At 50.1% G+C, this 143,161-nt stretch overlaps 2 protein-coding genes across 3 annotated transcripts; one reads left to right on the forward strand and one right to left on the reverse strand.

The window, feature by feature from the left end:
• Window positions 1–9,298: 9,298 nt before the first annotated feature.
• On the forward strand, window positions 9,299–16,600 carry LOC126488848 (T-cell ecto-ADP-ribosyltransferase 2-like). The gene is made up of 4 exons (XM_050122616.1): window positions 9,299–9,723; window positions 13,490–13,576; window positions 14,012–14,717; window positions 16,223–16,600. The coding sequence occupies exons 2-4, from the start codon at window positions 13,490–13,492 to the stop codon at window positions 16,303–16,305; spliced, it is 876 nt and encodes a 291-aa protein (XP_049978573.1). The 5' UTR covers window positions 9,299–9,723; the 3' UTR covers window positions 16,306–16,600.
• A 40,875-nt stretch (window positions 16,601–57,475) lies between these two features.
• Pde2a (phosphodiesterase 2A) lies at window positions 57,476–117,878 on the reverse strand. 2 transcript variants are annotated; one of them, XM_050122613.1, is made up of 31 exons: window positions 117,696–117,860; window positions 107,870–107,931; window positions 89,347–89,436; window positions 85,815–85,903; window positions 75,769–75,878; window positions 74,965–75,020; window positions 69,592–69,651; window positions 68,885–69,026; window positions 68,585–68,637; window positions 68,324–68,398; window positions 68,194–68,235; window positions 67,651–67,719; window positions 67,347–67,477; window positions 66,571–66,682; window positions 65,860–65,899; window positions 65,693–65,756; window positions 65,316–65,388; window positions 65,037–65,214; window positions 64,721–64,833; window positions 63,839–63,916; window positions 62,729–62,851; window positions 62,220–62,290; window positions 61,624–61,746; window positions 61,163–61,250; window positions 60,991–61,038; window positions 60,038–60,112; window positions 59,824–59,923; window positions 59,488–59,600; window positions 59,183–59,221; window positions 58,931–59,037; window positions 57,476–58,747 (listed from the first exon to the last, which is right to left on the reverse strand). In XM_050122613.1, exons 1-31 carry the CDS (start codon window positions 117,712–117,714, stop codon window positions 58,537–58,539), a joined length of 2,754 nt encoding a protein of 917 aa, XP_049978570.1. In that variant the 5' UTR covers window positions 117,715–117,860; the 3' UTR covers window positions 57,476–58,536. The 2 variants fall into 2 exon arrangements, with proteins under 2 accessions (XP_049978570.1, XP_049978569.1); XM_050122612.1 differs by lacking the exon at window positions 107,870–107,931 and having other exon boundaries at window positions 117,696–117,878.
• Between the last annotated feature and the right edge of the window lie 25,283 nt (window positions 117,879–143,161).

Consider the following 143,161-nt stretch of genomic DNA (forward strand, 5'->3'; position numbering starts at 1 on the left):
AGCTAGGTCCAGGATAGGCTCCAAAGCCACAGAGAAATGTTGTTGGAGGCCACTTGTTCATCCCTAGCTGCCCAGATTCGAAATAACCACACAGACTGTATTAATTAAATCACTGCTTGGCCTATTAGCTCTAGCTTCTTTTTGGCTAACTCTTACATATTAATTTAACCCATTTCTATTAATCTGTGTATTGCCATGTGGCTATGGTTTACTGGTAAAGTTCTGGCTTGTCTGTTCTTGGTGACGGCTACATGGCATCTCCTTGACTCTGCCTCCTTTCTTCCAGCATTCACTTTAGTTTTCCCCACCTAGCTCTGTTCTGCCCTGCTATATGTCCAAACCAATTTCTTTATTCATTATCCAATAAAAGCAACACATAGACAGAAGGACTTCCCACACCAAAAAAACCCTGTCTTGAAAAACCAATAAAACAAAATACATAAATATCCAGGGTAGGCTATAAAATATGACTCAACTATATGACTCAACTGTAATGCTCTCTACAAGATTCACTTCAAATATAATACTTTAGGAAAGTTAAAAATAAAGGGATGGAATAATTATATATATACATACATAATTGATATATGTATAAAAGAATATTTTTTACAAGGTAAAGGGGCTGGAGAGATGGCTCAGTGGTTAAGAGCACTTGTTCCTGCAGAGGATCTAGATTCAACTCCTAGCACCCACTCAGTGTCTTATAACTCTCCATAACAGAGAACAACAGACTGGGTGCCTATCTCCAAACATTACATCTACAACCCAACACTGACAGCTAAGGCTAAGGGAGCATCTCAGAAGGAAGTGGGGTTAGAAAAGACTTAAGAGGCAGAGGACCAGGAAGTGTGCTGTAAGACTGTCTTCTAGATCTACAGGTAAGCTACAGGAAATCTCAACAGTATACCTACACGAGACCTGAATAATGACAACTCCAGCTGATGTGCCAAAGTGGATGGGGAAATCTTACAAGGTTCTACCCCTAGATGAAGGGTAGCAAGCCACTTTGGAAAATAGTATGGCAGTTTCTCAGAAAACTGGGAATCAACCTGTCTCAAGACCCAGCAATATCACTCTTGGGTATATACCCAAAGGATGCTCAATCATACTATAAGGTCATTTGCTCATCTATGTTCATAGCAACATTATTTTTAATAGTCAGAACATGAAAACAACCTAGATATCAACTCAACTGAAGAATGGATAAAGAAAATATGTTACATTTACACAATGGAATACTACTCAGTGCTAAAAAAAAAATGACATCTTGAAATTTGCATGCAAATGAATGGAACTAGAAAAAATCATCCTGAGTGAGGTAACCCAGACCCAGAAAGATGAATAAGGTATGTACTCACTCATAAGTGAATACTAGCTATAAAGCAAATGATAATGATAGAGATAAAGAGATAAAGGATAGAGAAGCTAAGTAGCAAGGTGAACCCTAAGAAAAACATACATAGATCCCCCAGGGAAGGGGAAATAGACAAGATCTCCTGTCAAAATTGGGAGCGTGGGGTCAGGGGAAGAAGGGGGTGAGAGGGAAGGAGGAGGAAGGGAACAGGGGGGAGGAGAACTTGAGGGAACAGGATAGTCAAGATGGAGGAAGGACAAAGATGAGAGCAAGGAAAGAGATATTTTGATTGAGGGAGCCATTATGGGGCTAGAAGGAAACCTGGCACTAGAAAAATTCCCAGGAATCCACAAGGATGACCCCAGCTCAGACCCTAAGCAATAGCGGAGAGAGTGACCTAACTGACCTTGTCTCGTAGTCAGATGATTGTCTGTAATGCTTTATGTAATGTCACCATAGAACCTTCAACCAGCAACTGATGGAAACAGAGGCAGAGACCCACATTGGAGCACCAGGCTGAGCTCCCAAAGTCCAGTTGAAGAGTGGGAGGAGTGAGAATATGAGCAAAGAGGTCAGGACCATGATGGCGACAGCCACTGAAACAGTTTACCTGAGCTAATGGGAGCTCACCAACTCCAGCTGGACAGAGAAGGAACCAGCATAGGACCAAACTAGACCCTCTGAATGTGGGTGACAGTTGTATGCCTGGGGTAGACTGTGGGACCACTGGCAGTGGGACCAGGATTTATCCCTACTGCTTGTACTGGCTTTTTGGAGCCCGTTATCTTTGGATGGATACCATACTCAGCTTAGATATAGTAGGGAAGACCTTGGTCCTTCCACAAAGCAATGTGTCTTACCTTCACTGAGGAGTGGATGGGGATGGGGTGAGGGAGAAGCAGGAGGGAATGGGAGGAGGTAAGGGAGTGGGAGCTGGGGTTGGTATGTAAAATGAAAAAAAGATTGTTTCCTTTTTTAAAAAAAATAAAATAAAAAAATGGGGTTGTAAACCAAAAGCTTCCTGAAAATCCATGGATGAATAATTAGAAAGAAAGCCTTCTCCCTAGCAACGCACAATAAGAAAATATAACCCAATGAGCATAGAATTAAAAATCTGAAAATTCCATAAAAGTGTCTGGCATTTGGGAAACTGAGAAAATCTGGGGAATCAGACTCCATGCCACAGGAAGTGTCTCTGGGGATAGAGTTAATCCTTCCCAGACTGAAATCAGCCACGATTGCTGGTTATGCATTGACACCCAGCCTCCATGATACATAGAGTTAGGAACTGGCCAGATTGTCAGCTCAAACTCCTTGTAATTGGTGGCAGCCTAAATTAACATTAGTTTTCAATTTCCAAATCTTTTAACCTAAGCTCTTCCCCTTATTCTGATGCCCGCTGTTCCGCCTTGAGGGTCAACTCATCTGGACAACAGCAATATTCCCGAGACTACATGGTTGGCATGTACTAATGGCTTGATTAAATGTGCCTCTTCTGATGCTTTATGTAATGGAAAAAAAGAAACAATAAATTTTACTATGGACCCTGGACTACAGGGAAAAAATAGGCGATCTACAGCTGTCCTTCTCCCACTCCTGGTCAGAGCAGGGATTGCTAGCTCCAGCACCATAAGCACATCATGGGAGATCAAACCTTAAGAAAGTAAGTAGACAGGCGGATCAGGACCTAGAGGCATTGTAAGCTTCCATGTCTGAAACAGAACAACAGTTAGACTCCCTTGCAGAAGTGCTCCTGCAGAATCAGAAAGGCTTAGACCTACTTCTCATGAGATAGATGGGACTGTGTGGCTTGGGGAGAAGCTTGTTATTTTTATGCTGGTTAATCAGGAGTAATTACAAAAAATCCATCACGGTTGGGGAAGATGAGAGAGAGAGAGAGAGAGAGAGAGAGAGAGAGAGAGAGAGAGAGAGAGATTAGTTATTAGGGTTCCCATCTTGGTCTTCCTGGCTAACTATTCTGCTACCAGTACTGACTGGTCCTTTAATTCTCGTTCTGATTGGATAAATGAGGGGCCCTTCATCTTAAACTATAGAGCTGTATGAGTCCACGATTTTACACATTTACTTAGACTAGTGGGGAATGTAACAGGCAGACCTTAGCATAACTAATTCTATGATGTAAGTACAATTAAAATCATAAAGCTCAAAATGTAGGAGTACCACCTGCCAAAATGAAAACAAAAGCTTAATGCTTCAAAGTCCATAGTTTGGAAAAGTCTCTAAATGTATTAGCCTTACTTTTTTGGCTTCGTTGTTATAGAATATTATTTTAAGGTGTGTTACATTTGTTTATGCTCTGGAACATTTGTTTAATGACATAAAAATGTATTGCTTTTGTTTGTGCTGCATTTGGTTAACTCTGTGAGCCTGTGATTCTTTGCCTGTCTAAACATCTGATGGTCTATAAGAGATGAATAACCAATAGTGAGGCAGCAGAAAGGACAGGCAGGGCTGGCAGGCAGAGAGTATAAATAAAAGGAGAAATCTGGAAGAGGGAAGAAGAGCAAGCAATAGATGAAGGAGGAGGACATCAGGGGCTAGCCACCCAGCTAGCCACGGAGTAAGAAGGAAAATGTAAGAAAAGGAAAAATTCCAGGGACAAAAGATAGATGGGATAATTTATGTTAAGAAAAACTGGCTAGAAACAAGCCAAGCTAAGACTGGACATAAATAAGAATAAGCCTCCATGTGGTTGAGAGCATCGGTTGTTCTTCCAGAGGACCCGGGTTCAATTCCCAGCAGCTACATGGCAGTTCACAGCTGTCTGTAATTCCAGCTTAGGGGATCTGACACATTCACACCAATGCATATGAAATAAATTATTTAAAAATATATAAAGAAGAAATGAGCTTAGTAGTTAATCTAAAATAATTAAACTTGTAGTCACATTAGGTATATTTTCAAGATTAAATAGGAATATTTTAGATAGATAAATTATTTTCAGATACTTCAAAGACCTATGGAATGCGACATTTAAAACGTTTTTTAACTTGAGGCTTCTCATGAAAATAAGATATCTGCTCCTAGCAGCACCAGTTTACTTCATAAAAAGATTATGGGCATTGAAGAAACTCCTTGTGTAGTTTGCCTTCATTGTGGCAAGATTAGCCACTGGGCAAAGAAACTGCTCCTGCCGACAAGTGCTGACAGTGTGCTGTGCAGACTGGATACGCAGACCACACAGGAAAACGACAGTAGAACTTTGCCAAAACAAGGCTAATTTCCTGCTTCATTGAAAGGTCTTACGGGTACTCTAGGCCTGTAGGCTGAAGATGGATGCCCCAACACTGCAGAGGAACTTTGGGTGACTGTCCAGGCAGCCAAATGTCTCTGTTAGATAATATTACATCTTTCTGGGTCTTTGATGGAACTTAAGACTAGATATAGGTGCATTTTTCCTTAGTTATGATAGAAAGTAAATCAGTTATAAAACTTTGGATTCACTAAAATAATGCATTTCTCCTCTGAATATGCTAACTACAAATGGACAGAATATTATAAGTGTAATTCTTACTCGATAACTGTTTTTGTTGTATATAATTTTATTATGTTAAAGCCAAAACCTCTCTTTTTATTTAGACAACAAAGGGAAAATACTGTAGAATATTATTTTAAGGTGTGTTACATTTGTTTGTTTATGCTCTGGAACATTTGCTTAACGATGTAAAGATTGCTGCTTTTGTTTATGCTGCGTTTGTTTAACTCTGTGAGGCTGTGATTCTTTGCCTGTCTAAAACATTTCTAATAAAGATGGTCTAATAAAGAGTTGGATGGCCAACAGCAAGGTAGGAGAAAGGGAAGGTGGAGCTGGCAGGAAGAGAGTATACATAGGAGAACTGTGGAAGAGGGAAGGAGGAGGGCACCAGAGGTCAGCCACCCAGCTAGCCACAGAGTAATAAGGAAAGTGAGATACAGAGAAGTAAGAAAAGGAAAGATTCCAGGGGCAAAAGATAGACGGGATAATTATGTTAAAAAAAAAAAGCTGGCTAGAAACAAGTTAAGCTAAGGCCAGGCATAAATAAGAATAAGCCCCCATGTGTGATTTATTTGGGAGCTGTGTGGTGGGGCCCCCCAAAAGAACAAAGAATAGCAAGAGTAAAAACTGGCTAAAACTTTCTGTAGTTCTGCTTTTGGATAGCTCTTCTTGCTAAGTGAAGTGCTAACAACCAGTGGGGTTGTTGTGAAAGGCTTGCTGCCCCACTGTCTTCCCTATGACTCAGTGTAGCCACTGGCCAGCTAATAAAGACTTTCTATTGGTTTACGTCCACGTCTGAGCAGCATTCTCTGACAGACACCCTAAAATACCACAGTCCTTTTTGTATTTTTGACTCTAAATCTAGACGCGCCCCTCCTTAGAACACACATCCATCAGCTTTCTGTGGTTTGCTTCACTGGTTAAGTTCTTCCTTAATTCTTTTTCATGAGTTGGAAGCTTAGCTGGGTGGGGTTTTGCCTGAGGTCACCCCTACCTTTATTATTCCATTCAGATTCAGGCTTTTCTTTAAGGTTTTATCTCGTGAGCACTGGACTTAGCCCCCACTACAGTTCCTGGGGCTCTTTTTCTTCTCAAACTAAGTTTTGGACTTTTCCACCCCGATCTTGCTCCTTTTCATTATAGACCTCTGTAAGAGTGACCACTGATAATCACAGGACATAGTCAATACTAGGTTGTCCTGAAATCTTCACTGCTAATGAAATTAAACTCCAAAACTCTTCCATCTAGCCTCGGGCAGATTGTTTTGGACTTGGGCAGAAAGCAGCCACATTGTTTGCCAAACTATCACAACAATGGCCTGAGGCCACTTAGTAGTTTTTTTTCTGCTCTGAAAGCTCTTGAGCTGGGGGTTCCCACAGTTCAAATCATCCTCAGCACCAGTGTCTTCCAGGCTTCTCCTTGTACGGCCTTACTTGTAAGTCCCTGTTAAAGTGTTTAATTAAGCCAAACAACCAATGTTTACATTCTGCTAACAAGAAGCATGGTAAGGTCTATCACCTGTTCTCTGGTACCAACTTCTGTCTAATCAACTGTTCTGGACCACAACAACTCTTATAAAGCAAAGTATTTGTTTGGTACTTGCTTAAAGTTTCGGAGATTTAGTCCATCATCCGCATGGTAGGAAGCATGGTGGATGCAGACAGACATTGTCCTGGAGAACCCCCTGAGAGGCCTTCATCCAGATTCATGAGCAGCAGCAGGAGGAGTCACCTCCAGTAACTCCTAAGGGCTAGGATTACAGGGATATAGGTCACCACACCTGGGAACTCTAGCACAATGTTCAGGTTTGCATTTCTCTGCCAGTAGGATTTTGTGCCTTTGGTTCAAAATCAGTCATCAGGATCAGACAATGATATGTTTTGTCCAATATAACATTATGGGATTATCCAGTTGTGTGAGAACAAGTCAGAACACTGGAGTACCAAAATTGTCTGAGAGATCTAGAATAAAGAGAGAGCTAGGGCCAGAGCAATTCTATCTATATTCTCAGCCACTGTTGTGTCCGTCACAGTAACATAGCAAGACCCTGTCTCCAACAAGGAGGAGGAAGAAGGGTAGGAAGTAGGAAGTAGAAAGTGAAAGAGGAGGAGGAGGAGGAGGAGGAGGAGGAGGAGGAGGAGGAGGACGACGACGACGACGACGACGACGACGACGACGACGACGACGAAGGGTCTAACTTGCAGGATCTGAGAAAGAGACTTACCTCCAAATATACCCCAGCATAAGCACACACTCTTCCACACTCTATTTCTGGGAAAGTTCAGTTATGAAAGCAGGATGCAGAAAAGGTTCCGGACGTTATTTTGGAGAAGCCTCTTTTTTCCTCTTTCCTACACATGATGGGACAGGAGGGTACAGATTTTTGGTCACTTGTGAAGAGTCCAAGAATAAGAAAATAAATATGTAGATTTTAAAAATAAAAATGTAGAAATGAAATATAAAGTTATAAGTCTAGGAGAATGAGAACAGACTCTCAGCAGCTTTCTCAGCAGATCAAGGATCAATTGCTCACAGTGAGCTATTTTCTTGGATGCTTGGGAAACCTCCATCATTTCATTTTACACCTGGTTGTTTTATTTACAAGGCAGAGCTTCTCTCTACAAATTGAGAGTAGTGTCCTGGCAATATTTGATAAACGACAGATGTGAACTGAGTTAACCTTTAGGAGACAGAGATACTGACCTCTGGGTCAGGCACTGTCTCTGTTATGGAAAACTGGCACCATTAACAGGGAAGCATGGGGCTTCAGTATACACTGCCTGGAGGTGCCAGGAGGCACACTGGACAAGGTAGAAACACATGTTTGACTAATGAGCTCTGATTATGGAGGTTTAAAGTACGGCAGTCTGTGTCTGAGTTTTACCTTGAGCAAGTGTGAGAAGCTTTCTGCTATCTTCTAAGTTCCCAGCCTAAGAACCAGTTATTCTGATTTATCAACCTTCTAGTATTACTAGCAGTCCCTTTTCTGACTAATTGCTTAAGACAACTGTTTTCTTGCAATCAGTGACTTTCGCTGTACTCTCCTCTGAAACACATTTCATGATAGCTGCGTAGTTACCCATTGACCTTAGAACCCGCTTCCCTCCTATGGCCAGGGTGAAACATATTTCATGATAGCTGCGTAGTTACCCATTGACCTTAGAACCCGCTTCCCTCCTATGGCCAGGGCAGGATTGTATATATTCCTTTGTTCAGAACTAATGCTTGGTGTCCCTACTATAAAAAGTGGGTTCAGAAACTGGCCTTTGGCCACAGCCTAACAAACACCATCTCTGGCTGTGGTCTCAGCTAGCTGATAAGCTTCTGTGCCCCGCAGTTTTTTTTAATTATTATTTTTATTTTTTATTTTTAAGTTTGCTTCTGGTTTTCCTAGGATCTGGTTTCTGGAATAATGTTTGCTTCTGGTTTATTAAACTTGGTGGTGTTCTCATCTTTGCAGGACCCCCCTGGACCCAACAACTTGGTCTGTTATGGCATTTTCTACCTAATATGTCACCCAGTGGTGGTGTCTAGGAACACAGAAAGCTGTTGGATTTGTTATAAGATCTAGGATTGAAAGAAGCAGGTAGCTGCCAGAAGAAATTCTAAGATCAACACTTGGTTCATATGCTTTAGACGACGGAGCAACCGAGGATGAAAAACATGAGCCTTAAAATAGTCACCTCTCTTCACCTTTTACATAATTCCCTGGAGGTGCTCAAGTGATTTGCCGGTGGTTTTGTTTGTTGACAGGGTCTCACCATGTAGACCTGGCTGGTAGCAAATTCACAGAGATCCTTTGCCTCAGCCTGCCAAGTGCTGAGATTAAAGGTGTGAGCCACTACAACAGGCTTCCGGGTTATGTGTGTTACATATTTTTCCTTAAATGGCCAACCTCTCCGCAAACACAATAATTCCAATCAGACCAAATTAGACTGAATTAGAAGACACCCAGGTTTAATGGCTGCTAGCGGGGCACCTGGGGAATCACGGAGAGGGGAACAGAGAACCAAAAGACCATGAAAAACCAGGAGACCATGTGTTCATTCTCTGGAGGACAGTTTCAATAGCCTCTGGGAGTAGTCTTGACCTTCCCTGGAAAGGGGTCACTGTTTGGTAGGCTTTCTTGCAGGTGGAGTTTGGACTGAGGCAACTCCCAGGGGAGAGAGCTTGTGCCAGGAGCTGGGGTGAAGCCCAAGCTTATTTGAATAAGGATGTTAGGGCTGAGGTGATGTTTTTAACTAAACATTTTTTAGACTCCTTATATATATAAATGCCAGGGGGCTGGGGTAAAGCTCCCGGCCAAACAATTTCTAAAGTTGATGTACAGGGCAAAGGTCAACGAACTTCTGCTTTCTGCAGTACCCACATATTGCACACACCGTCTCCCCCCATCAACCCAGTGGGGAGCAACAGAAAGGAAGGTCCCAACTGACTGTGGCACAGACAAGAGAAAAGATGCAAGATGGGAATGCGGTTTGGTTGGTAGAGCGGCTGCCGAGAGCACCAGGTCCTGGGTTCTAGTTTTGCACAAATAAATCTAGTTTAGTGGGAAGAGAATCAGGATTTCAGGTTATCCTCAGCTACATGGCCAGTAAGAGGCCAATCTGGGCTAATGAAAAACTCAAAACAAAAAGTGATGGAGAATAGAAATGGTATATTTAAGTAGTTTATCTAATTTAGGTAGTTCAAACATCTGGCTTTCAAACTAACCTGAAACTGAAAGTACATTGTCCAGAGAATAAAAAGGCCACAGCAGCCCTTCTGGAACACTTGCGTTTAGAAGAGACCGGAGACCCAAGGCCACAGCAGCCCTTCTGGAACATTTGCATTTAGAAGAGGCCAGAGACCCAGCCACCAAAGATCTGCTCAGGTACCTGATGAATCTGAACTCTGTCCTCTGAAGGGAAAGCCTCTAAAGTCCAGGGGACACAGAGAAAAATCTGAGGGCTACAGTGGGTGTAGAATTGTGGGTAGGGCGGCGGTGTCTGCGACTCAAGGGTTAAAGCCAGAAGGTCAGTTCTGAGCAAGAAACAGCCAGGGTAGGGAGATGGGTCAGATCAAGAGAAAGGAAAGACAGACAAGAGGCTATCAATCTTTCTAGAGACTTAAAAATATAATGCAGGATCACACAGTTTATCTCCCGGGTCCTGCGGGAAACAACTGGTGTCTGTGTACATAGTCTCTGATGGAAATACACTTGTTTTTTCTGCACTTCCTGGGTTTTCAGAAAAGAACAGGGATATGCTCAAATAATCTTATTTTTTCCAAACAAGCATTCATTAGCTTCTATTATCTTCTTTGCTTTATTTATTCATTTTTAATTTAAGAATTTTAAAAGGTACGCTGTTGCTGTATGGCCCGGTCTAACTCAGATCTCAGGATCCTCCTGCACCAGATCTCCTGTGTGTTGGAACCGTAGCTTTATTCTTCTGTTTTAGTGTGAGGTCTTGGAGGTCGAGGGCAGACATAAAGCAGGAGGGAAGGAGAATGGGAGTGAGTGAGGAGAGAGGGGATGGGGTGAAGGGAAAGAGAGAGACGGGTGTTTTCACTGAGGTCCAAGGTGTTAGCCACATGATTTCCAGGGGGATTTTAATCAGCAGGAGTTCATTCTGGGGCTGAGGTGACTCAAGCTGCAGCTTCAGTCTGAGTGGGTCGAGGGGCAGAGGAGCCAGTGAGGGGGGCTGTCTATGCTTAGCCGTCCATAGGGAAGTAGACTCCAGTCTTGTGAAAGGCAAATGTCTGGATCAACCACATGAGGAACTAGGAAGGGGATGAAAGAACTGGAAGCTCACTGCAGGCTGGCTGAGCCCTTCCTGAATGAGAAGCCCCGATGCTGACTGACCAACGATACAGGATCTTTTTCTACTGGCACCTCCATCTGGGTTTTCTAAGACATTCTGCCTTCAAAACAGAGTTTCGAAGCTTAAGTTTTAAGACAATAAAGTGTGTGTGTGTGGGGGTGGATTCTAGCTCAGGCCAGAGGAAGAGCTCGAATGTGGAAATGTGTGCTGTGTAAAGAGGCTTCGCCGTCCAGATGCTTCCCTGGCGTGTACAATATCCTGGGTCAACCCTCAGCACTGGTCAGTTGGGATCCACGCATGCCGTTACCTCCCCAAAAGCAAACTCTGTACTGGAGAAATCTCTCAGTGGTAGAGCAAGTACTTCCTCTTGCAGAGGAGTCAGAGTTCAGTCCCATCACCCATGCCAGGCAGCTCAGGAGCCTGTAACTCCTGCTCCAGAGGGCCTGACACCTTTGGCCTCAGAAGGTGCCTTCACTGAGCTGTACATACACCCCAAGCCAGGACATGCATTCATACTTATTATTAAAGAAGAAAATTAAATATTTTCTCTTAAGCAAATTGTATCAGAATTAACTAACAAAGTAACCCATTATAAATGCTAAATGCATTGCTTGGAAACTGGGGTCCACAAGTCTCTGTTGGTGACAAGTTTCCAGAGAACTTCTCATACAGTCTAACTTTAGGAACCTTTTTGAATAGGTAGCCAAATCCTAAGTGGTTCCAGGACGTACTCGAGAACAAAGGAAAGTGCCTGCGTTTCAACTATTTCTGACCAGAGCTTAATTTTTCCTTCGTTTGAGAGTCTCATTACATCCTAAACTGACCTGGGACTTGGGATGCCCCTGCCTCCACCTCCCAAGGACCTCCCAAGGGCCAGGATTATAGGTGTGTTCTGCCTTAACTGGATGTCTAAAAGGATTTTAAGAATTTAGAGAGGATATCTTAGGTAGCTCACTATGGTTATTTTACAATTAATAATGGTTTAATGTTGAGGACGTACGGAAGGTGGAACTCTCCACTGCAGGGTTGAACTCCTAGGTCAGTTGTTTCTGCAGCATCCCCTAGAGGCAGGGCAAGAGAAGCCAAGCTGTGGAGGAGGAACCTTCCCAAAAGCAACTATGTAGCCACAACATGCAGTTCCTCTGCCATTCTCAAGGTGTGAGGAGAGCCTTTATGTCAAAATGCTATTTAAAGTAACACAACAGGATTCGTTGTGTATGGGGAGGGAGTTTTCACAGTTTTCCAAAAGCCATAGGCAGGAATGAAGGGGTGGGTTCACATCATTGAGCAGTGACCTTCCTCATCATTCCATGGCTGTCTTTCAGTGTATATGTTAGAGCTCTACCCTGCAAAAAGAATTGAAAACAATACATTTCATAAGACAACAATTAATAAGGCTGATGGTGTTAGTCTGCTTTCTTCATTTCATTTTCTTTAATTTGTGTGTGTGAGTACATGCAGCTCTGTGGGCAGAATCACATAATCTCTACCCGTAATGCTAGAGAAGCCATTGCCACGATGGAAGGGAATATGTGGCTAAAGGAAGTCGGAGAGATTCTGGGCACAGACTTGTTCTTCCCAGAACTGAGCAGGATCCCACTTTCTTTTTTTTTTAATTGATTTTTATTGAGCTCTACATTTTTCTTTGCTCCCCTTCCTGTCTCTCCCCTCCCCTTCAACCCTCTCCCATGGTCCCCATGCTCCCAATTTACTCAGGAGATCTTGTCTTTTTATACTTCCCATGTAGATTAGATCTATGTAAGTCTCTCTTAGTGTCCTCATTGTTATCTAGATTTTCTGGGATTGTGATTTCTTTTCTTTGCTTTATATTTAAAAACCACTTATGAGTGAGTACATGTGATAATTGTCTTTCTGTGTCTGGGTTACTTCACTCAAAATGATATTTTCTAGCTCCATCCGTTTCTCTGCAAATTTCAAGATGTCATTTTTTTTCTGCTGTGTAGTACTCCATTGTGTAAATGTACCACATTTTTCTTATCCATTCTTCAATCAAGGGGCATTTAGCTTGTTTCCAGGTTCTGGCTATGACAAACAATGCTGCTATGAACATAGATGAGCACATGTTATTGTGGCACGATTGAGCATCCTTTAGATATATACCCAAAAGTGGTATTACTGGGTCTTGAGGAAGGTTGTTTTCTAATTTTTTGAGAAATCATCGCACTGACATCCAAAGGGGCTGTACCAGCTTGCACTCCCACCAGCAATGCAGGAGTGTTCCCTTTCCTCACAACCTCTCCAGCATAAGTTGTCATCAGTGTTTTTGATCTTGGCCATTCTTACAGATGTAAGATAGAATCTCAGAGTTATTTTGATTTGCATTTCTCTAATGACTAAGGATATCGAGCATTTCCTTAAGTGTCTTTCAGCCATTTTAGATTTCTCTGTTGAGAATTCTCTGTTTAGATCTGTACTCCATTTTTTTTTGATTATTTGTTCTTTTGATGACCAATTTCTTGAATTCTTTGTATATTTTGAAGCTCAGCCCTCTGTCTGATGTGGGGTTGGGGAAGATCTTTTCCCATTCTGTAGGCTGTCGTTTTGTCTTGTTGACCGTGTCCTTTGCTTTACAGAAGCTTTTCAGTTTCAGGAGGTCCCATTTATTAATTGTTTCTCTCAGTGTCTGTGCTGCTGGGGTTATATTTAGGAAGTAGTTCCCTGTGTCAATGTGTTCAAGTGTACTTCCCACTTTCTCTTCTCTAAGGTTCAGTCTGGCTGGCTTTATGTCGAGGTCTGTGATCCATCTGGACTTGAGTTCTGTGCATGGTGATAGATATGAGGATCCTACTTTTATTGTCTTGTATTTGTTTGCAGATGTTCTTGAAGTTGAAGATGAACTCTCTTTCTGGACTCAAAAGTTCACATCATCTGTTCCTCCTGACTTGGTTGTTAGCCCAGCAGGTGACCACATGCTGTTGACCTTGCTTTCCCCTGCCCCCATCTGAGTGATCTGTGGCTAGAGGATATCAGGGAGCATGAATGTTGAGAAAGTGATTTAAGGATAGCACCAGTAAGACTGTTGTGTATGGTGAATATGAGCAGTATATAATGCTAGACATATAATGAAAATGTCATTGCAAGGCCTGTTATTTTGTGTACTGACTAAAAATTTAATTAAATAAAGAAAAATTATAGTATCCATAAACACAAAATGATCAGAGACCTTAAGTTTGCCTTTCTGTAGCCCTCATAATGTAATGAGATTGTGCCCAGGCACGTGCCATATATGAGGCCGGCATATGTGACGTCTCATGATGTAGGCTCCAGACAGCACCCAGCATACGCTGATAACTTAGCAAACTTAGCTGGTAACAAAGAACCTACTTCTTCCTTCAGGTGACAGGCCTGACTGAGCCTCCCAAGCTGGACATGGCCCCTGATGCATTTGATGACCAGTATGAGGGCTGTGTCGAAGAAATGGAGAAAAAAGCACCCGAGCTGTTAGAGAAAGACTTCAACATGAATAGACGGTTAAAACGGGAGTGGAAAAGCGCAGAGCAAAAATGGGAGACGATAAAAAACAGAATGAGTTATCCCAAAGGTTTCCTTAATCTCCATGGAATAGCTTTAGTGACCTACACTGGGGACATCCACAAAGATTTTAATGACGCTGTTAGAGAATTCAAGAAAAATCCCGATAACTTCCATTACAGGGCCTTCCATTACTACTTAACAAGAGCCCTCCAGCTTCTGAGTAACCAGAACTGCTACTCTGTTTATCGAGGCACCAAGGATAGGTTTCATTACAGTGGGAACGGCTCTGTGCGATTTGGACATTTCGCTTCCTCGTCTTTGAATAAGGAAGTGGCTCTTAAAAACTTTAGTGGTGCTACTGGGACGCTGTACACCATCAAAACCTGCTTGGGGGTGTATATAAAAGCATTTTCTTACTATCCTAGTGAAGAGGAGGTGCTGATTCCAGCTTATGAAGTATATCACAAAGTCAGTGTAACACAAAGTGGAAAGGAGATTTTCCTGGACGCCCCACGAAGAGAGAAGAGCAACTTCAATTGCTTCTATAGCGGTCATTCAAACAGCTCAGGTGAGTCTGTGTCTGTGTTAGCGGTGGAGCTGGTGGGGGCCATCATGAAATGGAAGTCAGGGTGCTCCCTACCAGAAGACACTGGCAGACCATGCACACAGTGAGAGTGCCTACAAGGATGAAATTGGTAAAGCCAAGGGGCACATACCTCGGTGATGGTGTATCAAAATGTTGAACACAGTGAGGGACTGCCCGACAAAGCTATTACCGTGTCCAGCCCTGTGAGGAGTGAGCAGTGCTTCAGTGAGTATTCGTCCATCCTTTCAAGACAAAGCTCCCCCGTGGCTGGGCGTCCCTGTGGATGTATATCCATCCTTCCTTGTGGCCTAGGTTCTCTCTTCATCCCTTGACCACATCTCAATCTCTGCAAGCAAAGACACCATCAATTTTAGTTTGGTGATTACCTTTCAAGACACAGTTTTGTCTTGATTACTATCCTAGTAATCCTTCCTTAATACTTCCAGAGAAAATTGCTGTACCCTGCTCTCTGTCATGGGTTTGGGATCAGACTGCATCATAATCTTCTTCAAACATCGTTAGCCTGTGACTCTTTGAAAGTTACCAGATATCTGTGCCTCAGTTTCCCTATTTGAATGATAAAGACCCATTGACAAATATCCTAGGACTATTAATTTGAGAATTAAAGAAAAGCATTCAGGATATATTAACTAGCATGTACTATTATCCCAGAAATGCTTTTTATTTTTAAACATGAAGAATCATGAACACATCTCAGACATCTGAGCCAAACCCATCCTGGAGACCTTGTCTCCACTGCCCACCACTCAGCCGCTGCAGTGGCTGGCATATGCATATCCAGGCTCCACTAAATGTTGTCCTAGGAATTTAAGTTTGGCTGAGAGGCCAGGGAGCAACCTGAAATGAGTTGCAGTTAGCCTGCTGCGTGCCTGGCAATCACAGCTCTAACTAGCAGGGACACTCGGAAGGCTGGAAACATGGAAGTCTTTGGAGCTGGAAGTGGAGCCACAGGAAGAGATCACAGGGATGTCATGCATTTGCACAGAGAAATTCTGAATTTGGATCAGGGTCTAGGCCAGCATGATCGCTACCCAGGTACACATATCAGCTAGAAAGATTGTGTCCATCTGGGAGAAATGGTTGCTGTCCAGTCCAGGCGCGCTGGGAGCCATAAGTGGGTTCTAGTTCACACCCGCTGGCATAAAAGGAATACACACTGCTGTAACACTAGCCTCTCAGTTCGGACTCAGAAACCTCTTCTTGGCTGAAGAAGGAAAAGCTCTCTGAATAGGAAAGACGTTTTTCTCCCCAGTCAGTGTCTTAGAGCACAGGACCCTGGAAGAGGTGGGATCCATCTGTCTGCTCGCTTCCCCAAGAAGCCAGAAGAGCCTAGCCTGGCATAATGCCCCCCCTAGAGCCTACTCTCCTGGGTTTTGAGCTGGATGTAAAGTCCTGACTGTTTAGGGGAGATACCCGTGTCTTGAGATATCCCACATGGAAACCTTTCTTTGTCCTCCCATCTACAGGGGCCAGAGACGGCTGTGCCTTCCTGCTGCTTGTGGTGCTACCTGGACTCCTGGTCCTGCTGCTTCCTCTTGTTGAGCTGTAGCCATTTCCTGCCTGCAGTTTTTGGGTCCTGCAGTTGAAGGGAGGCCAAGAGACAAGAACTTGGCTGGTTCTCTAAGATCTATGGTAGAAGGAAGGGTGGGATCACTCAATGGTTTCTGTGGACACCCTGGAACCTCCTGGGTCTATCGGTGACACTTTACTCTCTAATCTCGGATTTACTGCCCTTTTATCATAACTGTGACAAAGAGCAATGTTTGTCTGTATGGTCAGCAGTGACAGTTTTAAGTATGCAATATATGGTGAATGTTACAACCCAGGGAAATAAACGGTTTATAACCCCACCTGGCTTTCTGTGACTAGGTATTTGTCTCGGTTGTGTTATCTGTTTGGAATCTCTCCTAAGGCATGAGGTCTGATACAAGTCCATGTTGTGCGTTTCTCAGAGATGCTCCTGTGTGCGGGCCATGCTGTCACCCCATAAATGTGTTGCAAATGGGGCTCCTTAGATGGTGACCCTTTGGAGAGTCCTATCCCCTTGGTAAGGATCTAGAAAATAATACTGCAAACCCCTGCGCGGATCCTAGGGAGCTCATGAGCTTCAGGCCTCTCTAACTTTCGCTGTTTACTCTGACGGTGACTCTTAGTTTTGCTTTGTTAGTTGTGTTTGTGCCTGAGTTTACTGGGAACAAAAACCTCTGCAGAAAAATTAAATTTCCCTGATCTGTTACAGAAACCGGTTCCTCCAGTTGCCCCTGGAAGCCTTTGCAGCCATCCTGGGTGAGCAGAAGGAACTCACTAAGGTTGATATGATCATTGCTTACTCGGTTCCAAAGAGAGAAACATCCTCCATGGAACCTAAGAACTTGGAAAATGGTTTTTTAAAATATGACATTTAAAACTTATAGGCACATATAAGGAAAAGATAAAGGACATGAAAGGGCAGACATCTCTATCATGAACACTTAGATTTTTTCCAATATCAAACTATCAGTAAAGGAATCTAAAACTCCCAGTTCCCTTAAAAGAAAAGAACATACAGAAATTTTTGGAAGAATAGAAATTTAGTACCAGCTGTTAGAGTTAGGTATTGATCCTTACTATTTTGAGAATTTATCTGTTAGAGTTAGGTATTGATCCTTACTATTTTGAGAATTTATAAAGATTAGAATTATAACTGTAGTCCACATAAAAGTGATATACAGAATATTTAGACACTGGCATACACCTGAAAATGATATCCCGGACGTGACAATACACTAAGATGATTATAAAAATATAAAGGTATCATGTTAAGGTCTGGAAGGATGGCTCAGCTGTTAGAGGCTAGGCTCACAACCAAAAATATAAGAGTTCGGTTCCCAGCACCAACGGCTGTCCCTCCAGGTACCAAAAAAAAAGTGTCATTAATCACGGGGCTTAAATCTCTTTTACTTTGTAACCACATTTTTGCTGCCGGCTAGGGCAGAGCCCGAATAAGATGTGCCTGGCGAGATATAAACATCCGCGTTGGCCTATAATGATATGAGGTAAAGGTCGGTGATGTCAAGGGAGTGGGAAAGAAAAAGAGAAACTAAAACGAATACATGTTGATAATTCCTGGAAAATGATCAAAGAGAAATGATTTGAAACTGCTCATGACTGAAAGCATCAGAGCTTGTATAAATAAAGACGACCTGAGCTAGCTGGGGCCATCAGTTTGAAAGACAACCAGTGGTCAGATGCCTTCACTCTTTGCCAATTTCACACATCCGTCCTGCGGCACAGAGCCCTGCTGGGGCTGGATTCCAGCACTCCTGCAGACGAATTGAGTGGGTCATAGATGTAAAGCCATGTCCTACTCTACCGCGTCAGAAACACCGCTGCTCCTGAGCCCTGTCAGCTAACTTCAATAGCTCTGATCATCCCAAAGGACATGGATAAGCACATTAATTTTTTTTTGAAACTGGATTTCTCTGTGTAATATCCCTGGCTGTCCTTAAACTCACAGAAATCCACTGGCCACTGCCTCCCGACGCCTGGGATTAAAGGCGTGCACCACCACAACCCAGCTAAGCAATTATACTTTAAAAAGTTATTATTGCTGTATATTCACGCCGTGTGTGCTCTTGCCATGACCTTTACACACACTCTGTGGCATCCGTCCTCTCCTTCCACCTTTATGAAGGTTCCAAGGATCAAATTGAGGTCGTCAGTTTTGCACGTCAAGCATTTTAACTGAGCCATATATGTATCAGGAAGTCTGTGCCCTGCACTCAGCAAGAGCGGAGTTTGCCCCAGTGCACAACACTTTCCTTGCTCCCCCTTCCCCATTCTCCATGCCTGAAGACAATCCTGTCTTCGTGTGCCAGTAAGCAAGAGCAAATGTTTTAATGGTGCAAAAGTAAACAAATAGAGAATAGCGGTGACAGTGTACACCTTTATTCCCAGCTCTCGGAAGGCAGAGACAGGTGGATCTCGTGAGTTTGCAGCCAGTCATAATGAAACCTGTCTCAAAAAAAAAAAAAGAAAGAAAGTAAGGAAAGAAAAGGAAAAAAGAAAGGAAAGGAAAAGAGAAAAGAAAAAATTGTGGAAGTGGCCCACTAGTGACTGGTTCAGCTTGAGACCCATACCAGGCGTGGTAGCAGACTGGGGATCTAGAACAGAACCAAGCTATCTGGCAAAAAAAAAAAAAAAAAAAAAAAAAAAAAAAAAAAAAAAAAAAAAGGAAGGAAGGAAGGAAGAAAGAAAGAAAGAAAGAAAGAAAGAAAGAACTCCTAATGGTGTTCTGCTGTACTCATAGACTGTACCTAGCCCAGTTGTCTTCAGAGAGGCATCAGCCAGCAACTGATGGAAACAGATGCAGAGACTCACAGCCAAACCTTGGGCAGAGCTTGGGGAATCCTGCAGAAGAGGGGGAGAAGGGATTATAGGAGCCAGCTGGATCAGAGGAGTCAAGAACACCAGAAGAAAATCCACAGAATAATAGGAGCTCACGGAGACTGAACCGACAACCAGGGGGCCTGTGGGACTGACCTAGGCAGTCTGCATATGTTACAGTTGTGTAGCGTGGTCCTCTTGTGGGATTCCCACAGTGGGAGCAGGGGCTGACTCTGACTCTGTTGCCTGCTTTTGGGACCTTTTTCTTCCTAATGAGTTGTTCTATCCAGCCTTAATACAAGGGGAGGTGCCTAGTCTCAGTGCTGCTTGGTAAACTATGGCTGGTTGATATCCATAGGAGGCCTGCCCCTTTCTGAAGAGAACTGGAGGAGGAGTGGAGGGAGAAGGAGAGAGCTGGAAGGAGAGGAGGGAAGGAAACTTCAATAGGAATGTAAAAACAAACAAAAAACATTGGAGATATAGCCCAGAAAATAAAACATTCAGGCAAACAGGAAGTATATGGCAGGGGTGGTCCTCGGAACTCACGGTGGAAAAGCAGCAGTAAGTGGCGCAAGGACTGGTGACTCTGACTCTTAGAGTCACACGTGGACCTAATGAGCAGAATTCACGAGAAGCCATCCTTCGGAACATGCTCTGGGCTGGGCTGGGCCCCAGCTGACCAGCTCTCTCCCACCTCTGAAGCTGACTCCCTCTGCTCAGCAGACAGAAGACTCATCCTCTCGTGTGGGATGAGATAGTGCCTGACTCTGGAGGGGCTACTAAAAGGCCAATTTGGTCTCTAAACTCCATTTGCTATCTCTTTGTTTTTCACGATACCATACATAAGAGATCTGCCACCGTCTGATGGCGTGAGTTAGATACAAAGGGCCTTATGGTGGAGGGAGAGAGCAGCCTCCGGCAGGTGGTCCTCTGACCTCCACACGCATGCCTCATGCACACCCACAAACAAAAAAGTGAGTAAAAATATAATGGCAATTTTTTTTCATAAGGCAAGTTGTATTGCCTTATGAGGCAAGTTGTATTGAAGTAGGCTGAAGTGACAGGGGAACTGGAGGAGAGGACACAGGAATATAACCCATCACTGACAGGGGAACTGGAGGAGGGGCACAGGTATAGAACCCATCACTGACAGGGGAACTGAGGTGGGGCACAGGAATAGAACCCATCACTGACAGGGGAACTGGAGGAGAGGGGGCACAGGAATAGAACCCATCACTGACAGGGGAACTGGAGGAGAGGGGGCACAGGAATAGAACCCATCACTGGCAGGGGAACTGGAGGAGGGGGCACAGGAATAGAACCCATCACTCCTTTGGATCTGGCTTAGGTCTCACACGGACTGTGAGTCAAGAAGTTTGACACAACTGACCAATCTGTTTACAAAGAACTATGCCCTTTTCGCCAAAAAAAAATCTCAAATTCTAAGTTATGAACCAAGTTTATAATCAGCATGTAGCCTACTATAGCAATAATTCCTTGCAGTATATTGGACATGTTTATATCTTACTCCTTTCTTATTATAAATGTGTACAATGTACCTTATAAACTAACTTACACTCATGTTTGTGAAAGAAAATTTTAGATTAAGATTTGCAGGCACTGGGGGTGGCTCGGCTGGCAACGTGCTTGTCCCACGGGTATGAGGGCCTAAGTCTGAATTCCCAGCATCTGTGTAAAAAGCCAGGCATGGCAGCTTGTGCCGATAATTCCAGAACTGAGCCACTAGAAAAAAGAAGCCCCGATGCTTGCTAGTATTGCCAAATAGATCAAATAGTTCAGTGAGAGACTCCATCGCAAAGGACTGTGGCAAGCGACTGATGCAGCCCCAGCTCCAGGGGCAGCTTTGTGGGAACCAGTGATGAGAACCTCTCCAGCCCGGTAAGAATCCAGGACTCCTCAGGAAGAGACTGAAGATGCCACACACAGCAGCTCTTTCATACTGGGATGGACAGGCTTGCTGTGGCTGCATCCTTAGGAACTCTATGTTTGGGCCCACCATGGCATACTTGAATCCTGCTTGGCCTTGTAGCTCAGCCTATCAGGGGCCTTGAGTACCAGCCTCAGCACCCCATCAGGGCTCAGAATCGGATGTCTATGGCAGGGGAGGATCTGAGGGTAAAATTTTAACTCAAGTACATTACCTCTGCATCTTCTTTACTTTTTGCGCAAGGAGAAAAATGAAGTGAAGGGAGTGTGGAGGAGAGGAAGAATAAGAAGAGGAAGGGGCAGAATAAGGAGAAGAAAGAAGGGGAGTAAGGGGAAGGGATAGAAGTAGTGAGGAGGAGGAGGAGGAGGAGGAGGAGGAGGAGGAGGAGGAGGAATAGTAGGGGGTAAGATCTGATCTCCACGAGGTTTCTAGTTTTCACAGACATAGTTGGAAAATTCCATAGGCAAGGACAATGATAATATGCAGATCAAAGTCACAAAAACCTGACAAAGCTGTACTCCAGAACAGGTGACCTGACCCAGGAAAGAGCCAGCATCCAAGGAGAAGTACCTGACTTCCCAAACCATTAGAAGAGGTTACTAAATGTCCCTGAATCCTGGATTCACCGATTCTCCTCATCTAATCTCTTTGGTGATAACCAGCTTGGGGACAGCAGATCTGTTTCTTCGCAAAGGTGGAGCACGCTGCCTTCCTGCTTAGAGCCTATGTTCTATAGACATTTCTATGTGGTCTGTTAGCAGGTAGTTTTGTGGCACTGACTCTATGTAAATTTGACTGCTAGAACAAAGAGTGAATGCCAGAGCTCCAAGGCCTCGGGGTGTGGGGAAATGGAGCAAGGTCATTCCACTGCTCGTGCTGAGGTGTTCTGGGAATGAATCTCATTTCAAAGGGAAAAATCATGGCTTCACAAAGGTTGTTACAGATATGACAATGACTTTTCCAAAAGACAAGTGTTCCTGCAGCTCTGCAAAGCGGTTTATTGCACGTCGACGTGTACGTATACACTTCTGTGGATCTGCCTATTGGTCTGCCAGCTGTACATTCACTGTAGAGTCCTGTGGGCTCCAACATCAGCCTACACATGTTATCCCACTGGGGGATATGGGGAACGCTGCACAGCCCAGAGAACGGGTATTCTTGCCAGCAGAGGACCCTCGTAAGAAAATACTATCACATGGACTACATATTCCATAGCTCCTGGAGGTTTTTGTTGCACCTGTCTTGGCTCACCTCGTGGCCAAAAAGAAAGGAAAATCAGCCACCGTTTCTTTCATGATGTTACTGTGTTCTGTTTAAGAAAAATTTCTTTACTCCAATGTAATGGTTTATTTAATGTTATCCCTTTAGAAGACTCTATTGTGCCATTCTAGAACCCAGAGCTTGTGATGGCATCATCTTTACTCCAACAGGCTTGGGGAGATCCAACCCTCCGGCACCAAAGCCCGTGGCACACGTGGACTCTCTTGACTCCTATTGGAATCTATAGCTTTTCTCGGCAGTATCCCATGGTTTGGACATCTCCAGTATCCTAGGAGCTCTACTGCAGCCTTCATCCATGACCGTTCAGGAGCTTCATGCAGCACTCAAACCTTTCTATACATTTCTTGGTCTCTGCAGCTTTCTGGAACCTTAACAGAAACCTTCAGGACCCCGTAACTGCTGCATTTTGTATGCTCCGAAGCTAGCACCATGTGGACAGCTGTGATGTTTGAATGAGGGTGGCTGCCATAGCTGTTTGAATACTTAGTCCACAATTGGCGGAACTGTTTGGGAAGAATTAGGGAGTGTAGTCTTGTTGAAGGAAGCGAGTCACAGCAGGTGGGCTTTCAGATTTCAAAAGCCGATGCCATTCCCAGTCCCTCAACCCCCTGTGTGTGTGCATCCATGTGTGCAAGCTCACGCACACACGTGTGCATCTCACATACCTCTTAACGTGAGCTCTCAGTTACTGACCCGGTGCCTCCATGCCTGCTTCCATGCTTCCCACCATAACTGTCATGGGCTAAATCCTCTGAGACCTAAGCGCCAACAAACTCTTCCTGCTGTAAGTTGCCATGGTAATAAAGTCTCATCACAACAACAGAAAAGTAATTCAGACAACAACAGACAGGTGAAGACTGAATTTGCCACTAGTTCACCCAGGTCTTTCACTTACAGAGAGCAGGATGGAGGACTCCTGGCCCCTGTAAATGGGCTTTCCAGTTCCCAGAATAGATCTCTTTCTGCCACCAGATCAATAGGTAGTCTGATTCCTTTGGAGCACAGCATCCGTGTCTTTGAAAACACTTTCCTAGGTGGATCTGCTCAGAAGCTGCAGTGGAGAATCTCTCTATCCCATCACTTTCTCTTTCAAATGAGCTTGCAGTACCACACCCTGGAGCTCTCAATAGATCCGGTCACACCTTCCAGTCACTTTTCCTATTGACCCGGTGCAAATTCTGTGGTTCTTCTTTAATGGCATTCATCCCTTTAATAATTACAGATTCTCTGCCTGCACTACCTAGGTAGCAACTCGAGATTCACCCAGACTACTTTCTTGGCCCAAATGTACGTTTTTATATCATTCTGCTCTCTATCACGAAATCTAAGGAAGTGCAATTATCAGCAACTCTGTCACAACCTGGGCGTCACACTGTCCTGAATTTCCTGCAGCAAATAACTTAGTCCATCAGTCTTGAATTCATCCTCAGAGGTCTTTAGGGAACAAGCAGAACGCAGGCAGAGTCTTTGCTGGATTTCGATATAATGGCCTCTGCTCTAATTCCCAACAGAGTCCCTTTTCCTCCCTGTAGTCCTGAGAGGTCGGTGTGGTTGCTGCTCTCCTGCCAGCGCTCTGCTCTCCACATGCTCACTAGAATCACACCATTCCAGGGACTCTTTAATCTGCGTCTTCAGTTCTTCCACATCCCTCCCCCAAATCAGCTCCTAAGACCTATAAGCCATGAAGTGATGTTTAATCACAGCAACAACCACATTTTCCTATGCTATTACCTTTCTTGTGACCAACTACCTGATAAGCAACTTAAGAGAAGCAAGATTTATTTTGGCCCACACTTTGAGAGAACAATGCATCGTGGCAGCAGCGTAGAAGAGGGAATGGTTGCCCCCGCGGCAGGGGAAATACGAGAACGCTTGCTTTTTTTTTTTTTTTAAGATTTTATTTATTTGTATACAGTGTTTTGTCTGTATGCTTGCTAGCTAGAAGAGGGCACCAGATCTTATTACAGATGGCTGTGAGCCACCATGTGGTTGCTGGGAATTCAACTCAGGACCTCTGGGAGAGCAGTCAGTGCTCTTAACCTCTGAGCCATCTCTCCAGCCCAAGAACGCTTGCTTTTATGTGGGCAGATCGAGAAGTAAACAGAGGGCAGGAATAAGGGTTGGACTGTACCCTGCAAGACCTACTGCTCCTGCAACCAACTTCCTCCAGCTAGGCTCCACTCCTGAAGATTCTATGTCCCCCTCGCTCCTAAAGCACCACCAGGTAGAGTTCAAACACATGAGCCTACGGGTACATTTTATATCCGGGCCATAATAACATCGCTTAGAAACTATCACATAGGAAGAGTCCCGGTCTTTGTTTTTCAGTGTATGCCATTCATAAGAGCTATGGATGGTCAGCTCGCCACCCTAGTCTAGTTTCAGAGCAAACCCTAAGGGGCCCATCATTTTTAGAACTCCATTGTGAAGCTGCACTACCTTCTCTGGGTCTACATGATGAGAGGCACAAAGGCAACTAATAATAGATAAGGGTGATCCGAGCTGAAAAACAAACCTTCAGAAACCTTTCTGAACTCCGCAACAGACAGCGCTCAGGAGTCGCACTGTGCAACCTTCCGATGTGCCTCTGCTTGCTCAAATGTGCTGGGCAGCCAGTGTTTCCCTCGACAAAAGCAACCAGGGGAAGGAAGGCTTGGGTTTTTCTCTTTGTCTTGTTAGTTTTTCCCACATTGTAGCCTTGAAAATATTTTTCCAGTATTGTTAAGTTCTGATAGCTCTGGCACCCTCCTGGAAGGCCTTTGTGTCGATGGGCACAGATCTGGGATTTATGTACACTGGGCAGATTATTTACCTTCTGCTGCTGTGATAGATTACCATAAAACATCAGAAGGGAGAAAGTTTATTTTTGGCTTACAGGTCCAGAGGGTCGAGTCTGTAAAGGGAGGGAGAGCATGCTGAGAGGTGTCCCGAGCGGAAGCTGAGAGGTCGCCCGGAAGCTGAGGAGAGGTCGCGTGTCAATTGCATTTAAGAAGTCGGAAGAACAAACTCAGAGTGGGGCTGGCTGTAAACTCTTGAAGCCCACCTCTGGTGACATACTTTCTCCAGCGAGCTTCCATGTCCTAAAAGTTCCATAACCTCCCCGAAACAACCGCAGACTGAGGACTAAGTGTTCAAATACATGCGCCCATGTGACCATGTATGGTCCCATGTGATCATAGGAGACATTTCTCCATTCAAATCACCACGCAGGTGTCTTGATGCTACCAACTAATTCTTTGGGGAGCACTAAAAGATGGCTTGGGGGAAAAGTCTGTCCTGCATGGAAGGTTCTAAGTATAAGGCCTACTCTTGAAGAGAAACTCAAGGCCTCGGATGGTTATCAATGGTATTGAAGTGTGTGAGACCAGTAAGTGCCTGCAGCTCACTGGGTAATGAACCAGAGCACCAGGAGTTTATGGTAGCTATGGAAGACAAGGGTAATGAGAAATTCGTGGATTTCTTGGTTTCTTTAATCACCATAGGAAGGTGTCACAACCTGGGAGGATTAGAAGTGATAACTGGCCATGGGGATATGTTAGATACCACACAAACTCACGTGCCTGAGTTTGATCATTAATCAGCCAGAGATGGGGCTGGAGAGGTGGCTCGGCAGTTAAGGACACTTGTTACTGCAGAGGACCTGTGTTAAGTCGCCAGTATCAACACGGTGGTTCACAACCACCCAGTCCAGGGGATCAGATCCCCTCCTCTGATCTCCGCTGTACTCGGCACATCCATGGTGCACATACACACAGGCAGGCAAAACACTACACAAGTAAAGTAAGCAAGTCTGAAAGGGGAAAAATAAGAGCCAGAGATGATGGCATGTGTTTAGAATCCCAGTACTAGGGAGGTGTACACAGGGCATCCCTGGGTTTGTTAACTTAGTTTAATTAGCCCTAACCATGGAGACTGTCTCAAAGGCCAAGGTTGACTGACCCTGCGGAGTAACATCTAAGTTGATCCCAGGCACACACACACACAGACCACCGCCCCCACTGCCACCACCACCACCGCTGCCACCACCTCCATCACCACCACCACCACCACCTCCACCACCTCCACCACCACCTCCATCACCACCTCCATTACCACCACCTCCATCACCACCACCACCTCCATCATCACCACCACCACCTCCACCACCACCACCATCACCTCTGTCACCACCACCACCTCCGTTACCACCTCCTCCATCACTACCACCACCTCCGTCACCGCCACCACCTCCACCACCACCACCACTGTCACCACCACCAGCAGCACCACCTCCTCCATCACCACCACCACCTCCGTCACCACCACCACCTCCATTACCACCCCCACTGCTACCACCACCACCACTACCACCATCACCACCACCACCCCAGGAGAGAGAGAAGGAAAACTGCTAAAAATGAAAAGAAACAACACAAATTTATTTCTCAGTTCGGAGGGCTGGAAAGTCCAATATGAACACACGGTCTCTGATGAGTCCTCTTTGATGGCCCATGGTCAGCCATCATTCTGCTGTGTCCTCTTATAGCGAGGGGACAAGTTAGTCCTCCAGAGTCCCTTGTATTCCCGTTTGTAAGAGCTCTACCGTCATGACTTGACGGTCTGCCCCGAGGCTCTCTCTCACACAGAGGCCCTGGACACCTGGAAAAGGTCACCTTGCATTCATATCTGTAACCCTGAAACGTGAGAGGGTTCAAGCTACCCAGGACAACCCTTAACCAAGGGAGACAGAATCAAAAGATTAAAGCTGGTCACTTCTGCTCTGATACTCGTCTGGGAAGGCCACAGCTTTGGCCCTGGGCAGTGTCCACACTAGGATGCTCTGTTGTCCCTTCTTGTCCCCTCCTGATCCCATCCTGCTGCTTAAAGTCACTTTTCTCATAAAATGCCTACACACGAGCCTCCGGCTGTGCACACAGTCCCGTGTGATAATACACCAAATGACAACAGCTCTCAAGCATTTGCAGCGGAGTTTAAGACACACAGATTAATGTTACCCTCTTAATCTGAAAGTTTCAGAGACCAAAGGTGTCATACATAAACATTGAATGCATGGGTCAGAATCCTGTCTGGGATTATATAGGATTTTTTATTTGCTTGTTTTGTTAGTTTGTTTTTGACTTTTTTTTTTGAGACCGAGTCTTACATGTAGCCTTAAATAGCCTAGAACTCACTCTGTAGACCAGGTTAGCCTCACAGAGAAGGGCCTACCTCTGCCTGCCCAGTACTGGGATTAAAGGCGTGCACCACCACACCTGGGATTATGCAGTTTGTACATACTTACTTTTCTTTAGAATTTTATTTCTTTAAAAATCTCCAGGTAATTAGGAATAATGTATTGTCTTAAAACCTCATCATTTGTAAATTTTAGAAAAAAACCTATTAAATCAGTCATTTTGATGACTAGAGTTTTTCCCCCTGTAGTACTGGAGACTGAACCTGGGGCACAAACATGCAGCTGTGATAATAAGAGATTCTCAAAGAAACATAGTGGCAAAGCCATCTACTTTAAGTGGAATGTTATGGATATGCATTATATGAACATAAAAGAACCAGTCTGTAAAATATTGATTCTTCAGAATAATTCAGCTACTTGTACTCACAGTCTCCTGAATGTCAGTACAGGAAATAAAAAATAACCAGAGAATTTGGATATTTCACTTCATTTGGCTTTTTCAAACATTAAAATTTTAAACTCAGCATCCTTCGGGAGCTAAAATACCACATTTACATTTTTGTTTCTGTGTGGGAGGAAGACCCATAGTCATCTTTAACTAAATTCTGCGCGTTTTCATCAGAGCTCCTGCTTCAGTGAAGACAACTAAATGCACATGCACTAGCGTTTAATTTCTTTGTTGTTTTTAACACCCCCCCCCCCAGTCTGTTTTTTGAGAGCTCTACCGGCTAAATCCCAATTGATGGAAATGCATTGTTGAGGGATGCTCAGGGGATCAGGAGACAATTAAACAGAACTCCATCTGAACTCCATCTGATAAAGGGCATGCTTGGGCAAGACTGGATGGCTTTTATTAATTTTTTCCTTTTCTTCCTCAAGCTTCCAAACAGAGCAGCTGATTTTGCGGTGAATCCGCGCTCTGTGCGGAATCTGCAGCCCACTCTCCCTGTGAGGGCTTCTGTTCCCCGCGTTTAAAATATCCCTCAGCTGGGACGGAGCGCAGGAGATGCATATTCATCCTGAAACACGCCCCTCCTCTTCAAGATTAGCATTTTGGGGTACCTGCACCCCAGGGTAGAGTTAGAGCTGTTGAACCCACGGTAATAATAAGCCCACACCACGGAGTAGAGCGGCGAAAGTCCTTGCCCTGTGACACAGGGAAAACTGAGATAATTAAAATACCAGCTGCCCACTCAGCAGAAGCCAACCTTTCCCTGTTGGAATTGAAACAACTGAATTGATGCTGTTTCTTCCTTAGAAAAGGAAGAAGTGAAAACTATTTTGAGGAATAGACTGGCTGAAGTGGGTGCGTTCAGGAGAAGATGACACAGTTTCCACTCGCAGAGTCCTTTTGCATATGGCTTAGAAAATGCTCTTTTGAATCCGGAGAGTCAAGCACCTGGTGATGCCTAGGGGCTTAGAGACTGGCTCCTCTGGGATGTAGGGCAATGGAGCCAGTCTGCAGTGAGCACTTGCAACCACCAGGGGGCGCAGAGTATACACAACAAAGCCTTTCTGAGTGCGGACATCTTGACAAGGGGTATCTAAAACTTCCATGCAGACCAGAACCTTACTGCCCAGGACTGGAGAGAGAGATGGGCTACCAAGACAAGGGGAGAGGAAAGTATTCTAAGTTTAAGAACGACATCCGTACTATGTGCACAATCTGTCATTTACCTACAAATTCTCCAGATAAACAGGGTCCCGATAATTTAAAACGGGAACTCAAGAGAGGAAATGAGACACCTTGGAACTCCCAAGAGGATTCAAATTGAACACTGCAGAATCTCTGCACATTCAATAATTTATGAATGGGGTCAGATGTCATGTGCCGGGGCAGCAAACGGAAGTCCTGGAATCCACAGACATGGAGGAAGCATCTAGCCGAGGTTGCACACAGGTCACTCGACAGCATGGGCTGAGGGCTTCTTTATATTTGTTTTACAAAGTAGAGTCGCCCCTCCGCAAATGTGGCTTCCAGATCTGTAGATCCAACTATAATAGCAGATTGAAAAAATTTAGTACACACTCAATACCCAGGACAAAAATCACCTCTGTAGTAGCCATGTACAGAATTTGGCTTTGTTGTTGTTATTATTATTCCTTAACCAATACAGGCTAGTGATCATTTTGATAGCATTTATAGTGAATGAGTCATTATAAATACTTTAGAGAAGACCAAAATTCACTGGTTACATGCAAATACTATTCGATTCCAGAGTACAAGGTGAATCCCAGAAGCTTGGATACTGCAGGACAACTGACAGAGTGTGTGTGTGTGTGTGTGTGTGTGAGAGCGCGCGCAGGCATGGTTACTATAGCACTCATGTGGAGGTCAAAGAAGGTGTCAGTCATCCCCTTCTGCCTTATTTGAAACTCTCTTCTTGGTCCCCGCTGTGTGTCAGCCCAGTTGGCCTTTGAGTTTCTGGGGATTCCCCTACCTGTCTCTACCTGCCAACTCCATGTGGGAGTGCTGGGACTCCTTTCTTGTATCTGGGTTGACATGGACTTGGGCCCTCACACTCATGCCAAAAGCATTCTATCCAAAGCAAACTCTTGTATGTGGGGTTCTCCTCTGTATGCTGTGAATATCATTGGTTAATAAAGAAACTGCTTTGTGCCTATAGCAGAGCTATAGGGGAACAGAGCTAGGTGGGGAAAACTAAACTGAATGCTGGGAGGAAGGAGGCAGAGTCAGAGAGAAGCCATGGAGCCCCACCGGAGACAGATGCCGGAACTTTAGCCAGTAAGCTAAAGTTACCACGTGGCCATACACAGATTAATAGAAATGGGTTAAACTCATTTGTAAGAGTTAGCCAATAAGAAGCTAGAGCTAATGGGCCAAGCAGTGATTTAAATAATACAGTTTCTGTGTGATTATTTCTGGGCTAAGTGGCCAGGAACGAAACAAGCTTGCAATGAGCACTTTACCTACTTGAGTTTATTTCTGAGTCAATAAGTGGTTATGTAGACCAGGCTGGCACTTATGGAAATTTGTCTACTTCTGCCACTGGAAGCCAATTCTGTAAACCCTGATTAGAAGTCTTCCTACTGAAGGGTTTCTTAATGTTTCTACACTACCGATGTTTGGCCTGACTGGATATACATATTATTAGGGCTGAGATGCATGTTTATTTTATAACCAGGCTGGCACCTTGAAGGTATTCAACCAAAGGTATTTTTTCCCCTTTCTACCCAAATGGTTAGGAAAGAGCTTAGGTTTGCAGGCAAGAACAGGCTGAGATTGGTATTAGCAACAGCTTGTTCTTCAAGGTTATCTCACGCACAATATTTTATTTCGTCTTGTAAAGACGTGAAATTTACCATTCATTCAAAGGTTTTTAATTCAGCAGAGTAGCATCTTCTCCCTTTTCACTTCAAACTGTTTTTTTCTAAATAGACAGCTATTAAAAGATCCATCCTTTTGAAGACTGACTTCTTTAATCTTTTAAAATACATTAACATAAATTACAGCGCACCATTTGCAGCTCAGGTCTCTTTGTAATCCTGGCATTTTGCTATTTGATTTTCTTTAATTGTTCCCTCCGCCTAAAGGGCTTTTCACGCTGTAAGGATCAGAGGTGAGCCTTCCTTCTGAAAGCTGCCCCGCCCCCACCGCTTCTACTCACACCCGACTGGCCCCAGGAAGACAAGAAATCCCTTTATCTTTGATTTACTGGGCTCTTACTGGTCTCTGTGTAATCCTCAGAGGCCAGGAGTCATAGCAGCTTCCAAGCCTACAGAGGAGGCCTAATTAATGACAAGCTGTCTTTAATACCAAATACATTCCTCCCTCCCCACCTATGGCCTGTTGGGGCCACTTGTCCAGAAATTAGCTCAAATACCTATTGGCCTTCTAGAATCACCTTGGATTCTATACTTCAAGTCCTTTCATTCAGATCCATTCAAATCCAATGGGCATTCATATAGGATGGATATTTCTCCGTTAAATAAAAGCAATTATTACAATATCGATCAATATAAAACCTAAGCAATAGCATTTTTTTCTAGAAAAGGAAAGTAAATTCTTGCATATGTCGAGAGAGGGAGGGGTGAGTCACTGGCTTCCCCAAAGTGTCATACACAGATTTTTCCTCTAGGGGGCGTAAATTCCTTGTTGCTGGTGAAAAACATGAGCCATAGTTTTGCTTCTTGGAGCCTCTGGGGGAAATTGATTTAGCTGGGCCTTAATTGGAATAGGAAAAAAAAAACTCCACTCACACTTGTAATCAGATAACACTATAACCCAGAACTTGGTTGCAGTCATTCTGGGGACCGAGACACAAAGTTCATTCAATCTGCTGATGACCGTTGACCTCACAGGGAGCACTCCCCCTGAGGAGCTGTGGCCTCATCATGAGCAGCTAGCCAAGCTGCAGACAGAAAGCAGCGCCACGCTTTTCACCTCCGCTACCGCGTAGATGATCTTGGCCAGCTGCTCTTAGCTCCTGTACGGGGTTGTACCGAATATGTCAGAGTACTTCCAGAAGAGGCAGGCACTCCGTGGTGACTCAGAAGCACTGCCTGTCGTTTCCTGGGTTCCCTAGACAACAGCCTGAGTCAAGAAGTCTTCTCTATGAAGATTTACTTAGTAGGCGGTGTCAGGTGCGGAAATGAGGAATGGCACGCTGACCAACTGTCCCTGTTTGTAGGATACTGAAAGGTTTTCTAAGAGGTGAGACTTCGTGGTGAAACCCAAGACGTCCCAAGTAGATTTGAGAGGAGTGGTCCCTGGTGAGCAGCTCAAGGCTGTTCTTCTGGTCTGGTTTAATGCCATAGTACAGAGTATAGACGCTCATCTGTGGGCTGGGAAAGGGGATCCTTTGGCTCCCGAGCTCCAACTCCTCCCACATCTCCAGCTTGTGCTCCCCGAGGGCTGTGAACCTCCATAGGCATTCCCCCACTGAGGCACCAGAGAAACTGCGTGGAAGGAGGGAAACAGCTCAGCGGAGGAGCGCGCTGCCATGGGCTCCACCTACAGCACTGTTTGCTGCAGCATTGCTGAGTGACAGCAAGACTCACAAATGTGGGCAGGGTCCAAGGCGTGGCGCACCCAAGAAGACTGATTCTGCCAGCCTTCGCTTGACTTGCGTGCTGCTTTTAGCTTCTAACTAGTTTATCAATTTAACGGGGCTAAAAATGGTTTTTGTTTTAAATAAGAAATCCAACAAAAAATAGTTTGACTTCACTTTGGTATATAGTGGAAGAAACTGTGCTAATAATCTCTCTTGGTTAAAAAGAGAAAAGTTACAAGTCATTATACCGTTTCCCCAAACTGAGGTGTGGATTTAGATGTCACCACCAATTTGACAAATTTTTAATCATTAAAAATGCTTGGGCCGAAAAAAAAAATGCTTGGGCCGAAAAAAAAATGCTTGGGCCGGTGTGGTGGTACTTTCCTTTAAACCCAGAATTTTGGAGGCAGAGGAAGGCACATCTCTTTGGGTTAGAGGTCAGCCTGGTCTACAAAGTGAGTTCAGGGTAAGCCTGGGCTACGTGGTGAACAGGGCTACCTCTTGTCTGAGGAAACTTGGGGAACTTGTTAGTTCCACTGTTGGAACCCACATAAAGAAGGAAGGATAGAGCCGGGCGGTGGTGGCGCACGCCTTTAATTCCGGCACTTGGGAGGCAGAGACAGGCGGATCTCTGTGAGTTTGAGACCAGCCTGGTCTACAAGAGCTAGTTCCAGGACAGGCTCCAAAACCACAGAGAAACTCTGTCTCGAAAAAACAAGAAAAAAAAAAGAGAGAGAGAAGGAAGGATAGAATCGAGTTGACAAAATTGTCCTCTAAACTCCACATTTGAGTTGTGGCATGCATATCATACATGGACACACACACATACACACACATACACACACATACACACACATACACACACATACACACATACACACACATACACACATACACACACATACACACATACACACACACATACGCACACACACACCACCACCACCACCATACATTTCTATATGTATTTGGGTTTTTTATTTTGTGAGTGTTTTGTCCTCAGTTCTGTATAACCGCCATGTGCATGCCTGGTGCCCTCGGAGACCAGAAGAGGTTTTCAGAGGGCATCAGATTCCCTGGAAATGGAGTTAGGATGCTATCAGATATCACATGGTGGCCAGGACCCAGCCCACGGCATCCGTAAGAGCAGCAAATGTTCTAACCACTGGGCCATCTCTCCAGCCCCAATAATAATGTTTTAAAGTCTATCGCGCCACCCAACACCTTGGTTCTGTCCCAGCAATGCGCCTCACAATGCTTCGTTCTGGATTTTACACTGCAAGGATGACTTAGATGCATTGTTTGCTTTTATGGTTCTTTTAAACCTTTTATGGTGGAAAAAATTTAAATAAACAAAAATAGAATGGTATTGTGCAGCTTCTTTTTAATCTTTCTGTTGTGCAAAATTTTAGAAGTAAACAAAACCAGAGAGAATAACGGAATGTACCCCAGTACCAGCCATGACCACCCAGCGTGGGCCGTTCTTTTTCATCTCCCTCAGTGAAGAAGATAGGATGCAGTGAAGAACAGGAAGCCTGCTTACTCACTTCTAAACAAAAAGCACCGTTCACCACAGATTGCATAATCTATAGACCAGGGCTCTGCAGAACGGAATGATGTCTTCAGAAATCCAGTTTCCTCCGTCTTCAGAATGTGAGTGCGAATGGCTGCCCTGCCTCCAGAAACCTGCATCCCTGCTCCAGTGAGGAGGGAGCAGAGGGGCTGACACCAGCGAGGGACAAGTGTCCTGTCTTGGGCTTGCCGGGAAATCCTCCTCTGGAGCTTCATCTGCTCGGTTACTCTCATCTTCTCGGCTAGGACCAGGCGACACGGGAGCCTGGGGACATCCCTGTCCTATCACGAAGAAGGGGGGCTCTGCCCTTACACCCCACCTTCCTCTGTGCTTCCAATGCCTTCCCTTCCCACAATCCCTCAGGTTATCCATCTATTCAACAAATATTCACGGAGCATTCCCAAGGCCAGGCCCTGGGTCTCCAGAGAGAAATGAAAAGTGATTTTTACTTGTAAAGAGGTCCTAGTCTAACTTATAGCTGGAAGCCAATCCATAACATCCAAACTCGATCAAGCCAGTCACACAAACACATTATTTAAGGATGTAGACGAAGCCTGTTCAAGATATAAAACTGAAATTGTTCAGAGGGCTTGGTTGCCCTTGGAGACTAGACTGGGGGCAGGGAGGTGCAGAACGGAGGATTGTGGGTAGCATTACTCATGGCATGTACTTCTGCGACTGGCACCAATGTAGGTAATAGTTTTGCTTCTGTGTCGGGGGTGTGTGTGTTTGGGGGTGGAGTTACCATGTGCCTGCATGATTTTGATAGAATAGATTTTTTTAATTCCAAAAAAGTATTTCAGTAAACAAACATCTTACACAGAATTTTCTCCATTTTTGGTTAGGTTTTCTTGCTATATCCTAAGAACTGCTGGGTAAAAGACCGCTGCTCCAAATTGAACAGTTAAGCAGACTGGCACGTGTAAGCCACCAGGCACATCGCAGGCACTCAGGACACATTAGTGAGAAACAAATTAATCACCCGGCGTTTTGTCCAGACTCCAACGCCTTCCCCAGGGTTTCGCCAAAGAAGTGCAGTTCTCCCTGTGGCATCCCTCTGGGTCTTTTGTGAGCACAAGCAAGGCTGGCAGCAGGCAGCTTTGTGCCAATGGAAATTCAGGTTTTTGGCAGTGTACTTTTGGGATAGATTCCTAGAAATGGGTAAATGTGTATGTAATTTTGCTAGCTATTGCCTTGTTTCCCTCCTGTGGTTTCCATGTCTTTCCCCCTCCCTCCACCAATGTGTGAGCTTCCATTTTCTTCACAGCCTCACTATGACAGGTTAATTCCAACCATGGGAGGTATTCTCATTTGGGGATCAGAAGTGGGCCTCTCTCTTATCTCTCTCGCTTCTCTTCCTCTTCCTTCTTCTTCACTCCCCTCCCTCTTCCTGCCCCTCCCCTCCCCTTCTCTTCCCTCTTCTCTTCTCCACTCCTTTCTGTCTTCTTCTCCCCTCCTTTCTCCCCTCCTCTCTCTCCTCCTCTCTCCTTTCCTCTTCCCTCCTCTGTCCTCTTCTCTCTCCTCTCCTCTCCCCCTCTCTTCTCTCCTCCTCTCCGTTCATATCTCCCCTACTCTCTCCTCTCCTCTCCCCTCCCCTCCTTTCTCCTCTTCTCACCTCTCCTCTGTTCCCTCCTCTCCCCTCCTCTCCTCTCCTCCCCCTCCTCTCATCTCCTCTCTCCACTCCTCTCCCCTTCTCTCTCCACTCCTCTCTCCTCTTCTCTCCTTCTTTATTCCTCCTACACACTCCATGTAGATGGAGCTCAGCACCTTGAATACACCAGGCTGGTTGCTCTGTCACTAAACTACATCCCCAGCCAGAACCAATCTTGATGACATTTGAATATCCATTTCTCTCATCAGTACCCATTACTCCCCTCAGCCACCCAGGCAGCAGCTCAGCCCATCTAGCTGCCTGTTCTTTGCTTCTGAAGGGTCTGTATGTCCTATTGCTTGCCCTTGCCAGACCTCAGTATCCTGTTCAAGCTGTTGCAAAGGTGGAGGCTAAACAACCCTCTGAGCTGCCCACCTTTCCTTTCTGCCCCAGTGTTAGCAACCGCCTCATTCTGCTTACACCTTACCATCAAAATGAGTTCATTGTGCCCCCAAACCACAGGCCTGGGAACCCAAAAGTGTATAAGAAGCAGCTCTTTCTCATACGGGTGGAGCTTTCCTGTGTCACTTTATAGAGGAGCTCCCTCTTCCTGGAGACCAGGACTTTTCCATCCATCAGAGCCTGAAGTTGTAGGAGCATGAAGCAATACTAACCTCCACAAATGGGTCCATTTCCACGGCAGTAAGATGGCCTACTCCTTCAACTTTCTGGTCACTGATCCTTTATATTCTACATTATAGAGACAGCATCCTCCACAAGAGCCGCCAGTTAAATACATCCTCCAAACCCACAGGGCAGGGTAGCACCATGACTCCCCAGAGTTTCACCTTCTCAGTACTTTCTGGGTGACATTCATCATAGATCAGTGGACCCCATGAAAGGGTCGCTGTGCACACACCTTCCTTACATAACACAGGACTCTTGGGCTGAGGTAGTGCGAGGCAGAGTTCTGACCTAGAGGACCAGGAACACTGTCAGCTCTCTATGGTACTCACAGGTGCACAAGTGCACAAGTGCTCTCTGCCTGGTTGAAAAGACGGAGGCATTCATTCTGCTCATCTGGTCTTCTCCAGGAGAGCTGCACTCTGGACTCTGTGGTTGGCACACTGGAGGGTCAGCCAAGGTAGCACCAAGACCTGCTTTGGTGAATGGGCAAACAACGCAGAGCTTCACAGTGGCCACTTTGCCCCCTCAATCCGTGAGTCTATTGCTCAACACTCGAGAGGCCGAGGGCAGGGGCCTGGCATCTCCAGAGCAGTCCTTCCATTCGTCCCAGTCAGCATCAACGTGAGGTGCTGATGCCCTCAGACTCAGTGCCTGTCCCCATGGGTCCACCCGAATCTGCTCCCCCGACCAGCCAGCTGGTGCTTTAATCACTTTTCCCTCCACCAAAGGCTCCCAGTCAGGAACGTGATCGAAGCACAAGGACCTGAGTTTGAGCTACAGGACTCACAGGAAAAGGCAGCGCAGATTGCATTTGTCACCAGAGACACGAGGATCTCTGGGGCTCGCTGGCTGGTCAGTCTAGCCTACCTGGTGAGCACCGGGTCAATAAAAGACCCTGTTTTAAAGGAGGCAGATGGCATCTGAGGATGACATCTCAGATCATCCTCTGGCCTTCACACACACACAAATATACACACCATGTGTTAGAGAAAGGCTCTCAGTCCCGCTTGCCACTCTTTTCCCCTCTCAGCATTTCCCTCCCAGCCTGCCTGGGGCTGCCGTGGGCCACAGTCTGTTTCCTCTCACATCAACCGACAGCTGCACCTGCAAATGAGAATCAGGCCCATGTGTTTCCTTCCCCCTTCCCCCCCCAGCTAGAGGAAGCCCCAGGGGTCTGTGCGGGCTGCAGGGGAGGGATTATGACACCGGCTGTGTGACTCGTTTATGCTCCTTCCTAGACCAGCCATTTCCATCATGTGATGGGTGCCCCTGTACACTCCCGACCTTATCGTGACTTGACAGTTTTAGTAATACCCTGCTCATAGAGACAACTGCAGTTTCATAATTATTTGATGTCAGCCCCATAGTCAGTCTCTGTGATGGCTCGGTGCCGTCAGCCGCTGCTTTGGTAGTGGTGGTGGTTTGTGGTTGTTATTGTGGAGACAGGGTCTTGCTATGCAGCCCAGACTGGCCTGGAACTCACAGAACCTCCTAGGAGCTGGGATTAGAGGTGTGTGTCGCTGCGTCTGTGGTACCACACCTGGCAGAAACTTCTTCTTGAATGCATAGCTCTTGGATGCAGAAGACAAGGCCTAGCTAGAGACGTGTGCTGTGTAAAAATCCTAGCAGGGTTTTTCCAAGACTCTCTACCCAGTGTCCCTAACACTGAAGCAGTGGACAGAGTTGTTTACCCTGCAACCTGGTGCTGATGTAGGATCCTCTCTTTCCCTACTTAAATTTGATAGGCTTATGACCACTTGATGCAAGCATTAGGACAGTCTTCTCACTGTGGCTCACGTTGCCTCTGACATCCAAGCAACCCCCCTGACACATGTATCTCACTTAACAACAAAAGCACAATAACTTATACCTCAGAAAGGACGTCACAGCGAGCCCCAGACCTAGACTCCCCACAACCTTCTAGACAGCAACCTCCTGACGCTGTAGGGTCTCCCTCCCATCTTCTCACACAAATGTGTTTCATAGAAAATTCAACATGACAATGCATTCCTGTTTCCCAAATGGCATGACGCCACTGTGGTGGACCAGAGTGCTCTTCCACAGACAATCAAAGCCACCGAGGTACTGGCTGGCTGCATCCTAAGGGACGGCAGAGGACTCCATGGCCTTGGGACACACACAAGTGATATGTGTAACTACTCTGCCCTTCTCCACGTGGGAAGCTTCCTGTTCTCCTTAGGAACAGAGCTGAAAGGACATGTTGGCAGAGTTGAGGGCAAATGAGAGAAGCAGAACTGACCTAGTCAGGCTCACCATGTCCTCAAGGACCTCTGTAGGCATGGATACACTAGGACAGAGTGACAGGTGGGTGGGGACCACCACCCCATGTCTTTCATGTCTTCATTGATTTCTAAGCTCAAATTGCCTACCTAAATGTGAACTGAATAAGTAGTTTCGACTTTAAGCTACTATTTGGGGCATGGCTGTCATGAAGCAAAAGCCGGATTTGACACGGGAGCTGAAGATAAAGACGAGAGGAATACAGAGGAGCAGGATTTGGGAACGTTCTAGTTTGATTTCTGCTGCTGTGATAAAAAGCAACTTTGGGAGGAAAGGGTTTATCTGGCTTACAGGTTACAGTACGTCATCAAAGGAAACCAGGGCAAGAACTCAAGGCAAGAGCTGGAAGCAGAAACCACAGAGGAATACTGCTCCCAGATACAGAAACTGGCTCCTTCCTGGCTCCCTTCCAGCTGCTTCCTATAAGTGCACAGCCCAGCTGACCAGGGATGGCACCACCATACTCAGGGAATGATGCCAACCACAGTGTGCTGTGGGACAATGGTCTCTACCCTGTCACTTGATTTTAGATTTTGGGTTTTGTTTGTTTGTTTGTTTGAGACAGGGTTTCTCTGCAGCTTTGGAGCATGTCCTGGAACTAGCTCTTGTAGACCAGACTGGCCTCAAACTCATAGAGACCTGCCTGCCTCTGTCTCCAGAGTGCTGAGATTAAAGGTGTGCACCACCACTACCCGGTATCACTTGTATTTTAAATAAACACTTATTGTTCAGTAGCCAGGCAGGAAGTATAGGTGGGACAACCCAGCAGGAAGTAGAGGCAGGGCAATGAGAATTCTGGGAAGAGAGAAGTTTCAGTCTGTAGTTGTCACCCAGACACAGAGGAAGCAAGATGTGACTGCCTTGCCAAAAAAGATACCAAGCCACGTGGATAACACAGACAAGAATTATGAGCTAATATAAGTTCTAAGAGTTAATAAGAAGCCTGAGCTAATAAGCAAATCTGTTTTTAATTAATGTAGATCTCTGTGTGTTTATTTGGAGCTAAATGGCTGCGGGACTGGGCAGAAGAGAAACCTCTGTCAACACAGTGGATATGTCTTCCCACCTCCATGACTGGAGGACTGTTTCCCAGGTGATTCCAGATTCTGTCAAGCTGAAATTAACACTGGCCATCACAGCAGTTAGTCAGCATAGGCCTTACTAGGTAATTTTATTACCCACTTTCACCTCTCTGCTTCCTGCACAAAACCTGGTCCCAATGGTCCAGGCCATTCATTAGGTGGGCCTGCTTCCCGGACCCTTTGAAAGCAATGGCCTGGGGAAGATGCCTGCTCTGTCCAGGCCATCCCTGTATACAGGCCACGCTGCCCTGTGCACCTCAGCCTGCAACCATTGCTGTCCCAGTAGAGTGTCTCCCACTGCAGGCCATTACCCTTCCCCGCTGCAGCCCATCATCCTTCCCACTGCAGCCCACCATCCTTCCCATCATCCTTCCCACTGCAGGCCATCATCCTTCCCACTGCAGCCCATCATCCTTCCCATCATCCTTCCCACTGCAGCCCATCATCCTTCCCATCATCCTTCCCGCTGCAGGCCATCATCCTTCCCATCATCCTTCCCACTGCAGCCCATCATCCTTCCCACTGCAGCCCATCATCCTTCCCATCATCCTTCCCCCTGCAGCCCATCATCCTTCCCATCATCCTTCCCGCTGCAGCCCATCATCCTTCCCGCTGCCCCATAGTGCGGCAGAACTTCCCTCTATGTTGTCCTCATGCTCTCTGATGCAGCCTTCCCCAGAGGTGCTGACCACAGCGCTCCACTGTCCATCGCTCTTTGCCCAGGGGAGAAGGGCTCTGGGGAGGCAACTGCACTACTGCTAGAAGGGAGAAGATTCTCGAGTATGCAATCAACATAAGTGATTATTATGAGGTATCATTTTAATTGTGTTATGATTATTAAATGAGATATACTCATTCTCCCATGCTGTTGCTGTGAAGATTAGACAAGATGACTTATGACATGCTTTACATGGAGAACAATAAAAGTCTCTTTATTAAACACTTACTTTGTTCAAAGCTCTGCCCTAAACGCATTTGTGCATTTAAAGGCGTCGCATGTGTTCTGTCACACATCATGCGATGTCCCAGGGAACAGGAATGCAAGCTTCATTTTACAGCGCTTCCAGAGACATAAGCAGTTAAGTGAGGTCTCCAAGGCCAAGCAGCTAGGAAGCAGAGCCAGGTCTCAACCAAGGGCTGACAGTGTGGTGCCCTTTTACACACACACACACACACACACACACACACACACTCATACTCACATGCTTACATACATTCAAACACAAACACCACACAGCATCGCATTCACATTTTCATATGCTCACACACACAATCACATGTGCTTATTCACACTTACTGATATACTTACTCTAAGACACACACAGATGCACAGCCAGGTATACTCAAATAGACACACACATATGCTTACACAGAGACATTCACATACGAAGGCAGACACAAACACAGTCACATATGCATTCATACATTCAGATGCATTCACACGCTCAGTGTGTCCACACTCATGCTCACCCACACTTACACCGCACTATCACAGTCACATACCCCATAAAAACACAGGTCACAGATACATACAAAATCACACACAAGCACACAATCAACTCTCACACAGTTTCACACTCACATGACTCCTCACCCACACACTTTTATACACAATCTCATGTAGACTCACACACGTACACTTTCAGAGTGTCCATGGGGTCATCTTTGACAGACAGAACATTTGTGGGTAACCGATGTTAAAAGTGTGCTCACGTTTGCTTGCTTTAACATCTAGACTGCCGATTTCCTCACTCTGACCCATGGTCACAGCAGGATCCAGTATCCCCAGCCCCATACTGTGACTCTGGGACCCTAGACGTAGACTCAGCACTATGGCTAGGCCGTCTTCACAGGCAGCAAATGAGCATCTGTGAGAACATGTTTGAAGGACACTGGTGACAATTTCTGCTCACAATCACAGGTAGAAACTTCAAGTCTTTCTTTATGTTTACTTAATTTTTTTTTGATGCACAGGTAGCTGAGCTACTTAACAATCCTCCATTCCAACTGCTTATTATGAAGATGTCATATACCGCTTCATTTACCACTTCTGGCTTGAAGTTCTGCTCAGATTGCGGTCATATTGAAAACGACAGGACTAACATTACTGAGAATAGTCGCCCGAGTTAGTGCTCCATAAATAAATGAACCACTACAAAGTCTGTCCTAATTGCTGTGATAAAACACCATGACCAAAGCAACTTGGAAAGGAAAGGGCTTACACTTCTGCATCGTTGTTCATTATCAAAGGAGATCAGGACAGGAACTCAGACAGGGCAGGAACCTGGAGGCAGGAGCTGATGCAGAGGCCATGGAGGGTGCTGCTTACTGGCTTGATTCTCATGGCTTGTTCAGCCTGCTTTCTTATAGAACCTGGGACCATGAGCTCAGGTTTGGTACCACACATATAAAATACCTACAGGCTTGCCTACAGCACAGGTTCCCTCCTCTCCAGTGACTCTGTTTGTCAAGTGACATAAACTAGCCAGCACAGGAATGTTCAGAACATCTCACGAAAGGCGGCATTGTGTCATTGCAGTCAGAGCAGGCCAGCAGAAGCAGTGTTCCTAAGACAAAATAGCTGGTCATATCGCTCCCATCATCACAAGCAGAGAGCTTTGAATTCATGCATGCTGGCCAGTTCTCACTCACTCTCCCCTTTTCATCTGGGCCAGGACCCAGTCTGTGAACTGGCACTGCCCACATCCAGGCTTGGACTTCCCATCTCAGTTAAACCGTTTAAGAAAACCCCTCACAGGCTTGCTCACAGGCCACCCTAATCTAGAGGATTCCTCTTTGCAACTCCTTTCCCAGCTGATCTGCCCACGGCAACCCACAGCTGGAAATGATGGTTCTCAACCATCTCTCTTCCTCCATCTAGTCCCTGGAACCTCAGTGTTCTCACTGACTTCACTCACCGAATTAATTCCCCAGGGCCACGGAAACCAAGTATCACAAACTGGGTGACTCCAGGTAACAGCAGTTTATGGAATCAGTTGTGGAGCTCAAAGGCTAAAGTCAGGACTGTGAAACATCCAGTGCCTCTTCTCAGCTGACAAAAGCCTGCACAGGTTTGTTCTCTTTTGTAAGTATATGGGCATGGATGTGCAATTGCTTTTGTATATGTATACACGCACATATGTGAGCATGCGTATGGAGGTCTGAAGACAAGCTTGGGTGTCTTTCCTCAGGCACCATCCACTTTCTATTGGAGAGAGAGATTTCGATTAGCCTAGGCCAGCTCTGTGGCCAGGGAACTCTGGGAACCCACCTGTCTCCATGTCCCCACTGGTTAGATTAAAAGTTAAAAAAAAAACTTAAAAAAAAAAGTTATGGGAATGAAACTCATTCTTGTGCTGACAAAGCAAACACTTTTCCGATGGTGCCACCACCTCAGCCCCCAGATGTTTATTCTGTGTATAAAAGAGAAAATCAGCCCCAAACATAGCAGGGAAATGGCAGAGCAGGGGTCTGAACCAGGTCTGCCAGATGCTGGAGCCCCCACAGCATTCTTCACAAGAGCTTCCCAGCCACCTGGAGGACCATGGGAAACTTTGAAAAGAATAAGAAAGGAACTAACTCAGAAGCCTGGCTTGTGCTGCATTTGTTTATTTACTTAGTGGAGGGGAGTGTATGTGTGCTATAGCATGCATGCAGAGATGAGGGTGCACCGTGCTATAGCATGCATGCAGAGGTGAGGGTGCACTGTGCTATAGCATGCATGCAGAGGTGAGGGTGCACCGTGCTATAGCATGCATGCAGAGGTGAGGAGAGCACGTGTGCTATAGCATGCATGCAGAGGTGAGGGGTGCACGTGTGCTATAGCATGCATGCAGAGGTGAGGGTGCACCGTGCTATAGCATGCATGCAGAGGTGAGGGGTGCACGTGTGCTATAGCATGCATGCAGAGGTGAGGGGTGCACGTGTGCTATAGCATGCATGCAGAGGTGAGGGTGCACTGTGCTATAGCATGCATGCAGAGGTGAGGGTGCACCGTGCTATAGCATGCATGCAGAGGTGAGGAGAGCACATTTGCTATAGCATGCATGCGGAGGTGAGGAGAGCACATTTGCTATAGCATGCATGCGGAGGTGAGGAGAGCACATTTGCTATAGCATGCATGCGGAGGTGAGGGGTGCACATATGCTGTAGCATGCATGCAGAGGTGAGGGGTGCACCGTGCTATAGCATGCATACAGAGTTGAGGGGTGCACTGTGCTATAGCATGCATGCGGAGGTGAGGGGTGCACCGTGCTATAGCAAGCATGCGGAGGTGAGGGTGCATGTGTGCTATAGCATGCATACGGAGATGAGGAGTGCAATATGCTATAGCATGCATGCAGAGATGAGGGGTGCACCGTGCTATAGCATGCATGCAGAGGTGAGGGTGCACTGTGCTATAGCATGCATGCAGAGGTGAGGGTGCACTGTTCTATAGCATGCATGCAGAGGTGAGGGGTGCACGTGTGCTATAGCATGCATGCAGAGGTGAGGGGTGCACGTGTGCTATAGCATGCATGTGGAGGTCAGAGGACAGCTTGAATGAGTCAGTAGTCTCCTTCCATCATGTGAGTTCTGAGGATCAAACTCAAATCACCAGGCTTGGTAGCAGGTACCTTTAACCACTTAGCCAACTTGCCAGCATGGGTACCTGTTTTCTCTGTAACTAGTAGATGTCGGGGGGGGGGGGACATCACCTAAATAGATGAAAATGGGTACCTAGGGGCAGTTTTTGTTTGGGGGAGTTTTATTGGTGATATTTTCAAATAGACTTGATGGCAATATGATATTAATCTGGTTAGCTTCCTATCTCACATCTATATGCCCTACTTGAGCCTGTGCTGTCCTGGAAGCTAGTTTGTGTTGATTGACATTTGAGCTGGTCACACAGGCCTGATTACCATGAACATGATTTCTTTTGCTGGGCGCCTGACTGTTCATCATGCAGACACAAGTTTGCCAAGCAGAATATTATCTTGTGTTTAATAAAGTAACTCTTACATGGCCATGATCACCATTGAGATATTACCAAAGATATGTAGGGCTGGCCCTGCTTCCCTGGGAGATACAATTGCTCAGATTGAATCTTTAATAATAGTGACTATACTTCGTTTCAGCATTCAGTGACTTCTTTGCATGCTGTCTGCTGTTCTGTGTGGGTGATAAGGATGAAGAAAGAAACTATCTTAGTCTCTCCCTCAAGCAGCTCAGATTGAATGTAAAGAACAGTTGATTACAGTCAATGGGATCCAGGAGAGAACAGCACCAGCCAACACTGTAACTTAGCTGTGCACACCATGCAAGATAAAGCAGGACAGAAGCAGGCTCAGCGCTTCTGCACACCCAAATGCAGCAGGACCAGGGACAGTGTGGCAGGGAAACGACCCCTCCCCTCTGGAACTCCAGTAGAAACTGTGTCACTATTCAATGACCCTTCCCCCTCTGGGCGTCACTATTCAATGCCCCCTCCCCTCTGGGCGTCTCTATTCAATGCCCTCTCCCCTCTGGGTGTCTCTATTCAATGCCCCCTCCCCTCTGGGTGTCTCTATTCAATGCCCCCTCCCCTCTGGGTGTCACTATTCAATGCCCCCTCCCCTCTGGAACTCCAGTGGAAACGGAGCCCCCTCCTCTCTGGGCGTCTCTATTCAATGCCCCCTCCCCTCTGGAACTCCAGTGGAACGGGTGTCTCTATTCTGTCACTTGTGACTCGACACCCACAGGAGGTGCTAGAAATTAGAAACTCCTCCACGAGGATGCTCAGATTTCAGCATTGGTGCTTTCTCGGTGATTCTGTCTACACACTTCAGCCTTCATGCCCGTGATACGCTATCTGTAAGAAACACTTTTTGGGAGAACCTAGGTAACACAGGAAACCCAAGATATAGGGCAGTTTGAAAATGTCATTTCAATCTTAAAACTCCAGGTTGAGGCCTAAGATTGACGATTTAGAAGACAAAACCTGGTCAGGTGGTGTGGGTGGCTGCCGCACCTCACACCTTTAGTCCCAACACTTGGGACCCAGAGACAGGAGGATCTCTGAGTTTGAGGCCAGCCTGGTCTGGTCTACAGAGTGAGTCCCAGGACGTCAGGAGCCACACAGAGAAAGTCTGTCTCAACAGCCCTTGCCCACAAAGGGAGGCAAAGCCGGCCATCTTCGGAACAGGAAAGAGAACCATGGGCCACCACCTACTCTCTGCCTTTGGATCCTTGCTTGCACTTCAAAGTCCCTGCCCCTTTCTGGGTCTTGCTTTCCTCATTTGACCATGTGGGTGTTCTTTAAGCTCCTGTGTTCTGGGATGTTTCCTCCAGGCTCAGCTTCCAGACTTCCATTTCCTTTGTGACAAAGGGGACAATCTTTTGGAGAGTCTCCCATTAAAGAGAGAAATCCGCTCCCCACTAGTCAATCCTAAGAAGAGCGGAGCAAGGCCGTGGAGGTGGTACCTCTCCTCAACATGTCCTCCTGGCCTGAGTGCTCTCCCTACCAACCTGTTCCCTGGTGCTCGGATTTAAGTTTATGTAAACTGAACCGTATGATAGACCTTAACCTCTCTCTTTTCTTTTTAACTCCTGTATGTTTTTAGGATTCGTGGTGCTGTGCATAATCTAAAAATTATCCTCACCAGCTAAATAACATTCAATGGTGTTTATACCCCTGCCTTTTCGGCAGTGCACTGTACATCAGTCAACATTGACATCCTGTTCCAACAGCTCAGGGTTATTATACACACACCCAGACATGGCCCTAGAGGGCATAGGACATGCATATACATATATGCATACACATGTGCCCTATTTAAACAACAGCTGCCAGGGTGGTGTCTAGAAAAACATCAGCCCACACTTCTGTGGACTTTTCCACTTCCCACCTGCAGGTGACGTCATCATCTGGCTGTCTGGTTTCTGCCAGTCTACCAGGTACAGAAGGGCTGTTTCTGCCCTCTCTGTTTCTCTGGAAATCAACGAGCTTGAGCAGGTTTTCCAAACACGTTGCATTGCTTTTTCCATAAATATCTTGTTCTGGTGATTTCTCCTTTTTATATTTTTTTAAATATTTATTTATTTATTATGCATACAACATTCTGTCTGTGTGTATGCCTGCAGGCCAAAAGAGGGCACCAGACCTCATTAAAGATGGTTGTGAGCCACCATGTGGTTGCTGGGAATTGAACTCAGGAACTTTGGAAGAGCAAACAATGCTCTTAACCGCTGAGCCATCTCTCCAGCCCTCCTTTTTATATTTTTTTTTTATCGAGGTTACTGTTTCCTTGCAAGAGCTTCTTAGGTATCCCAGATATTAGCACTTTGTCAGCCTTAAACATTGCAAATAACTTCTCCTGTCCCATCAGCTTTCTGTTGACTTATCTGGGATCCGTGTCACCAACCAGAAATCCACAGTTCCCGTTTAACTGAATTTACCAATGCTTTTGCTTATGGCTTTTCCACCACTCACACAAAACTATTCTAAACTTTCTTTTTATTTATTTGTTTGTTTGTTTGTTTATTTTCGCACATCCCAGGCTAGACAGGAACTCACTATGTAGCCAAGACTGGCCTTGAATGCCTGCTTCCAGACCGCACCAGCACGCCTGGCTGCCCTGTGTCCCGTTACATTGTATTTCACCTTTCACTTCAGCCTGATCCACTCAGCACAGGAAGGTGATCCAGTGTCCCTCTCTGTGGCAACAGTGAGTTTCCCCTAGACACTGGCTCCAGTTTTGGCTGGCATTGTGGAGTTCCTAATTGCCAGGTGCTGCCCTGCAACCATGTTTCTCTTCTGTTGGCCCAGGGGTCTCTGACATTGACACAATTATATTTAAAATATCTTTATTTTAACATTTAAAGCTCATTTTTATATTCATGAACTTTACTATTTTTCTTTTTCATCATTTTATGAATATACATTAATTAGTCATAATGGGTTGCATCGTGACATTTTTATGCATGTATGCATTGATATTATAGTCGCCATCATTGCTCTCTCTTGTCCCCCCTCCCACTCTGGCTGATCCTCTCCCTCATCAAGCAACCAGGAACTTCTAAGTCCTCAGAGCAGGGTAGGGCCTTGAGAGCTCCTGCCCCTGTGACAGACTGTGGGTTCAATCACGAGGAAATCTTGTATAGGTAACACAGCTGCCGCAAATTCATGCGCGCAACAGCCACGTCATGCCAACAGTCCGCATTCCCCCGTTCCGTCTCTCCTCTGGCTCACATGCACCTTCTGCTCCCTCTCCTGGGATGTTCCTGGAATGAAGTCACTGAACCGGCTAACCTAGATTTGGGCTCTACTCTTCCTGCTAGGGGGTCTGGATTTATCCTGGTCTTTCACTGGGGTGTTCCTGGAGTGTCAGGGATGATACAGATGTCCCACATTCGGCTAAGGATCAACCATCATCTGTTCGTTCTCAGTGCTCTCACCATAACTGAGTGTCTGAAGCTTCTCTGACCAAGGCTGGCAGCGGCACCCGTCTACGGACACAGCATGTTATCTTGGAGGCAGTCTGACGGGCACATCATGTTCATCTAACATCACAGCAGCAGCAGCTTCTCTGGGCCTATGACCCTGCTAGTCTCCAGGGCCACGCATGTGCGGACAAGCCCTCAGGCAGAAGTGCCTAATGGCCCTGGGGATGTCAAAGGGCCCTGCATGACCCACGTGCGATGTGGTTGCATCATCCATGTATGATTCAGCTAAGCCCTTGCGCGCATGCGTGAGCCCCATTATCTGTGTATGACTAGCCACATCATTCCCTGTGCACATGCGCAAGGCGGCCTTTAAAAGCTGGAGGCTTTAAAGCCCCCCTCCCCCAGCACACTGACCTCACCAGGCCTGTACACCCCTCCCTAATAAACTCCTAAGCTGGTTTGTTGCGTGTTTCGTGTTTCCTTCTCACTCGCACTAGGTAATTTCACCAGGTCCTTATCCATGGTAGACAAGTACTCTATGGCCGAGCTTCATCTCCAGCCCAGACGTATATCCATTCCAGCCTTCTTCCTCAGCATCTCCAGGAGATATATAAGGTGAGTGCATATATATCTTTATATGTGTACACACACACACATATAAAGAGACAGAACACTTTCTTACTATGCTGCCCAGGCTGGCCTTGAATTCCTGTTTCTCAAGTGCTGAGATTACGAGTGTGCACCCCCATGCTGGGCTCTCACTAAGTTGTATGGAGCTGCTATTGCTATGCCCAGATCACGGAGTCTCCCAAACCAACAAGGAGACCGAATCCCATATGTAAAAGCTAAGAGCCTTAATTCTACACAAGTTTGCAAACTTGGACTCCCCATATGTCCAAAGTATTGGAATAACTGAAGAGCCCCGAACTCAGTTAGGCTTGGGTTTTTATAGTAACAAAGGTGGGGGTGAGGGATTTCTAAGATTCAGGACCCCTGATTGGCTGACATTTGTCTAGGGTGTCCTGGTGAAAAGCGATGGGTGTGTGCTGGCAGGTGATCCTGTCTACAACAGTTGGAACGTTAGGAATGTCCTTTGGATGCTCTGTTCTGGGTGGTGCCCAGGTGGTCTCAGTCTGTGGTCTTCCCTGGAACCAGGTCTGCCTCAGGGTAAGCTACTGAGACTCAGGCCCTGCTGAGCTTCCATGGCTGGGTCCTCCACTAGCACTGTCTGCAGAAACACGGATGGGATCTTATGTCCTAGAACTGCTTGTTGACCTGTTTGCTTTTGAGTTAAGTCATTGTGAAAAAAGTTTCCCCCATATTCCAAGTGTACACATCTCTTCCTTTGGTTACAGCATTGACCAGGCCCAGGTTCTCTGAATTAACATTATTGTTGATTGTTCTGGTTTGCATTTCTCTTGATGTGATTAATCACCATGACCTAAACTGACCTGGAGGAAGAAAGGGTCTATTTAGCTTAGCTTACGGGTTATAGTCCCTTATCAAGAGAAGCTTTGGTGGCTTGAAAGAGAATAGTTCAAGTGTTCGGAAGTTTGGCTACTAGTTGGTGGAACTGTTTGGGGTGAATTAGGGGTGTGCCCTTGTTGAAGGAGGTGTGTGACTGAGGGTGGGTTTTGAGGTTTCGAAAGTCCACACCATTGCCAGTTAGCACACTCTCTCTCTCTTTGTCTCTCTCTCTGTCTCTCTCTCTCCCCCCCTGCTTATGGATCAGATGTAAGCTCTCAGATATTGCTCTAGCGCCATGCCTGCCCTCCCCAGCACTCTCTGCCACGATGGCCATCTGAAACTGTAAGCCCCATCCAACACTTTCTTCTATAAGCTGCCTTGATCATGGTCTTTTAGCACAGCAATAGAAAAGGAGCTAAGATAGGAGCCAAGGCAAGTGCTCGAGACAGGAGCTTTGTGAGAGCAGAAGCTGTGAGGAGAGCAGAAGCTGTGCTCTTAAACCGCACACGCCTGCTTCCTGTGGTGCTCAGTCAGCCTTCTTGGCCATCCCAGGACCACCACCCAGGAGTCAGTAATGGAGACTGCCCCACAGGCCAGAGTGACAGAGGAAGACCTCGGTTTGGGGTCCCTCTTCCCAGATGTTTTTCAGGTTGACAGCCAAGGTCAGCCAGAGCCATGAGAGGCCTGAGAATGCACAGACACTGAAAATGACTCAGATGTTGACTGAAGACTTTTAAAATATTTTCCAAGTCTGCCTCCAATCTACTCTCCCAGGTGAAGTCACCTCAATCACAGCTAGGCATCCTCTCTTTTCCTGTACTGACTGAAGTCATCACGGGTTCCTCAATGAGTCCTCCTGAGATGGAGAATTACACTTCTGGGTTTCCTAGAGTGAAGACACCCTCTCGTCCCCTGGGGAAATCCTTCTCTCTGATTACGGTACATTTTAAACTATTCCATGGCGTCTACACTTTCTATAGAAGTCTGGCAGCTCATAGGCAAAACTGAGGCGGCACCGTTCTTCATCTTTCTCCCGTTTCGTATCTGTTGTCTGGAGTTAGGACTACCTCATTTGGAAACCCAAAGCAGGACAGTTTTCCAAATGACTGGCACCTTTGAGAGAATGGTTCTTATGAATTGGAAGCTAATCATTCTTTTAAAGATTAGTGAACGCATCTATAAAGCTAACTGGATAGGGGGACGTCGCTGCTTTTTTCCAGTTTCATAATGTGCAATGTGTTGTGGTCATATTTAGCCCTTTCCTCCCCCTCCCCCTCCTGACTCCTTTATCTTCCCGGACAGTCCTCTTCTCACTTTGGTGTGTGTGTGTGTGTGTGTGTGTGTGTGAGAGAGAGAGAGAGAGAGAGAGAGAGAGACAGACAGACAGACAGACAGACAGACAGACAGAGACAGAGAGAGAGGCAGAGACAGAGAGAGCCTCACCGAGTTCAGTCTGAGTTGTGTGTAAAGCGTGTGTAAGAGGCTCTTCACTGGAACACGGGCATCCTGCTAGTGGTTACAGGATGACTCCCCCTCCCCTGGCAACTATTAATTGCCAAAAGTTCCTCATGGAAAGGTGGGGTCCTGTGAGCCCGTCCCTCAGAGGAGATTTTTGAAAGGACATTATAAATTATAATTTCATCCCTTTAATACATAGTTACCTATTTGAGTGCTATGTTCTGTGAGTTTTATATTCGTCTAGAAATGGATTTGCTCCATCTCGGTTTTGTTTTAAACCACAATCAAGTTGCCTTTATTCCAGCAGGGAATGGAGTGTTCAACACATGCAAATCAATAAACACTGTTCGCCTTGCATAGAAGGCAATGCCAGATGGACCTAAGAACTCAACTGCAAACGCGAAGCTATGTGGCGGCTCACGTCTTTAGTTAGTCCCAGCACTCAGGAGGAAGAGGCAGTAAGATCTCTGTGAGTTTAAGGCTAGCCTGGTCTACAGAGTGAGTTTGAGGCAGCTGGGGCTACCTAGTGCAACCATGCCAAAAAGGAAAAAAACAAGCAGCAACAAAATAAAACAAAAAATATGAAATACTTAGAAGGAAAATAGTTCAAGATATTGACATAAGAGCAAACTTTCTGAATAACATTTCAGTCCTCCAGGAAATGAGGCCAACAATAACAAATGGTGCCTCATGAAACCCAAAGTATAGGAAAAGAAAGGGTTCTCTTGTTCAGTTTATAAAATTATAGTTGCTTATTACCATCTTTTATTGTGATTTTTATTCTTTGGTATCTGTAATATGTTCTGCGTTTTTGTCCTATACTTTGTATATTTTTGTCTTTCTTCTAAGATTTACTTGCTTTTTATTTTTTTATGTATGGGTATTTTGCCTCCATGTATGTCTATGCACCACATGCATGCAGTACCAGCAGAGACCAGAAGAGGGCATTATATCCCTCTTGAACGGAAATTGCAATTAGAGTATCCAGGGAATGGATACTGGGAGCCAAACATGGGTCCTCTGGAGAGGCATCTAGTGAACCATCTCTCTGGCCCCTTCTTTTTAATAATTGTTCTTACCAGAGGTCAGCGTCACTAATCTTTTCAAAGAACCAGGCTGGTGGCTTTGACAATCTTCCTGTACTATATAAGCCGCAACCATTACCCTAAAAAACGGAGACCTTGACAACAGAACTTTGCTTGGTCTCCTTTCTCTCTCCCGCCCATGATTCTTTCAGGTAGTGCCTCTGCAGACCCTGAATAACTGGACCTGCTGGACGGGTCAGCCTTATATTTACTTTCCTTTTTATGACTCAGCCTCTGGAGTTAAAAGCTTAACTCATTTACTTCATTCATTTTTTGAATTATTTTATTTCCTAATTAATAACCTTAAAGATATAGCTTTCACTAAGTACTGTTTTGGCCATTTTACAATGTGGCGAAGTGTTTTAACAACCTAATCCTAAGAACCTTGTAATATAAAGAATAAAACGGTAAGACTCGTTAAACTTTTTTTTAACGGACAAGAAACTGAGTAACAGTTTATTAACATAAATTTAGCTCCCAAAGTTACAGAAATGTATTCTTTTTATTATCATTATGTATTAAAGTTTATATTTATTATATTGAAGTCAGAAACACTGTAGTTTATAGGTCAATTATAGGACTCTGTGTGGCTCCCCAGGTGGTCCCTTTCTCAAATATTCTGGGTGTGCAGGAAGACGGTGCGTTCCATAGTGAGCCCCGAAGATATGTGTAGCTGCCCTTAGCCTGTGCCGTTTTGCATTTTGACCAGCAGTGAATAATGTTGAGAATTCTGCTCCAGTCTTGCTTCTGGAACTTTCCTTGTATCAGTGATCTTAAATTCCTGAACTAATGTATCTGGTGTCTGGTTTTTCCCTCCATCTCCCCTGGTGGGTATGACACCTTTGATCTTAGGTCTTGTGATTTTTTTTTTTTTAGATAAAGTACATTTGCATCAACTCTTTTTCACTCATATATTTTTAGACACGCTCTTGCTATGCCATCCTGGAACTTATTTTGTAGCCTAGGTTGGCCTTGAACTCACAATCCTCCTGCCTGGATCTCCCAAGTCCTGGGATTGCGGGCGCGAGCCACAAAGCCTGGCGCCACCACTGACTTCCTCTCTTCTCTTCTGTCCAAACTGCTTGTGTGTTATGGGTGTTATCAGGAGCAGGAAGCTCCACCTTCCTCTATGAGGCCACACTCGCTGGCACGCTCCTGGTCCTGTCCCCTCCCTGCCTTTGTCAGGAGCTGGTCAAGCTAATGTCAGATTTCTCAACTCTCTCCAGCACCATCCACCATGGCCACCTCACTCACCGCCTTCTCTACTCCGACCATTTTCCTTCGTGCCTGACTCTTCTACTCAGCTCTCTTATAAAGATTTCTTGCTCTAACTTCAAGCTGCTATTATCTGCCCATATCTCGTTGAGTAAATTTAAAGCATTTATTTTAGAACAGGCCCATCTGCCGCAGAAAGTCTGCCTCAGCGTTCTCTGCGTGGTCTGGTTTTCCGTCTTTCTTCTAACCAGTATACTCTTTTGCCTTGGGGCACATTGGGGTGAAGAGCCCTAGGGGATGAGCTCCAGGTGGTGGAGGTGAGCTCCCAGCACCCCACGGCCATGGCAGAATGCTGTGGATTTCCTGACTGGAGCCGGCTGACAGCGGCATGAGGAAATGGCTCCCAGATGTGCACAGCTGTCCGCAGGGCAGCCTGGAGGATGCCCAGTGCGCCCAGTGCCCTGTGCTTTCTTCACGCTGGCTTGTCACTTTGTTCCCTCTTCACGTCCCACAGCCCGGGCTGCTGTGCTCTGGTCCTAGGATACCACACTTCCCACTTCTTCATAAATGGCGTGTGGATTGAGAAGGACACCATGCTGGCCAGAAGCCATCCCTCACTGGTTGTCACGCCTGACCCCACCAACCTCCCAACATGAGAACGCCCTCTGCTTCCTACAGGGACTCACATGTAGTTCGCAGAACAACCCGGCTTTTCCGTGTACACTGAGATTTCACACACATGCAGCTCCCCATGGGACATGGGACAGCCTCCCTCCCAGGTCCCCCCATCCTGGTATTCCAGCAAGGCTCCTTTCAGATGCTGAACAAGAGAGATAACACCCAGCGGCCGAGGAATCCGGTGCCTATCCCACCCTGTGAGGAGGGACAGCTCTGGGGGACTGGAGGACAAGGAGCCCAGGTGACAGCTATGTCTGTGTGGTGACAGCTTCAGGAGGGAACCCACAAACATGAACTTGTCTTAGGCAAGGCCTCCCATTAATATCCCTTCATCTGCCCCTCACCCATGCTACCTTCCCATCTTCCTATCCCTGCCCCCCACTTGCTGTGTGTGTGTGTATCTATGTCTGTGTATGTGTCTGTATGTCTGAGTGTGTGTGTCTGTATGTCTGTGTGTGTCTGTGTGTATGTGTCTGTGTGTGTCTGTGTGTATCTATGTCTGTGTATGTGTCTGTGTGGTATGTATGTGTGTATCTGTATCTCTGTGTGTGTGTCTGTATGTCTGAGTGTGTCTGTATGTCTGAGTGTGTGTGTCTGTATGTCTGAGTGTGTGTCTGTGTATGTGTCTGTATGTCTGAGTGTGTGTGTCTGTATGTCTGTGTGTGTCTGTGTGTATGTGTCTGTGTGTGTCTGTGTGTATCTATGTCTGTGTATGTGTCTGTGTGGTATGTATGTGTGTATCTGTATCTCTGTGTGTGTGTCTGTATGTCTGAGTGTGTGTGGTGTGTGTCTGTGTGTGTGTCTGTGTGCGGTGTGTGTATCTGTATCTCTGTGTGTGTGTCTGTGTGCGGTGTGTGTATCTGTATCTCTGTGTGTGTGTCTGTGTGGTTTGTGTGTGTCTGTGTGTGGTGTGTGTGTCTGTATCTCTGTGTGTGTGTCTGTGTGTGTGTGTTTATGTGTGTGGTATGTGTGGTGTGTGTATGTATGTGTCTGTGTGTGTGTCTGTGTGGTGTGTGTGTGTTGGTGTGGGAATGCTGTTGTGTGACTGAGTGTGACAGGGGCTTCTATAGGTGAACAGGAAAGATATTAGCCCTGGAACACACCCGCAGGAACCTTTCCCTGACCTCTGGGGCACAGAGGGTTGTGTTGGTGGTGGCACCTGCTGGGCCCCGGCAGCACTACATGGCACCCCACCTCTTCAACCTGTGGGTTGTAGCCCCTTTGGGGGTTGCCTCAGACCGTCAGAAAACACAGATATTTACTTACTAGTCATAACAGTAGCAGAATTACGGTTAGGAAGCCGCAAAGGAAATGATTTGAAGGTTGGGGGTCATCACTACACCAGGAAGCATATTAGAGGGGTCGCAGCATCAGGAGGGCAAGAACCTCTGCTAAAATCACAGGATGCCGTTGCTCTCCCTCCCCATTCCAGTTCCTTCTCTGGGGCCTGACCACTTGCTTGGCACCCACAGGTCCCATGACAGTGCTGCCCAGACTGCCAGACCGAAGCGCCCGTCCTCCGGGATGGCCTTCTGTCCCTGGGAGGAGGGAGACATGCCGGGCTGCGTCGCAGCCTAGTCTTGGCGAAGAACCTCTCCAAGCCTCGAACCACTCACTACACAATTGGCCAGTGGCACCTATGCCACAGAATCTGGTGATGTTCAAATAAAATACCAACTGGAGCCCTTAAGTCTGGAAGGCAGGATAGTTACAAGGGGCCAAAGGGGCTGGCATTGTATCCCATGACTTTATGAGAGCTGCCTGCAGGTTCTCGGCAAAGATAGCCCTTGCCCCTAACCTTGTCCCTGCTCCTAGTCTTCTTCCCTGACATCCCCAGGTAGATGCCCCGACCACTCTGCCAGAAATTTCGGTCATACCAAGAGCTCCTCCCAACCTCACACTAGGGGTAGGGCGAGCTCTCCAGTCCTCTCTCGGCACCAGCCACCCACTCTCAGGGCCACACACATCAGCAAGGGCCAAGCTTTGCCCAGAGAGGCAGGCACCACGCTTGGCATCTGGGCCCCTCCTGGGCCTCATCCCCTTTGTCTCTGTACTCCCTCCCAAGTCACCTGCCCTTCATCTGTGCCTTCACAGGAACAGTTTCTTCAATCACAGGGCCTTTCCTGTCTTACCTGCAGGAGAAGTCCATGTTCACCCTTCATCTTAACTGTGGTTCTCAGGCTTGGGCTACCAACGGGCACACCCGGCCTGACTCCTGGGTGCCAGGATGAGCTGTATCACCGCCTTCATCTAGTCTCCTTCAGGCCACAAATGAAGAGCAGGTCAGGACAAACCCCCGCATGGGGTTTTGCATAAACAGACATGACTTGCAGGTTACTCACCCAATTTGACGGCCGGGGGGCGGGGCAGATATCATAGCCTGGGCCCTGAGGAGGGCATAGGCTGGGATGGACACTGGATGTGGGTAGAGGGGAGCAGCAAAGCCCCTTGGGTTTGCACTCAGGTTGTCCAAGGCTTATGGGGAAGCGCTGGTGTAAGCCAGCCATCTTCTTCCAGCCCTGGGCCAGCCACTGACCCCTAACCTAGCCGAGCAGCCCATGACTCTGAGAAGACAGAGACCCTAGGGGAGCTCAAAACAGGACTGGGCAGAGGTCTGGAGGTCAGGGGCCAGCCTGGACATCCTGAGACCACTCAGTCTAGACATCTGATTCCAAAACCATAGCCTATGAGCAGATAGGCTCTGTGTTCCCAAAGGTGAGGTTGGCCTCCCAGGACACTGCTGTGGTCACGAGATGGCTCTCTAGGACCCCCCAAGCCTATCCACCCCTGGAGAGCAGTGTCCAGGATCTTCACAGACTGTTGTTGATTGGTCAGGATGTGGTGAATTAGGAGGTGGAGAGGAGGGCCTAGACAGACTGAGGGGAGGAGCCTCCTCTCTGATCCCAGCAGCAAATGCCCATGAAGCCGGGCAAGCCGGGACAAACTCCACAGACACAAACCAGTGTCAAATTCAGCATGGAGACTCACACCACTCAGGGACACCCCTTCTGTAACACTTGGAAATACTGGGATGTAGAACTGATGGTTACCCAGACAACCCTGCAGGCAAAGAGAGGCTCTGAGGTCCAGGTGCTGGCTCTATGGGCATCATGACCAGCATGCAGAGGTGTAGAAAGAGCCACAGGTCACCTCCTCCAAGCAGCTTCTGTGGTAGACTCTTGGCCTTCCTCTCCAGGCCGTGGTCGCCCACTGTTCACAGCTGAGCCTCTGGGGCCAACCACCCATAGCCCTCATGGGCCAGGAATTACCTCCTCCAGGAAAGTGGTGTCCCAGGAAAGTGATTAGGCACCAGGGCTAGAGGAGTCAGTTTCTAGGGTGCTCGCCTGTGCCAGCTGTTTCCCCTCCTCCTAACGCACACACAGAGTCCACAGCAGCCTCCTGGGAGAGGGTTGGTAGAAAGAAATAGATTTATTCTCATGTACAAAGCACTCAGCCCACGGGACCACATACAACAGGTGCACAGAGTCCTAGAAAAAATGCGTCTCTCTCTAAAGGCAACTCAGAGTAGGTAAGGCAGGCGGCCCCTCCCCCACCCACAATACACAGAAAGGAACAGAAGAGAAGCCCTGCGGGGTGAGGCCAGGCCCCTCCCTGATGGCAGGAATGGGAGAGGGGCTCAGGCCAAGGGGGACACACTCAGAGGAAAAGAAAGGTTCAGCCTTCTGTGCCTTAGGGTGGCAGAGCCTGCCACAGACACTCAAGGACTCCACAGCACGCTGGAGACTTTGATCTAAAGAGAGAGTAGTCTAACAATCCGGTCTTGCCTAGCTAGGGAGAGGAACTGGCTTCAGGCCACACCACCTGAAGGACGCATACAGGGCTGTATCCCAGCTTATACGGGGCTGTATCCCAGCTTGAGGATCCTTCCTGCCCATCATTCCTGTCCTTTCTACTAGAGCTCTTCCTCCGCAAGAGCACTGAACTACCTGGCTGTCAGCTTCCTCCCAGGTCCCAACCCTACCAGAAGCACAGAGGTCCTCAGGATACTTTATCCTATGGCTATTTCTAGCTGGTGACTGTTTTATGTCCTCTGCTAACTCAGCAATTTCTTCCACGAGGATCTTGGCGTCCCCAGGGAACGGGGATTCCCTCAGGAAAACAAGGGCTCTAAAGGGGTCACAGAAGGAACGGTAGCACTGCTCAGAGAGAGCAGCTTGAGCAGGACTGGGCAGGTGTGGCCAGAGGTGCAGAATGCAGCCCACTGCCACTGGTCACCACTGTGCTCTTGAAGAACAAATGGGCAAGCCTGAGAATGGGAACCCTGCTTCCCTTCTACAGACGAGAACGCCGAGGCCTGGGAAGGGTAGCATGGACCGGGTCACGTGGGACATCCTGGCCTAGAACCCAGGACCCACGGCTCTGGTTCCCAATGCATGGGACAGACTGGAAGAGAGCTACGGAAGGAGGGCTGGGCAGGGCGTGCCCCCAGAGGGGGAGTCATTCCGCCTCGAGGCTGCAGCAGCCGTTGACAGGAGCCCTGGTGCCGTCCAAGTCGGGCACCTCATACTCCTCGTCCAGGAAATCCAGCGAGTTGTTGCTTGGGAGGCCTCGGATGGTGAACTTGTGCGACACCTTGGTCCAGTGCTCACGGTTGGAGGCCACACGTTCATACAGCTCTGCCGCCTTGGGGAACAGGTCCTGTAACAGCCTGGGGGTGCAGGGGATGGGGGTTAGAGGTCAGAAGACAGCAGACACGGCACTTCCGTGCCAAGCCCAGGGACTGGCACAGCATGAAGACCGCATCTGCGGCGGCAGGGCCTGGGGATAAGGCTGCAAGCGGCAGGGCCTCTTGTTCACCCACTGCCCCGCCCTCTCGTGCCCACAAGCTCACTTGTAGATGGGCATGGCGATATGCTCCATGAAGCTGATTTGCAGCTCGGGGATGTAGGCCTTCTCCCGGTCCATCATCTCCATTGGTCTGTTGCCCATGGCCTTCTCCTGCAGACACCAGATCATCAGGCCTGCCCCTCCATCAGGTACCAGGTGGGACCAGCTAGCCCAAACCCTCCCAGCCTCGTGCCAGGAATACCCCACCTGCCCGCACACCACCACCCTGGGCATCCTGAGGTCACCTGACGCGTACCAAGTCTCCCTGGGAGAAGAACTCTTTGTAGATCAGCTCCTGGAAGACATCACCGTCATCATTTCCTGCGAGTGGGATCTGTCCAGCTAAGCCTACTCCCAGGGTGACAAGCTGAGTGTCTCAGCCCCACCCAGGGCCTGCCTCACTAGCTGGACAGCAGAGTGTGGGGCCCGGGCTCTGCCCACTCCCACTCATTTACTGTGTGGCCTTGGAGAAGCTGGTGCCCGTCTCTGGGTTATTTCATCGGTGGCCCTGAGGTGGTCTGTATTTCTGAGTCCCCAAAATATAACCTGTATTGCTCTTACCGCAATCTTTCTGGTGGTCTTCCAGCCCTTCGTCTGGTCAGAGAGATCACAGGAGGTCATGAGGAGGCAGAGGAGAAGCCTGTGGTGCTGTTTGTTCGTTCGGTCGTAGCCCACTGGTGGAGGGACAATGGAGTCAAGGAGAAGGCCCAGGCTCCTGTCCCTTCTGAGAACAAGGGCCCCACAGCCTGTCCCACAGTGGGGCACAAAGCACACCGGTGGAATCTGGGAGGCCAGTACTGGGTCTGCCTGGACCGATACCAGAACCATGGCAGAGGTTCAGGTGGGCAGATGTTGGTGCCAAACCACCCACCCCTCCCCAGTGGTGAGGTGTGGTACCTTCAGCCATCTTCTGCAGGTCCTTGAAGATGCGGAGGTGGTGTGCCAGGTCTGTGGCCAAGATGATGTCCCTCATGAGGTCCAGCATGCGCTGGTAGTCCTGGAGAGGGTCAGGGAAGGGGCATCACGGTCCCTGCCGCACACATCCCATCTCCACTCCAAGGCAGACCTGCTCCTTCTGCCCAGCCAAGCAAACCCCACACAACCCCATCACCTTCCGGGAGAAGTGGTCAAAGATGTTGCAGCCATGGGTGTTGAGGATGGCAATGGCCTGAGCAAAGTGATGCCTCTGTGGGGAGATGAGAGACAGGTCCTTCTGGTGCAGAGTGTGCCTCACCAGAGGCTCCCAGGGAGGCAGGAAAGCCCAGCAGGGCCTGGACCCTGAGCTCAGTGGAGCAAGCAGAAAGGGGCGTGAGGGTCCCCATTCCCTTTGTGAGTAGTCTACTGGAACCCTCTGTGGCCCCAGGCAAGTCCCTGGCCAACTCCATGACTCAGAGCCCTCAGCTGCCACATGAAGGGGCCTGATGAGGTATGCTCAGAGGGCCGCAAAGGATGGAAGGAAATTCTGAAATGATCCCCTGATGGCCTGGACACTAATTCATGCAGAAAATATTTGCTTGCTGACAAGGGGATGCAGTGAAAAGGCGAGGGCAGGGCCCTGTCTCCTGAGAGTGAAGGGCTGTCATTTGGAGGAGGAGCAGGCTCTTCCCAGGGGACAGAGGGTACAACCAGGGCTGCCACGGGGCATCCTGGGAGACAGTGAGCACGCTATTTATCTCTAAGGGTGCAAATGGGGGGTGCAATGGGAGACAGCCTGGGGCAAGGTGACCTTGGAAATGTGGTCCCTACACAGGGGGATCTTGTTCCTGACTCAGGAGGTCCCTGAGAGCAAACCAGCTTCAGGACTGGCGCTGACCCAGGCCTGAAGGGACTGGCAGGTTTTGCGGGGGGGGGGGGGGTTGGCTTGTTCCACTGGCCTTGCAAGCCTGGCTCGGGCTGACCCAGTGTCCCTAGTCACAGCTCCAACCTGTACCTGTTTCGGGAAAATGAGGCCCACAAGGCACAACCCCCACAGCTAGCTGGAGAGCATGGCTTGACAACTGTCTAGCTTGAAAGTTGCTGGCCTTTAGGGGTTTAGGACAGGGGCTGGGCAGGACGCCAATTTACCTCCATGACAGAGCCCTCCGAGCTGTAGAGTGCGGCCAGCACGGATTTCTGCAACAGTCCAGGAAGGTTCGGGTTACCAGCTGCACCTCCCACTGAGGTCTCACTGCCTCTTCACCCCAGGCTGAGAAGGGCAAGGCAGAGGGTCCCCATTGTGAGGGGGGCAGGCTCTCACCGAGGCCACCTGGAAGGAGTTGTTTGTGCCTCTGTGGTCCAGGTCGTGACACATGCAGGAAATAAACAAGGCGAAGATCTCAATGTCCCTGAGGGGGAAGCAGAAGAGAAATGTCACCCCGAGCTTCCTCCTGGGCACTTCAGAGAAGACAGCTGGAAGAGAAGCCCAGGGGCCACCTAGTCGGGAGCTTCCGGAAAGCGGCTCTCCTTTGGAGTGCCCAGCCCTGGGGGAATCAAGTCCACCATTCTCTGAGACTGAGCAGCCCCCTTGCGGAAGGCGGGGCTGTATGGCGTGCCCAGCCCTGGGGGAATCAAGCCCACCATTCTCTGAGACTGAGCAGCCCCCTTGCGGAAGGCGGGGCTGTATGGCGTGCCCTGCTAAGCAAAGAGGGCAGGACGAGTAGAGGACCTGAAACTCAGCTGGCTTCATGGCTGGCAGGTGTGGAACGGGCAGCCACTTACTCGAGGTAGCTGGAAAGCTCCAGGTTCTTGTAGAGCAGGTAGCAGAAGTGAGAGACAGAGAAGGCGTGCATCCAGTTGTGGTAGGGTGGATCCCGGTAGCCTTTCTTCACCATCAAGCAGAACCTGGGGGAGCAGAGGAACCTCAGCCTCGCCTCCTCCGGGAAGCCCTCCAGACTCTGCCAGTTACATTCTCTTGCCTCTCTTTCTGCATGATTCAGTGTCTGACAACGGCTTCTCAATCACAGATCCTTTCCCATCCCAACAAACCCAGTCCTCTTCCAGGCATCTTTACAAGATTCCCTCCCTGGGGCCTAGAGAGATGGCTCAGTGGTTCGGAGAATTGGCTGTTCTCCAAGAGGACCCGAGTTCAATCCCCAGCACCCACATGGCAGCTCACAACTGTTTGTAACTCTAAGATCTGACACCTTCACATAGACATACATCAATACCAATGCACATCAAATAAAAACTAAAAAAATAAAATAAAATAAAAAATAAAAGGTCCCTCCCAAGAATGCTTGGGGCAATGGACACAAGACAGAAGCAATCTGAGCTGGAGATGGAGGCTCTGCTCCAAGGGCAGTGCCGGCACATACCGGGCCAGAGTTGGGCAGTCAATTTTGTAGTTGTTGATGAAGTTCATGTCTTGCAGCATGCTCAGGATGGCCTGTAAGCACAGGAGGGGACGTCATAGGGACCGGCACTATCGACCTCCCTTGAATTCTCACAATAAACAGAGTCTTGGAACTCTAACCCTAAACTAAAGGACAATTCAATTGACGAACAGTCATATGTCAAGCTGTGAACTATCCAAAATTTGAGGGTTTTGGAAGCTAAGACTTCTTGGAAGCAAGCTCACATACAGGCTTAGATCAGGGACAGGGTTGCAAGCTCAAGGCCACACACCTGGGCCAGCTTTGGGCCACCATCCAGACCACTGCTGTCCCCTAGGCAGCCCCATGGTCCTGAGAAGCACACCTAGCCTATCTCTGAAGGAGCCCATAGCCCTGTTTGGCGTTTCTGCCTCGCCCGGAAGTTCTGATGCACATCTAACTAACATCTATACTTCCCACGCACAACCCCCAACTAAGAAGGGCCAGCTCACCATAGAAGTATCATCTTCAGGCAGAGAGCGAGGAGTGTAGGTAAAGTTGGCAAAGTTGGAGTCAATGGCAGCCACAGGCTGGATCCCATCGTGGAGAAGTTTGGTATACTCGTCGTCAGAGACCTAGTGCAGACAAGCCAGGCATTGGCCCATGGCCTCTCCATCAAATCCCCACACAGACGGGGGCTCCCTTGCCCAGCGTACATCAAGCTGGATTCCAACTCTTTTTTTTTTTGGTTTTTCGAGACAGGGTTTCTCTGTAGCTTTGGTGCCTGTCCCGGAACTAGCTCTTGTAGACCAGGCTGGCCTCAAACTCCCAGAGATCCGCCTGCCTCTGCCTCCCGAGTGCTGGGATTAAAGGCGTGCGCCACCACCGCCCGGCTCAAGCTGGATTTTAACTCTTTATATTATCACTGGACAGATCACCACAGGACTGCAGCCCACATGCCTGTATCCCCAGCTTACGAGCAGATGACCACATGCGTGACAGCCAAAGATAGAGCTAGAGAATGCCCCTTTTGTAATAGCCCAACCTGAGATAGCCTTTTACAGACACTAAGTCTAGCAACTTGTCTCTCGAGGAGAGTTTTCAAACGTTCCATCTCAGTCCTTCCCGCTGCTGGCTCTGTGCGTATTCCCAAAGTCTCACACAGGTGAGAGGAAATGCCTCAGTGAACAGTGACTGTCATACACTCGAAGCTAAGGCTTGAGGTAGCTCTTTGGAAACAGGGCCTGGGAATGGGATTGGAGGCTCAGTAATTGGGATCGTGCAGGGTTAGAGAGTGGTAGTGAGAAGCCCCTAGCAAGGTTTCAGCTTTCGGGACTTCCCTAAACGGACACGGGATGGGGGTAGCTGTCAGAACTAAATTGTTCCCTGGGTGAAAGCCTGCTGGCTTCTTCCAGACTGGGGCTGGACTAAGAAAAGGCTTAGGAGAGTGGAATGGGAAATGGGAGGCGGGGGAGACAGTCCCTAGGCAGAGCAGGAGGCCAGGTACTGGTGTGGTCTGTTTTCACATTCTCAAGAACCAAGGATAAGAAAGCTCAGCCTGGGCCTGGGCTGCAGAGGGGTCCGGGAGACCGGGAAGGACAGACGTTCCACGCAAGCCTCACCTTCATATGGTACATCATCATCTCATTGGCCAGGTGGCTGCGGTACTGGGCCTCGTTCACCTTTTTGTATAGAAGAGACTGGGGGAGAAAGTGGAAACGACGGGGCTGGAGCTGGAGGCCGTGACACCCTCAGAATGCTCAGAAAGGGGTAAGATGGCAGAAGCCCTCCTTCCAATCCCATTGGAGGCCCAGTGTGCGACGTTAGCGAGAGCCCAGTCTTCAGGCTCCACCCCCACGCTCATCTCAGCTCTCTAACTGGCCCTTCCCCATTTTCTTAACAACTGAGGCACTGAGCGCATGCGTCTGCTGAGCCTGACCCAGACTTCAATGATGGAACCTGGTAGCCCTTGGAGCAGAAGATCAGAAGAAGGAATTGATTCAGGAACCTGGGCTGGACTTTCAGGCTAGAGCTGCCAAAAAGCCAGGGCAGAAAGATCCAATATTTGCCAAAAAACAAAAAGACATTGGGCTGGAATTGCTGGAGAAGAGGTGGCGTTCTAGCAATAGGATTTTGTATGTGTGTATTGGTTTTTGTTTGTTTGTTTTTTGGTTTGTTGAGACAGTGTTTCATGTAGCCCAGGCTGGCCACCAATAAACTCCTGACCCTCCTGCTATTCCCTCTCAGGTTCCAAGATTACAGGCCCATACCACCAGCCCAGCAGATCTAGACGTTTTGTTTGTTTTGTTTTGCTCGTTTATCTCTCTCTCTCTCTCTCTCTCTCTCTCTCTCTCTCTCTCTCTCTCTCTCTCTCTCTCTCTCTCTCTCTCTCTCTCTCTGAAAACAGTATACCCAAAGCTTTCATGCTGTGTGTGGATGGACAGGCCAGAGCAAAGAGTGGGGAGTCGAAGGCCACCCTCCCCGCCCCAGTCGCGCTCCCTCACGTGAGCGATGCTGATGCCGCAGTAGATGGAGAAGGCTGTGGCCAGGTCCTCGTCGAACTTGCTGAACCATGGCCCATTGATCTTGTTCACTAGTTCAGCCACACCAATGACCTCTGGGAAGAGAAAGAAGATAGGAACCGCTGGGGAAGGGGTCCAGTGAGACCTCTTTTTTCCTAACTCCTCTGGAAGTAATGGTTCAAGCCCGGGCAACCCCAATCCTAAAGAATCGCAGAAACTAAGACCGCCTTCCACTGTGCCCCGCCCTGGCCCCGCCCCGCCCCTCCAGGTCCCGCCCCCGGCGGCCAGGCGTCCTCACCCTGATTCTCGTTTTTGATAGGGAAGCAGAGGATGTTGCGCGTGCGGAAGCCAGTGCTGTCGTCTACGCCGCGATAGAAAAGCGGATGGGCGTAAGCGTCGGGGATGTTCAGGATCTGGCCCGTGGTCGCCACGTGGCCCGCGATGCCCTGGTCCGCCGGGATGCGGATCTCATAACTCTGCCCAGACAGAGATGGAGTAGAGAGCAGAGTTGGCCTGGCTATAGACAACCTTCAGATGTGGCTTGTTTCCCAGGGCCCTTGCGTCCATACTTCCTCACCTCATCGTCCACCACGCCGCCATCGAACACCTTGGCCACCAGCTCATTCTGATCCAGCAGGAACACCGAGCAGCTGTGGAGAGAAGTGGTTGGCCCCTCCAATCACGCATGACTAAGGAAGCCATTTCTGAGGTCCTGACCTGACATACTCCTCTCCTCTCGAGGCTGGCCATTTGCACGCATTCCTCCGTTTGCTTTTTGTTTGTTTTGTATTGTATCGCTGTGTATGTGTCACTGAAACCCATGGCAAACAAAGCTAGCACTGCCCTGGCTGATATAAGAGCCCATCAGAAGGAAGTGCCAGACAAGGAGGCAGGGGCAGGGCAGAGGTGGTGAGGACTGAGGCCTGCCTCCCTCCCCGGCCCACTTCTGCTCACATCTCCGCGTTGCTGAGGTTTCTGGCCTCGGTGATGATCTCCTGGAGCAGGACAGAGACGTCATCTAGAGGAGGGTAAGGGGAAGCACGTGAGACCGGAGGAGTGCCAGGCAAACCCTCCATGTCCCCTCCCCAGACAGCCTGTGTGGAAGACAGTCAGGCACTCACCCAGGTGAGTGAAGAGGTTCTTCGCCACTTGGAGAAGAGCCTGAGGAGGGAGAAGTGAAGACCACGGTGTTGGGTCAGGGCTCACCCTAACCAATGCCTTGCTGCCAATGGCCCCGGGCTGTCCTCATTCCTTCCCCAGGGCTGGAGACTGAGGTGCTAATGAAAACCTTTGGCTACTAAGTGAAAGAGTAGAGGAATAGCCAGTGAAGATGGTCAGGAAGCCCCTGGAGCTCAGGCGTCCAACCTCCTTTGCCTCCTGCTGCCCAGATGTTGTGGTAGTGCCAACGTTAGACACTAGAGGGCAATCACAGACAATGCCTAGAGCCCAGGGGCCCACTGAACTCCCTCTTTTTTTTTTTTTAAAGATTTATTTATTTATTATGTATACAACATTCTGCCTCGATGTATGCCCGCACGCCAGAGGAGGGCGCCAGATCTCAGTACAGATGGTTGTGAGCCACCATGTGGTTGCTGGGAATTGAACTCAGGACCTCTGGAAGAGCAGCCAATGCTCTTAACCTCTGAGCCACCTCTCCAGCCCCTGAACTCCCTCTTTAAGAGACTTCCAGGTCACTAGGTTATCTAGTGTTACCTGCGTTACCAGGGCAGTGCTGCCATTAGCCCGGATAACACAAGGTACACATCTGCTCTTTTGGACAGCCTTCCGGGGTTGGAGCTGGTCCCCGGGAAAAGCTCAAGGCAGGCACTCACCTGGCACTCACACTTGAGCTTCTGTTCCTTCTGGAAGGCCAAGGTGCTGGTGAGCACCGTGCCTGTGTAGTGGAAGCAGTGTTGGATCACATGTTCATCCTGGTCTGTGAACCTGGAGAAAGTGGGGGTTCACCGGAGATGGGAGGGAAGATGGGCTGTCTCCTTTCCTCCTTGCTGGCAGGAAGCCATATCTACCAGCTAACGGAACTCTCTCACACGAAGGACAGTTGCACTTCCTGCCCTTCAGGCTGAGTGCTCTCTCCAGGGAAACTTCTACTTGTCCTCAGACCAAAATGTGGGTTCCTCCTGAGGCTACCGATTTGTTTCTGTTTGTTTGAGGCAGGGTTGTGGCTACCCCAGAACTGCTGGGCTCAAGTGATCCCCTGCTCCCACTTCAGACTCCTTAGAAGCTGGAGTTACCACCACGCCACCACATCAAGGGAGCTGTTGCTTCTTGAAACCAAAGCCATATCTCCCTTCTCTGATTGGAGTCACTCAGACCAAGGCTAGTCTCCTCCCTCAGACTAGAGACTTGCCAAGACCAGAGCCGGCTGTCCTCCTGCTCTTCTGCAATGCCCCCACCCACCCATCCACCCCCACAACCTGATGGAGAGGTGGTGGCAAAAACAAGGATGATGGGGGGTCAGCATCATGCACTAACAAACTGAGGTTCACCACCGCTGGGGAGGGCCTCCGCCTAGCCCCTTCTCACGTTGTTACCCTGGCCTGCCTCCCAGTTCCAATTCCTTATTGACACCCTCCACCCCCAAACTCACAAGTCTCCTCCAAGCTTGTTGAAGGCACAAGCCAGAGCCACCACCTGGTCAGTGGCCCGGCTGATGACAGGGACACACAGCATAGCCTGCAGCTCACAGCCCAACATGTTTTGTAGCTGCTGCACATCGTCCTGCAGAGATTCAAGGGATGGTGAGCAAGGCAGAGGAGGGGCAGTGGGCTTCCTTCCCCAGTTCTTCTCTCGGTCTAGTTCTTCCGTTTTTTAGGCTATCCCATTCTGAAGATCCTGGAACCTATGCAAGGGCTCCCCCTCTCTCTCCCCTGGCTAACATGGCCATGGCTTACAGAAGTTAGGTCCTTCAACTGGATGCACTTCTTGTCTTCCACCACGTGGCCTAGGCGTCCCATGGTCAACTGGAGAGTGAAGAGAGACCCAGTTGACCCAGCTTTCCCTGTATCCGGGATCTCAGCCCATCCTTATCTTCCATGACTGGAGGTTTCAACAAGCTCTTTGAACCGTTCAAAAAATGGATGGAGCTAACACTGAGGAGTGGAAGATGGGGAATAGGGAGGGCTAGAGTAACCAGTGGTGGACCAGAAGATCTTCCCTAACTAGAGAGTGATGAGCAGACTCCAAAGAGATTATAACGGACTCGTGTCTAGAAATACTCCAGCGGATGAGAGCTGATCCCATGTAAGACTCCGCCTACCCTGTACGAGATTGTTCCTACCAGAACCTGACCACGAAATACAGTGCTCCTTTGTAAGGCTTTTAAGAGGACCTCAAGACCTGGACTAGTCCCACCAAGATATTCTAGCGGCTCCCAGTCCCGCTAGGACTTCACGGTCCCTTCAGGCTCCAAGGCAGAAGACGGAGGTGGCACTCACGGGAAAGCTGATCTCTTCTCCTAGCACTTTATCTCCAATGACCTGCGGGAGCCAGTAATGGAGAAGGATTAATGGAGGGGAAAGGCAGACACAGGTTGTTACCCAGGCCAACAGTGGGCCTGCCCCTCACCTTGCAGGAAAGCTGCAGATTGTCCTCTGACACCAGCAGGAGGCAGCAGTGAGACGCCTGTGTTTCTTGCTGCAGCTGAAAGGGGACAGAGGGGACAGAGCAAGCCGGGCTGAGTGTGCTGGGCCACCCTCTAGCCTCTCATCTCCCAGGGGGGTTTCAGGCTTTTGGGAGAGTAGAGTGGATGGGATGTCCCCATCTGAGTTGAGATGAGAGGTTCAAGGGAGAGAGATGGGGCGGGAGAGAGGACGCTCAGGAACTCACATATTGAAGGACTTTGAGCTGCAGAGACGTGGCATCCAAGTCATAGAGTTCCCCTGCAAGGGCAGGGCTCACGTCAGAGAGGGCTGTCTTACCGACGCTGCTCCATGTTCCTCCCCTGTGTCTCCTCAGGCCTCACCAGCCACCCAGAAGACCCACACTCTTTCCAAGCAATATCTGGATGCTGCCTTGTAGTCCAGCTCACTTCCCAGGCCCTTCCTACTCCCTAGGTCTGGTCCTGTTGCTTCCCCTCCAGGATCAGCCCCGTCAGGTCCTACAGACCTGCCCAAGTTTGGCCCTCACCACACAGTTGCAGAATCTTTCGGTCATGGTCGCTGTATCCCTTCTCATCCTTCTGATCTTCAGAGGCATCCACTGAAGTGTTCTGGAAAGCTTCAGGCCTGCGCTGTTGCAAAGTCTGTACCCTCCGCAGGGCCACCAGAGTCTGCAGGCAGGCAGAATGCTAATCACACTCTTGCCCACCCTGGCTGCTGGTGCCGCTACGCGACTCCTCCCCTTTGCTCATGCAGCTCCCTTTGTGGGCCCCACACTGCCCAGTGCCCACTGCTACTCTGGTCCAAAATAGTTCAAGCCATGGCCCCTCAGCCTCCTGAGAGTCCCCACAGCCCCTGGAGCCTCCTTCCATCCATGGACAAGTATAGCTGTCTCCACCTCTGGCTCATAAAGGCTTCCAAAAGAGGGTCCAATTTTTCTGTCTAACACCATCCTGATTAAGATCACAGATGTCTGAAATCTTAGGCAGAAAAGAGCCTGAGTTATGTACAAGGTATTTGACTCATCACTAACTTCGGTAAGTCGGTGCTATCATTATCACCATCTTCAGATGCAAATGGAGACTTATAGAGGCTTCATGACTTCTCAAAGTCCCAAAGCTTCAAGGTGGTAGTGCTGGAACCAGAAGCCAGGCCTGGCCAGCTCTCTGGCCAGCCAGGTCCTCTTCCCACTAGCTCTAATAAGGGTTCGTGTTACCGTGGTCCCACCCCACTTACATGCTTCTCCACTGCCTGCAGGTTCCATTCCTCACTGTCACTCAGCTGGCCACAGTGCACCTGGCAGGGAGGGAGAAGGGACAAGCTGTGACCTCCCCCAGCCTGTCTTTGCTAGTGTGCCCCCCCCATGGCCAATACACACTAGTCTCTACCAACACAGTCTGCGACCTCCATGTCAGGCCAGGCAGACTCTGGGAGTCTTTTCCCCAAGGAAGACTTCTAGTGCAGGCGCAAAGGGTGGGACTTTTCTGTTTCTGACCCATTGCTTTCCATGCTTCTTGTCCCCTTCCTGGGGACAGTCCAGGTGTATAGTGTCAGGAAGGGGGACCTTAGATCCTTCTCCATCTTCCTCATGTGGAGTACCTCAGACCCTGATTAGAGGATTTGTGCAACTGGCTTCAGCCTCCCAGCTCCATCCTTTTTTCTGGGTGGGGTTTGATCTGCCCTTACATCCGGGCTAGAGGAGCCCAGTATGACCTCTGCCAGGGGAGGTGTAGCGGACATGGATGGGCTGATGGGGTGCCTTCTGCCTACATGTGATCTGCACCACCGTGAGATGCACTCTTCCCCTTGCAGATGAGCCAGGACCCAGAAGGGGTGAGGGACTTATCCAAAGTCACCAAGCAGAAGATGGCAGAGTTAGAACCACTCCATCCACTCCCCCGCTTTCATGCCTTTCATTCTTCTCCCGCCTCCTGCCATCTTCCCCCTGTCCCCTGTGCCATCTTCCATGCTCTGGGAATCTCTCTTCCTCCACCCTGCTTGGGTGTTTGAAGAGGAAGTGTGGAGGGGAAGGAGGGTTGGCGGTCTAGGAACCCACTGTGGCCTGCCAGCAAGGCTCCCCACCTGCTTTCTCAACTTCTTTTGCTTATTCAAAGTCGGTTGCCACCTGTGGACTCCCACAGTGTTTGCGCGTGGGGGGTTCATCCTGCCTCCCCTGCCCCAGCAGTCCCTGCTTGCCTCTGCTCTGGGGCCCCTGCCAGGAGCAGATGGAGGGGACCAGCAGGTTCTCAGGAAGCTCAGGTTCTGGCCAAGAGAAATCATGTCTAGCTGGGGTGCACTTGCAAGGGGGTGTGGGACCTTATACCTAAGGGAGTTGGGGGTACACAGACAACCTGAGCTAGGAATCTCAAAGGGGATGGGATCTGGGAGGCTTTCTAAATTGGAAGTCCAAGCAGAAGAGGAGAGAGAGGAGACGGGGAGGGGACTGTAGACCAGAGGCTCCTCAGGTTAAGTGCTAAGTGGGAGGTGTGTGGGGAGATGAGTCCCAGGGGTGGGGAGCAGAAATGTCCAAGGGGCTACAGAGGGCCTTCAACTTGGGATTTAGGGAGCCATGGCAAACTTGAGCATCTGACACCAGTCATCTATGGGATGAAGGGTAAATATCAGGAAGCAAGACTAGAGCTGGGGAGAGCTGGAAGAGAGCTCCTTCCTACAGGACAGTCTGAGGCAGCCTGCATATGTTTTACATAATTATGCTGGCTTTTTATGGTTAGTATACGGAGGGCAGCATCCTTCTTGCTGCCTCTGCTTGTACCCATCTCTCAGGAAGAGGGGCAGTTGGGAACCCTCTAGAGCTGGGGGGAAACCAGCTTCTTGGCTTTCCAAAGGCCTTCACCCAGACACAGAGGTGGGGGTCTGAAAATGGTGAGGGAAAAGAAGAAGCCGTGATGTTCCCTCATCCCAGCATGCACTGTGGGCTGCTTCAGTCTACTCAATCAGCATGTTCAGACACACACAGGTTCTCCCTGGAAGAACCTAAAGCCCCTTCACATGTACATACCTGCGTTTACTCTCCCGTGGAAATACACACACACACACACACACACACACACACACACGCCTGCACCTCCACTACCCACACCATCCACATGTCTGCACCCACACCCATACTTTCAACATCTCCTAACACAAGCCAGTTAATCTCCAACACACTGACATGTGGTAGCATTTACGTTTGTAAATGCTAATGTTAAGGTGGGTGTCTGGAGCTCACTGTGAAATACTGATCAGTGGGCACCAGTGTTTAGAAAGAATTAAAAACCTGGCCAAGCTACCAGGCCCACCCTCATCAAATTCAACATGACTAATGGCATGAATGCCCTATTGTCATGCAAGGAGCTAACAGGCACAGCTCGGGGAGGGGGAACAGGCACAAATCATGCATCATATGCCAGAAACCAAGAGCCACCCACTTCTCAAAGGAACTCGTTATCCCAGAACTGAAAAACAGAGTAAGAGACTTTCCACATCAAGAGTCTGCAATCATGGCGATTGAACTGAGCTGTGAAAGCTCAAACTCAGGCACACAGCCACGCACGCGCACCTAGACTGCACATTTCTTAGCAAGTCCCCCGCTGACTGCAGCTCCATTGAAGCCCACTGCTCCTCATGGGACTCCCTGGTCTCCTGGCTAGCTCCAACCCTCACTTTCAGTTCTCCCCTTACTTTCATCTCCTGTGGCATGCCCTCCAGGGCTCAAATCAGAAACTAATGGTCTATTTCGGTCATTTCTGTGTTCCAGGGCATAGCTCACAGCTCTTGACACCTAATAGAAAGGTCTTGGATGGGTAGGTATGCACGTGCGTGTGTGCATGCGTTAGTATGTGCGTGCATGCATGTGTGTGTGAAGACAGTGGGCACCACCAACAGAAACCAGATAAAAGTTGGAGTTATCAAGGAGGGAGTGATGATTTGCACCCCCTCTTCCTTCTGTTCCCGCTACCTTCAGGACTGGGTAGCAGCTGGGTACCCCATGGCTGCCGGAGGATACAACATCCTGCGACCGTGGGAGCAGCTGTCAGATGTGTGTGCCTTGGGGAGCAGGCATCCAAAGAAGTGTGTTTCTGACTGGGAAGCTCCAGGCTGAGAGGAGAACTGGACAGTGCAATGCTCTAAATTCCCTTCAGGAGCTTTTCACTGTCAGAGTATCTGGGGCGATGAGGGGATGTCTGTCAGGAACGTCTGTACCTCAGGTGACATCTTCGTTCGTGGGTCACACCCCACACGTCAGCCTCCCTGAGCGCCACCTCCTCCCCACTTGCCTTTCCCCATGCTGTTCCCGTTGCTCTTCCCCTTCTCTGCTTCCCACCGACACCCAAGAGCTCCCTCAAAGGCTCCCTCGCTGCGGGACTCCCTTGCTGCTCCCGCTTCTGCCACCAGAGCACCAGCTGGCAGCAATTATTTCATTTGGCTTGTGGCGGCTTGAAGGTGTCTCTCCTGTCCCCAAACTGAAAGCTCCAAGAAGTAGACATGTCTTGTTCCGGCACCCAGCCGGTGGCTGGCTGAATTAAGCTGACACTAGGGTTTCCTCTCTTCAGAAAACAAGACTCCTGAGGTAATGCTAGGCAAGGCGAGCACGGCAGGCCTGCTGTCACCACGATGAATAACTTCCTGAATGTCTTCACCTTGGGGAGATGCTTTTCTTCCACCCAGTTTTCACTGGATCCAAGTGAGGACAGGCAGACTGGCAAGGAGTCTGGCACCTCTGGACCCTGTTCTGTCTGCAGACGTGTGCTGAAGTCACTGCGCCCCCACTCCTGACTACAGCGGCCAACCTTTGTAATGCTCCTTACTCTTGTCAGACTCCCCAAGAAACAGGGTAAAAAGTGGGGTCAGGGGAGCACACACTGGAAGGTTCTGAGCTCCCTCCCAGAGGCAGATGGGGCCTACTGTCAGGGAGTCCAGCCCGGCACCCCATTCCAGTTGGTGGCTGCCCCTCCACTCCCACTGTCTGCCCTATAGCTCAGGAAAGGTCAGGCGCCTCGGAAACCTTTAATTCCCTTTTAATGAGGTCGGGAGGAGTCCCTTGGTGCCGAGTTTATTTGTCCCAGGCGGCGCCACGCTGACGCTGGCAGATTCCCAGAACTGTGACTTGGGGTGCAAACCTTTTCCTGGGATAGGACAAGGATTTTCACTTCTATTTCCACATGGGAAAAGGGCTCAGAAGAGGAAAGGAGCATCTGCTGGCCCAGCCACCTTTCCAAGGAGCTGGGAGGCAGGAGCCTGGAAGACCTGTGACAGGCAGAGCAGCCAGCAGCCCAGGGAAAAACCCTTGAGGCTCCATGCTTCTCCGAGACCTCTAAGGGAGGCCTCTTCTCTTTCGTCTAGTTCACAGCTTCAAGGGGCTTCTTGGTTCCTGGTTGTCGCCCAGGCAGCTCCCCCAGGGACACCCACCTCTCCTTAAGTCCCCAGCTCCAGCAGTTCTGATACTTAAACTGCCTGTGTCTCCAGTGGTGGCAGCCTCGCATTCACCGATGCCCTTTCTGTGTCTGTTGGTCACTCACCTCACTGTGTCCCTGTCATCTTAGACACCACCCATAACCCATCCAGAGTTTGAGGCTAGGTCTCAATGGAGCTTGGATTACCCAGTGCACCAGAGGGTTCTTCCTGCCAGGGTGAGCTCTAGCACTGAGCTGTAAAGTTGATTTGGGCTCTGGTGAAGCCCTCCTCTCCCTCGCATGCCACACACACACAGACACACACGCACAGACACACATGCACGCACACACACACAGACACACATACAGACACACATGCATGCACACACACAGACACACACGCACAGACACACATGCACGCACACACACACACACACACACACACACACACACACACACACACACAAGAATGGGCTGGAAGTAGTAAAGGTAGAGAAAAATCTAACTTAGTAGAAATAAGGGGATAAAAATGCTTTAGGAAATTCCACAAGAAGTGAGAAAACCATATTTCAGGACATTTTAATGTGCTTTTGGGAGACTTAATAGAATACTTGAGAACATAGCAAAACATCCCCTGTTGACTCCCAGAATTCATTTGCGAGTTTCTTATAATCTCTGTAACAAAGCTAGTAAGTGTTCCCATGAGGTCCCCAAGTTTCTTCAGAAAATCCCTTGGAAAATTAGCATACTCAAGTACCAGCGGGGTTAGAAACAGAAAGCTATGAGGGGAACTGACCTCACCAGACATTAAAACACAATATAAAACAGTGTGATATTGGTACAAGGTACTATTATAATTGGGATCTACATTGTTCCNGACACACACACAGACACACACGCACAGACACACATGCACGCACACACAGACACACACACAGACACACACAAGACACGCATGCACGCACACACACAGACACACATGCACGCACACACACAGACACACACACACAGACACACAGGCACGCACACACAGACACACACACAGACACACATGCACACACACAAACACACACACATGCATGCACACACACAGACACACATGCACGCACGCACACACACACGCACACACAGAGGCAGGCTCCAGACACAGATGTTCCACCTGCTTTCCTCTTCCCATCCTACCTCCAACCCAGCCACTTGGGCAGGCTCTTACCAAGATGACAGCTGCCACAGTTCCAGCCTCCTTGTCCACCAGGGGTATGATCAGCACTGAAGGGGAGAGAGGGCAATGAGGTGGTCCTGCAGGCCCAGTGAGGCCCAGAGATACTGAGTAAGGACCCAGGGAAGGAGACAAAGATGCAGACAGAGAGGCTGGGACAAAGACACAGAGACCCAGAGGCCTGGTGAGACAGAGAGCGGACCTGAGTCAGTGATAAAAATAACCATAGTGACAACCCCTAAATAGAAGGAAATCCCCCTCACTTGACATCTTTCTTGTGATTCTCCCAGAAACCCTGGGAGAGAGGGTGGGAGGGAGGCAGGTAAGGCTGAGCATCCTGTTCTAGGGAGCTGAGGTCCAGAAAGGGGAAGTGACTTGCCCAAGATCACTCAGCAAGTCAGGCCTCCTGACTCCCAGTCTTGTGCATTTCCACATCGAGACAGAGGACACAGACCTAGAGAGACATGGCGGACAGGGGGCATGGAGAGGACAAGAAACAGACACGGACAGCCAGCGACAGAGAGCGTGACAACTCCAGCCCATCTGGCAACAGGCACAAGCACATAGGACAGCAGTCATCAGTCACTGAAACCTGGTAGGTGCCAAACCCTAACACATGCCTCAGAACATCCCCTCAAGAGGCACCGCTGGCCCACTCCGCAGTCAGGAAACTGAGGTGTGGGGAGATTAGCAGCGTGTTAGAGAAGTAGGTGGCTGGAGATGCGGAGCAAAGGGAGACAGGATGAGAGCAGACAAGAACAACAGCCTTACCCGTCCCTGTCCATTCCCAGCCCTTACCTTGGGTGCCAGGAGCCAGCGGAGCCAGCAGCCTAGTCAGGGGCTTTCCTAGCAGGTCCGAGGGGCCCAGTCCATTGCAGCTCAGCCGCTTCCCAGAGATCACAGCCTCTCTGAAAATAAGATATGGGCTCACCTCTCAGGCCCTGGATGGAAGAGGAGTAGGACCCATCCCCAGCAGCCTGGAGGATACAAACAGGCTGAACCCTTAGCACATGCAAGCATCTAGATAATTTGCCTCATGGTAGACATAAGGAGGGTCAAAATGAGGGTGGCGTGCCCTGCCCCGTTCCCACCCCACCCTGCCCCGCCCCCACCCCGTGTAGGGGGACTCGCAGTCACAACCTTCCATGTCTCTTGCAGATGTGGGAAAGGCCCAGGGCAGACCCTTGGGTAACAGAGGAGAGGGACAGCGGGGCTCACAGCCAGCACTGTGGAGTCATAGCCGACCCTTGCTACTTGACCTTAGGTGAGCAAACTGGCCTCCCTGAGCATCCCAGGAGGAATATCCCAGCTGGTGAACAAGCTTTAGTGCTAAGCACGAGAGGGAGAGTGCACAGGAAGCGCCCAGTGGCCACCGGACATTCCCTGTGCGCCATTACAGTCAGACGGCACCAAGCAATCCAACACAGGCCGTGAACACACTGCTTTTCCTGACGCTGTCACGAAACACTTGACAAAAGCAGCTCAAGCAAGGAAGGTTTATTTTGGTTTATGTTTGAGGGTGCAGTCCATGGTGACAGGGAAGGCACAGCAGTGAGGGCGGCTATGGCCACAGAAGCCTGGGGCAGTTGCACCCACAGTCAGGAAGAAGGAAGAGATGAATACTGACTTGACTTCCCACTTTTTCTTTTTTTAAAATTCAGCTTGGGACCCGAGCCCAAGGGGTGCATCTTCCCCCTTTGATTAAACGTCTTATACAGAGGTGGGTCTCCTATGTGATTCCAAATCCAGTTAAGCTGACAGTGAAGATTAGCCATGACAAGCCACCTGCTGCCCAAGTGCACCCCTTTATTTTTTATTTTTTATTTATTTTTTTTGTTTTTGTTTTTCGAGACAGGGTTTCTCTGTGGCTTTGGAGCCTGTCCTGGAACTAGCTCTTGTAGACCAGGCTGGTCTCGAACTCACCCCTTTAAATCATAATACTCTCCCTCTGGTCCTCAAAGGCCACCTCATAATGGAAAGTGCATGTAGTTTATATGTAAGAGTCATGAAAAATTCTGAACATCCTTACATTATTCAAAAACTCAAAATTTGAAGTCTGATCTGAGGTTCGAGGCAATATCTGAACTATAAGCCACTGTAAAATCAAACAGCATGTCACAGACTTCCAACATGCAGCAGCACAGAAAAAGTCTTCCCGTTCCAAAAAGAAGGACTAGAAGAAAAGGTCAGACCAAAGTGAGATGGAGCACTCCACAGAGCAAGGCCTGGATCTCAACGCCACAGCATCAAAGGTGCTATTCGAGTGTCAACAGTCTTGGGTCGCCTCACCCCTCCAGTTCTGCCACCTGCAGCACAAATATCCTCTTCCTTGAACTGGCTCAACGTCATGACTGGTGTTTCTCTTGGTGGGTATTCCTTACATCCTCAATATCCTAGGGTCACCTGAAAACATGGGCTTCACTTGCAGAATCCATGCAGCGACCTCATGGGTCCTCTTGCAGGGAATTTGACCCTGAACTCAGAGGCTTTCTGGAAGCTTGGTTCAGATGCACATGGTCCTATGACTCTTATATTTTACATGTGGCAGACACACAGTATGGATGTCCCCTGAAGTTCCGATATCTGCTGATGACAGAGTCCGGTCCATTTCCACCGCAGCTGGAGTAGCTAACCTTTGTGCACTTCGGTGGCTCGGTCAGGAAAATGTTTCCCTGTGTAGGTGTTCTTTGGCCAAGAACCCTTCAGAGGCATCTCCGTTCAATTACGTTCCCTTCAAACGAATCTGCATTTTTAAAACCTGGAGCTTCCAGTAGGTATGGTTTAGCTTTCAGACAACATTTCCTACTAGCTTGGTGCAAAGTGAAACGGTTCTGTTTAACGATGCAAACCTCTTAACCCGGTAGACACCTGTCGGCACCCGCCGTCTACAACTTTAACCACCACATTCACATTCCTTTCCTTGATAGATTGCACATTTTCCATATATTTGTGCTTTGAATTCTCATTCTAAACCTCCATAAATGCAGTGAGCAATAACTATGCCACAGCCTGGACGTTTCCAGATTATTTATAGGATATAAAACGAAGGAGTTCAGTTCCCAATAGACTCCTCATTCTTGAAATCGTGTGATACAAACCTTCATTGATTACATTTCTCCTGGAATTCCTGTCTTACACATTTGCACAAGTCCATTACACATGGTCTGTTAAGCTCCTAGTGCTTCTCTAACTCCCAGCTCCAAAAATAGCCCTCGTGCTTCCCACAGAGCGGTTCTAAAGACTGACAAACCACACGATCAGGTTTATTACAGCAATGACCCCACTTCTGGTACCAATTTTTATATGAACTTCTTTTCCTTTCCGTGACAAAATACCGATGAAAAACAACTTAAAGAAAGAAGGGTTTGTTTTGGCACACACTTTGGGGGGTGGGGGCAGGTGTGGGGAAGCAGCTCCATTTTGCTGCAGCAGGAATTTAAGGTAACTGGTTGAACTCTATCATAGTCAGGGAGCTGAGAAAGGTGAATGCTGATGTTCAGCGCTTTCTCATGTTCATAGTTAGTGCAGGGCTTCATCCCATAGCCCTTCTCCTTACTGATCCTTCATTCCCACTGAGTCTCGTCCCCTCACTATGTCCTCACTATGTCCACCCCTCTGACCCCCACTTCCCTTACTCTCCATGTCCTAACTTAGCTTCCATCCCCCAGTGATCTTCCCCCTCACGCAGCCTCTGTGATGGTGGTGCCCACATTCAGGGCAGATCTTCACTCCCTGCTGAACCTCTCCAGAAACACCCTCACCAACACATCCGCCACTGCCAAAAAAGTCGGCAGTGAAGATTAACCATCGCATATTAACTCAGAATCCCTAGCATCTCCAGGGATTAAAAATGGTTGTCATCTCTGTTTTGAAGTAGATAAGATAAAGTATAGACAGGTTAAGCGATCTGTCTGTGGTCATGTAGCTAATAAGTGGAAGAATGAAGCTCTGAACCCAGGAAGCTGGTCCCAGATTTTGGGTTAGTCACTCTGCTCGGACAATCCAAGCCTCAAGCAGGGGTCTGGCGTATGTGGAGGTGGGAACTCAGGCAAGAGGTTCGCTGTGAGAAGAACAAATTTCTCTCTGCCCTCCACACACACCATCTTCCCCCCAGGCCTCTGGCTCTTCCTGCTTAATTAAGTACCTGATTTTTCAGCAAATGTCCCTCCCTGATGATTAATTTCCCCGGGCTCCTCATCTCTCAGGCTATTTCCCCTTATTGTGTTTATAAGAACTGCCTGGCCTGGATAGAAGAGAAGCTGGGACTCCGGAGCATGCAGTCAGGGTTACTAGGGGAGTACAGATCAGATGAGGAAAGGGAGGGGGTGGCCTGCAAGTCACCAAGTCAGGAGGTCACAGCTGCTGGAGAAATCAAGGACCACAGAGGTGGGGCATCTCTTTCAAGGTCACAGCGTATTCTGAACGAGACTCATTCCCTCCTGGCCCTTCTGACCAGTTCAGAATCTACAAGAGCCAGTGTGTCTCCCGTCTGCTGTCCTTCACACCCAGAGCCTCTGAGGCCCCTGAGCGATGGGAGCCAGTTCTTGGCTGTTCCAACTGCTTGAAAGAAGGGCGGCAGAGGGCAATGGGAGCCACCTTTCCTGTTGACTGAATCGATGAAGGCTGGGGCTTCTTGGGAGTTCAAATTCCATCCTGTTGGTTGGCCTCAGACATGCTGGAAGCGACAGTGGGGTGAAGGTTCCTGCATTGCTGCTCAGTAAACTATGAAACCTTGCCCACTAGCCTGGGCTATCCTGCTTCCTATTCCTAGATCCAACTGTACCCACCCCTCAGAATCCTGTGCCCACAGCCTCAGGAGACTCGAGAAACTCAGAGGCTACCTGGAGGTACCGGGCATCCTGGATGTTCCTGAAGTGCAGTAGAGCTATTTCAGCCGGCATATGTCTTCTCCACCACCTGGGATTCCATCTCCGGGGATTCACCTGTGAACTGTCCCAGCACCTCTCTTTTCCTCAGGCCCCTCAGTAATGTGTGTAACATGTGTCATTCATTCAGGGATCCCAGCACCATGTAGAGACAGGTCCGCAATGGAGTTAGACTCCAGACTGTGAGAAAGGGATGAAGAAGAGCGTGTGGGATGGACGTGGGGTCAGAAAAGGCTTCTGAAGAAGATGCCCGAGTTCTGAAGGACACACAGAGGTCATCCAGACTAGGATGACTGGGCAGAGAAAACTGAATGTGTGAAGGCTCAAAGGGCAGAGGAGCATACGCCTACTGGAAAGTCGGTGTGGCTGGACAGCAGAAGGCAAGGCCAGGGAGAGCTGGGGCCCTGGGACGCTGGCCTTGACCCTGGGCAGACCAGAAAAGACATGGTTGAGTATGGCTGCAGATCCTTCAAGTTGTCTGGCTAAGTAAAGCTCTCTTTTGAGAAAGAATATTGACACCAGAATCAGGCCTCGGTGGCCTTTGGACCAAAGAGGAAAGGCAGGCTGAGAAAGAGCAGCTCTGACTGGAACCAGGCCTTTACCAAGCACCAGTGCCTCCCAAATCCTGAACTCTTAGCAAGTTAGGGCACCTTGCTTAATTCTGTCCTCCCTGGTCCTGTCACAGCACACAGCTCCAGACAGGGACATGTTATACACACCCCACGGCCCACCGTTTCCTTGGTCACACCCTCCCCAGAGTGGGTGCTCGCAGACTATAAATAAGGGCGGTGAGATTGCCAGACCCCAAGCTCTTCCCTCCCCTTCCCTCACAGAGCCTCCTGCCTCTTCTCACCCCCTCCCTGCCATCTTTCAGGCTGATGGTAAGGACCGGGGGCAGAGGACTCAATCCCCCACGTCCCACTGCCCAGGTTGAGTTTCAGTGACTCGGTCTCGGTGCCAGGGTGGTCATGGCCTACTCCACTGAAGGAAAGACAGATGGGCAGAGTGCAGAGAGGAATGGGCGTGGGGTTTATGACAGTTCCGTTCCTTTAACGACTATTTGTTTAATGGAGAAAGATGGGAAAGCTGCGTGTTGGTAAGGTCAACAGCCTGGAAAAGGGCCACGTGTCCAGGCTCCTGCGTTCTCCTCAGTCTCCTCCTTTCTAACACCTGCCCCTGCCTGTGCCCTCACTGAGCCCCACCCTAGCTGAGCACCCAGGCGTCACACTGAGCCCACTCTCAAAAGAACCCTTTCCCACAAATTCCTACTTCTCACTGACCCATTCAACTCCTTGACCCTTTCTCCTTACCGATCCTACATTCCAACTGTGCCCCACCCCTCACTGTGCCCCACTTCCTCACTGTGCCCCACCGCCTCACCGTGCTTTACCCCCTGGCCCTGCCCCACCCCTCGCTGTGTCCCACCCCCTCACTGTGCCCCTTGTTAAGTCTTTTCTTCCTTTTTTAAAATATTTATTTATTATGTATACAATATTCTGTCTGCGTGTATGCCTGCAGGCCAGAAGAGGGCACCAAATCTTATTCCCACGTGGTTGCTGGGAATTGAACTCAGGGCTCCACAGAGCCCAACTTAACTTATTCTCAATGCCCTAACTCAGTTTGGATCACCCACTGATCTCAACCCCTCAGCCTCTGTGATGGTTCATATTGGTTCTCAGCTTGACAGGACGTGGAATCACCTTGGAGACAAATCCCTGGGCATGTGTATGTGAGCAATGTTCTGGATGGGGCTCATTAAAGTAGGAACTCGTCCTCAGTGTGGAGAGCACATCCGTCGACTGGATCCCAGACTGAACAGGAAGAAGAAAGCTGCCAGTGGGTGCAGTGTGGCCAGGCTACAGCCCCACCACGGGCCTCACTGAACCCCATCCCTCACTGACCCTCGACCCCTCACTGATCCTGCATCTCTTCACTATGCCTCCATCCCTCAGCCTGCACTCTCACTGAACACTCATTTCTCCCTCTGACCATTCATCTCTCCCTTGACGACAAATTATGATCTAGGCCAGCACCTGGCTCTCCTCCACCAGAATATGAGACTCCAGAAATGGGAACAGACTGTCACTGTGTCCTCCAAGACAAACCAGATGGACAATGGGATTCTGCCACGATAAGAGACCAGGTTTGCCCTGAGAAAACACACTGCAAATGATAGCCGAGGATACGACAAAGTTGCAGCTGGAGGGCCGGAAGTTCCTGCCCCTGACAGTGGGAAATCTGAGGTTTTCGGATGCTAAGAGGAAGCTGTCTTGTTGGGGTCTGAAACAGGCTAGGAGACAGCATGGGGAGCTTCAAGGGTTCTCTCCTCTCCAGTCCAGGGTTTCTGTTGGACCTGAGCCAACCTCACCATCTTAACTAAGGGCAAAGGGGTCCCAGGGACAAAGATGGGATGGTCATCACAGCTGCATTGCTCTGGAACCCAAGTCTCCTGCTTTCCAGTCCCAGACTCCTCTGAGGCCAGATTCTCCCTGGGGAGCCACGGTGACCTACCCCCTCTGTGAAGATCGGTTCTTTCTCAGCAGCAGGGAACCCCTGTGCATGTCTCATGAAGTACTGACAGTGAGCAGGAAAGATGATCCAAGGGAGCAAAGAGCACACAAGCAAGCATGGGAAGAAACAAAGGCAAACCACACTGGAGTGCCTGCAGAGTGGGCCCATCACCTCAGCCTTATCTGCCTTTATGATCCAGTCTCCAGTCCCGCCTGCTGCTGTCTGTCCTCCAGCAGCTGCCAGCACCCCTCCCCCACCACTCCCCCACAGAGCTGCTCACAGCCAGTGCCTGCATCCTCTACCCCTGATGCTCACACCTGAGAGAAGCCTAGTCCACCCATTTCACAGAAAAAGAGTGAGGCCAAAAGGACACTCATTCTCTCAAGGTCAACCGAGCTGGGCTGGGGAATAGGACAGCTAGCAATCGCTGGGCACTGCCAAGCACCTGCCGTTCACTAGGCTACTGAGCCAAAAGGGAGGCACTTAGGGTGGGACACACGGAGGCAGGGATGAGGCTAGGCTGGAATCCAGGCCTATCTGCCTTCCACATGTCTGGGTCTCAAGCTTCACTCTGCTGTAAACATTCAAGAACAGGGCCCAGGCCACCCTTGGGCCCATCAACCCTAGTGGTGGACATGAACTCACTCAGCCTCCAGACACAGGTGTGGTCAGGCAGAATCGGCTCCAGAAGAGAACGCTGTTGGTCATAAGTATCACCTCAGCTTCCTGTCATCCCTTATACAAAGAGTCTGGACTGTAATCCCAGCCTCTGGCCTCCCTCTTTGGAAGCCCCCTCCCCTGAGCCCCGCCAAACCTTGGCCCCTCCCAGGAAAGGTCGAGACCACGCCCACAGGCTATTTAAACTGCTCCCCAGAAAATAAACACGTGGTCTCCCTCTTCCTCTTTGGTGGTCTTGTCGGCTTTCCATTCCCCCCTTGGGTCCCGAGAGCACAGACATCCAAGTAAACCTGGATATCTTTTAATTTGGCCTGATTTGATCTAATTGGGATTATTTGCATCAGTGGAGAGTCTCATTTTTAGGAATATTCCTAATAGATACATGGTCTGAGCCTCTGCCCCTAGTCCTAAGCGGCCTGACTGCATGCTACGTTCTGTGCTCTGAGATGCCACTACCCCATCCTCTTGTCCTTTCTGCCTTCTGGAATCCCTGGTCTTTCTGTCCCAGCAGGGACTAGCCTCCCATCTCCATGGAGTTCTGATGTGGGATTCCCCTCTGTATGCTGTGAATACCACTGGTTAATAAAGAAACTGTCTCGGCCTGTGATGGGGCAAAAGTATAGAGGTAGGTGGGGAAAACTAAACTGAATGCTGGGAAAAAGGAGGCAGTCAGGGAGAAGTCATGCAGCCCCACCAGAGAGAGACGTTAGGACTTTATCAGGTAAGCCACAGCCTCGTGGTGATACACAGATTAATGGAGATTGGTTAAATTAATATGTAAAAGTTAGCCAAACAAACAAACAAACAAACAAACCCTAGAGCTAATGGGCCAAGCAGTGATTTAAATAACACAGTTTCTGTGTGATTATTTTGGGGCTGAGCATCTGGGAAATGAACAAGAGGACTCTGACAACAGGGTTCTGGGCTAACTGTATTTGGACATTCACTTTTAATCCTTTTCTTCTCCTTTCCAAAGGCTTTCCTGGATATGCAGCTATTGTAGAAAGGATGCTGAACAGGCCACTGATGCAGAAGGCCAGAGTCCCTCCAAGCTACCCGCATGCAGATGCCACCAACTCCCCAAGGGAGCCTGGCCTGAGTGCTAGAGAGAGCAAGCTCCATTGGAGGCCCTCCTGTCTTCTGAGTCGGCCGTGGCCACTCGGTACACCTTCCCAATCCCAGGAACACCTTCCCGGGCTGCTGGGAGACTTCCTGGAAGAGGCGAGCAAATATCAAAGGTGGGAGGGGCTGGCTCAGAGGAGAAAAGGGTAATTACAGCTTTTTTTATCTTTAAGATTTAGACGATCTGGCCTGGTGGTTAGGTCGGGAGAAGATATGTGAGGCTATCTTGGGCTACAGAGAATCCCAGGCTAGCCTGGGCAACTTAGTGAGACTGTCACAAAGTCAAAAGTATAAACATGTGGGTTGGGGATGAGGCCCAACAGAGTACTTGCCCAGCATGCATGAGGCCCTGTGTTCAACTGTCAATACTGCCCAAAAGTAGGAAGGGTCTGATCCTGCCCATGGTGATGCCAACACCACATGAGGGTCCAAAGCAAGAACCTCTAGATAGGACACAGAGGCTAGAGGGTCTATGGCTTTGCTCATAGCAACCCTCCAGGGAGACACTGAGAGCAGAAACTGAAAGGGAGACAGGACCAGGGGAAGGGCTCTGGAATGTGGGAGGGGCCAACTCCTTCTGCCCACAAGGGGAACTCAAGGAGACAAGTCACCATCTTACAGCCCGCATCTCCAGGCAGAATTCTCCCAGGACTTCTGTGACAAAGAGTGACCAGGGGAACAGCCCAGGTACTACCAAAAGAGCCACATGCCTGAACCAAAAGAATACTGCCTTCCGGAAGCAGCTCCATCGCCCTGTGCCCACTGTGCCCTCTGCTCCTGACCCAGTGCTCCCTGCTCCCACTGAGAACTGTATCTCAGTTTGACCTCACACCTGGCCTGTGTTCTTGAACATGTCTCTTAAAGTGTCCTTACTGAGAAAATGAGGCAGCTGAACTTACTGAGCTCAGAGATACCAGGGACCCTGGGGTGCTGAGCTCTGGATTCTGATAGCCATGGCAGACTAAACACAATCATTTAATTCTCCCAACAACCCTCTAAGTACTGCTATTACCACCATGTCACCAAAGAGTAGAATAAAATGAAATCACACTACAAGGGATGTCTGGTTTTCATAAGGTTATATGTGCAGCTGGCACGTAGGGAGGTGGGGCCTGAATCTAGGTAGTAGCAGTCCAGAAACTTCTGCAGATCGTTTTCTCTGATCTTAGGTGCAGGGTGTTCCTGCAGGCATGCTCATGGCATGCTGGGACGGGGACTGAGAAACGCTGCGGCCCCTCCCACCACCACCTTGACCCCAGTCTGCACAGCTACAACAATCCCCAACTCTATGGGAGCTGTACATGAAGGATCCCATCCGTAACCCCAGCACTTGGCAAGCTGAAGCAGGAGGCTCACTGCAAGTTCAAAACCAGCCTGGGCTACATGGTGAGACTTTGTATTCAAAACAAAACAAAACCGAACCTCTATGGGAAAAGAAACTATGGAAATGGACTAGACGAAGAGAGAACCTGCCTGCTCACTACTTCCCCAGCACAGGACGGGTGTTACTCCCCATCTCCTGAACTGGGGACCCACTCTAGCTGGGAGACTGGAGTTGGAGGTGGATCAGATAATTTTGGAAGGTGCCTCAACCCTGAAACGTCTTGTCGGAGCCAGAGGACAGAGGACAGGCAGAGAATGACTTACCGGATTTTTCCTTCCTGTGGCAGCTCATGAGGGGGGTCCTCACTCATCAGCCTAGACTCCCCATTCAGCAGGTAGGTGTAGACAGTCTCCTAGGACCAAAAGCACTTGTGAGACCCTGTAGAGAGACTGTCCAGCCCTAGTCTGTCCATGGCAAGGCCACAGGGCCTTGGGGGCTAGAACTTGGTGGTTTGCGAAGGAGTTGGACAGGCAAGATTGATGAATCAACTGTTTTCCTTATCACCCCAAACCCAAGGTGTGAGCCAATCACCCCACATTGAACTCCAGCCTCAGGCATTTGGCAAACCATACTTGGTATGGCATGCAAGCCACACTCGCTTAAGATGCTCTCTCCTTTCAACACTGCCATGATCCTAGCCAGGAAACCACAGCCAGGGCATTGTGCCCATACTCTACGGGGCCCTGGAGGGTTTCCCAAAAGAAGCAGTCCATTAGCTGTGACTGGACCCACTTGGAACTGACTGACACAGGTAGGCCAAGTGGCTCAGCGAGCAAGAAGCATTTCAGACCTGACAATGGGGTGAAGGGGTACAAGAGAGCGCCAGGCTGGGAGGGAGCAGGGCTGGGGTTGAAGGGCCTTAGAAACAGCTGGGAACAGAGGCTCAGCAAGCTTGCATTTTAGATCAATCATTGCTCAGAGTGATCTGGAAGTACTGCCTGTCGGGTCTTTAATTCAGCAATTCTCTCTCCCTAGTGTTTGGTCAAAAGTGAGAACCCAGCCGCCTGACACCCCTATATCCAAGGAGTCTGGGATGATTGATTGAAAGCGGCACCCCAGCCCCTGGCATCCATTTCAGGTCCCCTCCCCTGGGAGTTGCCTTGGTCCAGACTCCACCTCCGGGAAAGCCCGCCAAGCAGTGGCCCCTCCCCAGGAGGGTCAGGACCACTCCCACAGGCTATTTAGTCTGCCGCCCAGAAAGGGAACGGCTTTGCGGGGTCATTCCTGCTCTCCTTCCCTGCCATGCTTTTCCCGGCCACCCAGGAGCTCTGCATTACACGTGAGCATCTTTTATTCGGTCTAACTTGGTCTGATTGGAATTATTTGTGCTGGCAAAGAGGCTCATCTTAAGAAATATTCCCTACACCTAGGACAGACCAGCCTTGGTTGCAGGCCTTATCCTGGCAGAGGCTGCTGTCTCACAGACAAAGATCTACTTCCCCACATGGGGACCCTTAGAGGCCCTGGCCAATCCCCATGACTGCTGGACACACTCTCTCTTCAGGAAGCTGGGGAAGCCTCCTCTCTGCTGAGGGTGACAGGGAGGTCAGAGGTCAGGAGGAGCTGCTGAAAACTCTCCCTTCAGTAAGTACTGGGTCCGCAGTGTACTGGGAGAAACCACAACCCCGCCACTGCAACCCTGCCACCACACCCTGCTACCACAAACCTACCACCACAACCTCACCTCCTGTGGCCCTTGGATGTTCCACAGATCCCTATCATGGCCTCCTGTGACTCTGAGCTGAGTTCAGTTGTCCTGATGTAGGGTGGGAATTACAGAACCCAGGAAATGGAGGGTAGGGGCAGACTCTGGGACAATCCAGAGCCCCCTTGGTGATGAGGGTCTGAGCTTGAACTGGGGGTCTTGTTTGAGGCTTTTTGGTTTTGTTTTTAAGACAAGGTCTCTCATGTTGCTCAGGCTGGCTGACGACTTGTGGCAGCCCTGCTCTGGCCGCCCCAAATCGTGGGATCACAAGTATGAGCCACCACCATGCCCAGCTTCTGGGCCCAAATCCAGGGACAAAGAGCCACTTGGAGAGAGCTGCCTCCTCTCAGCTCCACCCAGCCTCCTCCGTGGCATCCAGTCCAGAGCATTTTGTTTGTTTGTTTGTTTTTATTTTCTTTCCTCAAGCAGGTTCAGAGTCTACTAGGGAGCCCCGTGGCCAAGAGTCCACCCCCCACAAAGAAGGTGGGCAGCCTGGGGTGACGGGGGCAGTGGCCACCCTTCACTCCTGCACGCCCGTGCCTCCCACTCTCACGCTCAGCCACGCTGGTTAAATTTAGCCGAGTTCCTGGGTAGGAGGGTTGCTTTGCGTTTTGTACACATCAGCACCATCTGCACTGGGGCTGCCTGCCACAATGGGTGCTGATGAGGAAGCCAGGTGCTGCAGCCTCCTCCTCCCCCAACCCCCACCTCCCAGGACCCAACGCCTCTCTACAGTCAAGCCTGGGCTCCCCCAACCCAGCATGGGCCTCTTGAGTAACATCTCACTGCCTCTTGAACCTCAGCTGTCATCGAAGCCCAGGCTTTAGGCTGTAGTTGGCTAGGCACCAAGCCAGGCGCACACAAACACACACATGCATACAAACACACACACACATGCACGTACACACGCATGCACACATGTGTGTGCGCACACAGCACACACATGCTTGCAGCAAAACAAATACACATACACGCACGCACACGCCACACTCAAAGCTTGCAGTGCAGGTCCACAGTCACTGATCTGCCATCCAGATGTTCTTCCACCCCAGGGCAGATGTTGTCTCAGTCACAACCCTCTTCCAAAGGATTTATTTTTGGGTGCCAACACACCACCCACTTCCTACCAATTTCATGCTTAATAAAGCTCAGTCATTAGCCCTCCTTCTGGGTGCTGAACTTCTAGGAGGTTTGGGGAAGTCAGAGCTGAAGACGGAATAGGGGCGCTTAGATGCCAAGCCCATTTGTTTCTGTCATGCTGTGTGACCTTGGTGAGATACCCTCCCTCTCTGGGCCTCTGGAGGTCCATCCATCATTCAGAGTCAGGGACAATAGGCTTTAGTGGGGTGAGGAGGCTGCATCCTGAGCTGGTCATGTTTCCTGAAGCCAAAGCTGCCGCTGATGTGCAAAGCAGGGAGAGGATTCCAAGAGGATTAGCTTAGGTATTTCCTCCTCCAGGAAGTCCTCCATCTTCCTTATGTTGGTTCAAACCCTACTCTCCACACTCCAAAGTCCCTTGTATCCCCCATCTGGTACATCTGGGACCCTGCTGTTTTGACTCTGGGGCTAGTTCTTCAGCCTTCTGCTTAAAGAATGAGCAATGGAGGGCTGGAGAGATGGCTCAGAGGTTAAGAGCATTGCCTGCTCTTCCAGAGGTCCTGAGTTCATTTCCCAGCAACCACATGGTGGCTCACAACCATCTGTAACGGGGTCTGGTGCCCTCTTCTGGCCTGCAGGCATACACACAGAATATTGTATACATAATAAAGAAATAAATTAAAAAAAAAAAAAGAATGAGCAATGGCACTGGACGGTGGTGGCACATGCCTTTAATCCCAGCACTCCAGAGGCAGAGGCAGGCGGATCTCTGTGATTCGGTGCCAGCCTGGTCTACAGAGTGAGCTTCAGGACAGCCAGGTCCTCTAGCACCGCCAAGACCTGACATCCGGGAGATTCTCGCGTATGTCCTCAATCTCTCCTGCTACACACACACCCAAATCCAAGTGAGAGTCTGCACAAGGTGAGGTGCAGCTCAGAACTGGAACAAAGGCTGGGGAGGGCAAGGAGGACACGTGAGGGCAGACACCTACCACTCTGGGGAGCACGGCCGAGAGGGCATCCTTGGCAGCCTGACGCAGGCCGGCGATGTCGATAACAGCACCCAGGCTCAGCAAAGCATCCTGGAAGAGAAGAAAGAGCATGGGTCATTCTGCCTGTGGCCCAGGCAGAGTCCCAGGCCCAGGGTCTGTCAGGTGAGCCCAAGACTTAGACACTTGAGTCTTAAGCATCGGACTCCAGCAGTAAGTACTAAGGCCATAGACTGTCCAAATTCCCTCACCTTGTATTTGGGGAAACTGAGGCTTGGAGATGGGCCAGAGGCCTAGCCTAGGCCTCACAGTGAGTGAGGAAGGTGGTTTCCTCTGCAGGAAGGGGGCCTCTGTGTGCTGCAGGCACTGTAGCCATATCCTAGCTTCAGCTGAAAGCAGCGAGCATGGGGGGGGGGCACAAAAGGCAAGCACAGCAGCGGCCACTCCAAGTAGGGAAGGCAAAGTCAGCCTTGATTGCTTCCTAGCCTCCGCCCCCCAGGAACAGGCCTCGTCCTTGGAGAGCAGGAACTGAGACAACAAAGGTCCCTTCTTCTTGCTCCATTAACTTGGCCAGAGCCAAGGGGATCAAAGAGAAAGGTAACGGAACAGGGGATGAGGCCAAGGCAGAACGGTGACTCACACTATACACTCAGCTGCCCTCTCCCCAACCCTTGGAAGTCCTTCCTGATGTCCTCCCTGTAGATCTGTGTTCAGAAAGACATGTGGGTAATGAAGGAGGTGTGGCTCTTTGACTCTGAAAATGATGCCATGTTGAGGGTCCTAGTGAACCCCATAGACTGCACAGAGCTGATAAAATGAAAATGCTGAAATATCAGAGTTATATTCATAGAAAGTTGTTAGCTCAAACAGGGAAGGTGCCAACTCCTCAGATCTGTAATGTGGCTAAACCATCCTCAACTTCTTGTGTCCCAGAGGACAAGATAAGATTTATCCAAATGATACGACCCCTTTAAGGTGGGCATTAGAATCCAAACCTAGCATGTGGCTAAGATTAGATTGCTAGAGAGGCTCAGCCTAAAGTTTCTGTCTCCAAATTTCACATCCTCAGACACCCTAGAGTGGGGGACTGAACTCTGCGGCCACTGAAAAACCAGGGGACCCAAAGGGTTTCACAAGAAGCTGGCACCATCCCGTGGGACATAGGCTGTCTTCCCAGTACAGCCACACTGCAAAGGCTGGGACCACTGGGTGAAGGGTGGTGAAGGATGAGCCACGGACACACACGGACACACGGACACACACACACACACACACACTCAGAGCTAGGCAGTCCCCCGCTGCTCTTTCACAGAGCCCTCCATCCCTGAAGACGCCCAGGATGATGATGTCACGCCCTTCTAGGTTCTCATGGGAACAGCTACTTCCTCATGTAGCACAGACCAGAGCCCCCTCCCCCATATCACCTGCTGGCACAGCACTGTCTCAGGCTACTGTGTGCTCTCAAGATCAAGGCTGAAGACCACAAAGGCAAGATCCCAAACCCAGAAAAATTCCCAAAAAAAATCATTCTCTTGACTCGCACTCTCCAAACTGGGGCTTTAAGGACAGGGATATATGCGGCAGGAGGCAGGAGGATCACTAAGAGACCAGAGAGGGTCTGACTTTGGTGATAGCTGCTATGTGTGTGCCAAGGAAGCAAGGGAGTGTTGCCAAAGCAGTGGAGTGAGCCTTATATTCAAGAGAAAACCACAGCTGCAGATAGCTGTCTTCCCATTTAAGAGATGGGAAAACCGAGGTTAAAAGAGAAGCTTTTAACATCTGTGCTGAGTCACAGCACACCCAAACCTCCAGATCTCCCACCCTATCTAAGCTTACTCAGCACCCAACTCCCATCTAAAACCCCAGGGGCTTAGAGAAATCAATGTGTCCTTTGTTCTGATTGGCCAGCTCTTCAACCTGCCCTTTGCTTTGATTGGTGGACACCTTGAGCTGTCCTTTAATCCAATTGGCTATTCTTATCTGGCCTTTGTTCTGATTGACCAGTTTTCTGTGCTTCTTTAGGCCAAGGGCAGGACAATGGAAGTGTGGAAGGAGTGAGGTTAGAAAACTTAGGGAGAGCTGGGCCACAAGCAAGGAGGGTTTCTCCATCCTTGGCTGAGTAAGTAGGATGCAGCCTCATGGAGTTGAGGTTCCAGGCCTGGCAGGCATCTCTCCATCTGCTTTGAAGCCTGGCCTGCCCAGTAGTAGGGTGCTAAATGCAGGAAGCGCTGAGGGAAATGGGCCACCTCAGACCACTACACCAGTGGGGGAGGGGAAGCTGAGTTCCGTGCCTGCCTGGCTCACAGGACAGGGCTGCAGCCTTGGGGGACACAGCTGTGAATGGGAAATGGGGCAACCCCTGAAGTGAAGGCACAGTGGGGATCCAGCCTCAAACAGGGCTAACAGCCCAAAACTATCAAAAGAAGAGGAAAGGAAAAACAGGCATCGCTGCCCACAGGCCCCTGTGCCTTATCCTTCTCCTGCACGTGGATTCCTCATATATTTACACACAAATACACACACACACACATGTGCGTGAGAGAACATACCACCTGTGTACATACACAAGAGCTCTGGCTCAGGGTGGGTGGAGGCAGTCATATTTCCTGTCCTTGCAGCTTTTGTGAACAAACACCAGGGTAAATATCAGCATAATAACCAGGCAATTTTCCAGACCCCAGGGGAGAACCTGTGGTGTATAGTCAAGAGCACTGATTTCCAGTCCTGCCCCAGATTGACAACAGAAGCTCCCTGTGGCCTTGAACACGCCCCTTTCCTCTCCTGAGTCTTGGTTTCCTTCTTAACATAAATGGGTCTTTCCACTCTGCTACCTCTAGTTCAGTGGCTTTACGGTTTAATTTGATGAGGTTGAGTGGGTAGGCTGAGAAACAGGTGAATGGTGGATGGACGGGTAAATGAGTGGTTAGGAAAACAGGTGAGAGTGGGTGGATGGTGGGCGGATGGATGGACAGAGGGATGGACGGGCAGATGGGTAAGTGGGCAGGGAAATGGGTGAGAGTGGGCGGATGGTGGGTGGATGGATGGACAGATGGATGGACGGGCAGATGGGTGAGTGGGCAGGGAAATGGGTGGATGGATGTGTAAGCTGATGACTGCATGGAAAATGGGGAGATGGTGGATGCTTAAGCAGACGGGCAGGTGAGTGGGAAAATTAGTGGATGGGTGGGTGGCTAGATGGTGGATAGACGGGTAAGTGGGAAAATGGGTGGGAAAACTGGGTGAGAAAATGGGAATGGAAGGTAGGTGGGAGGATGGTGGGTAGGAGGATGACCAGAGCCTTTGGCTCTCTGCAGCCCCCCTTACCTGCGGTTCACCTGCTGCTGTGGGCTGAGCCTGCCTTCAGCACCGCAGACAGCGCCACGTCCACAAACTGGTCTCTTCCCGTACCAACAAAAGGGAGGCTGTGGGTACCAGGGTTTCTCTGAAACCAGGGAGGTTGCTAGTTTTCTGAAACCTGGGCCTGAATCAGAATTTTGCGCTCATTTGGGGAGAGCAGAGGGTCCAGAATGAATTGCTTCTAACTCCTTCGTAAAGCTCAAGATTATGTGAAAACAGAGACCTTGGAGCCCCCACAGGGACAGATGGCCTTGAGTCACGGGTCTCTTATTTCACTTCTGTAATCTTCCATGTCTTTTCCCCTCCACAAACCCTCCAACTGCTCTCACCACAGCTTGGCACCTGGACCCCTACAAGAAAGTCATGACCCACGTTGTATCCTGGGACCATCTCCACCGAGTCGTGTAATCTCGCTGACTGGTTCCTTTCTTGGCCTGCAAGGTTAGGGGCCATCCTCACAGACTGAAATCTGACATCCCCCTCCAATGGCGGTCCCCCCAGGACCCTGGAGTTCCCCTCTGGGCCAGGCTCTCCTGGTCCCTCCAAGTGCCTCTCTGCTTCTCCCCATCAGTGCCTAGTCGACGTCCATCTGTCACACGCTGCTCTCCTATCTTTTCACGTGGTTTCCACCTCCACATCCTGGCTCTTCCTCCTAGATGGCTTTTCTGCCCACTCTCCTTCTCTTCTCTGCATCCTCCCCACCCCCACCACTCCTGTCTCTCCTGCCTACTCCTCCCCCAGATTTCCAAGAAGTCATCTAGAGAACATGGGGAGAAAACGCCTGACAAAAGAAGTGCAGCCGTGAATGGGGGTTCCAGAAAGTGGCCTCGGTGGAGAAAGTCAGAAGTCCAGAGCCGACACCACCTGCTCTTTTGGTGTCTGGCCTCCTGTCCTAGTAAGCAATACATACATAAGCTTTTCAGGAGAATAGGGGAGTGTGTCCGTCCTTGTGTCCAGGACGTGGCTGCCACTGGCCACTGCCAGGGCTTAGCTGGAGCACTTAGTAGATCTATCCAGGAGTACTCCTTGAAATTCAGAGTAGGGAAGCCCCAAACTCAAGCCCGGCACCCCACATCTCCTCTTGAGCTCCTTACAGCTGCCCAGCCACCAAATCAGGAAACAGAGGAAGCAGGACAAGGTGGCTCTTTCCCTCCCTAGCCGCCCATGCCTGCCACCTGCCCTAGGAGCTGCCTGTGTGTGCTAACACTTGCATACATAGACCTCCCCATAGCAAGGCTGAGCTAGGCCAGAGGCAGAAGAAATGAAGAAGGCTAGGTGATGTTGGACAACACAAATGACAGGTGGGCTAGCTCAGATACCAATGCCCTGAGTGACTGTAGTGGAGGGGAAGGGAAGTTACTTTCTCAGGTACTGGCTGTAGTTGCAGGTTGTCCCTCAGTGGTCCCCAAACTTTGGCATGCCCCAGAATCACCTGGAGGGCTATTGAAATACAGAGTGTTGGCTCTACCCCCAGAGTTTCTGACTCAGCCGGTCTGGGAACAGGTCCAAGAATTTGCATCCCCATCCCCTACTCCCCATTCCCAGAGGCTGCTGCTGCTTTCCTGAGAGCTGCCTTTCATCGTTCCTCTTTAGGGGCAGGGTGCTAAGGACAAGGATAGAGAGCAGGATCCTTACTCTATAAAGGGCAGCTCAGATGACATGAGTGATACCCCAGCATAGAGAGACTCCACAAGGAAGATCCCCGAGGAGGGGAGGCAGAAGAGCGAGAAGGGAGAATGTACTATGGCCATGGGTGATTAGGTGACAGAAGGGGACATGAAGGAGTCACTGACAACTCAAGAGCCTAGTACTACAGGAAGAGCCTCCCTTGTCCTCTTTTCTCCTCCTCCTTTCCCCCTTCCCACTGCCCTACCATGTCCTCTTCTCCCTTAGCCCACCGCCCTTCGTAGACTCTGGCTTCAGTTGTTACTCCAACAGGGCCGCGTCTCCAGCCTCTGAGCCACACTGGAGACACGTGCACTGTAGAATACACCTGCGCCTGTCCCGGCGCCTCCCGAGGGAATTCCCACTCCCCGAGGGAGGCACTCAGTCTTTCTGTTGGAGCCTCTCATCCTATACCCCTAGCTAGTTCTCCCTCCCCCCATAACTCCCACTCTGTCCCAGCCAGGATGAACTTCTATCCCAGGACGTACAGCTGCCCCTCGCCCTTTAGAGCCATCCAGGGCAAGGTGTAGTGTTAGGAAGAAGAAAGGAGCTGGGAGGGGAAGGTAGGAGCTGTTAATTCTCCCAATCTGTCCTCTCTCAAGTCTGAATGAGAGAGATAAGGGAATAGCTAACACGGGAAGAGGAGAGAGGCAAGAGTTGAGTATGGGAGGAGGTGCTGGCCCTGCCTAGCAGACATAAGATCATGTTGATATAGGACACGTTCTGGCTTCTTGCCACCCTCCCCACCTTCCGCTGCCTCCTCCTCACAGTAGGCCCTTGTCCCCATAGCCCCTGGGGTTCTCACCAGCACAGCACAGCTCCTGAGCACATCACCATAACCTCCTTGCCACTACCGCTCAGTCGTCTTGGCTTCCCATCTCCATGACCATGAGGATTGATCTGAGCACAGTGGGACATTCAATGGAGGCCAGTATAAGCATCTGGTTACTCAGAGCTGCACCTGGGGAGATGCCTAGGTAGTAAGGAGGTGAGTACACTGTCCCCCAGAGCGTACAGGAAAGAAGGGACCCGAGGGCATCAGTGCCCTGAAAAAAATGCCTTGGTGGGCTGACTGACCTCCAGCTCTTGGTTCCATGAGCCTGAATGTCTGTACCCCACCCTTCATGTGCCCTTGAAGTTAAGTTAAAATCTTGACACAGCAAGTCTAGAAGCCTCCCAAAATCAGACATAATGACCCAATCAGGAGAAAGGGATGATGAGTGTCTAGCTGGACCAGTGTCAGAAAGACACAGGTGTCAAATGAAAGACAGGACAAGTGAGTGAGTGAGAAAGCCAGTGAGTGGTCCTCTCACCTGGGACCCTACATAGCGGACGCTCCCTTCACAGCCGCTCTCTCCCGCCTAGCTCTTGGCACAGCTGCCCCCCAAAAGAGGCCTGTGCACTCCTCAGCAGAAGGGTGGCCCCCAGTTCTGCTGGAGGCCCCAGGCCTGGAGACAGTAGAGGTCTCTGGGGCCCATGATGAGATCCTAGAGGAAGAGTCCATGAAATGAGAGGGTGCTTCTCATTGGCAACTCTTGACAGCATTTTTAAGATGTCCTGGCAAGCCATGGACCTGCTCTTCAGGATCGTCTCAGGATGGGAAAAAGCCCAAGGCGGTTGGATCGAGACCCCCAGTAAGAGCAATCACCTGTTCTAGAAAGTCTTCCTACATACTGACATTGTCCCCACCCCAGCCCTCGTGGGAATCCATATGGAACCAGAGTCTATGGGCCTCAGTTGTCCTTGCAATAAATTCACAGTTTGTATAGGCTGTATGGAAGCCCAAAGGAGGCAAAAAGACTAGTCGGGCTCTCCCCTAGAGGCACGTGCAGGCCCCTCTCTTTGGGCCTCTCAAGTGCTGCTTTGGTCAAGGAATAGACTGGTCACCTCTCCAGTGTGGAGTGGATCTGGTGTCTCTATCTAGGGCTGAGTAGAGTCTCTTGTCTCCCACTCTTCCACCATCTTCTTCCCTGATGTGCTCACAGGAGATGATAAATGCTAAATGGCACAGGCTTGGCACAGAGCGATGTGTGACCTGCAGAAAGCAGGAAGGAAAGGCTAACTAGGGGTCTAATGCTGGGCTGTCCCATGGTACCTGCCTGGGGGTTGGTCCTGGCTCTGTACCTCTCCAGGGACTTCTGTGTCTTCTTGTCTTGGTATGTCTCTCTGGTGTCTGTAGATCCCACAGCCTCACACTGCTTCCTCTTGTGACTGTATTTGGCTTCATCCTCACAACTTAGCCCATCCCAGCTGTTCCCCAAATCCCAGGAGAATGGGAATATGAGAAAGGTGGGGACAGAGACCAATTCAGAAGCAGGGAAACACAGGAGAACCAGGAGGGGACCCTGGAGACAGGACCGGAGGGGCAGGCAGGGATGACCCCCTCCTCCTAGGGAAACCCTTGAAGGCAGAACCAGAGAAGTCCCCTTCCCCCACCCTCCCCACACACTCTGCTCTGACTCCTGCCCCTCCTCTCCCTCTCCCTGCCCCTGCTGGAATGTGTGAGCACTTTTATTATCCCTAAAAATAGCCCTTCTTACTGGGGGCTGGGGTGAAGGATTGTCTGGACAGGGTTCATCTCAGGCATGCCCCTTCCTTTGGGATGTGTTCCACGCTGGGCTCCCTGACCCTGCTAAAACAGAAGTGAGACCCACAAGTCCCCCCTGTGGAATGGCCCTGGCTCCTCAAATCCCAATGCGCTCTGAGTTCCTAGGCAGTGAGGAACTTTTGGCAAGGTTCCCATGGCCACCTCCAGAGGAGCAAAAAGATGGGAGGACACTGTCACTTGAGTTCTTTCTCAGTCTCTTCAAACTCAGGTCTCTGCTCAACAGCTGCCTCTTACCCATGACCCTCTTTACCCTCCCCCACTGGCATCTTTGTTCCCCATTTCCTGTACCCCAGCCATCTCTTCTCGCCCTGGTCTGGTCCTCCAGGAGCCCCAGCTCTGCTCCCTGGTTTTCATTTCGTCTTCTCTCCAGGTCCCCCCATTTACAGCAGGGCAGGGCCCAGGCCTCAGGGATCTAGCACCTCCTCCAGTGAACCAGAGTTGGCAGGGAGACCTCGTAGGCTGAGACCCCATGTCTTGGGTCTGTATTCTCATTGCCTGCTCTGTGTCTCCTCCCAGCCTTTTCTCACTTGTACTGGGTCCCAAGTCTCACTGTCTATCTCGTCCTCCAAGAGAAGCCCTTCTAGCCTCACCTTCTTGCTACCTTCCTTTTTCAGCTGCAAGAACCAATCCCCAGAGAGAGGCACAGCAGAAGCTGCCCAGGACCCCGGTCACTGAGCATTGCTGCACAGGATCCCAGCTGGGGGAGCTCCAGGGACAGAGAAGCAGGCTCTTCACACACTCACAGTCCCACCCGGCAGGCAGGCTGGCATTCAGAGCTATTTATTTGCCTTTGGAGGACCCAGAAGCCAGAGAACAAACATCCGGATTCTGCAGAATTTCTCTCATCTTCCTTCTCACATCCCCAGGGCCTGGGAGTGGGGCCAGGACACACATGTGCTCATCCACACACATGCTTATACAGTTCCACACACACCAGGACTGTAATTATGAGTCAGGGTTCTCTGGGAGAAAATGCCTCCTCTCAGAACCTCAGACCTTCTGTGTGATTCAAAGCAAATTCTATTTTGCAAAGGAAATTTTTAATAGCATTTGAGAGGATTTTCTCATTGTGAAACTTGATACATTCATCAGAATTGACTTTTTTTCTCTCTCTGGGGAACTGGGGGCTCTCACTTTACTGGTGACCTAAGCACATGCCATCCATAATGGTGTGTCTCTAAGGACCGTCATATGACCTTGGGTCATGAGAGAGAAACATCTGTGTGAAAGTATGTGGTCTGTACTTCCATGGAAGCCTGGGGAGTCTAAAATACATGTGTCTATAAATCTTCTGGATCCATGTGACCGTCTGTATTTATGGGTGACCTTCACATGTGTCTGGGCATGTACGAATAAGGTCATTGAGGCTGGCATGACTCCGCTGTGTGCGGTGAGTATGTGGCTCTCTGGGAGACCATGAATGGCCATGAATGGTGTCTGGTCTTGGGTCTGAGGGAGCGAATGAGCTGTAGCTGGCATCACGGGTCAGGTTCCTCTCGCCGTGCACCATCTTCAGCACCTCCCTGGGGTCAGGACCCACCAGGCTCCAGCACATGCCACACATAGTCAACAAATCTAAGCCAGTCTCAGCAGGCTGCTCTGCAGATGGTACCTTCCCAGAGCTAGAATCAGCCACGTTTTGCTTAAACTGAAGCTAGAATCAGCCATGGTTTGCCTAAGCTGAAGCTAAAATCAGCCATGTTTTGCCTAAGCTGAAGCTAGAATCAGTCACGTTTTGCTTAAGCTGACTCCAGGTACATGGGACCACCTTTGGGAAAGTAGAAAAAGAAGTGACCCCAGCCTTCTGCCATGAAAGGCAGGTCTCGGTGCACAGAGAAGGCCCAATTTCAGTGCCACACAGCTCTGGACTCCTCTGGTTAAGAGGCCTTGTAGATAACAAGCAATGGCAGGTCCCTTCCTGTCCTACCTGCAGGGCAGCCCGGGACTGGAGGACCTGAGTCCGGAACAGCATGCCACATTTCAGTGGAGGCTTGCAGACAGCCCAGCCCTTCGGAACTTCTAAGACTCTACCCCATGCTCCTGCTTTGAGCCTTCCCTCTCCAAGGCTCAGGAGAATGTCCTACAGGAGACTATAGCTGAGGTGCTGGGCCCAGCTGACCCAGTCTGGGGGCTCTGAGATCCCCCAACCCAACTCTCATGGTTGCCTAGGAAAGAGGTCTAGAATCAGGTGGGGACTCAACCAGGGAAAACAGGGGGGCCTCTAGTGAGGCTTGGGGTGACCCAAGCTTTGGACCCTGTAGGCTCCAAAAAGAGCCTGAGGGAGCGGCTAGGGTCCTGGGCAGTGGAGCCCTATGTCCTCAGCTGTGGAATGAACCACCTGCACTTCCTTTTTTCCCCATCAGGCCCAGATCTCATACTGGTGTGATTAACCAAATTACGGGGATTTTTTTCCATTAGCAAATTGCATTGGTCTGAATTGAACGAGCCCTCAAGAACCTGTGCCAGGGGCTCATGGACTGGTAGGACAGCAGCGGTCTGGGAGGAGGGAAAGCAGGAACAAGTAGGGATGTAGGGATATCACCACAAGGCCGAGCCAGGGACAGGAGAGAGTGAAGAGAGAGAGAGAAGAGGGCTGAGGGCAGGAGAGTGCCTTTCACCAGTGCTCCCTGGATGCTAATGTCTGCAGTTCCAGGGTTGAGGGGGAAGTACCTCAAGGGACGAAACCATCACCCAGCATGCAGGACTGTTTCCTATAATTCTACCAACAGCCGTATGTGGTGCTTGAGGAAGCTAAGGCTCAGTAAATAAAACAATGAACTTCAGTTAGAGCCTTGTGGTCAGGTTGTTCAGTCTCAGAACTCTTGTTCCAGGGTAAGTTAGCCCTGCCCTACAAATCCTCCCAGGGTACCCAGAGCAGGAAGGGCTCCTCACACCAGCTCATAGACACCGTTTCTACCCCTGGTGAGAACTGGCTCCTCACACCAGCTCACAGACACCATTTCTACCCCAGATGAGAAATTCTCTTATCCTGGCTACAATACTCATCCTCCTCTGATGGTCAGCAGGTAAAACTGGGACTGGCTTCAGGCACTGTCACTCACAAAATACCTTCAGTCCCTCTCACTCCCACACAGTATTATGCTCTGTGTCACACCAAGATAGCACACAAGGACACAGTAACCGTCACCTGCTCTCAGAGGTCCCAGATACTCAATGGTACAGTCACTCCAGTGTCCACATTGGCGGTCACACAGCGATTCACTCAGGGTGTCTCACATTCTCGGCACCACACATCACACATTGGGCGATGCTTTATCACACCAGGCCGCTGTCTACCCTTCACAGCACTGGGTGAAGCTTTCATGGTTCTGTGTCACACTGTCTCAATTTGATGCCACCCAGCACCTCTCAGGCTCCAAAATAAATAAATAAAGGAATAAAAGCGATTTGAAAGTAGCAGGTAGAATACTAACAGAAGGATTTAAGAGAGGATGTGAGGATCAAGGAGATGAGGAAGTAGAAGGATGGGGTGAGGGGAGTCAAAAAAGCTAAGTATAAGTGAAGATGCCATAAGGACACCTGCTAAGTTAAATGAAATAAGATAAAATATTTCAGCAAAGTGACCCACAAAATGAGAGGGAAATACATCTAATAAAGGTTGAATACATCAAGAACTCCTATAGCCCACCAGCACCAATCTAAACCTAGGAACAGAGGATTTGTGTGGACATTTTCCCAGAGCAGACACACAGATGGCCAAGTGGAAAGACATTCAACATCTCTAACCATAGAAAAGCAAAGCAAAACCAGAGCGAGAAGACATGGCCCACCCATCCGGAAGACTGCTGTCCAAGAAAACCAGAAAACAGAAGGGCTGGTCTTCTACGCTACGATGAGACTCGATGGTGATGCAGATGCTGAGACACAGCAATCACATCCAACACAGCCAAGGGAGCTGGCAGATACCTGGGACTGCAGGACTCAAGGGCAGAGGCAAGAAGACTGTGAGCTCAAGGCCACTCCAGGGTACATGGCAAAGCACTGTCTCAAAACCAACAGGACTGCACAGTGACTTACTGCTGAAGGTGTTTGCCCCGACCCTGGGCGCCATTCCTGGCATCCCCTGCACAGCGGCCTCTACCTCCACACGTGAGCCACGGCCTCGACACAAACAAGCAATTGGACACACACACACACACACACTAAAGAAAAGATAATTTTTTAAGGGACTGAAAAAAAGGAAAGAAAGAAAAATCAATGGAGATTATTACCTCATGGCTCAGAAAAGTAATTATTAATATATACCCAAGATCACTGAGAGCAGAGTCTTAAATGGATCTTTGCACATACATGTTTGTAGGCACAACATTCACCACAGCTAAACAGTGGGGACGACATGCGTGACCATGAATGGACAAACAGATAAGCAAAAACACACACACTGGAGTATCCCTTGCCCAGAAAAGGAGGAAAGTTCTGTCACGTGCTACAACACAATGGACTCAGGACAGTATGTTCAGTGACATAGAAGCCAGTCCTCAAAGACAGATACCGCATGAGTCCAGTTACATGAGCTCCCTAGAGACCAAGAAATGGGAGGGAGGTTGCAGGAGGGGGGAGCAGTGAGGGGAGGGGGAGGGGAGACAGGTGGGCCGCAGGAGGCAGAGACTTTTTCTTAGGTGGATTTTGTTTGGGAGAATGAACTTTGGAGCCTGGCTTAGAAACAATGTGAACACATTTAAGGACCCAAAGCGCTCCTGTGTATATTTTACCACAAGTAAACAGTTTCTCAGCTCAACCTCTGAGAACTGAAAGCGAAAGGGAAGAGGAGCCACATAGTTACCTGACTAAATCTCCTCAACTGCTGAATCCGAGCGCCAAGGCAGTTTGTCTCTTCCTGGTGGTGTTAAAGTGTTTCTATTTGGAGCCAGCTGTAGTGGCGAACACATTTAATCCCAGCACTCAGGAGCAGAATCAGAGGCAGGTGGATCTATATAAGTTTGAGGACAGCCTGTTCTGTATAATGAGTGCCAGGCCACCTAGGGCTGCATAGTGAGACCCTGTCTCAATTAAATTAAATTAAATTAAATTAAAAAGTTCCACAATAAAAAAAAATTGTCTTCCTTGACCGTGACCTTTATCTAGCAACCCATCCCTCCTCTGCATAGCTATGTATGGTCATTGCTCATATTACCATGCTGGCCTGGCTTCTAGCTCAGTTTATCACCAAGGTGTGTGTGTGTGTGTGTGTGTGTGTGTGCGCGCGCGCACGCGCGTGTGCATAGAAGTCAGAAGCCAGAGGTGTCTTCATCATCCACCCTTCACATTAGCTTTTCGGCACGGTCTCTCACTGACTGTGGCCCTCATTCAGCCTGGTCTTTAAGTCCTAGGGTTCTCCTGTCCCTGTCTCCTCAGGACTGGGGTCACAAGTGCGGGCTGTTGCACACACTTTTTATGTGGGAGGATCAGATGCTCACACACAGATCCTCAGACTGGACAAGCACTCTCCCAGTGAAGCTGTCTTCCCTGCCCACTTGAGTGGTTCTTACTAGCCTCCCCTGCCCACCAGAAGGCCGTCTCTTCCTTCCTTCTCACTTTCAAAGTCACCTACAAGTTCAGTCATTCCAACCTCCCAACCATCTCAAAGGCTTGCTCAGTCTCAGGAGCCTCCAGCAGGCCTGCCTGTCCCCTGCTGTGTCCCTCAGCTCACCACACACAGCACTTGGAGCCATCTTTCCAGCTGTCGTGTGTACTGTGTTCTGACAGCGCTGTCAGACTCAGCATTGTGAGTCCCACTTCACTTTGCCATGGCCATTGCACATCACACGCTCACTGGCAGGCTGGGGGCTGCGTACATCACGGCCATTTTCACACTCGATGTCACTTCATGTCACGTCCTTGTTCACACACGCAGCTTTACTGCATCGTACCCTTGGGGCACACACTGGGTCTCACACTTGAGCCACAAGCTCAGGAACACACCTGTCACAACACAGTGTCATTTCCCCACGTTTGTGTATCGGATTCTCATGACATCACGCCTGTTAGGCGCCCCTCCTTAACCTCAGAGCCGCATACAATGTGCCTACTGTCTCACACACAACCGGGTCACACATTCACTCTCCGCACAGGAGCCCATGATCACTATCACACACTTAGTATCACATGTCACGGGCCAGTGCTACACACCCTATAGGACGTCCGTTGTCAGTCAGTGTCCCTGGGTTACCTGCAGCACACACACACACACACACACACACACACACACACACACACATACGCCTTTGCTAGGCATAGTCACAGAGCTGCTGCCTCCTGGCAACACTGTTTCCTGTTGTTGTGCTCAGAGGCCGCAGCTGATGCTTGCTCCTTCAGAGGTTTCCTGTTGTCAGGGTTCAGTCGGGCCTGGCCGGTCTGCCTGGCCGGTCTGGGACATACAACCTGAAGCCAGTCAGCAAGAACTCAGGGCTCCTTCGCCTCCCTGCTGATTCTGTGTGAGCTCACAGGGCCTTTCATGGTCTCCCCTCAATATACCCAAATTCTTCAAGTGCCTGGACCCATGAGAGGGGCACAGGAGACACTCACTGGGCCTTGTCCATTGACCAGGCTGGAGGTTGCAAGTCCAGCCCTCTGCTTCCTAGTGAGACTCCTAGCAGTCTATGACAAACATTATCTGACCGACTTTGGACAAGACCAGCAGGCCTCAGCCTGGAAGCCTGACAGAGGAAGGAGGGTAGATGCCAAAGGGTCAGAAGGCCAGCGAGTTAGAAACACTATCCCAGAGGAAGTCGCCCCTACGGAAGCCTCTGAGAGCTGAGAAATATGAAGGAAGAGAAAGAAAAGGCTTAGAGTTGGGGAACCAGACAGGGGCAAAATGCCGTAGAGACAGGAACCTGGCGGGGCCGGGACTGACAAGGATGAAGACAAGAGAACAGAGGTCAAACTGTGGAATTAGAAAAACACAGGTTCCTCCAGCCCAGGCCAGCATGGTTCTGACTCAGGCTCCAGTCAGGCAACTCAGGGTACACCCCCTCCTTCCTGGCTTTTCCTGTGGCCCTACAGATTGTCCCTAAAGGCTGCCAAGGCCCCTCACCTCTTGCCTGGGCCAACCTGCAGGAAGGACACGAGCAGGCCAACGCACACGCTCTCCACACGGCCTGAGATAAATATTTCCCGGGAAACGGAACTTGTTCTCTGAGTGTTTACAGCCAAGGGCCAAGCAGGATGAGGAGGGAGAAGCTCATCTCTCACACTCATGCCTGGGCCCTCAGCATCTGTCCCGGCACCACCGTGGGCTTGCTGTGTGTGTCTCAGGCAGTCCCTGTTGTTTGTCTGAGCTGACTGCGTTCTGAAGGAGCCCGGATCTCTCGCTGCTGGGCCCAAGCTCGCCTGCAGCCTGGCTTGTGTCTTTGTGTCTTCTCCGACACCTCTCCCTCCTGACTATGTTTTTCTGAGCTGCCTGTGAAATCATTTCCACTGTTCTCTCATCATTCAGGGTGTGGACAGATGGATGGGCAGACAGGAGACAGGCTAGGGTGACAGCTGAGACCCTTCTCTAGTCCCAAGGCCCTACATGCCCCAGGCCTGTGCAACCTGACAGGTGGGCACAGACAGATGGCAGGGTCTCAGGGCCCCCGTGGATGCCAGATGCTACAGCCAACTTGTTGGCAGCAGCTCCCTCAAGGGCCACAGGACGGCACTGAGACCACTTGCCTGATGTGAGAATTCAGGAGGAAGCGGAACAGCTGGCAACAAGAGTGCTTGCTCAAGAATGTTCAACTAGGCCTGGAAAATGGCCTTTAGTGCGGCCCTTCCAGCCTCATCCCGGCACTCTTTGCCCAGGGGCACGGGGAGCTGCCCTCATTGCCCACCTGTGCTCACCCAAGCCTTTCTCTGTCACAGCAGCAATCTTGCTTCGCTGGCTCCCAGCTCTGCCCCTTGTTAACCAGTACATGGGCCCCTCATCCACCTCCGCAGCCCCCCCCCCCCCCCCCCCCCCCCCCCCCCCCCCCCCCCCCCCCCCCCCCCCCCCCCCCCCCCCCCCCCCCCCCCCCCCCCCCCGCTTGTCTCTAGCTCTCAAACCACACCTTCCTACCTCCTGAGGCTGTTTCATACTCTTCTACCCAGGGGTCTTTGCTTCCTGTCTCCCTTCGTTGGTTCTGTCAGGAGCTGACTGCATGAATTCTAACAGCCCCGCTGATCTCTGGCCTTGGCTCTCTGCAGCCTTCACTGTTTCATGGCGGCTTCCCAGAAGTCTCCATGATTCCCCTAATCCACCAAAGGAGCCTCTATCTTAGAACTATTTCAATCCTATGCACGGGAGTGGGAGTGCTCATTCATGCAAGAAGTCTTTGTATGCCAGGCCCCAGTGAACCCAAGATGGATGATAGAGTCAGGTGTTTCCAACCACTTGAGAGGAGACCTCTGTGGTGCAACAGCTGCCCAGCGGTGCCCTCGGGGAGACTGACTGAACCTGAGGTGGGAAACTTCACAGAGAAGCCATGGAGCTGCAATGGATGCACTGCACAACGGGGCACTTGGTCTACGCACCTGTGCCGTTGCCCACGCCTGTGGCCATCTCGGCACCTGTTCCAGCCTTCATCCCAGCTAGAGCTCCCAGGCCACAGCTGGTCCCAGCTCAAAGTTTTCAAGTCAGTGTGCTCAGTTCACTGAGAGTGATGCCAGGGTCTGGGTCCCAGGATCAGCCTGAAGGGCCAGGGAGTTATCCCTAAAGAGTATGCGGAACCCGTGTCTGCTGGGTGGGCAGGGGTGCTGACAGCAAGGCCCATTGCTACTGCCAAGAACACCCCACACCGCAGAACTGCATCCTCACCTCAGCCCTGCTGCTCGCACTGTTTTGTGTGTGATGCAGGGCAGGCAGCTTAGGTCTGAGCAAGAAAGCTCGTCCCACAAGCTGCTGCCACACAGGCCTGGGCCAGGTCTTCACATGTGCCCTGAAGCTTCTCCAGCCACTCCAGGCGGGCATTAATGCTAATAACAATGCTTCTGTCCCAGTAAGATGGGGACCTTTTTGTTTGTTTAGGCTTTTGTTGTCGCTTGCTTGTTTTCTGTTGCTTTGTTCTGTTTTAAGACAAAGTATAATGTATCCCAAACTGACCTTGAACTGGATGTGAATCTGAGGATGACCTTGAACTTTGCATCCTTTTGCCTCCAACTCCTGAATTCTGAGATTAAAGGCGTGCAGCACCACGCCTGATTCAAGCAGAGCCTGGTTCTTGCTAAGCAAGCACTCTACCAACCTGAACTACATCCATCGGGAGATCTGACCTCCACTCGCAGGTCAGGAAGAGCTGCGACAGTCCTAGGCTAGAATCTTTCATCAGAGTGAGAAGGCAACAGGATCCAAACACAGGAATGGGGGGAGGCCTGGTGAGAACACAGGGCTTGATCCAAGGAGGCCCTGAAGAGGGTGAGGTTGGTAGAATGGGGAAGGGACTATCTGTGAGTGTGCAGACATAGAGGCAGTGGCTGAGGCACTGAGTCTGCACAGGGACACAGAACCTAGAGCCAGGCTCCTTCAGCCTCCGCAACCCTAGAGGTCTCGGCTTCTCCAAATCACTCCCCTCGTGGCTTCCTGGGTGGGTGACGAATGCAGTCTTTCCTGGCGGGTGGCCAAGGCTGCTGAGATACTGCTGGCTCCCAGGAACACCATCTGTCCCAGCTCTGGGGGGAGCTCCCACCCATGGGGAATGCCATGGCAATAAATAAATTAATAAATTAATTAATAATGACTCCAATCCTCCCTCTTCCTTTGGTCAGCTCCTCACACCAGGACCCGGTCCCACAGCAAGAGGCATTCTCAGTCCTAGCCTCACGCTGCAGTAGGAAAGCCCTGTTGAGCCCCTGCCCCAGCTGATGAATGCCCCAGCTCCACCCTGATCCATCCCAGCACCTGCTCTGAGTCTTGGCTTCGCCCAAACACAGCGTCCTAGGTTCTGCTAAGAGTTGAAGGAGAGCATGTGCCCAAAGTGTTGGCCAAGGGGGCTGGCTCAGGCAAGAACTTCCTCTCAGTTCCCTTGGACACACTGACATGACAAACACATGAGCCAGGATACGTGCATGCGTGTGCATGCATAAAACACACACCCACATACACCACTCTGCCAGTCTTCAAAATCCACAGTTCACCCCCATTTCTGTTATTCATTAAACTTGGAAGGTTAATTCAAGGCACCCCAAAGACATACATGGTCAGAGCTGGGCTGGCAGCCCCCCATCAGTGAGGAAGGGAATGACAGAAACACAGCTCCCAGGCTTAGGGAACTCATAGTGCAGGGGACAAGCCGGACATACATAGTCACAGGATGAAGAAAATAGGGTCCTATGGCACACAGTGGACAAAAGACAGCAGAATGCCTTGGCACCCAACTGCCAGGTGAGAGAGCTCAGAGGAGGAAGGAAGAGCCAGCTGGGGCTGGAGTTGATAGAGAGTGGGGGGAGGCCATCTTGGAAGAGGGAGGCTCTTGCAGAGCCCGGAAGTGTTTAGGATGTCAGCAGCAGGTGCTTGGTGGAGCAAGAATGGCTGAGGGAGACTGTGGTAGGCTGGAGCTTCAGAGGACCAAGATGGCAGCATGGAGAAGTGCTGAGTAGAATGGGAAGCTTAATCTGGCCGTTAGAAAGATCCTTCTAGCAACCACGGGGAAGATAGGGGCATCAGGAAGATGGCGAGTGCAGGAGAGGGACTGGGAGAGGACCTCAGCAATGCAAAGCGAATCCAAAGGCTATGGGGACCGGAGAGGAGCCAAAGGAGGACAGGGCGCCCTCCAGGCCGGGCACAGACTGAGGAGAGGGGTCCTGGCTTGCGTGCGCTTAGGCTGGGAGGGGTCTGAGATGCAGCTCCAAACTCTGAATCCTGCACCCCACGCCCACAGCCCATCCGCTCTTCCCTCCCTCTTCCCTCCGCTGAACTCTCACCTCCAGTCGCTCGTCTCTACTCCCTGGGGATTCTGGGTCCTGGGCAAGGGGGTCTTGGCCAGCTGCAGAGACAAGAAGGCCCAGGGCTGAGGCCTCCCCAGCCTGCCCTCCCTCCCATCAGCCCCCAGCAACCCCCCAGGTAGCCCTGCCTCCTTGTGCCCGCTTGTTCTCTGAGCGCCTCCGTCTCCGATTTTTCTCAGAACATTTTGCTTTTTGGCCTTGTGCTCCCAAGGCAGAGAAATGAACATGGTTCTACTCATCCTTTGGTCCCTCCAGGAAACCTCCTTAACCTTCCCTAAACTTCAGTTTCCCTATCTGTAAAAGGAGATCAGAACGTCCACCTGACACAGTCAGTGATTCTCCAGAGTGGGAGCTCAAAGTCCAGAGATGATGAAAATCCCAAGAGATTGCATCTCGTGTGCAAGCAGCTACCCCCAGTGTGCACCGAACCCTCTGGGCCTCGACTGGGGCTCCAGCCGCATCTCCCAGAACTGTCTCCACGGCTCCCAGAGCACTGCTAACTAGATGGTACAGCACCTGACAGACACGCGGGGGACCCGCTCCCTTGTTCTCAGAGGTGCACCGCCCAGCTTCTCTAACAAGCACTGTCCTGGGCCAGCTGCAGGCTCCTGCCCCTCCCTACCCCCAACCTCAAGCATGTCCCAGCATCGGACAGGCGGTGGGATATTCTGAGCCTGGCTTCGTTCCCGTCAGCTGCTGGCCTCCATGCCAGCCTGGCGCGGGTGCAGGGACTGATTTGATTTGGCAGCTTCGGAAGCGTGTGGTGGGGACAGGGTGGGGAGAGGGGGGAGGGGGACAAGACACCCATCCCCGAAAGGAAATAAACAGCCTCAGGCAGGCACTCAGCGGGATGGGGGAGACACAGTCTGGCATGGGGAGGAGCTGAGTTCCCCTCCTGGCATTCCCTTCTTCCCACCCAGGCACTGGGCACCTGCCTCTGGCTACAGGATTCTCGGGCCCTCAGGGCTATGGGGGAGGGGGTGGTAGCTGCACCTGGTGTGTGGATGCTTGCGGAGTGACTGTCAAGTGTCTGCTTGTCTCGCGTGTCCCCTGCGTCCTGTGGGGTTTCCTGCTTTGCTCACACAGATAGTCCTGAGGGTCACTCAGTGTCAGCCGCCATCTCCCCAGATGACGGTGGCATGACCTCTACAGACCTGCTACAGGGCCTGGCATATGCTGACTCTGGCCCATCCCTTCCCTCTGTGTGATGACCCCACTAACCCTGCCTTGTCCTGCAGAGGACATGACGTGGGCTGAAATAAGTGTCTGGCCCGAGGGGCTATCCCTTTTGTGCATAAAACATTTGCCGCCTCTTCCCCACAGTCCTGACTGCCCTCCTCTTCCAGGGAAATACAGTTAGTGGCAGTGAGCCTCTAGGGCCCCTGGAGACTCCTAGAGAGGCACCCGTCCCGCCCTCCCTTCTGATTCTCTCTACTGAGCCCCAAGTATGGGGAACTAGGTAGGGAAAGAACCTCAGCGGGGCATTCACAGGCCCTCACAGCTGAGCATTTCCCTACTCACCACCACAACCGGGTCACACAGCCCCACCTCCATGTTCTGGGAATATGGATCTACCTGTCAATGCGTTGCCAGTATCCTAAGAACCTGCCCTTAGAGGGCACACAAAACTCTTAGCACTAAAGGGCAAGGCTATGCCCAGACACCAGGTGGGGAGGTGGAGCCTGCTTTGAGAAGATGCCAAGTCTCAACCTGTTGGTTCCTCTTCATTGTCCCACCGTCCTCTAGGACCTGTGGGTCTCCCCTCAATCACAGGAAGCTGAGTTGCTCCTGGAGACAGGAGAGAGGGTCCTCATGACAGAGGGGGCTTAGAGAGCCGTCACTAAGGGTCTCGTGAGGTAGAGCCCATCTACAGGACCCTGAAGGGCTTCACATGAGATGCATGGGGACTCACAGCAAAGAGAAGACACTAGCAACCAGAATGATCGCCTGACCATCTGCTCAAATTCTTACCTGCGATGAGATTTGTTTGTGTTTGTGATATCTTTGCACACATCTGTTTGTCTGTATGCATGAGCGCCCATATTGGGCATGGAGGCCTGAGCCACTGCTGAGTCACAAGGTGAGGATTTGCCAAAGGGAATGGCCATCTAGAAATCAGACAGTGAAGAAGACACGGGTCCCAACAAAGAAGAGGGATGGGACGGCAGTTCGGGGCTGTGAGGTAGGGCTAAGAGAAGTCGAGCTCTGCTTCGGCAGGGACCTACAATTCTGCGCCAGGTCTATCATGGTCAGTTCCCAAACCCTGAATTCCTGAGGCCAAGAGCAGGGTGTGCCTGTTACGCAGAAGAGAAGGGGCACAGCATGGAGCTTGCCACAGCCTGCTGTGTGACCCCAGGCAGGACCTGCCCCTGTCCCTCTTCATGGGTCTTCATAGGGAGAAAGGGGTTGGATGTGATCTTCCAGGACTTTCCCTAAGATGGTTTTTGAAAGAGTCACACACACACTCACACACACTCACATGCAACGCACGCACAGAGAAGGAGAGAGAGAGAGAGAGAGAGAGAGAGAGAGAGAGAGAGAGAGAGAGAGAGAGAGAGAGAGACACCTGGGGCACATGGCTATGAGAGAGAACGAGGGGACAGGAGGATGCAGAGCAGAGAGAGAAAAGCCCCGCTGGGGAGCCACAGGAAGGCTCTCTGAGAGCCTGGGGAGGTCAGCTGGAGAGGTTCCCTGCAGAGGACCCTACCCTTGAGTCCGGGACAGGAGGTAGTAACAATGGAGCCTTGTAGAGGGAGGAACAGCTGTCTCCACCCTTCTGCTTCCTTGTAGCCTGTGGGAGGAGAAAGCTGGGGGTGGCAGACAGGGACTCTGCCCTTGAACTTGGGTCCAGACTCCACTCCTGCTCCACAGAGATCCCAGGGGAAGGGAAAGGCTGTCGCACCCAGGGAACCAGGAAGCTCCATTCCAGACCTGTTGGGCAATGGGACCTGGACGGGTTTGGATCTGGCAGACCATTAAGCTGGGGGATTCTGGAAATGCAGCCATGATAGGCTTCTCTGGGGCCACCAAGGCTGGGCTCTAGAAAGAAAGATTTCCACCCCTGGCCCAGGAGGGATCCAGGAGCAGGAGATACGAGACCACTGGGCTTGCCTTGTGCCAGATTGCATGGTGTACCTGAGACTCAGGGAGAGCTCAATCAGCTCTTCCAGGCCCCCTGACCCTCAGGGTAAGAGCCAAGTGTGCAGGGAGGGCAGAGAATAGCCTCTAGGTGCTCTCTGGGTTCCCAGCCCTCACTGGCAAAGGTTTCCACATCACGCCTCTGTCCAGGAAGGACTCATGCCCTGTTTTTCTCTTAGGCAGCTGTTAGAAAAGGGGTGAGCAGGCCCCCTTCCTCTTCCATCTACAGCTCCACAAAGACACCTTGAGGGCTGGGATGGGAGAAAGGGTGCTCTCTGGTCACAGTCCAAGAGGGCTGGAGATGGAGGCAGTGGGTGATGGGATTGACTTCCATGCCATACCAGCTATAGAAAGTGCCAGGCCCCTCACATGAACATGCGCCAAGTCTGTTGTGGCAGGAGAGAGCCCATGTGACCAGGCTAAAGGGGTCCCCTATCTCCTCTGCTGTCAAGGCACCCCTCCTCCCTCCTTCACGTGGGGGTGGGGCTGCTAGCCCATCCCAAGCTATCTGTCTCCATTGCGTCTTGTTATGTTTTTAATAACTGAACATTGACATTAACAAGGCAGGTGGCTGCAGCTCTTCCCAGCAGCCCCATTTAGCATCATTGAATCATCAGATTCTAGAATCCTACATGCACAGAATGTCCGCAACTTGGGCTCCCAGAGTCTCAGCATCTTAAAGTCACAGAATGTCGGAACCACACAACCACACTCCACCCCCCAGCCCCCAGCCCTGGGCTGATCATAGAAGGCTAGCTAGCATCATCCTAGTGAGAGCCCCAAGCTGACAATCCCAGATTTTCAAATCACACCCCTCTGGAGCTGGTACTCACACAGCCTTCAGAGCTATGGGCTGCTAACTTCCTCATTTTACAAGTGAGAAAATGCAGCTCAGAAAATGGTGCAGGAGTACCAGAAAGCAAGGAAAACAGCAGTGCCCAGCGTTGGGACTGCAAAATCGGACCTGTCGAGACAGGCGTTTCTGATGTCCCCATGTCTGCGCGGGGTCAGCTGTGGCTTTTTCCCTTCAGCTTCTCTTTCTTTTTCTTTGTATAACCCCAGCCTGACCCCACCCTCTCCGCTGCCCACCCTGGGTGTCCCAACCGTGAATGGAGGTGCACTGGGCTAATTCCCTCAGGGCAAAGGACAGGAATAGCAAAATGTCTCCCTTCACCCCAGGCACCAGCTGGAAAGGAAGGGCAGGCTCCTCAAAACAGGAAGGCCAGGGCCCTGGGGGGTGACCAGGGCTGAGACAGTTGGGGGAGCCTGAGCTCAAGTCAAGTTTACAATTCACATGAGAAGGAGCGTGTACATTTCTCATTTTCATAAATTAGCATTTCTACTCATACACTTCTGGATTTGAATTCTATTAACTTTTGCAGCTTGTTTTAATTTTTCCAGTTCTGAACATTCTGCCCAGGGCAGAACACCAGTTGCCCACATACACACAGGTGGGGACCCAGCAGCCTTCTCACCCTTTAGCCTTAGGGGTGGTGACCTCCTGGGATGTGCCCCTGAGAGCATCCTTGGAGGCCCAGGCTCTCCCCTCCTGCCCCAGTGTCTCCTCTCCTGAGTTCTCAGAGGTGACATGGAGCCAACCCAGCCACCCCAAGCAGCTCCTCCTCCTCCACAGGGTCCTCTCCCTCCCACCCTTTCCCTGTCCAGGCTTTGTGATCCCCTGCCTGGACCAAGGCAGCCTAAACCCCAGCCTCCACTCCAGGAAGCTGTGTGTGCACTAGACATGACATTGCACCCCCTCCACCCCCTCCTCCCTGCCTCATGCTGGCTCTCTGGAAAACATCCAGAGTCCTCATCATGGTTTGATGTCCTGAAAATGTTTGTAAGTCCTGTCAGCCTCACAAGCCTCATCTCCTGTCTCCTGACATCCTTCCCAGCCTTCCATCCATTCAGCTTGCCCCCACCCCGTGGTGGTCCAAGATCCAGCTCCACAGGCAGGACATGGGACTTGAGAGGGCCAGCCTTCTTCCCTCTGTTTGCCACCAAGTTGTCACAGTTACCATCCTCCCTTCTGTCCAGAATCTTCTCCAGGCCCAGCTCTCAGCTATCAGATTTATTTCTTTCTGAAGGCTTCCCAGCTTGCTCTTCTTCTACCTCGGAGCTGAATGAGGGCCCCAGGTGACTGCCTTAGTCACAGAAGTTTCTACCCTCCTCAGGCTAGAAGGTCCCCTAGAGTAAGGTCCCCTCCCTCCTCAGTCCCAGCACCCATCACAGGCTCAGCTCAGGGAAGGTATGGAGCACATGAAGGCCAGTTTCTCGCTCATCTCTCTGTCACCCTTCCCATTGGCCCAGCATCCACCTACAAAAGCCGAGTGGTACAGAGTATGCTTAGGACAGGCAGAGCAGGAGGTGTGAGAAGCCCTGAAGACTTCCAGGAGACGAGGACAGGCTACAGAGAGCATTCAGCCCAGCCCTGAAGCCACCAGAGCAGCCGTGAGAGTAAGGACTGAATTTACCATGCTGGAGACCAGTGCTTCTCAGGCTCATGAGAGCAGGTCTTAGAAGAACTGGCTGAGCATTCAGGGAAGGCTTCCTGGAAGAGGGTTACTTCTTTCTTGTTTGAGAAAAGTAAGGTGGTAGAAATGAGAGGTGGGGAGGAAGGAGCAAGGATATGGAAAAGGAAGCCTTGTCTCTGCTTGCTCCATACTCCTGGGAGAGGGGCAGGGGGAGTGAGGATGGCAGGGAAGAATGGACTAGCGTGATGCTCACACCATGGCCAGGGCAGGCTCGGCTGGTAAGCTGGCAGGCAAGAGTGCCCAGCTGTGACTGAGAAGCATTTCCTGTCTCTTTGCCGGGGGGGGGGGTCATTAATAATCATTTACCAGCCACGGCAGCTCAGAGGCCAGCCAAGGAGCAGCGTGATGCTGGGGCCAGAGCCCAGCCTGGTGGCCAGGAGAGCTGGACGGTGGTATGGGCCTTGCCACGTGCTATGAGCCCTGGCTGGGCCATCTCATCTGTCTTCTCTGTGAGTGTCAGAAGGAGAAGATTCTGGGGAGAGTGCTGCTTTAGGTCCCCTTTGTGCTCAGAGCGTCAGTTTCTGCCAGCTCTCCAGGGCAGTCATGGACATCCCATGGCAAGTAGGAGACAGACCTAGCTAGGTGGGGGTGGACATAGAAGGCTTCATGGAACCAAGTGCAATTTCGCCTGGGAAGGAACCAGCTGACCCAGGCAGGGGAAGGGTTGCTGCACACAGAAGGTAAGCATTCCACAAAATAATCCTAACACTTTAAATTGTACCCGTGAGGCACAGAGCAGGGCCTCCAGCAGTGCTGTAGACAACTGCATGGTTAACCTGTTAGGCGAGCCCAGAAGTTAGAAGAAACTAGCTAAAAGATGATGATGACGATGACGACAATTATGACAGTGACTCAGCCAAAGACAATGGATAGAAAAGGGACAGAGCTGGAGACCAAGGCTGCGATCTGAAGCCAGGCCAGGCTGCTCTTGCAGTGTCACCTCAGGTCCCTGCCCACCTTGCATTGCTTTCGAGGTCCAGCATCTTCCAGAAACTAGAAGGTAATGCTGAAGCCAAAACCCTAGCCAGCTTCTGGCTAACTGGGATGCCTCTGTGCCTCCAACCTTAGGAGTCCAGAATGTTCTTTAATGCGTGTTGAGTGTGCGCACAAGGGCTTCCCCAGAACCTTCCCTCGAGAGTGTGATGTGAGTCTTTAGTGCCTGGGACCTCTGCCATCAGACTAAAGGATCCCCCAATGTTTAACCGTGTCAACTCTTTCTGATAATAGTTCCTATGAGGACAGGGGTGACTTCTCCATTTGATATGGGGTCAACAAAGGCAGACATAGACTGAGATCTTTCTTGTTGTCTCCCTGTGGTGACATAGAGAAGGGAAGGGGAAAGGGGAGCCTGAAAAGGGGGGGTGGCTGCTTTCCGGGGTGATGCAACCGGGAAAGAACACCAGACCATCCCAATTCTAACAGTCTGCATAGAGAGGTACCTCCAGACACACTACCCAAGGTTTTGGCCAGTGCTAGACCTTCCCTTTTGCCCAGGCTGTAGTAAACAGAGTAGACTTGCTGACACATATATCCTCTCCCCACCCATTCCAACCCTGGCCCCAAACACGAGACAAGTTAGAGGAAAAGAACAAAGGTTCTCTGACCACAGCATCACCCTCTGCCGCCTGTCCAGCGCCTGCTCAGCAGGAAACTCAAGACAAAGGCTTTGGTCAAAGTGAGGAGGATGAAGGGCAAAGGGTAGGGGCAGCCTGGGTTGGGAGGGCAGGCAAGGGTGTCTCTAGGGACCTGATTAGGAGGAAAGCAAGGACAGGAAAGCAGCCAAGCCCTCCTTGCACACATACGTCACTGCACAAACATTTATGGGGCACCTGCTGTATTCCACACATGGCCAAACATAATAGACCTCTTTCTTCACACCACACACCTTATGCACACACTTCCTCCCTCAGACCTCAGCCCCACCCCCAAGGCATCCCTAATGCATCATAACTCACTGTGCATGCTTCACACTCTCACTACATGCAAACAGTTCACAGGGAGAAAAGATCACAGAACCCACAGCTGACACTGAAAACCACACGGCTCACACCCACCCACACTTCACACCACATTCAGATTCTATCTTCCATCATGCACCTCATACACCTCACACTCACCTCCCTAGCCACAGACACATGCATACAATTAAATTACACACACACACACACCACTGCTCCGACAGAGGCACATGCAGACATGTACATACATATATGTATGCACGCTTAACATCACGCCAAAATATCACACATTTGTAGACACGCAAATCTCTCAGGCTGCAAACTGCCTCCTCCTGCCCACCCCAACCTGGTCAACCAAATCTCTTGGTCTTAGCTGCACCCTTTCTTGCCCAGAGCTGCATCAACAGTCACCACAGACATGTGGCACTCAAACACCGACACATAGGTCTGAATATAAACCCCAAGCAAACCCAAGATGTACCATTGTGATCCTAAGCCATCAAGGAGCCTGCAAGCACACCCAGACACAAACCTCCTCCACGCTTCTCTCACGGACATCCATTCAAAACCAACAGGACCACACTAGGACTCATCCTGGCTGCATACTACAGCCTATCTCATCCACAGTCACACGCTCAGTCACCAACATGCAAGCTGTCCCTACAACAACATCACACTGCCATGACAGACATAGCCACATGCACACATAAGAGTCACACATGGTGCTACAACTCCACACCCACAATTCTGCCTCTGCAGCCACACACAGCATGTTAACACCACACACAGCATGTTAACACCACACACAGCGTGTTAACACCACACACAGCATGTTAACACCACACACAGCATGTTAACACCACACACAGCATGTTAACACCAAAGATTTATAATTTCCATACCATAATCCCCCATGAAGAATCTCACTCAAATGATGCAATCATACTTAGCACAACACACATGCTTTCACAAAAGGCACACCCAATACATGCTATACACATTCAAGAACACTCACACGAACACATACACCACCACTCACCCATTCCTCACCACAGGTGATAGACATCATCTTGTAATCTACTTCTTTCTCCATCTGCAAATCCAACTGCCCCAGACACCACCAGAACAGCAGAAATAAGTGCCAGCATCCCGCCTCATGCCCTGAGCACCCTTGGGGACAACATTCCCCACTTTTAAAACATTGTACTTGATTGTACTTGATGTCAATGTTTTATGAGTCAATGCCAGGCCTGAGAACACAGGCAGTGGTGGAGGTCCTAGACACGCCAGCCCTGTCCTCTGGGCCTGTCCCCTCCTCAGCCCAAAGTAGAGGCAAATATATAGGGAAGGCATGGTCACAGAAATACCCTAGAACAAACAGAAACCTGTAGAAATTGAAGAACTGAACAGACCAAGAGAGGTGGGCAACCTGGAGCGACCACTAAGCAAAAACACAGCAGAGGAACAGAGGACAAGGAGCTCAAGAATTAGAGCGAACTGGAAGAACGTGGGGCCATCACACATGGGGAGAATCGAGGGGTCAGGAGGCAACAGGAGGAGACCGAAGGACTGTGTAAGAGAGACGGAAACTGTGCGGGGGCAGTCTGGCAGAGGAGGAGAGAGAAGCTGGGGTCAAAGAGACCCTTGGTCTGGGTTGAAGATGGAGACGAGACTCTAGATGATTGGGGGGGGGCAAGGCTATAAAATAGAAGTTACAGGTTTGGGGAGAGGGCCTTCTTATGAGGTAGAGCTCTTGCTGTTAGGGGCTTGGGGGTATGGGTGTGCCTGGAATCTGACATGCAGGGCCAGAGGCTTGGGAAGGGGGTCCAGTTATCCTGAGGAGGGAGTTTCAGAGCTTTCAGTGTGGGCCGGGGGTCCCACCGAGGACTGCAAGTTGAGGACTTGGGATGGAGGGGTTCCAGATGCAAGGAGGAACCGGAAACTAGAGTGACAGTTGGGCTGTGAGCTGGAGAATCAAGGACCCTTTTCTGGGTACGGCTGCAGTCCCCTTTGGTTTAAGACTGGTTCAGAACTGAGGTCCCCTCTTAGAGGAAGGTTCAGGAGTGGGTGGATCATGAGGCAGACTACTATAAGCTCTTCAAAAGACCGGGCCCTGGCCAGACTCTCCCCGGACACCCGATTCTCCCTGTTACCCAGAATGGGGGGCCCCCCTACCTGCAAGCTGTCGGCGCATGGCTGCGGCGGCGGCGGCTCGTCCGGCTTGAGGAAGACCTGCTGGCCCCGCCTGAGGAATTGGACAACAGCGATGAGGATGTGGTGCAACACCAGGACCATGCTCGCAGACACCCGCCCGCCCCGCCAGCCCGGCCGGCCCGCTGCGCTCGGTCAGCGCGTCCGCAACAGCTTCGCCGGTCCGCGCGAGGGTCCGCCCCGGTCCCGCCCCGCCCCCGCCCCCGCCCCGCCTTAGGCTTCCAGGCCCCGCCTACGTCCCTGCCACCAGGGACAGCACCTCAACGTCTTCCCAAGATCAGACCCCACCAGATCCCGGCCGACTCGCCCCCGCCAGGCCGTCACCCTCCCAAGACTGCTCCAGCGGGCCGGCTATGGGGATCCCCTCTCCTCGGTCGCCTCTTCAGCCTTTGCTGCCCTCCGCTAATCCCATCGCCACTCCTCCTATTTGGCAGAGCACCTCCCAGAGTCCCGTGCACTGCCGCACCACATTCTCCCCATCACTTGGACTTCAGCAGCCCAGCCAGAGCCCAAAGGCCGAGTCCAGCGCAGTGGAGGGAGAGGGCCGCAGTCGCAGTCCAGGAACCCTGAGGTCCCCTCTCTCCTTCCAGTGCAGAAGGCAGAGGTAGAGGGAGAAATTTAGAGGTCGCTCCAAAAGGGGGCGAGCCCTGAAGCGGTAGCAGATCTGTGAAGGAGACAAGTGCTCCCTGACACACACAGGCGCACCATTCCCAAGTATGGGGTGAGAACACTACGTCTCTAAGGCCACCAGGTAGGTCTGCATCTCCGTTCCGGGAGACTGAAGAGGTTGCAAGCCCCAGAGCCGCGTAGTCCGCAATTCCGCGGTGGGACCCCAGCAAGCTGGGAGCGCATTTCTCCGCAGAGCGGCCTCTGTGCTCAGGCGCTTGCGGCAGCCGTGACGCTCCTGCGCCCCCTGGTGTCTCGTAGCGGCGGTGCACCCCGACCCCATGCGCAGTTGGCTGGAGGGATGAGGGGACTTTAGTGGCATGCAACCTGAAACTCCTTGCCTGAACCAACCTGTTTTCTAGCCTCTACTTGCCATTAGAGGGGCTGAGGCATGGGATGTGTCTAGACTGAAGGGTGAATTTGCGTCTTACTTGATTTTGCCAGCATTGCTTTAGCCAGATCCCCTTCCCATCTTGCTGGATCTCAGTTGTCCCACAGGATAGTCAGAAAACTCAAAGTTTTAACAATGGTGAGGCAGACAGACAGCAGACTCCTGACAGACCTCACTTTGACCTTTCCTGGCCCTCCTTTCTGTACTGTTGCCCCTCTTTCTGTACTTCCCTCTCCCTCTGCCCTTGGGAGGTGACTCAGTGAGCCCCTAACCTCCCCACCTCACCGACGTGATTCATCTGGGTCCTTTCCCCCTAGGGAGCAATTTCCTCAGTGTTGAGTCACTGAGCCCAGTGCTGGACACGGTCCCGGCACCTGGAACAGGCTTGGAAATGTCCTTGCTTTCCCAGTAGCTCAAAGGGTGAGCATCTGTACACCGAGTTTTCCCTCCTTGCTGAGGCATGGCTGAGTCTGCCTACTCCTGTGGCCAAAACACTTAGTGGTCCCTACCAGCACCATAAAGCCTAAATCTCATCTGGCATTACAGACCTCCCGTCCCTTGTTTTTGAACGACCCTGCTGGTCTGTCCTGTGCCACCCTATCTCCGGATTCAGAAGCCACCCAGAGGCTATCTGCTCCTAGGAGTTCTTCTCTGAATGCCACCTCAGTAGTCTAGGGGGGCTTCCTGAGAGTCACATCTGGGGAGCTGAGGACGTGATCTAGACCAAGTCAATGTTTTTATTGCGTCTTCAAAACAGGGCAGTTTGTCCTACATATTGACACGGTAGGCTAAGACATATAAAGGTTCTGCCTGCTCTCCCAAAGACCCTCCCTTCCTTTTCTGGCCTCAGTTCCCCGTGTGTAAAAATGTCACACACACACACAAAAAAAAGCAGTATACAAACTGCTTGGTAATCCTGGTCACATGCCACTGGCTTGTCCCAGGGTGGGACACATGCCCAGGAGGTACCAGCCTGGTTAAAGGCCAGCGCTACTAATTCTTCAGGGGACCTTAGCTCAGCTCTGCAGTCAAGAGTCAATCCCAGTCTGACACAGCCGCCACCTTTAGGTGGGACCTCCACAGCACTTACCTCCTACTGAGTCTTTCCTGCTGTGGGGACTTAGAGTCTCCCTCAATTCTTTGTGTGTTAGTTTTTCCGATTCAAGCGTTCTTCAGGGGGGGCTGGGTGAGAGTTCACTGGGTCATAAACTTGTGCATGACTGTGGCCAGAGTATCTCTCTGAGCCTCCGTCGCCCCGTTTGTAAAATGCTAACAGCAAGCAAATGAACCTCTTTTAGCATTTGGTAGGGTTCATCTTCACCCAAAGTCCTCAAATTCCTTGCCCAGATCCCTTTCAGTTGGCACAACCCAGGCTCTGCCAAATTGCAAAGGGAAGGAACCTTGCCAAACTCTCGTGGCTAGGAAGATGCCGCTCAAAGGCTAAGTCTGGTTCCCCTGGCCTCCCTCTAGATCCCAGGCTTCCATCTCTGCAGTCACTGATCCAATACTTGACTCTCCCTTGCAATTCTAATGTACTTCCTGGTCTGAAAGCCCAGGATTGGAATCTGGCTGATCCCTGGGCCACAAAGGCAAGAGTCAGGAGGACTAGTCTCTAAGATCTGAATCACACATCTAGGCCTGGGTGGCTTCAACACCTCTCTCTCCAGCATGAAGAACACCTGATGTGTGTACATGTATGTGTGCATGCATCTGTGCATACACGTGTGTACAGGTGAATGGTTGCATAAAGAGGCCAGAGGACAGCCTCCAGGGCATCCACAGACTGCTGTTCACCTCTCACTTGGTCTGGAGCACATTAATTAGGCTAGATCCTTGGTCCGTCAACAAAGCCCCAAGAATCCTCCAACTCCGGCTCCCCAGTGCTGGGATTACAAGAACACCAGCACAACCATCATTTTCACAGTGATTCTAGGGATCAGTCTGAGGTCAGGCTAACATTTCACTGATTGCTCTATGTCCCCAGTCCTATAGCTGGGCTTTACAGATAAGGAAAACTAAGGCTCAGAGAAGCTGAGTAAATTGCTCATGGGCACACAGCTAGTAAATGATGGAGCCAGACTTCAATCCCTGGCTGCCTACCTTCTATACCTTAAATTCATGCTTGATGCTTAAGGAATGGCAGGTAAGAAAACCGGACTTGGCGTACCCCTTTATCCCCAACAATGCAGTGACTGAGAATCCCATTCTCCCAGTGCCTCCACCCTCCGCTCATCTCTAACACCAGGAGTCCCATCCCCAGATGTACTCTGCAGTCTGCTTTTCTTTTTTATCTCAATTCACTGACTTTGTTCTTTTCTTTTTTAAATTTTTTTTTTAAAAAAAAACTATCTCTTTTCATTTTACATACCAATCCCAGTTCCCACTCCCTTCCCTCCTCCAGTTCCCTCTATTATGCCCCCCACCCTCTCCTCAGAGAGGGTAAGGCTCATTGCTTTGGGGAAGGTCCAAGGCCCTCCCTACTATATCTAGGCTGAGCAAGTTATCCACCCAAAGAGAATAGGATCTCAAAAAGCCAGTACAAGCAGAAGAGATAAGTCCTGGTGCCACTGTCAGTGGCCTCACAGTCTGTCCCAGCCATATAGCTGTCACCCACATTCAGAGAGACTAGTTTGGTCCTATGCTGGTTCTTTCCCTGTCCAGATGGAGTTGGTGAGCTCCCATTAGCTCAGGTAAACTGTTTCAGGGGGTGTCCCTTTCATGGTCTTGACCTCTTTGCTCATATTCTCACTCCTCCCACTCTTCGACTGGACTTTGGGAGCTCAGCTCAGTGCTCTGCTGTAGGTCTCTGCCTATGTTTCCATCAGTTGCTGGATGAAGGTTCTATGGTGATACTTAGGATATTCATCAATCTGACTACAGGGCAAGGCCAATTCAGGCACCCTCTCCTCTATTGCTTAGGGTCTTAGCTGGGGTCATCCTTGTGGATTCCTGGGAATTTCTCTAGTGACAAGTTTCTTGCTAGCTCTATAATGGCTCCCTCAATCAAGATATCTCTTTCCTTGCTCTCCCTCTCTGTCCTTCCTCCATCTGAACTATCCCGTTCCCTCAAGTTCTCCTCCCCCCTCCCTTCTGCCTTCCTTTCTTTCCCTACCCCCACGCTCCCAATTTTATCAGGCTATCTTTCCTATTGCCCCTTTCCAGGTAGATCTGTGTATGTTTTTCTTAGGGTTCACCTTATTATTTAGCTTTTCTAGAATCATGAACTATAGGCTCAATATCCTTTGCTCTACAGTTAGTACCCACTTATGAGTGAATACATACCATATTCATCTTCTGGGTCTGGGTTACCTCAGGATGAATTTTTTTTAGTTACATCCATTTTCATGCACATTTCAAGATGTCATTGTTTTGTTGTTGTTGTTTGTTTTTGCCTCTGAGTAGTACTCTAATGTGTAAATTGCCACATTTTTTTAAATCCATTCTTTGGTTGAAGGCCTTTAGGTTGTTTCCAGGTTCTGGCTATTACAAATAAAGCTGCTATGCACATAGTTGAACAAATGTCCTTGTAGTATGATTGAGCATCTTTTGGGTATGTGCCCAAGAGTGCAGTCTGCTTCTTATCTCCCTACCTTAGGTCCCACTTGGCCATACTCGGTGCTCCTCCAAACCCGTCATAGAGAGTATATTTAAGGAAAAGGTGACTCAGTGGATAGCTTGTCACCCTGGCCCCTGACCTCAGCCTCTTACAGGACTGCACTGCCTTGTGTCCTCAGGGCTGGCAGTGCCTGGGGCCTGTGCGTGCCCAGGACCTATGTCTGAGGTGTTGATTTAGACCCATGTTGCACATTAAAAAAAATGGAGCTCCCATATACACAGCCATTGCCAGGGTTCAGGTGGTCAAGGAGCCGCACAGAGTCCGCGTTCAGTGTTTTTATCATTTAGAATGAGCCTCTGTGACTGCAGAACAATGGCCCAAGCGTAGCTTCTCTAGCAATGCCCACCCATACCTCTTTCCTAGGCTTCCAGACTCCAGACTCCTCCCCCCATCCAGAGCTGGTGGCTTCTCCTTAGACTTTGCCCAGCCCCTTCTCCATCCGTGTTCAAGGCCCTCCCAGGGTCAAGTTGCCTATGAAGATGATGAGTCTCTTCACTTACTTATGGAAACATTGGTTGAGAACTTATTCCGTGCTAGGTACTGAGGATGAAGCAGTTCTTGGGGCTGGGGCTGGAAGTTAGCCCCAAGTTGGCTTAGCAGTTAAGAGCATGCACCAGATGACCTGAGTTCTATTCCCAGGACCCATTTCAGGTGGTTAACTCCAGCTTCAGGGAATCTGATGCCTCTGACCTCCTTAAGCACCTGTACCCATTGCATATCCCCCAACACACATATACACATAATTAAAAGGTAAATAAATAAATTTAAAAAGCAGTGCTCCCCAGTCACAGGAAGAAAACTCTCACCCGCTGAGAAATAGCCCCCAAGATAAGCCAAGTGGATACCACTTCTTGCCTTCTGGCTTTTCAGTGCTCCCACAAGTAAGGGTAGGGATTGTTGGGTCTCCACAGGCCAGTGGGAAGCACTCAGAGGAGTCTAGTTAAGTCAGAAGGTGGTTTCCATTCCAGCATCTCTTCATCTCCCAGAATTGATCCTGACAGCCCTTCTATCAAGCCCATATCTGCCCTATCTCCAGGACGAGGACCTGCATCCTGGGCCTGCTTGCTGCCAGTCATGGTCTGTTTCTGCGGGCTGTGCCCCGACAGTGGCGGCACAGGTTCAAATGACAGCTCCCTGGGTAATCCAGGCAGGGCTCTGACCCTTGTCTCAGACTTCTCAAGGGTAACAAAGTTGGCCTGGATCTCTTGAGGGCCCAGGAGGTTGAGGTGAATGAAGGTCAGACCCAATCAGACCTAGGAAGGCAGAAAGCAATCTTCCTGCCCAGGTATGCCAGGCCAGCAACAGTACACAAGGACCAGCTTCCAACACAGGTGCTTCCTCGACAGAGAAACTGTCTTGCTATGACCTGGGACAGAGCCCACGAGATAAAGGGGGCTTCAGGATCCTTTTCAGAATATACCTCAAGCTTTATTATTTTCTTTCCTAGTCATATGGATGGTGTGTGTGCATGCGTGCATGCATGCGTTGGTACGTGCATGTGTACGTGTATTTAATGCGAGGCTCTGCACCCAGGTGTGTAAGCATTGTGTGTACAAAAGCAGGAAACTATGGCAAAGGGATGATACTTCTACCTTATATACCTGACATATATTCTGTGTCTATATGTTTATGCATGTGTTATCCACAAGAGTATGTATGTATAAAAATAAACATCTGTGTACAAGCATGTATGTCTATACACCTGCATGTGTTCATTTGTGTATATATACAAGTGTAAATGAAAGCATGTATGTGCAAATGTGTGTACACGTGTGTATGTATCTATAAGTTTATGCCTGACAGAAGGGATACCTGTGACAGCTATTCCATGTCCAGGTCTGTGTGTCCACTGGCTATGGCTGCAGGTGTAGAGCAGCTCCTGCAGAAAGGGGATCTGATCACAGACAAGTGCTGGGGTTGATTGACATGGGGTGGGTCAGCCACAAGTCTCATCCATTACCATGTCATTTGCATCCACATTTGCTTTGTTTGCAGCAGATGGTCAATACCATGAACCTCCGTGAGGAAGGGAACCCATGAATTTGCTGGCTTACATCATCCCAGCTAAGACCCCCAAAATCTTAGTATCTTCTCTCTATCATCCATAAACCACACAAGCCTTCCCCTACACAAAGTTGCTCTGGGGTCCCTCCCACACACACACCCCTACACTCCCAAGCACTATGAGCCTTTCCACAGACACAGGTATACATTCTTGGAGTTCCTGTACACACACACACACACACACACTCACAGACACATACTCAATATACACACAACACACAGAGCCATACACACACACATGCACATACACCTGCAGATCTCAGTATCTCTGTCTCACCAACGCCCACCCTGTTGTGGTCCATCTCTCCTATCCAACTCAACCTTGGTCTCACTCAGGAATCTCTGCTGCCCATAGGACACAGAGGATGGCCTGCTTTTGAGCTGGTTTTGAGCCCCATGCTGTCAGCTCCTGTGATGGGACTTTTTTGTTTTGCTCATTACAGTGACGTCAGTTTCAAGAACAAGGCTTGGTCGAGTATTGTTCAAAATCACATCCAGGAACCGGGTAGGATTTTCCCCAGCCTGTTCATCCTTCCTCAGTGAGACTTGCTGAGCTCTGCATTTCCCCCATGTGCCACTCCAGTCAGATATGGTTCCTCGAGGCAGAGACCAAAACTCATGGCCGAGCAGTCTGGGCACAGCAGAGTCCAGGGTATGACAGCCCCTCTATGAGATTCAGGGCCGTCTGGAAGACAGGCTGCTTGAATAAACTACACAAAGTCCAGTCGCCCCCAGAGCCCTCTAGGCTGCCTTCTCCTCCCACTGGAGCATCTTCCTAACTCATTCTTCCTAGCTGGTCCACCCCTGCTTGCATCCTCCCAGGGAGCTCCCTGCTGTGTGGGAGAGATGGCTGCTTCCTTATAGCATCATATGTCGCCTGGCTCTCCTGAGGCCCAGCTTCCCAAGGGAATCAGGAAGTGGCCAGGCAGGAGAGGAGGCAGATCCCTTTGAAGTAATTCTATCTTCTGTCCAGCCTTGGACAGTCTAGGAAGAAGGAGCTCTCAGCTCTGACCCATCAGGTACCCAACCCCACCATTGTCTTGGGAGCCTAACGGAAGCCAAGAGGAATCCTTGGACAATCTCCCCTGGACTCCACTGCCTTCTCACGTAACCCTTTATTGACTCTCCTGCCCATCACTGAGCCCTACTAAACTCACCCTCCCCACATCCCTGACCATGCAGACAAAGACAAGGCCCCCTTCCTTCTCCTCTCTCCTACAACAGGGGAGGGGACCGTTCTGACTCCTTCCCCAGGAGAGGGCCATGTAAGATACGGCTTCCTGAAGCTAAGCTGCAAGAATGTTGGCTGGACAGGCTGGTCCTCAACTGAGGTGGTTGTCCATAGCCTGTACAACCCCATCTACGTAGTTGCTCCCAAGGTGTCCCAGGCGACAACTGTCCCTCATCCATACACACTCTTCCATATGTTTTTTTCAGAGAAGAGTCTGTTTGGGAAACTGAGGCAAGACAATACAAGCCACAGAGATCCAAAGTCCCATTCTCAGACAACTGAGAAACCTTACAGCGGGGCCTCGGTCTATGGCTTCAAGGCTCCGAGGACTTGCACAGCCTTGTGTTCTAAGAAAATCTCAATGTTTATCCTGTTCACTCTATGAATTCGAAGCCCTGGAGTCATCAGAGTTCTAGAGAGGCCCTTAGAAACGACACCCCCTCTCAGGCAGAGCTATGGGGAGTCCTAGACTGAGGGGTCAAGGAAGGAACAGGGCCAGTGTGAGTCAGCCCAGCCTCCCCACTCCAACAAGCACTAACAGTCCTTTCTCATTTCCCAGGCAGGGGATCAGCTGGTCTTCCTCAGGTCATGCAGAGAACTCAGGAGCCAGGCACAGAGCCAGGCTCACCCTGTCGTCATTGTCCCCCTTCTCCAGCAGGCTTCCCAGTTCCCTGGCAGGATCAGTGCCCATGGTTAAGACACAGGATATTTAACCCAATGCCCAGCTGGCATAGAACTGCCGGCCTTGGCTTCCTCAAAGCCCACCCTGGCTCCTTACTCACCATCCCACGGCCCCTTATAGTTCTTAGTTCTTAGGATTTTTTTTTCTTTCTTTTTTTTTTTTCCCAGTGTTTCGAGACAGGCTTTCTCTGAGTTGCTTTGGAGCCAGACCTGGAACTAGCTATTGTAGACCAGGCTGGCCTTGAACTCACAGAGATCCGCCAGCCTCTGCTCCAGTGCTGGAATTAAAGGCGTGCGCCACCACCGCCCGGCTATAGTTCTTAGTTTTAAAGGCATGCCTGGTAGGAGGAGACAGTGAGGAGAGGAGGAGGGAATCTCTCTCACCCTGACACTCAGTTTTTCCTCACTACCATGACAATGTGGGGCTTTCGGTAAAGTTTACAGCCCAGGATTTAGGTTATCTGGTCATGGTGGCCTCTATAAGAAGATTTTGACAGGAAGAACCAGTCAATGCCATATTTGTGGGGTCCAGTGACAAGGAGTGAGAATAGTTTTCACATCTGGCTCTCTAGTGAGCCTTGAAGGCTGAAGAGAATTTGTTCAAGCCATGCTTTGCACCTGGCAAGCCCCCGCCATCACCGCTAGTAGGCCAAGGCCCTCCTTTGTGGTGCTCCTATGGCAGGACTGTCTCCAGATATGGCTCTTAGTTCTTTCTGATCACCCTGCATGTGTGAAGCCCTCCAGCCTCCACTCTTTGCACCATCTCCCATGCCTGGGAACCTTCGCTCTTCTTTGCCAGTTAAAAAGGGAAGAAAAGGACCCCAGTGACCACAGGCTTGTTCCATCTTTATGGAGCCGTTTTACAATCAGTGGGACTGAGATCACTGTCTAAATTCACACAGCGAGGAATGAGAGAACATCCATCTAAAAGCAGCTGTCTCCCGCTCTCAAGCACCTGTTCCATGGGGGCAAACCGGCTTCTGGGAGAAGAGATAAAGGCCTCCCACCTGGCGCCCTCCTGCTCCTACCCCAGTGGTCCCCAGGCTCTGGAAGGCAAAGGCAATGATTCTTTCTTCTCCTGCTTTCCTGAGCTGGAAGCATCCACACTTCCTGATTGATCCAAAGTCACTCGATAGACTCCTGTACTGGGACTGAGAGATGTGGTGTTCGGTTTCTAAGCACCCGTCGCTATGGAAGCCAGGTGCTGCCAACCCAAGGCCTAGCAACAAGGCGTGATGTGAGGCGAGGCAGAGGGCATTGTCGGGGTTTCGGAGGCAGCCAGCAAGAGAGCAGACTACATTCACTCTCAAGCTGGAGACTTGGACCTGCCACTGTGCAGGGCTTGTAAGGGGAGGAAGGAGGCAGAGAGGTGAAGTCTACACAGAACCCGAGAGACAAGACCCGAAGATTAGAGCTGAGAAACATGCGGAGCCTGACAAAAAGAATCCAGGGACGAAAAGGCAGGGGCACGGTCAGGAAGACCGGTGTGGGCAGCCGAAGCAAACGCATTGGCCAGACACAGAGACAGAGGCCAGTGATGGAGAGGCACCAGCTTTCGCAGCTCTGGGTCTGAATGCCAGAGTGGGAGAGAATCTCTGAAGAGTGACAGAGACGGATGGACTCATGACAGAGCAGAGGCAGGAGGCAATATAGTGACAGTAATAAAGGAAGAGAGAGCTGGGGACAGAGCGGCCTGTGAGGACCAGACTGGGAGGCAGAGCAGACAGCAGCGGGGACAAGATGGCAGAAATATAAGGATAAGGGCAATGAGGCCACCAGAGTGCTGAGCTGGCCCCCATCCTGGGATTTTCCTTCTCCATCTGCCCAAAGGTCACACAGACGTCAACAGCCACTTCGCTACCGTCTCTCCCTGAACACAGACTCATCTAGATAGACACAAACCTCAGACACTGACCAGGACCCCGTGTCTGTCCTGTCCATGTTGGGACACAGCTCAGCAGTGTCAGAAAGAGCAGGCAGTCAGGCTTGTGGCCCCTGCCTGTGTCTGTGCCTCTGGAGGCTTCCAGACAAGGCAGGTGCTCTCCCTACAGGCTGAACGAGATGGCATAGCCTAAAATGAGACAGACCTCCTGCGTTCTTCTTTCCTCTACAACCGACTCTTCCAGGGCACTGGGGACGGCGGGCAAGGCGGGCAGCTAGTAGAGGAACAAACACAGCTGCCCACCTCAGACTGTGGCCAGGGGAGACAAAGTAGCTTGACCTCCCGGGGTAAGAGAAGTGGCAGGCGCCTGGCGGGCAGCATCTCACTCTTGTGCCTGGGGTACAAGTACAGAAAACTGAACCCCTAAAGGGAAGCCATTTGCCTTAACCTTCTCAGTAACCAACAGGCACTGAGCCAGGTCTCAAATCCAAGTCTTAGGAAGCCGATGCGAGTGGAGGAGCCTGGGCAGTCTTAGTAGGGACGTCCAGGAACGTCCAGGAAGGGAATGACCCCTGTCCGCTCATGGTGCCTCCCAGGAAGGAGACCACAAGCCCTGCCTAAGGCCACTACCACTCCATGGGGAGAGTCCCATCTCCTCAGGATGTGACGGTAATTCGCTGTTCCCTATCAGATTCCAGCCTTTACCCGGACCTGTGGTGACTGTTTCTCTAGTTAGTATTGTGGAGGCACTGACAGACTTCTCTGGAAGTGCACTGAGAGGCACCCAAATGTCCGTCAGCCTCCCTCTTTGCAAACTCCTGGAGGAGGACCGAGATAAAGACTGATTAGGGGCCTACTCTACGTCCCCCAGTTTTGCTGGCCCCAATTCCCTGCAGCTCTCCTCCCCGTTACCGCAGTCGGGTGGACCTGATGGCTCCCCCCCACCCCCAAAAGCTGCCTTTGAGGCAAGGTGAGCCATGGAGCCGCAGGTGCCAGAGGGACTTGGGAACTGGGAGGGTATTTTTCTCTCTGTAGCTGGGGCGGGTGGGGCAGCAGCTCCACCCCACACACCCTACACTGACTCTGGGCCACAATCCAGAAAATCGACCCATGGCGCCAGCCTCCCCTGGGCCGCAGTTCCTGGAAGGCGAAGCTGCAGGGATGATGGATCTGTCTCCAGGCCTCCTCTCCTGCTGCCTTGCAGGTGGCCTCGTCCATGACCCCCCCACCCCCACCAACAGTCTGTCAGTGTCCTGCCAGGTTGAGAGCCTAGGGTCAGCCTGGGAACATGAGCACTGACCTCACTCTCCTCCACAGCTTAACACTCTCACTACTCAGGACCGAGCTCACATATGAACATGCACATGTATGCACAAGCACACTGGAAGAGCAGGAGTTGTGAACACAAGATGTGAGCTGTGCAGGTATGGGTTCAAATCCTGCCTCCTCCATCTCTTACATATATGTGCTATCCGTGTTAAGGCCTGTCTGAGCCTCAGTTCCCTTGTCTGTATGGAGGGATAATGATGAGTCTACAAGTGTGAAGTTCACGTTGTTGCCATATATTTTTGATACACAGAAGCTCTTATTAGTGTGGCTGTGTATGTAGGTTGGTACACATGCACAGGTGCCCTTAAGAGGCCCACGAAAGTCTTCTAACACCCAAGCCAAGGGGTGTAGGCAATGTTCCTTAAGTACTAGTTCTTCTAAACTGGGGCCCAACTACAAAAGAGGAGAACTCGCTGCACATAACCCTGAAAAGCAAGATGAATGGCTGGGGGGGGGGGCACCAGGCAAAACCGGGGACTAGAAGGCTCGCAGCCCAGTATCCGGAAAGGAATGGGAGGGAAGCTGAGTTGAGGCCCATCCATCAAGGCTGGCAGGCCCAGGAAGGCTACACAGTGGATGGGGGAGAGAAAAGAGAGCTGTAAGGTGGGGGAAGTGCAGACAAACCAGGGTCGGGCAGCCCAGCCCTTTCTGTGCTCTCTCAGCTCAATATCAGGTCAGGGTCCACAAAGAGCTCTAAGGAGACTGACTGTAAGGAGCACAGGGACACCTTCCTCTCCTACACGTGACCAGTTTAGCCAAGGGGGCCAGGGGTAGTCAAGGAAGGAGGGAGCACACAGGTCCTGAGCTGACATCCCAAGACCCAAAGTGGGGTGTTTTCTTTTGCTTGTTTGTTTGTTTTGAGACAGGGGTTTTCTATGTAATGGTGGCTATTTTGGAACTCCCTGTGTAGACCAGACTGACCTCAAACTCAGATAGGCCCAGACTTCTGCCTCCTGAGCGCTGGGACAAAAAGCATGCAACACCACACCGGGCCCCATTTCTGGCCCTCATTCCTTCCTGACCACGCAGGAATTCAAACGCTCTCAATTCCAGACCTTGCTTTGGATGCCCACTGCCACCATCTACAGACCCAGCCTGACCCCAGGCTCACACAGGCAGGAAAAGCCCTCAGCACAGACCTACTCTATGCAAATTTTATTCAAACCAAGAGCAAAGTGACCCATGAATCCTGCCAAGCCTGAGGAGGTAACAGTTACCTGGGGGAAATGCTGGCCAACAAGGCTGGGGCAAGAGCTCCCAACTGGAGCCTAGTGTAGTCTAAAAGGTCGTCTACCGCTAGTAATCTAAGCAAGCTTGGACAAGTCACTTTCTGCCTCTGGGAATCATTTTTCCATCTCTCAAACAAACCCTCCCATTTAAAAGTTAAGCAAGCAACAGTGAAAATCTACATGGTCCCTTTCCATGTAGTCCTCACTGCTTCCCTTCTGAAGACTTCCCTGTACTCTCTGCTCCACACCCTACCTTCAGGCTGCTCCTCATCCCTACCTTCATGTTCCACTGCTAGATCATGGTTTCCTCTCAGAAGCCCTTCAAAGGGGCCAGAAGTCCCCCTTTCCCAGCTAGGTGCTGGCATAGTTCAACTAGACCCTCCTTTGGGCCACCACACACCTTTCCAGATCTCTCAACAGGATGTCCTTCCATCACACTCAGCTCCCAGAATGCAGAAAAGGCGGAGGCATCTAGTTCAGGGGCTCAAAGGAAGTAGAAGGAAGAGAAATGGTAGGTGAGGTAGGATGAAAAAGACCAGAGCCATAGCTGTGGCCAAGGTCCCTCCAGCTTTCACAATCTTCACCAACTTAGCCCATGCCCATGCCCTGGCCCAGGCTCTATCCCCTTTTCTGCTGCCCCTCGAGCTATAGCCTCTGTCAAACACAGAATTACAAAGGTCCAGGGCCAATGGGGTCTCTGGCCTCGGCCTCTGCACAAATGGAGGCTAATACTATGGTTGTCATAGTGATGCTGGATTCTGTCAGCACAAATTCATCTCCTGAGCTTGCCCATGAGGTGTGAGGAATGCTGGTCAGAGCCGATCAGAGCTCCAGGCTTTGGGAGAGCATGCATTAAACTCCACCCCAGTCCAGCTGTGTTCTCCCCTCGCCCCTTTGAAGGTGAAGAGGAACACAGAATTTCTCCAGTCTACTGTGGCACCTACTTTATATCTAGCTCAGTCCAACTTAGGTCAATGAAGGTGGTGGTGGGAATCTTGCTGCCCCAGCATCTGTGATCGGGTACCTACACCACTGAATAAGGCAAAGGATGTGTTCTTGGTATGTCACTGGGGCTGACAGAGGAAGAGAAAAGGCACGGTCATATGTTATGACCGGGTACCAATGGATGACTATTGAAACGTTACTCATTTAATTCAGAGAACATGTATGGTCAGAATTATTACCCCCTTTACAAGAGCCTGATGTTTTCTCTCCCGGAGTCAGGATGCCCTAACTACTCTCATATATCCTGAGTTTGAGAAAGTACCCATAATAGGATACTGGACTGGGGCTCCTCCTTCTCCTACCATGAGAGGTGGAGATCTTCCCACCCCAGGTACGCTGCTGGGGGCCACCAGGAGATCAGGTTCAGGACCGCATGTGGGAGCTGTCCGTGGTTCTGAACCCTCCTGGCCTGTCCTCACCAGGAATCTACCTTGGAAGTGGATTGCTGATGGATTGGAATGCGTCAGTTAGTTCTCAGCCCAGAGCCGAGGCCAGGCTCCCACACACGCGGCCCCCATGTGATTCCCAAAACCTCGGAAAGGGGCTAAAGAGACGGCTCAGCTGCTAAAGTCTCTTGCTGCTCAAACCTGACGACCTGAGTTTGATCCTTGGAAACCTCATAGAAGGTGGCAAGACAGAACCAAAGCTACAAGGTTACCCTCTAACCTCTACATGCAGAATACCGCAATCTCCCCTACATCACACACATGCAATAATAACTAATCAATAAACCTTGAAAGAAGGAATCTATTTGGAGCAGAAGAATGTGTACAAAACCAGAATGCAGTCACACAAGGCTTTTATTGAGCACCTAGGATGTACAATTCTATATGAGCCCTACATATACAATTCTGTATGTAGTAACAGAGCAGATCTGATTCTGCCCTTTGGAGGCTTGGATCTGATGGAGTCAACACTCGGGTCTCTCTCTCCTCTCTCTTCACACACGCACACACATGCACGCGTACACACACGCACACACATGCATACACACGCACTGACCTTACAATATGCACTCAAGTAGAAAATGCATCCCCATTTTACAGTGGGAAATGGAAAGCCTGGGGCAACAAAGGGGCTTGCCAAGGTACAGAGCTACTGATCATCAAAAGTCTTAAAATTAAGATGTGTCTGCCTCTGAGTGAAAAGGGGATCAGACACAGCCCTGCCCTCCTCTTTGTTAGGACTCAGCAGGGTGGGGGATCAGGTTTCATCACCTGGGGTGTTTCTAGGCCTCCTAGCCCTAATCCACCCCCACTTTGCACTAGGCCTTCCCCTACCCTGCACGGGGAGTGAGGTGTGCACTCTAAAAATACCTTAATCCCTCCCCACTCTCGCTCTAATTAAGCTGAGTGAGTCACTACTTTAAGTAATTTATTGCTAGTTACATAATTGCTTTAATATTTGGTTCTAGAGCTGAGAAGCAAAAGTGGCCCCCTTCTTTTCAGGGAACTGGTGGCCCCTGTGGTGGAAGCAGAGCTATACTTGGTCCCGCTCTAATCTGGGCCTACATGTGGCCACCAGGGTCCTAGAGAACACCCGAAGATCTGTGGGATGCACACTCTATTCCTTATGCCTTTCTGAAGACACTCCAACCTCATACCCAGGACTTGCCATCGTGATCCACATCCTAGGTATCCATTACACTGCCTGCCCTCCTTGTCCAGCAGCAGAAATCCAGGTCCAGGGAGGGCAATCGGTTCCCCAGCACCGCCCAGCACACAGCAGGGAGCCTTGCTCTATGTGACAGAGTTGTCATGCAAGGAAAACCCAGACACACAGAGATAGAGAGGTACACAGACACATGGATACACACAATTCACTACAGAGGGCACAAGGGAACATTGTATGAGTGCTTGCTGCTCTGGCAAAGGACCTGAGTTTGCTTCCCAGGACCTATGTGGTGGCTCACTTTTGATCTCTGCAGGCACCACGCACATATGTGGTACACTTGTAAATGTGCAAGCAAACACTGATACACATAACATAAAAATAAATCTTTTTTAAAATTCCTTTCTTGATTTCATTGGTGATTGCATGACTACAGATGTATTAAAATTCATTATACTCTTTAAATTAGAGGTTTTATTATATGTAAGTTATACCTCAAAGAAAGACAGGCTTTAAACATTTAAAAAGGGAAGTCCCATCCCCACGTTCCAGGCCTCTGCCGCAGGAACAGCTTTGCTGAGACTGGGCACGGCTGAGAAGCTTGTGTGTGCTTAGTAGGTGCTCACGGTGGAGATGTCTGGTTTGCTCCACATCAATTACCGAGGTCGACAGGCACCTCCTGTGTGCACCTGCACATCCTTGGTCTCATTAGCTCATTTTCCACTCTGCACAGCCCACGAGGGAGCCCAAGTGCTGCCAGGCACATTACCCGCGGTCTCACTGCACCCTCACAGCCGCCCTAACGAGGCGGGTGCCCTAACGAGGCGGGTGCCGCCATCCTGCTCTTCTACAGGTGCAGAAACAAAGGGGGTCCTGCCACTAAGATGTGCCAGGGACCACCTCCCACTGCTCCCCCTGGAGGCTGTAAATTACATGCCTTAGGAAGCTGCATGTGGAGGACATGCTCTCTGAGCCTATGGCTTGACGGAAGAGTGCATGCCCCTGTGTTTAGAAGCTGAATGTGGTAGTGCCTGCCTGTAATAGCAGAACTGAGGGAGACGGAGACAGGATTGTTAGCTCAAGGCCAGCCTGAGCTATAGAGAAAGACGCTGGCCCAAGCCAAATGAAAATAATAGAAGGGAAAGTGTGAGCAGATGAGGAGAGGAGAGAGCAGAAGAGAGGACAAAAAGGAGAAGGGGTGTGGGAGGGAGGGAAGAGGAGAGGAGAGCCCAGGCACATTCAGCGAGCACCTGCAAGCTCAGAGCCGTGGTGAGAGGCAAGGCCAGCTTGGGAAGGAGGGAACTGGGTTCGGCAGCAAGCCTGGGGAAAACATAAAAGAAACTCAGCGGCTAAGAGAACAAGTTCGTTGTGGATTCACTGCCTTCTGGGCCCTGAGCAGCAGGGGCCCCTTGATGCTGTTAAGTGACTCATCCCCTTCAGATTAACCTCTGTCCAGCTCTTGGTTTTAAGGGGCTGTTTACACCGACTGTCACTATCTCACGGAATGGGGGCAACAACAAAAATCCCTCACCCTAAACTTGACAAAAAGTGATGTGGGAAATAGTTAATGATACCTTCAAGGTTTGTGGGGGAGGGGAGCAGGGAAAGGATCCTACCAAGTAAGGGCCACAAGAGGGGAGGAGGCCTTCATGGAGGGAGGGATTAAGAAAATATTTCATACTGAAGAGGGGAATCCTGGGGATGAAAGGCTTAAGAGGGTATGGAAGTGGGGTAATGGGGGTGAGGAGGAGGTGGGGTTGGGATAACACAACTAAGGAAGAATGAAACAGCTTTATAGAAACCCGGGACTTTATACGTTAATTTTAAAATATAATTTTGAAAATTGTTTATTTTATGTGTATATGAGTGTTTTTCTTGCGTGTATGAATGTGCACTGTGTGTATGCATGATGCCCACAGAGGCCAGAAGACAGTAACAGATCCCCTGGAGCTGGAGTTACAGATGGTTATGAGTCAGCATGTGGGTGCTGGGAACAGAACCCTGGTTCTCTGCAAGACCAGCAAGTGCTCTGAACCGCTGCGGCATCTTTCTGTCCCTGTTTTTAAGGAGTTTGATGCCAGGCATGATGTTGCACGCCTTTCATCTCAGAACTCGGGAGGCAGAGGCAGACGGATCTCTGCAAGTTCAAGGCCAGTCCAGTCTACATAGCTGGTTCCAGACCAGTCAGGGCTACATAGTCTCAAAAGGGGGTGGGGTGGGTGTTGAATGAAGGAACCCTACATCGGTGAACAATCCTGTTCCAAAAAGATTGTGATAATTAAGTTAAAATCTTAGAGCCAGGCCTGGGGTACCACCTTTGATTTTTTTTTTGGTCAGGGAGGCCCCAGAACCCCCAGAACATCACAGGCTATACCGTTCCTCTTGGTTTTCCATCATAACTAAGGTTGAGATCCTACTGCTGAAGACAGCATACATTTTGGTTACAAGACATAGAGAAATTGTCCTAGGACAGACTGGGAAGCTTCTCCCTGTTGGCTAGCTCTCATAGTGCCAGAATGTATTCAGATACAGGCCACTTGGGGAGAAAAGATATCAATAGTTTACTTAGCACAGACCTTGAACACTACAACACCAATTTGCCAGGCAAGATGTGGCCTCTGGTCATAATGGCATGAGTGTTGAGGGGTAGCCAACTGCTTTCTGATGGCTTCGAGGCCAGCTCCACAGTAGGGCTTGTTACATGTTTGACACTGTATAACTTGTTCAAAAGCCCACGGTTGGGGAGGTCAGAGGCCACAGGGAACAACCTAGTATGGCTGTTTTGTTAAGTGAGCGCATTATCAAGGTGCCAACTAAATATTTATGCTTATACCTATAGATTTGTGTGCTCCCAGCCTCAGTCAGAGAGGCTTTCCTTTAGTGTAGTGACACAGAACTGTCCAAGTGCCAAAAGGAAGTGGCAGTAACTGCTTAGCCCTAAATGGGGCCTCGAACAACACCCACCCCCAAGGCCCAAGAACATGGCAGAAAAGAGAATGCAAGAAAGAAGAGCCAGAGGCTGGGGAGAAACGCTGTGAATGCTGTCTCTAGCCATGACGAGGCCTGTGGTTTACAGCAGCAGTGGTCACCTACACAAGGCCTTTACAAAAACACGCCAATCAAGCCATGTGTGTGCACATGTGTGCATGTGCAGGTCCTATCAAGTCTTGAGAAGCTCCCTGAAAGAGGGGAGACCAATATCAGAGTAGAGGACAGGGATCACCAAGGAAAGTTTTCCCCTAACCGGAATGGTCTGTTCCCCAGTGGCGGGAGCCACCGTGGGAACCAAGTGACTGAGTCTGACTTTGGTAGTGCCGTGTCCAGGCCCAGCGTAAGTGATTTCCCGGGGTGCAGCATGAACAAGCTGATCAAGAGGTGTTGCAACTAAAGAACCCTGCTGCCCACAACAGCACCCAGTGACCATCAAACACTGAGTGGGGTTGAAATAGTTAATTATCACTAATAAAGAGTCAAGGCTCAAGGCCCATCAAAAGCCAAAAGTGAGCTCTCACTGGTGTGCGGCAGTGGTGAGAAGGCTGGGCCGGAGTCCCTAACCCTTCAGCCTCACGAGGGATCCACCCTTACTGACTCATCTCCCAAAAAGGCCCAAAGCCGGGGCTCAGGCCAGGGGGAAGCTCTCCAAGAGAGAACTTAGTATGGACTTGGCATTGCAGGGGTCACAGTGTAAATCAGGAGATGAAGAGCAGTGACCCAACTTTGCTCCCAGAGTGGGGGAGTGTGGTCCATGAGTAAAATTTGATGGGTGTCACAAGAGTGGAAAGCACAGGCAGCGTGAAGCAGGGAGGGCTGCCCCTAAAGGAGGACGGGGGCATCAGAGAAAAAAGATGGCAGCTCAGGCCTGTAAGCCAGGGTAGCACTGGCATGATCCCTCTGATCTACCTCGGCACCTTACATGTCTTCAACCACCCCTCAGGGGGACTTCTTTCCTCGCACCCTCTTTCTGACCTCCTAAAGCACTTAAGCCCAGAATAACTGTCACCTGACCTCACTGAGGCCTTCCCCTACTTCCTGATGGGAACGAGGATTCCATGTCTACCTCTCTACCACCAGACTTTTTCTCCTGCTCCAGAGCCCTGTACCTGTCACCCCATCCCTGTTGAGCCGAGGTCAACCCCAGCGTCACTGTGCAGGAAGCATTCTGGTCAACCACTCCATTGCTCACAGATGGGCACACCTGTCCTCAACAGGGCAGGGCAAGGACCATCTGATCCATCTCGATGGCCTGAGTGCAGGACACAGGTAGAGTACTCTGGTCATCATCAAAGATGGCTGAAAGGCTCAGGTAGGTGGCACAGTCGGGTACAGAGCCCAAGGCTGGATACTAAGAACATTTCTCCACAGCCCCCTCCCAGAGCTGCACAGAGATGAGGAGCAACAGGCAGGGCAGGAAGACGTTCTCAGTCTGACAGCAGCCAACTATGGGCATATGGGTACCCTCAGGAAACACCCAGAAGGCCAGTGTGAGAGCAGGCAAGTGAAGGCTGGACCTAGTTTTGCTACTGACTCTGAGATCAGCTGTGTGACATGGGCAAGTCTCTGCCCTCTCTGGACTTTGTTTTCCCATTCATTTGTCCCTTCAGATTCAAGTTCAATCCTTTCCTGCTGGAAGGCTGGCTTCTAGTGGCAGCTTCATCTGGGCTTGTTACACACACACACCACACACACACACACACCACACCACACACACACACCACACCACATACACCACACACACACCACACCATACACACACACCACATACACACACCATACCACACCACATACACACACCACACACACACACCACACCACACACACACACCACATACACACACACACACACCCCAGTTCCAGATGAGCTCTGCTAATGTAGGTGGGGTGCCAGCAGGAGAGCCTGCCTGGGGTTTACCTCCCAGCACCTCACTCCCATAGGGCAGCCCCTTCTCTAGGCCTAGACTCTGGCTCTCCGGTACCTCAACAGCCCCTCTTCGCTCAGGAAGCCTTGTCTCATCCCACAGCCTGCAGGGAAATGGGGAGAGGTATTTGTCTTGTTCTTGTCTACACAGTGGCACTAGCTCCTTGAGGGCTCATTGAGGTGATTAAACAGGGCCGTGTCTAAGCCCTTCTCTCTGCAGGCTATGGTGGTGGCAATGGGAAGAGGAGGACTTCACGTCATCCTTGCTACACAGTGACTTCCAGGTTACTCCGAGCTACAATAAGACCCTGTCTCAAAATGACAAAAAAATAAAACAAAATACATATAAACTAAAATTTTAAATTAAACAAAAAAAAAACCTTTAGAACATTTCTTCTCTCCATCTCTGTCCCACTCAGAGCTTTAAAGTAATCCTGAATTCTCTGAGATGGGAAGGGCATGGCGTCTCTGCCTCCGCCTCACCTGTCCTGCCTCAGTTCTTTCCGGCCAAAACCTATGTCGCCCCGCCCAACACTGCCCTCCCCCCCTCCTTCCAAGAAGAAAGTCCTCTGAGTCACAGGTCTACCCTGGTCTTCCTAAGCCCCCTCCCCAACTGTCCTGGGTCCCAAAGCTGCAGGAAGATGGTTCTCTCTAGCACCAGGAAAGTCTTTCACCTTCTATCACCTCTACTCCGGCCAGAAGACCTTACATCCCTCCCCAGCCCAGCTGCCCAGGAACCCAGGGACCCACACCTCCCACACATCCTCCCCGGCCCTCCACACAGCTACGCTCAGAGTTCACTTCAGTTTGCAGTCAAACTCTTTGCAGGGAGAGCCCACATCCGCCCCCTGAAGCACAAGCAGGACAGACCCCATCCCAGGGCCAGGGAGAGGAGCTTTCTTCTCAAGGAGGTCCTGCCCTATCTGTTCCACACCCTGCTCTGGGGCAGAGCTGACCTTCTGATCTTCCCATAGCCTGGCACTGTCTCCACACCAAGAGCTCATGGAGAGATTGGGAGGAAGCCTGCAGTGTGGAACGCTCAAAGAGGAGGCCACCCTCCCACACTCACCTACACGCAAGCTCCTCTCACGGAGTCCTTGTGTTCTGTGGAATGACAGACTTCACAAGCCCCCAGAAGGTATCTCTCGGCACACAGAAGCTCTGGTAGAAACTTAAGAAGCCAGAGGTCCAGAGGAGTGGAGACACCCAGGTGGAAGGCAGCCTAAGCACCACCTTGGGTCTCCTCAGGGTGCCCCAACTGCCTAAGGGGCTGAGGGAGAGGCCTTCCAGGCCAGACGCACCTTTCTCTCCAGTCCAAGCCTTGTCCTTCACCCCAACCTTATTGGGATTTTAGTTTTCCCTGTTCCTCTCTGGGCTTTGGTAGTTGCTTCTATACAAGAGGACTAGGCTGGGGGTCCCTAAACTCCCTGGAGCATGGTGTGGGTGTGGTCGTCCTGGGGAGAATGGAACCTACCCTCCCTAGATATGTAGCCTCTCAACCAATAGCCAAAGATTCTGGTCACCAAACCTGACCCTGAAGACAATGGCACCATTCCTTAAGGTTCTCTGAACTGGAGAGGATCCTTTCCTTTGTGGGAAGCTCAAACCCATACGCATGGGCAGCATAACAACCACTGATGCCCGAGTTCTCATCTGTCTCATAATACCTCCAGGCAGCTGGGGCCAAACCTTGTGAGGCCTTGCTGAGTCAACAGGACAGGCCTGAGGACCCTTCCACGCATGCACTTGCCAATAGATACCCACAGTTTCACTAGAACACATACGCATAATAAATACTCTGCACATGCATGCACACACATACACACAAGTCACACCTGCACACACAACCATATACCAGTATTCAGACATGAAAATGAACACACATGCTCACACATACATACAAATATATACACACTTTTATACAAACATGAGTCCATACATTCTTCCCCTCTCTGACCAGAATACACATACCTAAGTCAGGAAGATCACAATCAAGTATGCACACACACACACACACACACACACACACACACACACCAACTAATATCATTCTGCATTTCAGCATCAGACAAACTTCAAGTGATATAACAAATAAAATAAAAACCTAAACCCAAGTGCACAATCACCCTAAGCCCATTTCCCACCAGCCAGACCTGGAGCCGTGAGGGGAACCTCATTCATCTCCGAGCTTCTTTCATTCCTCCAGCATGTCTGGCTCTGCTATTCGAGGTCCCAACTGTTCTCTGTCCTCACCCCCCACTACATCCCTGTAAGGAGGTGGGGAGCACTGGGTTAGCCCCTTGCTCACGCTTCCCTCCTGGCCCATCCAGCATCCCAGACCAGGGTGGGAATGGACTATGTACTGCCCCCTGCTGGGTCTGTGAGACATTGTAGCACAGCTCTGGTGTACATATCACTCTCCAGCCTGGGGAGAAAAGAGGAAGAGAAACCAAGTGGGTGCTTCAGAAGCTCCAGACAGCCTTTGGTCTGTCCGCTTCAATCTATCCAGTCAAGGCTTCAAGGTCATGACTTTCCCAAAGACCAGCACTGACCAGGTCTGACCCTCACTCCTTGGGACGCAGGAGGGGAGTCCTGGTGGATCACATCCACAGACTCTGCTTGAGGTCAGGTCTTTAAGCCTGGGCCTGCTCTCCCCTCCCCTGGTGGATCACATCCACAGACTCTGCTTGAGGTCAGGTCTTTAAGCCTGGGCCTGCCCCCCCCCACCCCCGCCTTCTGTCCCACAGAACGCAGTTCCTGCTTTCGTTGCCCCAGGTAGCTCTTGTTGCCCTGTCCTCTGCGATGCTTGAGTTACCCATATCTTTCCTGTTCCTCAAGGCTAGGATTTTGCTGTCTGGTCCAAAATAACTCATGAAAAGAGCAGGAATTTTGGGGGCCTGAGGACCCTGTGCTCCAAGCCTGATCCCACCCATCCTGGTGGGCAAGTCAGTCCCTTCTTAAATCCTCTGCACCCTCATTCAGAAAACAGCAGCCTCTTGGGTTTGTGGAGGGGATTAAAGAAGACCATAGCTGTGGAAACCAGACTCAGGCAGCTGTAAACTTCCTCGTGCACCTGCAATGAGTTCTCATTATGACTTAATCCTTTGATCCCTGCTCCTACCCCCACACTCCAGCACACAGGAAGCTGGCAGGGAGCAAGGAAAGGGTAAAGGCTACTTCATCTCTGAGCTCCCCAACCCCCAACTCCTACTATGGCCTGCCAACAGCCAGCGTCAGCAGCAGGGTATAGATTTGGCTTGAAGGAGGCTGGACAAATTATACTTACTGCAAACTCACACCAAACTACAATTCCCAGAATGACTCATAGGCTGCCGTGGGTGTGGCCATAGGCTTAACCCCTTCCTCAGTGAGCGTTTTCTTCCGTTATTCTCTCTTCAGGCCAGGCAGGTGCAGCCGCACAAGGTGGTCATATGTCCATCAGACACTCCATCTGCCCACAGAGCATATGTGTGTCTCACCGCACCCACCGCCTCCTGTCTTCCCCACACGCTGACGCTCTCTGGGCTCCTAGCCGTGGTCTAAAAGTGTAGGTGAGCGTGGGTGTTCCACAGTGGCAGCAGCGGCCTCTGCATGAACACTCGCTGTATTCCTAGTGCTACATTCTGTGCTTCTAGATTTTCCACAGCTATTTTGTGAGGACAGAAAGATTATTGCTACCACACTACCAGTCTGAGTTCAGAGTGAAGCCGAGCAACTTTCCCAGGACCACATGGATCCAGGAAAAGCCTTTGTCTTGTTTGCCGCTTTTCCTTCCCTGTCTTCGAAGCTTCTTCTGGACCTGGCGTCGCCATGAGGAACATCCCAGACGTCCCAAGCTTTACATACCTCAGGAGCACTCTTAGGGACCCCTCCCAGATAGCAGACACAGATTTCTACTTTTTCACCAAGTTCCAGCTGCCTCAGAAAAGGGCAATGAGAGGGACTTCAGGAAGTGGGTCACATCACTAGGGAGCTGGCCTTTCCCAGGGAGTGGCAGCTGAGCAATGGGAGACAAAGGTGTGAAAAGATCCCCTTTGCTAAATATATCAACATCCCAAGAGCACTGGGTACTGGCCCTTGGAGGCCGTAGTCTTGTGGGTCAGAGATGAGGCCACTGCCAGCCTGGGTTTGGGGTAGAGGGAAGGGGAAGCCAGCAAGGAAGCAGGTGATGTCTTGTTCTCAGAGTCTAAGCTGCCCCTCCCAACAGGATGATTTGCATACGCTTTGCATTCATTTGCATGCCCCTTTCTGGCAGGGCTCACATTCTTCAAACACTGCCTTGCCCTCATTTCTAGGGTCTCTGCTTATTTTCTGAACACCCATTCCCACCCTGTATGGAGTCCTTTGACAGGCCCTGGACAGGGGCACTAGGAACAACCAAAAATGTCACCCATTTACAGGAGTGTTTACATGTCAGAGCCGCCTGTAAGTGCTACCTGTAGTCTAGCCTTGATCCCTTACTCCTTTCTGTGCTTCCGTCCCAGAATGCACTTCATACTTAGGCTACTCCGAACTCTGCTAGTCCTGCACCCCAGCCTTTGCACCCTGTGTGCTCTCTTCTCAGGTCTGCTCTTCCTTCAAGGCTGCACCAATGGCCTTGGCACAGGTGGGGAGGTGGCTCCTCCCTCCACCACGGCCATTGGCTCTGTCCATCTCCTTTTAAGGAACGCAATGCTCAGCTCGGGACCATTAACAGGAAATGAATGAATGAATGAATGAATGAAAGAATGAATGAATGAATGGCCCTCCATCACTCAGTCCCATCTCCCTCTCTCTGGCTGATTCTGGTCACCCACGGGAGGACCTCTGG

The sequence above is a fragment of the Alexandromys fortis genome, unplaced genomic scaffold (genome assembly GCF_014885135.2).
Source record: "Alexandromys fortis isolate MF-2015 unplaced genomic scaffold, M_Fortis_MF-2015_v1.1 scaffold_209, whole genome shotgun sequence".
NCBI lineage: Eukaryota > Metazoa > Chordata > Mammalia > Rodentia > Cricetidae > Alexandromys > Alexandromys fortis.

Coding starts and splice junctions, on each gene's coding strand:
- LOC126488848 (XM_050122616.1), top strand. CDS start 13,490: ATGTTCTTGAAGTTGAAGATGAACTCTCTTTCTGGACTCAAAAGTTCA. Junction 13,577..14,011: donor CTTGGTTGTTAGCCCAGCAG/GTGACCACATGC, acceptor TTCTTCCTTCAG/GTGACAGGCCTGACTGAGCC. Junction 14,718..16,222: donor CGGTCATTCAAACAGCTCAG/GTGAGTCTGTGT, acceptor TCCCATCTACAG/GGGCCAGAGACGGCTGTGCC.
- Pde2a (XM_050122612.1), bottom strand. CDS start 117,815: ATGGTCCTGGTGTTGCACCACATCCTCATCGCTGTTGTCCAATTCCTC. Junction 65,757..65,859: donor GAACCTCTTCACTCACCTGG/GTGAGTGCCTGA, acceptor ACCCTCCTCTAG/ATGACGTCTCTGTCCTGCTC. Junction 61,747..62,219: donor GACTGCCCAACTCTGGCCCG/GTATGTGCCGGC, acceptor CTGCTCCCCCAG/GTTCTGCTTGATGGTGAAGA.